Source organism: Nesoenas mayeri (assembly GCF_963082525.1).
Source record: "Nesoenas mayeri genome assembly, chromosome: 11".
Lineage (NCBI taxonomy): Eukaryota > Metazoa > Chordata > Aves > Columbiformes > Columbidae > Nesoenas > Nesoenas mayeri.
This window is the reverse complement of record NC_137563.1, coordinates 3244447-3381021: the sequence shown is the minus strand read 5'-3', so window position 1 is coordinate 3381021 and position 136575 is coordinate 3244447. Positions and strand designations below refer to the sequence as shown.

The window sequence follows — 136575 nt, the reverse complement described above, 5'->3', positions numbered from 1 at the left end:
TGTTTCAAGAGGTTCCTAGCGATCATATCCCAGGCAATGCCTCACTTGACATAGATTCCTCACAACACACTGTATTTTGTCTTATGAGGCCTGTTGGTCGTTGCAACAGACCAAGATCATGAAGTGCGCAGCACAAACCAACTGTTCCTGCTTCAGACTTCAAGATAATAAATACACGTGATCATGTTAAGTAATGGAAATATATCAAGTGTTGCACATCTGGTTTCAGGGATGCATATAACCCAGACAAAACCAATAGTCAAATAGGGAAAGTCGAATAATTTCCAGGTCAGTAATAATAACTGTTCACACAACACTCAAGGGAAATCAAGCATGTGTATTTGCATTCAGAGATGTACTGCAAACTCAAGAAGCCTGCATACCCTTTATAAAAGCATGCCAACGTTTCTTTGAAAAGTTGTGGTTTTCATCACATGAATTACATATTGGATTTGGGTAGAAGACCACCGTCCTGATATTACATCAACAACTTTTGCACTAATATAAATACCACCAAGATCCTGCAAGCTCAAGTGAGCCCACACTACCCCAGAAATCTCTACAGAATGTGATTTAGCAGAGCAGACCAGAAATATCACCCTACTTGGCACCCCGCTTCTGAAATTTGGAATACCTCGTGCAGCAGTGATGCTCCTCTAGAAAGGGAGAAGATACCTTTCTGATTTCCAGTTTCTCCTTTTTTTACTTACAGTTTCTATTTTTATACTAATCACAGTTCTTTCTTATGTGTATTTCACCTGTTGTTTAATACGGTTGTAAGTGGAAAACTAATATAGTGTCTTTGAAAATACCAAAATTGCACAAGTTCTGCGAAGAGCAAAGAGTGCACTTCTTTCCTAACCTAACATCAAAGGAGACTCTCAGAGCATTTTAAATGAAGATAAAGATGTTTAATTTGGTGTACAGAAAATACTTTCAAGTGAAACATTCATTGGAAAGAGAAAGCTCTCTCCCCAGTGCTTTGGCCTTGCAGCCTCTCTAAAGTCCCAGAACTGAGCCTGAATCACCAGTAGAATTGGAATGCTTGATTTGTTGTTCTTTGTGTCTAATTACATGCTGCTGTGTTAGTGGAATAATATTACTGTATGGAAGAAGTAGCTATAGGTCGTTGGATATTCAAGATAGTTGTATGTTTTATAGAAGCCATGTCTAAGCTGGAGGATAGTCCAAGTTTCTGGACCCAGGTCCATGGGCCCGTGTCCATCCTGGTGCAAGAGTCAACTTAAAGTCTTCTGGTGCCTTAAGGACTAGTGCCCTAAGGGGGGTTATTGTCATTGCAAACTGCATGGCTTAAAACGTGCCAGAATGGTATTGTTGGGTTGGGTGTGCCTTGAGGTTTTTTCTATGCAACACAACGATCAACTTTTTCATGCCACTTTTCCAACAGAAGAGCCACTTTTGGGCACAAAACAGGCCCAATGCCTCTTCTCTCTTTCTTATTGCTCATCTGTTCTTTACTTGTTACTCTTCTTCTGCATCCTGGTCCTCAGATGGATCAAAATCCAGTTAATAGTTAAGGCAGACCTTTAACCTGTGATATTCTGGTGAGCTTTAAATCAAATAGACTCGCTTGGAACTTCTTTGGGTGCAAAACATGATAAATATGCCTTTGAACTTGGAACCTATAGTTCATTTTCCTTGCCATTCATTTGATTTCTTCCTAGTGTAATGGTCTTGGTCTAAATATCTTGGCTCATGGAAACGTTCTGGGACAACAGATGATCTGCAGAGGTCCCTCCTAAGCTCAACCATTCTGTGATTCTGTAATATACAATGTTCATGGAAAAATAAGGAAAAAGCAGTAAGAAAGAGGGATATGGTCAATTGTACTTGCTGTTCCAGACCACAGTAATACTTGTGTGGTAGGTGCAGAGCTTCAGAGTGTTAATGGAACAGTCTTTGTCATTCTTGGGATAAAGGAGAGTTTTGCTGTCCTCAGCTTTAGAGAAAGTGAAGGATAGTCTCCTCAGACATAGTCTCTGATATTCTTATGACTTTTAGGTGATTTTCAGAGGTTCTCAACATGCATAAATCCAAGTTGAATCTTTGTGTTGTTCCCAGACAATCCTGCCACCCATTTTAAGTTTCTTTCAAGGTCTTTCCATTATAAGTCTATCCCACAGGGTAGAAAGAAGAGGGAACTTTATCTACTGTCATCCAGACTTGCAGCAGCTACGTGAGAGGAAAGCATCTAACTGCGAAGTATCAGAACTGGAATTGAATCCCGATGTCCAGAGGTTAAACAGGTGTGCCTCTCCCCGTTATCATCATCACAATACATTTTGTCAGCTAAATGCAAGGTAGCAGGACAGATTGGATTATGGTGAGTTCCCCCAAAAGTCAACATAGCATCCTAAATCAGAGACAATACTAACAAAAAAAGGACCAGCTTTAGCTGGAATGCAGGTGTTTGCTGGGAGAGAGGGACTGAAACATGAATCAAATGCTACCCAGAGTTTGCAAATCAAAGAACTACTGAGTTGCAAGTGAGTTTTTTCAAAGGACTGCACGAATATCTACTAGAGTACCAAGGGACTTCTGTCTCATGATGAATTATAAGCAGAAGACAGGTGCAGGCATTGATTTGGCTAAAACATTCTGTTTGAGACATAGTGGAACTTTTTGCCGTTTGATTAAAATTCCTTGTGCTAAACCACAAGCAGTTCCTCACTTTCCCTTTGTCCCAAAGGGTTCGCTGTGGTGGGGGACACTGAGCAAGTGAGCAGCTTATCAGTCTGTTCGTTCAATACATGCACCTTCTGCTAACTGCATGAACAGAAGGGATCGAGTCAAAGCTGAACAAAGAATTACGGTGCTGTTGGAATTTGGCCTTCAGTCACATCCACATAATGCCACTTTAACCCTGGTATGATTACGATGGTGTAGGTCAGAGTAAATTGTGCTCCCGTGCTAAGGTAAGTTGTATGTCTTGTGCTGTGTGCTGCAAAGAGCATCATTCCTTTTCTCATTTTGCAATTGTTATTTGCTGTGTTTTAAGGCTGAATTTGTTTTCAGTATTGTTCTCGGTGCTATACGTGCAGCTGCCTCAATGCCCCAACTTGTAATATTTTGTGGAAATGGAGTGAGATCATGTATGTATGTAGAGTTACCATCTAATAATGCCAGATTTTGTGTCATGAGTAAGAGCTATTAAGAAATTGGCTTGTGATTCTTCAGGTATTCCCCACAAAACCTACTGCTGTGAGTCACTCCACTGAGACTGGTAGGATCAGACCTTGCGTATGCTCCGGTGGGTTTTGTCCAGTGGTCTTCTTGTTAGAGAAGCTACTGGTGGTGACACAGATGTGCTGGACTGGTCACCGACCTTGTTTCACTTTGAAATATGGAACTATGGAAAGCTGGAGATGAAGGGAATGTGCCCCTTTCACATCACAGTTGAAAGACGGTACCAGGATATGTTTATCAAGAAGCTTTCAGGGTGAGCAGCCGTTAGAAGGATTTTATTGTTGTACCACAGTTATTGTATTCACACACAAGAAGGTGTTGCAATTGTGCTATGAGCTGGGAAATCATGGTGATCCTGCTGCAAGACTCTCCTGTCACACTGTTCTCTGCCATAACAAAATGCACACACCAGCATTGGCACACAGGAGGGTAAAGTTGTTTCCTGAGGTGAGGGAAGGGAACCTGCCCCACCCCGATGATATAAAGGTAGAAATGCTTAATCCTCCTTTTTAGCACCTTGTATTTTATCAGCACATCCCACTCAGTGAAGTAAATTAGTAAATAAAATTAAAAACAGGGAAATGTAGGTATAAAAACAAATCATTTTCTCATAAAGAGATGGTACACTTATATTAGAGCCACATGAGAAGCAAAGAGATTGTAGCCCAAAAGCTAAATGTCACTTGGAGCAGATTCATTGAATGTAGCTAAATCTCGCTTTAGGGATCACAGGACACTCTGAGAAGAAAGAAGTTTCTTTTCTTCCCTTGAAATGAATGTTTTACATCCAGAAGACATATGATATTTACAGTTTAGTGATTCTCTGATGTGTTTAACAACGAGGGGCTCTTAATTCTTACATGCTTTGGAAGGTGTTTGTTTTGGTAGAGAGGCTACACGTGCTGTGCAAACCTCAACAATTATTAATCAAATCTTACATAAGGAAGACTTTCTTGAGAGGCTGTGTATGTAACAGATGGGCACTACCACCCTGTGAAATACATGATGATTTCTCAGGCACCTGGATTTGTGAAGTCTTGGGTTTTTTTTCTTAACCCTGTGAAGGGACAAAGCATAACTTTAATAATAACTGTGCAAGCAGTCCAGCCAAATTTTAATTATTAGTAGGCAGAGACCTCTGCTGGAGGTTGTTTAGTACTTCAGAGAAATATAGATTTACTATTAGTTTGAACAAAGCTTGGAAAACCCTTCTGGTGTGAAAGCCAGAGGCCTGGCAAGGGCTACATGGATGGCAGCTTAGACATCTTTATGTGCCCTTGCTCTCTGTCCTTTCTGAATGGCTTTCTTTAAAGAAAATACTTAGATCTGTTCACAACAATGTCTCTGGGAACAAGTGGTTCGTATGACGCAGCAGTGTCCTGGCAGAGAGCAGGATGGCCATGGTGTTGCCAACATCTGTACAGGAGATGGGTGATGCAGGTGACCCCAGGGAGAAGACAAAGCCCAGCTGGACGAGTCCTTTTGGCAAAGACACCATGGTAGTAGCTCCAGGTTCAGAGAGAGCCATTAACTGCATCAACACATGTTCAGCAAGATGTTGAAGCCACCCTCCCTGTGCTAGTCTGCCCTGCAGAAGCTTTCTCACTGATATTTTCTTGCCATTAACAGTTGCAGTGCTTTTGGACATGATGGTACAGTTAGCAACGCGCGGCCAGTTTCTCATCAAGTTGTATAAAGCTAAAGCTGGACTTGACACAATAGACAATAAGACTCAAGCTCAAAACTAAAAGAACATTTCTCATGGAAACTGCAACTCATAAACGTGCTGTTATTTTCTCCCCAAATCTAAAAAGAAGTTACACTAAAATGTCTATAAGCATCTGGATTCTTTGGAGCTGATCTGTCAGTCCACTGGCTTGGCCAGGTAGGGAGTTACAAACAGTACAATCAATGCAATTTGGAGTAATTTATGCTATAAAATGGCCCTCAGGCAAAGTTCATTAGTTAATATAAAGATTCCTACTGACTTATTTTTTTTTGTATTGCGCTCAAACAGAGCATCTCCACCAACTACATAATATGCATATGATATATGCAACGGATTGTGTTTTAACAGTTTCCCTAGCCATTTACAACTGCTTTACACTAAGCGGAGCGGAGCTGTTGCCCATGTGTACAAGGAATGGCAGTAAAGGTTTCAGTGTGAGTGACAGTCTGACAGGTTTCTTGGAGGGGTCAGGATATTCACTTCTAAACAAAAGCTTCCCAGTGGACTTCTCATTTTCCTTAGAAAAATGTGCCAAAACTTCCTTGGTTTATCCTCAGAACAAAGCCCAGGGTAGAAATCCTGGCTTTTAGTATTTTATAGCTCTATCTGCTGATGGTTTTTTCAGTTAATTTTCATACAAGCACATTCCTGCTCCTGTTGAACCAAATAGCCAATACTGAATACTTGTGGACTAATTCAGTTCGCACACATCTCTGTATTGGAAAGAATATCCAGAGTCACAGATTTTCTGATTAAAGAAGAAATCATATCATCTTGGCTTAAATCTCTTTCATCTGACACCCCACCCCAAAGTCCAACCTCTATCTGTAACTGCTTGTTCAAAATTCCTTCTCAGTAAATTTTCGTGTTCTGCCTCTTCTTATTTGTCCCTCTTTTCCTCTGACAAAGCACTTCTCATGCCAATCCTAGATATATCTTAGAAATTGTTTGGCTTTTGATTTTTAGAAGAAACCATGTGTTTTACTAACTTTGTCTTACACAAAGGCCACATTGACCTACCCATCTCAGTCGTGTTTAAGCAGCAGAGGATCCTCTCATACCTCCTTCCTAACACATTGTTTCACTCTTTTTTGATCTACGCTAATAACATCATTTTTCTGTGGTAAATAGAATATGTAGCCTTGAAATATTTAAAATATACAGAGAATGTTATCTTAAATACAGAGCTGAATTCATATAGATTAAGTTCCCTGACACGCCAGAACTAATCACTCACATTTATTTTACATTATTTACTATTGATCATAAATAAAGTTCACATTGTCATAACCCTTGCTATGATATTGGGCCTGCTTGTTGTTCATTCCTCCAGGTGTACGCGGTTTTCATAACCTGTATGTATCTGTGGTTTGTGACAAACGTTTGTCACACACATAGGCTCCACTGGACTAAGGTGCTACACACATGCAAAGAGAAAATTATGATTATTCTGTACACTTCCACCATAACATCCCCAAACACTGTGCCTGAACTCAGTTTTGCATTGCTTATCCCTATGAGCATGCCAGTCTGCATTGACATTCTAGGTTACTGAAGCAGTCTGGTGGCCATATCAGTGTCAGAGGAGAAAAATTAGTGCAAATGTCCATAAAGAAACACATGGCCAGCTTAGGATAGTCAGTACAAAGCTTCAAATTGACTCCATTAGAGGATCAAACACTGGGCAAAATTTTACTTACATTACTGTGCTCAACCCTGATGAAATAATTGATATTGCAGCTGGAAGGAACGTGTACCCCATGGAATGCTTTAAAATGCATGTTGTTTTTATTAGCATTTTTACCTGCTACGCACATCATTAGCATCACAAGGGAAGCAGGAGTCGTTGTACACGTATTTTGGAAAGCAAGCTAATTTTAGAGAAAGCCAACATTATCTTCCTTTTACACTGAAAAGAACGTGATTAGAAGTACAACAGAAAGCAAGAGTGTTTGCTTTGGAGGCCACTTTAAACGCATTTGTATGTTAGAAATGATGACAGAAATTAATATGAAAATATGCATAGAATAATTTTGGAATTGTCGATGTTTTGGCAAGCAAGTGAGAAGCCCTTTCTCGTAGTGTCATCTGTTTTTACTTTCACACTAAACCAGCCCGCCGGTATCATTTTAAATAGTGCAGGAGGCCCCAGCTGGGCCTCCCTGACTTCTAGGGCAAAATCCACCAAAATGTAGAATGCAAGCCTTCCCTCTGAATAGCAAGAGCCGTGTGTCAAGAGTGCGTGTGTGTACGCTCTAACATAGAGCTGAATTGTGCGATTTCTGTAGATGTTACAAATTAGAAGTGAAACCAGTCTTGTCACCTTCTCCTAGACGAAGAATTCAGACCAACCAAACAAAAGCCCAGCCTTGGGACTAATCAGCCTTAAAGATGGAATAAATTAACATTTTAAAAGCAAATCCATCCCCAGCAGAGTTGTTAGCCAAGAACAGGAGGACTCCACTGAATCCAGGAGAGACTGAGCTGCTGACATTGCACAGGTATATTGCAACGCACGGTGACACAACGTCAAGAGATAACAGCTTCAGTCTTTTCAAGGAAGAATCTTTAGTTTGCCTCTGCAGCATTTTTCATATGGAGGTGTCTCTACTACAACTGTCACGGTTGAGACGGACAAACGACATGGACCAAATTCTTTCAAGATGAAAGTAATAGGTGCCATTTATTGCTACAAGTGCATTTTTATACAATTCTACCAGTTCATGTGTCTTTTCACTATTGGTTACAAGTTACAGCACTAACATCTCGTTGGTTAATTTTGCTATCATCCATGTTATTCTTCTAGCCCCTTTTCTCTCACGGGTACATCTCTCCTCTCTCACGGGTACAACTCCATACCTCCGGATACTCCTTTACTCCCATCCTTCTCAAGGGTAAATCTTAATATCTTCAAGGCTGATCTCTACTCCTATATTTTCTGTCAAGGATTCCACAGACCCGCTGCAGTTTCCCACATACAACCTTCATTCTACTCAATTCTTGGAGCTTTTGTAGGACACCTGGGTGATTCAGTCAGATAGACAGTAACAATAAACCTCTAGGGAGCATCACAACGTAACCCAGATTCCCCTCAGCTGCAGAATAATAACTGCACATGTTCTGACTTGGCTTCCAGCGCTGCTGCCCGGTCAGTGGGAGGCAGGAGCTCAGGGCAGCAGCCTTGGGCATGTCTGGCAAGGAACTATATGCCGTGAATCTGGAGACACGCATCTCGCCACTCAAAGCAATAGTTTGTAAGCGTTTGAAGCACAAGCTTCAAATAAAGGAGCTTGCAGGGGCACTTCGCTAAGAAAAACGAGAGAAATGGAGCATTTGTCCTTAATCCAAACCAGAGTGGTTGCTGACAGAAGAAGGACACTGAGAGGATCAAAGCTGTTGCCAAATAAAAAGATGTGGTGGTTAAAAGAGAGCGTGCAGCAGTACTGATACCTCCCTCTCTGCAAAAGGCTGAACGAGACTGCACATAAACATTTTTACGATGGTGTCACATGATGGTGCTGCATTGACGGTAATCGATTTCCTGGCAAACGTTTGTGTAGAAAGGCAAGCATATGGCAGAGTGATCTACTATGAGACGGCTGTTTGGACCTCCGCCCAGCCCTTCAGGGATTCTCAGGATCACTAAGAACCAGTAGGTTCGTTATAGTATCTGTGTGTATGAGAATGTGTGTGTGAGAGGGAGAACGAGTTCATATTCGATGAAATACAGGAATGTGCATAAAACATTCCTGATGTCTGAAGGTTTACATCAGCTTTGTGTGTGTATACTTCACTGAATACAATTCCATGTGATGTATGTATACCATTTAGTATAAATTTAATCGTCCGGTTTTTCATTAGTAGTAGTCTGTAAGTGTGAAGAACTATGTAGTATTTATAAGACTGAAATTCTGTCTAGAGGACTCAAATACAGAATCTTGCGGGTTGTGCAGGTGGGTGGGCAGAATTAACGGGAGTTTTACTCTCACAGGCTTGTGCGAGTGCGCTCCTTTCATTGCCTTGTGCAGCAGAGAACCGGCTACCCCAGGTACACACTGGCCAAATTATTCCTTATATTGGTGCCAGCAAAGCTGCACCAAGAGCATTTGGCCTATTGACCTTTGTTACAATCACAATTCTTGTAAATTATGTATTTGCTGATAAATTAATTCCTCACTTTCATGTGTACACTTTCTTAACTTTGAGAAATGAACACAAAATGGAACCATCTTTTGCCCGTTCATTTAAAGTCCTGTCGCTGAAACAAACAGACAAACAAATTGCACAAAGTCTACATGATGGCCAGTACTTGATGTTAAACAACTGATGGTTTTCGGTTACAGAACACCATGCTTTTACTGCCTTATCTTACTGCCCAGAACCCCAATTGTTCATATCCCCTGTCAACAGTGTTAATTTTATGTTATGTGGATGTTACTGATATGAATAGTTTGTATTGGTTTGAATCCCTCTCTATCAGATGCTGAAGTCTACATGCCGTGAGTTCCCTGAGGCCCCACTGTAAGGTAAGACCAGTGCTGGGAGGGCAGCGGTGGCCGGGGAGGACACTGCATGGGAAGCAACCTGCAGCTGAGTGCAGTGCTGGGCTGCTGCTGCCTGAGCTTGTCCTTCACACCCACGTGTGGAAAAGTGGACCTTTTCCTCTTGGCAGGGTCCAGAAATTCACTGTTCATCACTGGATGACAAAAAGCAGCTGCGAGTGTTCCAACTGTGTCCCCTTTTTGGGCACCATTGGCCACATGGTAACAAAGCCTGACTTGTGTCTTCATAGGGGCAACATCTGCCCAGGCCAGCAAGCTGTCGGACCCCACAAAGTTGCAGAGGGAGGACACAATACAAGCAATTAATACAGGCAATACATGAATGGATAGAAGATTTGGATATTGCTTTTGGTCCCAAAGTCCCTGCTCATCTCTAGACAGGCAACATGCCCTTTGAAAGTTTCCGTGGGAGGTTTGCCTGAGTGAGCCAGGAGCATCATGTCCAGTGGGAGTAACAGTCTATAAATACCTGCCCATTATAAGACTATCATTGCCAATTCTGTTTGGCTGCTTCATCTCATAATATTCTCTTTGACTTTCTTAATACTAACCAGCCTAAATATTTAATGCTTGTCTTCCAGCAATATACTAAGCCCCTTGCTGCTACCCAGTGAAGATAGATACCATTTTTCTGTTTATTCTGAAACATTGTAGTTCTCTGTACTACAGTGGGGAGATTTGAACTAGTATTTACGTTCGATACGATAGCATCCATTTAAACATAAGTGACAGCTAAAGAAGAAAATAAACAAGTGGTCAGAAAGAAGCCATTTCCTTACCAAGTCGTTATGTTCTAATTCAATAGTGATGTTGTCACTTCTCCAGAAAGATGTACATTTCCTGGCTTGTAATAATTTCTCTGCAAATCTGTTAGGAGGTGTATTATTTTGAAATATTTTTATTGTCGTATGTCATTGAGATTTTACATTTTAGCAACTCACTTTCTCAGTTATATGAATCAAAAGCAACTTCACTGTATCCAAAGTATATACAGTTGCATAAACAGTAGCAGAAACAGACCCTTTGACTTCTAAGAGACCTAGTGCATATTGGCTGTTTGCTAGCAAGTGCAGTAGCCCTGATTTATGATTATTCTATTTATTATTTATAAACATATAACTTCCCAAACTCAGAAGAAGAAAACCATGCCTTCTTTGAAGAGGGCAGGGTTGAGGAAAACAAGGTCTGACTGTGGGGAAAGGGATACATTATACAACAAAGAGATCACTGAAACGCCAGGCAAAGTCATGTTAATTACAAGTTATGATCTTAATTGTTATTAAGCATGCTAACTTCCTTTCCTCCTCCACATCCTCCTCATGACCATTTCTTCTTATCCTACATACCACCTTAATTCCAGGCTCTTTGCATTCCTATGCTAACCCTCACTCATTAGAGATGTGGCAGACATAATCAGCTGTCCTAAGTGTCTGGGAGAGATGGAGTTTTGGGGAAGGAGTTCAAAAGAAATGAGGTTGTGCTTCTTGAGAATCAGGATCTGAAGGGGATGTCACAAGCAGGGAGTACAGGCTGGAGATCTCTGAGAGACAAATAGGTGAGCAGGATATGAGGTTTGGCATGGTTAACGGGGAAACGATCGACATGTGGCTGCCACATGACAAGATGTAAGTAGGAAGGGGCAGTTTTGCAAGCCATGGCAAGAAACATGATCTGGAGGTGGTGGGTATGTGGAATGTGTGAAGAAATGTGCTTTTAAGGAGCTCTCACGGGAGCCAGCTGGAAGCAGTTCTCGTGTTGCGCGGGGCGGTGTGCTGATCTTTCCGAGTACACCAGAAGGCTAAAGTGATAGCATTTCAGAGCAAGGGTGCTGGTGGTGGATTCGGCAGCTCCGGTCCCTCCCTTCCAGCTTCTCTTCACTCCCTGGAGAGGAACGGAGTGGCTGCCCAGAGAGCTGCGTCCTTCTTTGTTGGGTATGAGGGAGAGAGAAAATAACTTGCCCCATTTTCTGCCTGGCCAGCGATGACTTCCCTGCAACCCACCAGGTGCAGTACCATCCACATCCACTTCGCCAAACCCTTCTTCATGTCCATTCTCATCATGGCACCCACCGTGGCCATCACCCCCAGCATCACCATGGCCACATGGCCTCTGAGGACTCTCCTCAAAGCCGTATCTGTGTTTTGCACATTGGCTTCGCTGCACAGAGCATCCTGCTGCTGCTTTGCTCTGGGTTAACCCCAGTAGGCAGCTCAGTCCCACACACCCACTTGCTTCCCACGCACTGGAGAAAGAGGGTATGTGGATGGGAGGGGGCCAGAAAGAACATGCAGTGGTGATATCTGGAGAAAAGTACTTTCACAGAGGAGAAGAGTGTTCATGGGTAAAGAAAGACAGTAAGATTTGGATGTGGCCTCCGTAAAAGAGGTGGGGGGAGATAAGACCCATTTGAGTCACTGAGTGTTTGATGATGTTGACCATGGGAATAGAGGCAGATGATCAGAAGAAAGCTTGAGAGGTGACATAACGGCAAAAATGCTGAGAGTTTCCTACTGATTTCAACTGAGTTGGGATGACGTTCCAGTCCTTCAGTCTGCATTATGTTAAAGAAGAAACTCCTGACTGAATTATCAATTAATTCCTTGTTTTTTTTCCTGGGATAACACCTATGCATCACACTGCATTACAGCAGATGAGGTTCAGAGCTTGGCTTCTGGAGCTGTGAATTCCAGAGAAACAGGTACATCCCAACATCAAACTGCAGCCCCTGAGAGGGGTTTTACAGAACAAAACAGTCACAATCTCAAGAGGTTCCATGATCTCTTTCTGTTCCCCGGCTTCTGGCACTGCCCTTCAGGTGACACAAAAGTGAAGTTAAAAAGCTCCTTAAATAAATATGTTCTGTTGTCCATGTCGGGATGTAATTATTCATGAAGTCACATTCCAAAAGGCACTTTGATGAATGTACCAGAGGGCATGTGAGAGAAATCCTTTTCTCCAGTATTTATGAGGGGAAACTACGATGGTGTAAGTGTCATGAATCTGGCACTAAATTTATTTTTCCTGTCAACTCTCAACATATTTCTCACCCAATAAATTTCTGAGGCTTTAGATGACACATCTAAAATATTTCTCTAGAGGAGAAATATCTGTTGCAGGTTTTCTTCCCTAGGTATTATGGCTTTATAGCTTTAGAGATCACAGTTTCTCACCTGGCGATTTGAAGAGGCATTTTATAGATTAGCATATCAAATGGAGATGAGAAGTCATTAGTTTCATTGTAATGAGCGATGTCTCTACCAAACACTCAAAATTATGGGAACAGCAAAGTAGACTGTGCAACCTCTGTCTGACAAGATAATCTTCATATTACAGGTAATGTTTACTGGATATTAATAGAAGTACTAGATTTTGATGGGTGTTTCTCAACAAACTGCTGCTAAAGCATCTCATGTGCCGCAAGAGAAAGTCCAAAGAACAGTGAAGTTGTAAAGTCAGGTAGTCAAATGTTGGGAAACACTTGGGCTCAGGTTGCTGGTGCAACTTGAATTCTACTGTCTTCTTGGGAGGTTTGTGATAGAATCTTTAATAATCCTTTTCTGGATTGGTTTGGTTATTTTCCCCCCCCAACACAAAATCTCAGGCTGGTTACCACTTAGAGACTCTAGTAGGTCATAGAGTCCAATACCTTTGGATGCAGTGTCAAGATTTCCACGTAAGCTGATGAGTTAATGATGAAACAGTAACAGATCATTAACTAACAGATCATTAGTCTTTGCATGGAGAAGTTGCCAGCAGAGAACGAGATGTACTGAGCCGCAGAATTTTGTGAGATAATGTGTGGGTTTTCTTCACGTATGCTAAGGTATTAAGAAATCCCCGTGTTATTGTGATTGTGGCTGCTTTCACCCCTGCATTCAAATCCCTTTCTGCTTTTCTTGTGTCTTTCCCAGGCTTTAGCTCCTGCTCCCTTCCAGCTTTTCCCAGTTCTCTGTGCCCGCAGGTCTGGTCACTCCGCTCTGATACCTGGCCCAGGTACTCGCAGGGACACAGCCGTGGTTTCCTCTCGTGAGCTTTGCTTCCACAGTATCTCCCATCACGACCTGAATCACATTCACTGTAGCCTAGAGCACGTTTGGTCCAGACAGAACATCTGACACTTGTTCATCAAACCCTATTGAGCATATATGAATGCTTTTCAGTCTTGCAACTTGGCTACATTTTAATGGATATTCTTAGGATAATAAGAGGTACCTGGCAACTTGGTAATTTTGCATTTATTTCTTCTACTGTCATTGTCAGAAGAGTTTTGATTTTTAGTCACACGATCATCATGGAAAATTTAAATTCTAATGGTTCCATTATGAAAAATATACAAGCAACGGAAAACAAAGGTTTGAGTTTGAAATTGTTAAGCAGCATTAACTGTAGGCACCTTTTGTCTGCTGTAGCTTTGGTTGAAATGCCTGTAGAGAAGGAGGAATGGCAGCAATACATTCCCATCCCAAACCTTTCCAGCTGGTAGTGGAAGGCTCCCAGCCAGGGAGGAAGTTATTTTAACTGAAGTGCTACGATCTTTTCTGCCTCTGGGATACGTGTTCACACCTCTGCAACATGTAAAGCAATCACCTTAAAGATCATCTAATTTAACATGATTAGGAGACCACCCCAGTGTATAACATAAGAAGATTCATGAAACTGAGCACAGATAACTCGCTCCAGCTATGATACACACCCTTCTCCCTTCTAAGCCTATTACAGAGAAGGCTTGAGATCCCCTAGTGAGCTTCTTATCTCCAGTAATTAAGAATATCCTAATAGGCATGCTAAGTGCCTTTCTCTGCACGTCAGGATGGACATACAGCATCATGGCCTCTTTCTGCCTGACATGAAGTACCTCTGTGATTGCAGACAGTGCTCTCAGACATGGAATGGCTCAATTGTGACTCAGAACAATATTCTATCAAAATATTTAACAGACAAGCACCAGCTTACTGTGGCCATAAGCAAAATACTAATCATCGTAATCATCACTGATACATTTTTGCATACAGGAAAAGGAAATGCAGAAGGAAAGAAAACTATACTGGCTATAGATAGATGTAAGTAAAAATAAATCATTTTATTTCAGGATCTTCCAGTAAAGTTGATTATACAAGCGGCCACGCTGCAGAGCATTTATAGTCTGATCGCTGAAGGGCTTTGAGTAGGGAAAGCGAAAATTGTAGTGGCCAGGGACAGAATTTCAGAGGCAAATATAATAACCTGTGTGGCTTCTACAGACACAATATAGGCAGCATCTCACAAAATGGCAAGTGCAAGATAGCGGCATGAATAGGGTCCATGTACAAGACAGTTTGCATACAAACGTTCAATATATGCGTGCAAAACTATGATCATGGAGTATTGCATGCAAAACTTACGTATCTTTAAATATTTATTCATGACTTTGGAGGGTGCTTTTGAAATTAGGCCTTTTATGTCCACATGCTCTTTTCTTAAAGATCGATCCACAGTTTTGAATCGATGGAATTATTTCTCTATGAAAATTGTCAACCAGGAATGTAGCTATTTTTCTCCTTGTATGAATAGGGGGGAAATTATCAGGACTGGCTTAAAACTTCTCAGTAGCTTAAGAACACCGTTTCCTGAGAATTATTGGGAAAGCAAAACTCAGTGGTGTGGTAGTGGCCTATATACATGTAGCATATACATTAGCAAGCCTTCGCGCCCCTTCATTCACTCTTGTGATCTGAAGTTGCTCTTGAAGTGTTTGGAAGACACCCTCTTCACTCATTTTTCCTACTTCTGTGTAGATGGGCTCCCCTTTGTGTAACAGAAGAGAAAGGAACAGGACACAGGTGACATAGCAGAAGATCCCAGGCTTTGCACGCGGTGACGAGTGGCTGGCGGGGTTATGCACACTAAGAAACTCCTTTGCTGCTCGTGCTGAGGTGGCTTTCCATGCTGGTGATGTGTGTAACGTTTGGTTTGGTTTTTCAGTTATCAGCAGGGAAATTTGCTTTATCTTCCCCATCCTTTCCCAGCATCTTAACCACGGCTTGATGGAGGAACTGTCTGCAAAGTATGTCCAAGAGTCTGCAGCTGGCCAAACCTGAGTAGAGTTCTTACCTTGGCAACTCATTTATCCTTTGCAGCCTATACACAAAAGAGAGATGCATCCTTGCACGTCCATGGGATGAGTTTTCTTTGGAGCTCCAGTATGTGATTATCTTCACTGCAGACTAGCAACATCATTCATTCACCGCATCCTCTGCAGACACCAGTGCTGGGACAAACAAAAGTGAAAAGGCGGACATTTCAATTAGATGTTGTAGTTCAGTATCTAGTCACTTCAAATGTTGCTATTCCGACATTACCAATACATTATTGCATGGATGCGTATTTAATGTGTACTGCTTCCTTTGGGAAGGAATTGGCATAGATCCTGTTCATTCCTGATTTAAGGTCGTGAAATAAGTTACTAGAAAGAACTATTTATATCTGTAGATGAAAGTATTCCAGACATAAGGCTGGTTTGGGGAGATAGTAAAGGAATGGGAGGTGAGACAAAACACACAGGACTGTTTTGGATAGAGTCCACAGCTCCTGTACTCAGAGATTTTATATCACATTTTTCTGAAGAGAATTTAAGCTGAAATGAGGTATGGGTTTAAACGGATGCAAAATCCTATCTGATGTGAAAGTGAAAGTGAGCTGTTTGGCCACATGTCTATACTGAAGGTGGCTGCGTTGGCAACCCTGTCACTGATCTCGGTACTTCAGAAGCAGATAACAGTGCTGAGCACGGTGCCAGCTAATCATCTAAATGTTCATCCAGCTCCTTGGATTTTTTTTTCCATTGTTAGGTTGCTACTGAATACCCAAGCTGATGGTTTTACAGCAGCGCTTCCCCCAGCAGAGAAGGCCTTATCCTGTTTTACCACCCAGAGTGACAAACTTCATTGACTCAGCTACTACCAACAGCAGCATTTGGGTACCAGAGCCACATCTGGGGACACCATAAACACTAAGAGTCTTCTTGGTCCTGTTGCAGCCCAGGAAGAGGTGCTAGAAGAGGTGTTCCTTTCTCTCTCTGCCATTCCCGGCTTTTACAGACTGGTAGTGCTCTCTGTGGTCCATCTACTCCCTGCCTGAAACGTAACCGTACCGCCTTCACCCACCTTATTTCCTCCCCATCAGCGGGAACCGCCTGCAGCCAGGCGAGAAGCACCCAGCCAGAGCTGCCTCCCTAACCCCAAAGGGGACAGTTGCCATCTTGCATGTTGGAATAGCTGGGGAACCCACTCCTACAACCCCAACTGTTATAAATGAAGACAAGTCTTTGAGCCAATTAATTAATTTTATTGAGCAAGTGAATTTAAAGCAAGCAGTAATTAGGCAAAACAGCGCTGGGTGACCGGGGGAAGCTCAGTTCCACCACGGCACAAAATTCAACTTTTCGTATGTGCTTATATATGTTATACACTTGTTCACGCGCTGGGACACCCTGACGAGTTAGCTCCTGGTTGGCTAGTTGACAGTGAAAGATGTTGCTGGGTGTCGCTTGGTGTTTCTGCCTCTGGAGTTCTGTTATCTGTTACACCATCTGGGAGCTCTGTTATCTGTTGCACCATCCGGCCATTGGCTTGGTTGGGGTCCGGCATCCGGCCATTGGCTTAACTACTATTTTCTACAAAATATAATGAAACTTGCACAAACGCAATTACTTCTTACAATGATATGCATAATATGATTGAACCCTACTCGATTTGTTCAACAACCTTGACCATTATTTATTACACCAACCAAACCTGCAGAAAAACCTTCCCTAAACTTTTTCAGTTGTGGCCCAGCTTGCAGGTGCCTCCTAGTTTTGATCCTCTAGACGACACTTCAGTATAATAGACGGCAATAATAATTGTTTTCTGAACATTACAACTCAACCGGTAACATTTTGGTAAAAGCAGCGATATCTGGGGTTTGGATTTGCGAGTTCCCACTGCTTCCCTCCGACAGAGATGCGTGTTTGTAAAAGCTGGCACCAAGAGCCAGGACCCACGTGCCCTCCGATGGGACGCCCCTGTTGTGAATTTAAGCAGATCCCACATCCAGGTCTTTGTGGCTGTGGGGTTTTTTGAGGTTTAGGCTGGGAATGAAGGTGGAGGGGTCGGCGGTGGGGAAGAGCCTGGGTACAGAAATTGGGAAAACCCTGTGACCTGGAGCCTTTGCCCAAGAGTCCGGGGTTTGGCTGCATGTGGGGTCGGGGTCACGCCAGGGGTCTGCGGGCACCCTCAGCAAGGGGGCTGCTGACAGGGCGTGCACCAGCCGCACGGGGAGCCCAGGGAGCCCATCTGTGCCGGACTCTTGGCCTCTGTGCCAGGGGGGACAGGGCACCCCCAGGCCCAAGGGCTGGGAGCCTGCGGCGGGGGAACTCGGGGGCCCTGCTGCCAAAATCAGCCGCGCTCAGGCGCCCTCTCCTCGCCGCCTCCATGTCGGGCGCGCATAAAGAACCATGTCATGCTTCAGCGGAGAGGGCAGGGCCGGCAGCGACTGCAGCCGCTCTCTGCTCTCCTATTTTCATAGAAACCGATCTGTGTACCTAGAAAATAACAGGAAGGCAAAGTGCGGGGAGAGGCGCGGGCGGGGGGGGCGGATGAGAAGATCCTGTTTTCGGTCGCTGCCCGAGGAGTAATTCGGAGGAGACGGCTCCATCTTCCCGGGGCCGCGGCGGCTGCGGCGGGGATGGAGCGGGCGGCGTAGCCAGCTCGCACGGGGGGGCCGCGGGCAGCGCCGCGCCCGCCCGCCGCCGCGGGGTGAGGGCTCCCCGGCCGCCCCCGCCCGGCCAGGCGCCCCGCCGCCAGCCGGCTCCCTGGGACCGGGGGCTGCTGGGGTTGTGTCCAAGGCCTCCCCCTCCCCCGCGTACACACTCACACACACAGTCACACACACACACTCACACACACACCCCATCTCCTCCCGCCGCCGCCGCCGCCGCCGCCGCCGCCGCCGGAGAGATCGGGGATTGCCCGCGGCCCGGCCCCGCTCCCGGCTGCGCCCCGTGCCCGGGCACATCGCACCCCGCGGGGGCTCGCCCGGCTGCCCCCGGGGCGGCGTGTGCGGGGCGGGGGGGTGTGGGAGGGCGGGGGGACACACGGCAGCTCCCGCGGCGGCTCCCGATGGCTCGTCCGCGGCCCCGAGAATACAAGGCTGGAGACCTGGTGTTCGCCAAAATGAAGGGGTACCCGCACTGGCCGGCCCGGGTGAGTACCGCGGCGGGGCGCCGGGCCCCGCGCCGCCGCCCCCCTCGCCCTCCCGCCGGGCGGGCAGCGGCCGGGCCGCCGTGAGGCTCCGCTGGAGGCCCCGGCCCCGGCCCCGCCGCACGGGGGCCGCGCTGCGCGCCCACCCCGGCATTATTGTGCATCTTTTCTTTGATCTTCAGGTTTCTCCCCGGCCCCCCGGGAGGAGGAGGAGGAGGAGGAGGAGGCAGGAGGGAGGGGGGCGAGCGCGGGCTGTACCTGGGCTGCTATCGCGGGGAGGAGGCTCGGGGAGCCGGCAGCCCTGCCCGCATCACAACCATGCTGTTTATTATACGCCCTCCCTCGCCCCGGCCCCCCGGCTCCCCTCTGGGGCGGAGGGGCCCGCAGCTCCCCCCGGGCCCGCCGCCCGGGGCAGGGCGGGCAGGGCAGGGCAGGGCGGCCGCCTCCCGCGGGCTCTGCGCGGCCCAGCGCCCGGGTGGGAGACAAGGCCTCGGCGCAGGCCTGGAGCCCCGTGCGGGAAGGGGCACGGCGTGGGGCAGGGCCGGGCTAGAGGCGGCATGTGTGGAGGGGCGAGGCCGCGGGCACGCAGGGGGAAGCGGCCGCGGGTGTCCCCGGGGCGGCGGGAGGCGCGGCCCGGCGTGGGGCGGCTGGCGGAGGGGAAGCCGGGCCTGGCTGTGCCGCGGGGCCCATCCGGGCGCTGTGCAGAGGCTGTTTGGGTGCTGGGCCTCCCGCTCAGCCCCGGCTTTATTCTGCCTTTTACTGTGTTGGCTTGCTTGCAGAGTCCTTTGTCGCTTTTTGGTTTATGCCGCTGTGATATAACTGAGGTGCAAAGGCATCGTGGGCATTTGGCATTCAGAGAAGCGCCCCATTGTGTTTAAAGGTTCATTTTGGGTGCTGCCACAGCAACACAGAGCAGAGCTTTCTCCAGAGGGTCTGGTACCGTGGCAGGCTCACACGGCCTGTCCCTTCCCTCCTTTTTGGTCACTGTTGTGTAAACTCGCCGTGCAACACGTGTTGTTTGAACTCATTCAGCGTTCGCTTGTCTTCTCCAGCCTTACCAGGGCCAGGCTCATGCTGTCATTTTGTAGGCAAAGGGAAGTTACTGGTCTTTGTAAAGAGCGTGAAGATAGTGAAGCGTTGTATGCAACATGTGGGAAAACATGGATGGGCAAGGATAAGGATGGATGGACATGGAGCATTGCGCTTGGCAAGAGAGCCGGCGAGGGGAATGGCTGTCAGTGGTGGAAAGTGGATTGAAAAGTGTCCTGAGGATAACCGAGGAAGCAGAAGTGTCGAACGGCAGCGTACGGGAGGGAAGGCCAGCACCACACGCTTAAGCAAGGGGCAGTGAAGAAAGAATGGTGAGAGGGTGCTAGATGTCTGGAGGCATGTAAATAAGGTGATGCATTCAATTATTTTGGCAGAGCAGGCTAAAATTAGCATGCAAAAGGCTTCACTACGTTGTGGTTTTGTTATTCTATCATTATACAGGTTGGTGGATATACTAACTAAAAAACGGCAATTTATGTCAGCAGAACAGCGTGAGCCACTGAAAATTGACTTCTTTCCTACCTCTGTCGTGCTTTAATTTACTGTGGAAATTCTAATGTGAACAGTTGAGACCATTACCACGTTGAAGCATGTTAATCCCTTTCCTTTCTGAGACTTGCTAAAACTCCCATTTGTTTACCCAGCAGCAGAACAGGGTCTTTTGTTTTAATGGCATTTTCTTGCCTTCAACAACACCTTTATACACTAGGCAGCTGGTCATAGCCTTCGACTGGGTGTCTAAATAGGTATTTGAATGGCAAGAATATCCAACAGGGTACATCTTCACTAGGATGAAAAAATAGGTGTGCTATTAACATAACTTCCTTCCTTTGTGCAAACTAATAGGGTGTAAAGTACAAGTGAAGACAAAGCACTGTCTGGTTTTAACATGACTTAGGAAGTGGAGGTAGAAACTGTGGAGAGCCCAGAGTCTACCATCAGGTAGGAAGAGGGCGGCCAGGCTAGGAGAGCATCGGTACTGGGTTTCAGTTCACCTGGGTGTCAAGAGACACAGAATGTGCTCTTGTAGCACGTAATGCACTTATTTACAATTTCTTGTTAGATCAGGCTGATTGCTACCTAAACCTAATGTATTGCTTGTGAAAAATAAAGAGTTTATACCATCTATACTAGGACTTTCCTTCATCTTGGCTGACAAGTCTTGCCTGATGCACACTTCCTTAAGCAAAGGAAAAGCCTAGTGAGGAGACTAGTCTCATTTTGTTTCCCACAAAACATTATTATATACAAATAAAAAGAAAGGAAGTATTTGAGTTGAGAACGCAACTCAGATACTCTGATTAAATGAGTGCCTTTTATCCAGCAGATTCACTTGTTTCCAGATCCTTGAGTGTTTGCTACCTGCTTCTCTATTCATTGTGCAATTAGTGTGTTTGATCTTTGTATTCTCATGTAAAAACTTCCATATTTCATGCCGATATATTAGCTTAATAATACAAGTAACAATACATTTAAATGGCAGTATTATTGCGCCTACCACATGGTGGTTTGCATCTCAGAGCCCTTTGGCTTGAATTTCCTGTCTAGGGATAAACTCCTTAAACTGTGTTTAATAAACCTGAGACGTGTTAAAGCAGGACAGAGCGAATCTGCCTGCCCTTCCATGAAGGCACAGGCATAACCGACCTGGCTCAGAATCAGCCGTGTGTTTTTGTGTGCATGGGTAGTGTCATACAGCACATCTCATTGGGATCCGCGCCCCGCTCAGTTACTCTTATATCTCATTAGAAGAACAAGACTGACAGGCCTGACTCTCGTCGCTGTGAGTAAAGAGAGAGAAACCACGAAGAAAGTGGCCAGGTACCGATGATAAGCCCAGGGACCATTGAAAAATGTAGTCTTATGATTGATGGTCCTTTATAGCAGTCAAACTACATTTAAAGTTTATTGTGTGTTAGTATAGAGATTATTGGATACGGACCAAACTTGCCACACTTAGCCAAAACTGTAATGGCCAGTAAATCTTATCTTTACATACCCTGTTCAAATAGAATCGGTGAATAAAACTACTGTCTTCAAAAGATGCTTTTAGATACCTGGTGTCTGAAAGATGTCACTTAGTTCTTACTACCTGGAAAGGGCTGCTTTACATTTTAGTGTCGCGTTTTCTTGGGCAAAGCCAAAGTTTTCTTTAGCTTAACTGGAAGACAGTGAATAGGTTTAGGCTCCAAGAATTATATTGAAGCTTAATGAATAACAGTAGATAACATTCTGGCAGCAGGTTGGTTTGCCATGGTTTTTATGTTAGCCCGTGATGTCAGGTGCTCATCAGAAATGCAGAATAAATACAACTGGCCAGGTCATCAGTTGCTGTAATGGAACAAATAAGCAATCGTGTTTCCAGGGAGGGTGATGTTATGGTTAAAATACGGGAAATAAGGATTTGATTTGGTCTAGATTTCATGAGTGGTCTTTGCTTTTGAAGCACTGTCTTAGTTCCCTGTTTGTAAATGACAGTTATCAACACTTTTCCCTTTAAAAAGGTGGCGTGGAGTCAAAATCACTAACATTTATGAGTTGCTTGGCTGCTGCTGTGATAGGAGCTGCATTAGCACACATAGACAGAAAAATGTCTTTCTTCAAATACCCTAGTTTATCTAGGATAGATGTCCTGGCTTATCGAGAAATTGCCCCTTGAGTAGTCACTCGGATGAGATAAAAGGGAAAAACTGGTGGTAGATTCAGAAAGATCAATAATGGTGTTTGTTTTATGAGTGACCCTGTAGAAACAATAAGCACTTAGTTGCTGAAATTAGCTGCTGATTTAAAAATAGGAAGGAAGCTGTTAATGCAGCTGTAGAGAGCGGAGGAAAAAGTCTGGAATGACCTCAATAAAATAAGAGCATGCCCAAGTAAATGGCTGATGCCATTATTGAACAGAAACCTGGGTTCCTGCAGCTGGGGAGACCAGAACTAGATTTGAGTAGACGCAAATAGTTTGTGTGGGGATGGTAAAGTTGATTTGGGGCAATACAAAGGCGATCCAAGCAGGTAAGACAATGTATCTTAGTGTAAAACACATGAATGTTTAGAGCTATTCAGAGCGTTTTGTGCTGGGGGGAGAGCGCAGCCTTTAAAGTGCCAGTGTCACACTATTATTTACGTGTATTTACTGTCTTGTGAAGGTGAATTTCCAGTTTTCTGGGATCCTGTTTGTTTTGTCCAGGTCCTTTATTGCTACTCTGAATTAACACCTACTTGACCTTCAGATTTGCTGGCTAGCTGACAATCCTCATATGTGAATATTGTTATTAAAGAGCATCTGCCAATAGCAACGGCAAAATGGTATTTGGGGCATTTTAATGTATCAGAGTTGCAAATGGGTATGAAGTTTTCGGTGTATTGCTTAGAGTAATACATAGTATATGCTATCATTTTATTGGGAACTAGTGTCTGTGGCAGGCTGAGCATTACAAATGTAAGGATTACATGATAATGTTTAGCTGAGCATGTTTTTTCAGTATTGTTGACCATGTTCCCCATCTAGCAAGTCATGAAAATGAAGGCACCGTAAAGTATGAACCAAAGTAATCCAAGGGAAGGGCTTAGAGGTAAGCTTATGCCTAGAAACTTTGTTACACAAGAGCCTAAAAAGATAAGGCTAGTAACACTACAGTATTATAGTTTAATATAATATTAGAGACTATTAAAAGAAATTACTACTACAGAATTCCAGTAGACTTTCAGCATCAGTAAAAAAAATTAGATATGTGTAGTTTGGACACCCCTACACAGGCACTTTGGTGAATAAACCTCTCTCTTCCCATTCAGTGGGGCATGGATGGAGCTGGTGGGTCATCTCTGTGGACTAAGGCCCGTGTCCTGCCATAGTCTGGTGAAATACAAGATGCTTAACCAGGAACAACTTTGGTCAGTTTTAATTGCAAGTGTGACAGCTTGGAAAAATCAAACCCTCAAACACATCATAGAAGAAAGATTCGACATTTGAAGTGTTTGATATTTAAAACAGACCATTTGTTTTCTTACTAGTGTAAGGATAAGGGAAGGTAGATTTTCCATGGCAGGGTTTATCTTTTTTGGCAAAGAATGACAGGCAAAAGTCAGATTAGATCCAGAAAACTTCAAAGGGTCCATCAGAAATAGACAACAGATCTTTCTCTGTGTTTTTCTGCCAAAAGCCAGTCTGCAGTCTTTTCAGCTTTTCTCCTTGGCCATTTGGGACCTGTCCAGTCCTTCACCATGTGCGTTTCTCCTTTTTCCCCTTTTGGTTGCTGTCTTATGACCTCACTTTTGCCTTGTTACTAAATATGAGTCTCCTGTGACTTCTCCTTTACCAACTCTGAGCTTCTTCCATTTCTCTCCCTCTTTAATTATGTACCTCACTCATACATCACTCCTTGGAGATCTGCAGGCAGTTTCTCTGTTTGTTCCTCTCTGAGATAAGATTTGCTGATCACTGCAGGGCTCTGCCTTGACCAAGGAACTAATGGTGAAGCCCTTGGCTTCCCCGGCCAGCTGTCCCGTAATTTTTATCCATAAAGCTGAAGCATTGCTTACACTAATATCTTTCCAGTTAGTTGCTCGTGTTTGGCAAACGAATCACTTTGGGGCAGGATGTTCGATGCTTGTTGTTAGCACAGGCAGGGATATTTGGGAAAACTTGTTTAAAATTCAATTCTTTAAATCTCTCTCTTTTTTAATTAGTCGAAATAACCAGCCCCAAATGTGCAAGTCTCATCTTTTTGTGTAAATGACAATAGATGAATAACATTTCCTCCTGCAGTGCCGTGATTTTAAGTCCAAGTGAAGCTAACCCAGAAGGAAGACAGTGGTCTCAGAAGTTTTGAGGCAATAAACAATTAAATTTTGTCATTCCCATACTGTACAGGCTTTTTGTTAGATATTTCTCCATGTCATTTTGAAGCCACTGAATAATTTTCATCAACTAATCTCGTGGAAATCATTGGACATATGTTTTATCTGAAAGAAGGGCGTCTCTCTCAGTGAAATCTGTAGCCTGTCAAGTCAATCTGTATGTTCTTACTGCAAAGTTACAAGAAATGTTAGCTCCCATTACATTAATTGATAGATCTCTTTATTATTGTGCAAACAACCTGTTTGGACCCTCGACTGGAAGGGTTTGTTAGTGTAGGCAGCAAAACGAAGGCTGAGTTTTCAGGCTTAACTCTTCATTTCCTGATTTCCCCATCATAATAATGCGTTAACGAGCCTTCCTACATTTAGGGTAATAAACATCTTGTAAGCAAGTGATTGCTGGCAGTAAGTATACACAATTGTCATTGAAGATAGATGAAAGGATTTCCTGATAATGCTGGAAAAGTGATGACAATGTGAGCGCTTGGACATTTTAACTGTTTGAAATGGTGTTGTCTGAGCAGTGAAGACCTTTCCACTGTGTGCTTGAGAGGCATAAGGGAGAACAAGTCTGCCCAAGGCTTCTCTATAATACTGTAATTCGAGTGATAAATATAGCAACAAACACTGGAAAGTAGCCTGTGTGGAGCAGGCAGGCAGAGGTCGGGGAACCGGCTTTTTAAAGGTGTGAGGAATTAGCTGAACATCAGCATTTTGATGTATCTTTAGGTACCTTCGTGCCTTCCAAGCCTGCCCCTGTGTCATCTGTATCTGTGCATACGGTGGATAGGTATGTGTGCATGCACACAGCTATTCCGTGCATAGGCACGCAGACCCCCAGAGAAAACATAAATACTTAAAGCACAGGGAGGAGCACATCACTTGTCTCTGGACTCCAATAGAAGCAGCATCAACAGAGAAGGGCCCAGTAGTTTGGCTGGAGCACAACAGGAGCAACTAGAATAAACACTTATTTGAAAGATTCCAAGAAATATTTGGCAAACGAGTAAGTGTCATGAGGTAAAGCTTCTCAAACTTAAAGAAGGAAACAGATCTTCGCTTCCTTCTCTTGGGAAAGTCTTTGCATTACTGGCTTTGCACATCTGAGACTGTTTCATTGATTTGTGTAACAGCCAGTTCGAAACTTGATACAGAAATTGAATATAAACTGCAGATTCTTTTCCAGTTTTACTTTCTTCTATGCGGACTATTTGACATGACAGTCTTGATTAGACTTAGTTTTACCTGAAGGGCATCTGAGACCTTGCTTTGGGCCTGGGTTTTTGCTTGTTTGTTTGTTTATATTATTTTTTTGGTAGGAAACAAAAGGAAGGTAAGAAATTTGAGTAAGTACTACAGCATCCTAACAAAACAATGAACTTCCCATGTTATGATGCAGTTCCTACAGCCCTGTTTTAAAGTTCCCCATCCTTCAAACGGTCTCAGGTCAACCCAAATATTATCCTTGGCATCACTGCTGCTCCAGAAAGACACGTAATGTTCTTGAATTTCAGTAGGACTTAATCTCTGTCTCCTGCCCTTTTGTAGAGCCCTGCTGAAAATGCCTTTGGAGTCAGCATAAAGGGAGGAGACGATATTGTACTGTGCTCTGGTAGCACAGTTAGAAGGGACAGGTGTCCATAGACTGTGGTATATGCCTTAGAAAAGTACGTTTAAGTCTCTTTCAGTTTTCCTTTAGCAGGCTGAAAGGATAATTAGCATCTGTAGCCCTGAAAATGCAAACTGGAAACAACTGTTTATTTTGCCTTGCAGCGACGTGTAAAAAAAACCTAGAGAGAGGCTGCCAGCTCTAGTTTGGCTGCTTGAATAGAAGACATCATGTAACAAAAGAGGAGAAACAGGGCAAGGAATATCATACACCAAATACCAGCTTTAAGACCATGAGTTAACAAAGCATCCTACATACATCAGAGTAAGTAGGGCCGGGAGGAAGGGAAAAATTCCTGACTGTAGGAACTTTACAGATATCACTGTGGTGTCACTGATGTCAACTAGGAAACAATGTGTCAGCCTTTAAAGTCTTTTGTACTCCTTGGGCTTGGAAAGCACCTACCATTGAAGCTACTTACAACAGAAAGTACAACCACACTGAGGCCACGAGTAGAAGAAACCTTAAGCCTGGGAGAGCTCAAGACTCAGTTGCACAATAATGCAAACCAGTTCTGGGAATCAATCCCATATCAGACTGGATTACTAAATGTACTAAATATAAGTACATATTGAAACTTCACTATTAGCATAGGGAGTGACCTTACAGAGATATGAAGCATCAGGCTGGAGATGCAGTCTAGATAGGACAAGCAGGGAAGTACAGATAGAGGAGCAAATGCCATAGTTGCAAAGAACAATTCTGGAGTTACTGTCCTTCCCTTGATATGTTTATGCATTTTGCATAGAAAGTCATTAGGTACAAGCAGCTCTTTTGTGTTACTTCAGCTCCACTAATCTTACATCTTACAGTGTTCAGCCTTCCAGGAGGGGGATACTGTGAACCCCTTCTCTTAATTCCTGGAGGGTGGGGTATCTTCCTCAGCTGGAATCTCCTCCATCTGAATGAAATCAGAATCCAGGTTTCAGTTCCTGGCTGTTACCCTTGTCCCTAACCTGTTGATGGTAACTAGGTGGCAGTTCCTCCAGCTCTTCCTCCACGTATCTTTTGGGAAAACTTTAAATGTAGGGCACTTAGGGTTCCACTTTTCTGTGGTATCAGTATCTTCCCATTGCAGGAGCTGTGGGTGGGAGGGAGGGAGGGAAGCTCTGTCTGAGTGGCGTTTAGACCCTCAAAGGGTGGTTTGTGTCCTTCCTTCTCTCGAGGAGTTTTCTCTCCCTCTTTCCTGCTGCTTGTGCAGAGATCACCAGTCACAGCAACCACGGGGTGCTGCAGAGCCAGCGGGTGCGGAGGGCCATGATTTGCACCTCATATAGAAGTGAGGCCAGTCATTCATGGCCTTCCTTCCCTGGGATACAATTTATTGTTCATCGCTGCATGTAAATCAGTCCCTCCAGCCCCATTGATTACTTTCTGGTGCGTGCGTTGACATAAATATTGTGTGTATTTTTCTTTAGCTTCCTTCAGCTTGTTACCCGCCCGTACGGTGGTGTCCTGCACAGGGTCAAAATAACTGTGCTGGGTGCGGTTGCCGCGTGCGAGGGTTGTGTGCCAGCTGTCTGCCTGGACGTGTGTTTGCATATGGGGGTTTCTGCATATCTCCTTGACCTTTGCAGCACATTGGTTGTTCAAATGTAACTTGTGGTCCACTATTGGCTTCCTGTAGTATTGCTGCTTCCAGCTTTCCCTGTCTTACGTTGCCGATGCCTTTTCCCAGATGCGTTAGCCTTTTCCTTTTGCAAACCGAATTTCGGTTTACTTGCAGTTCTTATTTCTCACAGACCTGGGTCTCTGTGAGTCAGTTGTCATATTCGTTTTACCATCACGGGGTGACTCCATGTTTATCCATGCATACATATGGGCATAAAAGACTATATTTATCTTAATATTTGCAAAGGTTCCGAGTTTACTGTGCCAGATGCCTCTTCCAGAACACCAAAGAAAGTGTTCAGTGAGGCGGACCCTGGCAAACAGTGCGCCTAAGCAAAGCATCTCATGCCAGGCGCTCTGCCCTACTGTAGTGGCATCTTTTGTCATCTTTTTCTTAAACTAATTAGATGCTACTTGGTTTTCAGCCCAGATGTCACTGTTTCCATCAGAGCCGGTGTAAATTTGTGTTTCGGTAAGGATTTCTTCAGATACCGTTATCTGGAATCCAAGTAGGTAGCGTTCATTCAGGTTGAAATACGTGGAAGTGTTTGCAGAGCTGGGGTTGCTGTGTTCTGAGCCGCGTGCTGTTGGCACTGTGTTGCGGATTTCGGGTGCTCCCGGTGTCGCTCTGCGCGGATCGGCTGCAAGGTGCGGGCTGCTCGCTGTCCTGCTTGGTGCGGAATGGCAGGAAGGAGATGATACCTGTCCCATTAATTTGCTCTTTGAAGACCATGTCCCAAAGGCAGGGAATGAATTTGACTGCATAAAGATTCCTTGATTTCAATAAAACTGCTTACGTGTGCTGCCGTGCCTGTACAAACAAAAAGCAGGACTACAGCCTAAGGGAGAAGGCAAACGTTCATCTGAAAACAAGAAGAAATACAAGATGGCATTCCTTCCTGCGGTGCCTCTCCAAATACCAGGGCTTTGGAAAGATATTAGTGCTGCAGCAAACTCAACAGATAATTCTTTTCATATGGTGTGGGGATCAGGTGGCTCACATATGTTAACATTTTCAGGTACTCCTTTTTGCTGCTTTTTATCAGGAGTTCTTTTTCAAAATCTTCCTCCTGTGCAAACTTTATTTTTCTTTGTCACAGTATTTCTATCACAGCTTTTAGAAGAAGGTAGCATGAAGTTATTAAGCCTTGTGGTTAGAATTTTATTAATAGCATCTGCAATGATGTATCACCAGTAATAAGCTTGTTCTGTCTGTTAATATTTTGTTTTCTCTGCCCTTGTTTGAATGACTTTGTTTGAAACTCTTTATTGGTAAGGGCGTGGGTCAGTTTTATGAGCAGGTTCTTTGTATTGCTAAAATGGCAATTCCTTGTTAAAAGATGAAAACAGATTAGAGAAGACACATTTGTCAGACAGGGCTCTTCAGCATTAAAATGCTGTGAATGCTTTATCCTTATTTTTTGGAAGATGTTTTATGGCATCTCCTGCCTTACAAATGAATGGGTTCACCTGTGTATGGCATTGCCGTGTTATTGTGCTGGATGGGACCTGATCATACAAAGACAAAGGCTTTGTTTATGCAGCCAAACTGTACGCCCAGCTGTGCTTGCAGGATCAAGCCCTCTAGCTGTTAAGTTTCTAGAAGCCCATAATAATTAAGATTTTAGTGGCAATATGCTAAGAAGAAACACCAGCTTCTCCAGCAGATGTGAGAGCAAGCGGAACCATCTTTTAAGGAGAAGCTTATACTTTTTCTGAAACATTTGCTGCTCCATGAAGGTGTTAGTTTACTTGTTTGTCTAATGTCAGCAATGCAGTTGGCCTAGTGTGATACCAGGGGTGTCGGGGTGGTCTCCAAGGCAGGGTTATTGCAAAGGGTTATTGGGGATCTCAACAATTAAAAGCAGTGTGAGCTAAAACTCCTGGGTTGTGGAGCGTGGTTTGGACACATCATGTGTCATAAGGGACCTGGGGGTACTAATGGACAGGAAGCTCAACATGAGCCAACAGTGTGCCCAGGTGGCCAAGAAGGCCAATGGTATCCTGTCCTGTATCCAAACCAGCGTGGTCAGCAGGACAAGGGCAGTGATCCTTCCCCTGTGCTCTGCACTGGGGAGGCCACACCTGGAGTGTTGTGTTCAGTTCTGGGCCCTCAGGTCAGGAAAGAGATTGAAGTGCTGGAGCGGGTCCAGAGAAGAGCAACAAGACTGGGGAAGGGACTTGAGCACAAGCCCTATGGGGAGAGGCTGAGGGAGCTGGGCTTGTTTAGTCTGGAGAAGAGGAGACTCAGAGGTGAGCTCAGCACTCTCTAGAACTACCTGAAGGGCAGTTCTAGCCAGGTGGGGATTGGGCTCTTCTCCCAGGCATCAGCAATAGGACAAGGGGCCATGGGCTTCAACTCTGCCAGGGGAAATTTAGGCTGGATATTAGGAAGAAATTCTTTACAGAGAGAGTGGTCAGGCATTGGAATGGCTGCCCAGGGAGGTGCTGGACTCACCGGCCCTGGAGGTTTTTAAGCTCAGATTGGACATGGCACTTAGTGCCATGATCTAGTAAACAGACTAGAGTTGGACCAAGGGTTGGACTCGATGATCTCTGAGGTCTTTTCCAACCCAGTCGATTCTGTGATTCTGTGTGATCTGTCATCACCAGTGCATTAAAAAGCAAAGGCAAGTGGCACTTTGAATTACAATTTTGAATACTGACTGAAAGGCTTTTGGTTGGATTTTGTTGATTTGTATGAGGTGTATATAAACACTTTCTCTGCATCCCAGGATAAATTTGTATGTGTCCTCGTGTCCTGCCTAGTTCCAGATATGTGTCTCCTTGACCAAGTTCCCTTTATGTGTAACTACCTTCTCCCAGTTATTTGCACAATATGAATTAGGATAATATGCTGGTTCTTTAGAGCTGCTTTTTAAAACAAAATGGTAACCTGATTTAAAACATGGGTTTGTATCGAGCTGCCGAGGGAGAGTGCTGAGCTCCCCTGCTTAGTATGGGTGCTGTTCCTGATTCAGAAATAGTGTTTTAAAAATTTAATGTATGCAGGAAAACAATTTATTACAGTTCTACATGTGTTATTTGTCCCTTGACAGTGTGTATCCTTTTAAAATAATTGTTCCTTTAAATTTAATCTTCTGATTACCTCTCCAAGTCTGATCTAGAAATGAGCAGGAGCCCTTGGTCTTGTTCGGTGAAGGCAAGTTAGAGAAAATCAGCGGCTTTTGGAAGAAAACAGGTTCTGGAGTAAACTTTGTGACTTCTGGAGCGTAACTGCAGCCCATGATTAATGTGTGTAAATCAGAAGACAGTACTCACATGCTTGAAAGTCATATTTAGTGTTTGTGATGTAAAATACATATTTTAAAATTATGGGCATGCCAGCCTAGCAAGTCTGGTCGCTACCATATTGATATGTTCATCTTGTCTCTGACATTAATGCCACTTATAGCTCTAAAAGTACATCTTTTTGTCTTACATGTTTTTATTATTTCATTTGAGAAGTTTTTTTCTAACATTGTTTAGTAATTAGGATTTAATTTCCTAGGTCTGCATGTACATAATGGAGCGTTTTGAATATTTTTATGTGAAGAGTTCAATTCTTGACGTATTTATTTTATTTTTTGCGGGAAATGTTCATTTTGGTAAATAACGTTGTTAATCTTTTAGGGACTAAGTAAATTTGAGCAACATTACGTTTTTGGTCAAATCGAAGTGAAAACTCTCATTTGAGGTTTTGGAAGCAGAAAGACAGGCAGGTGGGGAGGAGTATGACTTGGCTTGGAAAAACTCATTCCTGACTCTCTTTGGGCAGACAGATTAAAATTCCAAAGAGTTTAACCTAGACTGAGGGACTTTGCAGAGAAGGCATTTGACACCGTAGTGACAGCTCCTGGAAATCTGAGCAGAGATTGAAAGCAAACCCAGTAAAAATACCCAAGTTGGGTCCAAGCGCTGCGCAGAGACCACTGTGACTCCATGGGTCTCATCGTTCTGTGGGTTTAGTGGCCCAGTCAACACAGGCAAAAGTTCCGTTTTAAAAAATAATCTCCCGATTTAATAGTTTTGTACCATAGATGGTGGCCAAGGCTGCGGGAGTGATGGAGACAACTATTTACAGCCAGCGAGGGGGTTTATAGTGACCCTGGGCTGAGCTCTTCTGCAGTTTGTCAGCAGAGTAAACAGGAAGACCTGCCTTTGACAAATGATTGCATATCACTCCGTTTCATTGGCTTTGCAATTGGGTTTCATTGCTTCTCGTTCTCCCCAGGCTGTGTATGTGTTGTCGTTGTACGTGTTATTTGCATCACAACAAGATAATCGGCCTGTGTGCCAATGATGCTTGGTGATCATACTCATCCATTCCCTTGGAGCACTCATGCTCAGGACACTCATGTAGTCATCTCTGCTGCTTCACCCAAACCTCCGAGGGTTGCGGTACGCTAAAAATGTTCTGTGTTTTCAAAGGACAAAGATTTTGTGTTCTTTTCCCATGTAACAATAAGCATTTTTTTTTAATGCCGGCACTTGTTTAGTGACAAAGAGCGTTTCACTCCCCTGATATTATACTCCTTAGCTGCAGCTGACGGTGACAAAACAGGTCACGGAGGAGACAAGCAGGAGGGTTTTCTGTACCCAAAGGCCCAGATGATCGTTGCAACCTCTGGAGTGTCAAGCTGGAATCCTCCCTGCGCGCTGCAGTGAGCGAAGCAGATTGTTCCCTTCTTTGTCTCCAGCGTGTTTGTGTTCACCCTGACACACACTGGAGGCTCGTGTTCTGGGACCTGCCATCTCCATCCATCACATTGCCTTGCTCAAAACAATTTTAGCCACAAGCTGCAGTGTCAACAGGGTTTTGTGTACTTTGTGGGAAGCCAGACCAAATATTGCGCAGGGACACTCAGTATTCTTCAGCCTGGAAATATTGTGCCAATCCAGTTTTTGTAACTGGCTTTTAGGGGACGTAAATTACATTGGAAAAGAAATAGTAAATTAAGCCAGCCAAGTCTAGGAGGTTGCAATCTTACGGAAATTTGCTTACCTTTTTGCTTTAAGCTTGCCAGTATAAGGACATGCAACACTTCTTTTATTAAAAGCTTTAACAGTGGAACATGGAGCTTTGGATATGGGGAACAGATGAGCCTTTGGTTGTGTGTATTTGACTAAATGTCAACGCTCTGGACAGGCTGCATCTGATTGAAAAGGTTTTGATCAGCTTGACTGGACAAAAAATCCTATCTCATGAATATAACATTCTTCCTTCAAACAAAATCAATTAAATAGTAAAACTCTAGTGTAAATACGGGAAGGCCAAAAATGAGTTCTTACACCATTCATCCACTCTTTCTAGCAGATGTGATAGATAAGGTGGCAAGATTTATCTGAGCACTTGGAGGGGAAGATTATATGACTTTTCATGTCCCTTTGACTTGTGAGAAGAGAGTGGCAGGAGAGAAATATGGTGTTTGTGAATGTGCAGTCCCTAAAATTTCTCATTTGTTGATGTCTTGGCTGGTTAATTAGTTTTAGTTGCTCTATGGCTTCCAAAGGCATTTTTGTATGTACATTTCTTGCACATTTTTATATTTCAAGATGAAAATATTTGTAGTAAGATGATAAAGTAGGATAAGCAGATTTGGTCTTGAGGAGCTGCTCTCATTTGGTGTTGGTGGCTTCACTATGGTTTGCTCAGGTGGGTGTACATTGCAAGCGGTATTTTGAGATCTCAGGAATGATTCTGAGAAAGGAGAATCAAGCTTCACTGTGCTTAAAGAAAACACAAAATACCTCAGAGCTGGCAATGTTTGTTGAGAATGAACAACCTCTCCCCACCCATCCACAAATAAAAAGTGATTTTGTGAACCATAAAACTTAAAGTTTCTCTTTCTCTGGCTTTGTTGTATGTGGATTGCCCATTGTCTGATGTTTTGGAGGAGCCCGCATTGCAAACTGTCTCTCAGCATATGGGCTGTGTGTCCCTCTGCTGATGGACATTCTATTCATCACAAAACATGGGGAAACTAAGATCCCTTTGGCCTTTCCCCTTTTTTTCCTGGTCTGGCAAAACCGTCTGACGTGTCTCTGAGTTCTTGCAGGTAACAGACTGAAAACAGCATGATCACAGCCTTTCCTTAGGGAAACAAGTCGTACTGGTAGCACCATTGCTTTGCTCACAGTGGCAGGGAAACACTTTGGAGAAAACAGCGCATTTTTGCAGCGTTTTTGGGGTGTGCACACCGGGAGGATTACAGTTTGGTAACCTGAAAACCTCCTCTGATAGAGCTGCCAGTGTTTGTTATTAGCGATGCCTAGAATTTTAGCCCTGGACTTCGAGTGCTTTGTAAGGAGAGCAGTTCCGTAGTCCCTGTTTGTAACAGTGAGCGGGCTGGAGCTGCAGCGATGTGGCCAAGGTCAGCCCAGAGGCTGGTGGCAAAGCCAGGACTAACTAGGCTTTGTGTCCTGCTCGGCCTGTCTGTGCCCACCAGCCGCGAAAGCTCGCGGAGGACGTGAATCACATGGGTAGATCTGTTATCTACAAAGTCATGCATATAGATACCAGTCACGCAGAACTAAGCTTTGGCCCCATTTTCATATTGAAGATTAAAGCAGCTCTGCAGAAACTGTATTTCAACTTTCTGTCTTAAAAATATGCTGCTAATTAGGGATGTAAAGGGGCTGATCTCAGCTGCAAGACTGCTGATCTTTCCTAGTGAGACACTGCCTGCCAGCATTGTTTGGACTCCAACTAACCCTTCATTGTCTTCTATCTCATTGAGGTCCTGAGCATGTACAGTAAAAAAGTAGGATTGATGTCTTTATATTGTCATTTCTGGCTGTCTGCAGGATACCCTTCAGCCCTTTTCAGCAGCGCTCAAAAGTATGCTCCGCTGTTTTTAATCTTGTTTTGCGTTTTATTTTTGCTGGTGGCACTTTTCCATGCCCAGAGACTTCTTAATTTTTTTTCCTTTTGTAGCAGTGCGATTCCACCTTATTAAGTTGGATTCTGCTTCTAGCCTCGCCCTTCGCAGGGTTATCTTCTTTAATGGGTGAAAAAGTGCATATGCCAGCATTTCACACTAGGAGTTCTAGTGTGTGATGTACATTGGGGAAGGAGTTGTGCTCTGCTTCAAATATCATGTAGCCCTGATAAATGAGAGGAAAATTCTACAGTCTCCAATCAGCTTTAGTTGGATTGCTGTTCAATTTAAGTACTAGAGTCTGAGTCACCGTTTTTAGCTTGGAGGAGGTTGGATATTTTTTTCTTTTCTTTTTTTTTTTACATTTTAGGATCCTCTGGGGGGAAAAAATTAATATTGTACATTTTACAGAACAGTATTTTAAATAATGGTTTAGAAGAGATACCGCCATACTGCTGACTCCCAGTAGCACTAGCTATTAAAAAGCATATTAAATCCATCTGAATAAAAACATTGCAGAAAAGCAAAATATTCTATTTTAATAATGGATTTTGAAGAGTATCGCTTTTATCCATCTAGAGTTCTGCTAATAAGCCAACTGCAAAAGATCAAGCTGCTTGCATGTGTTGGGCAATAATAAGCAACTTCAACCACTTTCCAGCAAAAATACTATAGGCCTTTGCTCGACTGCTGTGCAGCGACTCCGGGGATTTCAGTGGGAGATACTGATCTCTGCAATGCTTCTGTGTGCTTTTGCCAATCAAAGGCATTTATAGCGTGTCAAAACAATCAGCGATTACCGCTCTGCAGTTTTAATTCCCTCTTTTTGCAAAATAAAAGGACTTGTGGTTTCAGTGCCCATATCAGCATCTCTGTATGCTGAAGTCAAGCTTTCTTGTCTCTACATGTGGACTCGACAGGTATTTTTGCACAATGCCTTTTTTCTTTTTTTGCAGCGTTAAATTCTGTCGGAACATAATAGAACAGGGTCTGGCTCAAAAGCCACCCAGCCCGCCTGGAATTGCTGCTTCTGAGCAGCAGCTTGTCCACAGCACAGAGATTTCGTGATAGCCACACGACGTGACACCTGCTGTCCCTGCGAGGGGACGCGGACACATCTGGGTGCCCTTCCGCCTCCATGGGCAGAGCTGCTCTTCCCTTGCTGCGGCGCGTCAGCCTCCGCAGACAGCTGCACCGTGCGGGCAAGCGCACAGACAAAGCTTGCCGTTCTCTGTGTCTTGGAGAGACATGTTTCCCATTTTGCAGGGAATGTATTGTAGAGCTCCACAGAGCAGAACACCCAGGCGGGGGTGCAGCGTCTTCTGGTTCCACACCAGCCCTCCCAGGGAGCTCCACCGCCTGCCTGGAATATGCTGCGTTATCCCACAAGCAGCGATGGGGATGGTTAGTGCTGCCGGGAGCCGCTCTTGTTCTCGGTGGGCAGCGCTGCTCTGTCCTTCTGGCAGGACTCCAGTCCAACCCACCCAGCCGGAGCCTCTCTCCCTGGGTCCCTGACCTCATGGCAACGGGGAGGAAGCGGTTGCAGTGGGTACTGCCAAACCCAACCTCTGAGAACCGCTTGCAAATGCTACCTGAGAAGTCAGCAATTACTCGTCACCGAGAGCAAAATATTCAGGCTGCATATACATCCCAGCCTGTAAACGACAATGTAAGGAGACAGATTTCTTGCTTGCACATTGGTAGTCCCTAGCAACACCATTTCATAAAGCCCCGCTCTGGTTTGAGGGGTCCAAGCTGAATTTTCTGTTCGGTGTTCCTGACCCTAGAAGCCTGGCATTTGTTTACTGGGAAATAAACCAACAAAAAAACACAGTTACGTCTTTAAAGCTCTGCTGCTCGGTTGGCAAACAAATGCTGGGAAGCGCAGCTCTGCTGAGGTTGTGCAAAAAGAAAGCAGTTGTTATTCATTAAGCATATGACAGCAACGGGAGCAAAGGGGATAAAACTCGAAACCCGAAACCACCTGCTTTAATTTTAGCCATAATTGAAGCGGCTGCCCATGATGTTGCTGATGCACATATCAGATTTGCACGCCATGCAGCGCTCTCACTGATTTCTGTGCAGCAAGCGCCAACCCACTGTCTGCTCCGGTTCAGGAGGGGATGAATCTCCCGTTTGATTGCAGGTTGTAACGGGCACTTTAGAATGTGTTTGTTTCCTTCCAGGAGCAAAATGCAGTCGCAGTCTGACTCTCTGATAGACAGATGCTTTAGTCATTAGTGAGGTTTCTGTGACTACAACGCTGTGTCCTAGTATGGGTGCACTTATCTCTTTTGTTCCCGGTTCGAAGCCGTGATGCTTTTCTCACTCGTGTGCTCACGCGCTTGCTCGCTCTCCCTCCCTCTCTCTCTGTCTTTGATCTTGCTGATACGGGGAAAAATATCAGGTTCAAATCTTCCGCATATTTAACCAAAACATCTTGTCGAATGGGAGTAAATTGTGACTGAGCGCAGCAGCAGAGGGCTGCAGTATGGTTGCTTGTATGGCTTGCTTTCTGTTACCACAAAACAGCAGCAGTCCTCGAGGAGCGCTGGGGTTGTTCTGCAGCTAAATAAGCTCTTAGGGGCTTGGCATTCACAGAGGATTACGGTGGTTTTGCTGGGGATGGATGGACTGCGCAAAGCTCTCGTCTCACTGTCTCTAGTGCAGGGATTCGTGTGAAGCAGGTAAAAAGAGAAGAGATCTTTCCTAATGGCAGAGAGGGTCTTGTCCTTCACTGAATTCCCTGGAGCTGGAGCTTTTGCTGTGGAGTTAAATGGCTGTAAGATAGCACTGTCACTTCATATTCAACCTCATTACAGTACTAGCGACATAAGCCTGAGAGCTGGGGAGCTCACGGTCAAATCAGTGAAGGCAGGAAAAGTCTTGACCTCAGCTGCGCAGTGAAATGTTAGAGTGGGAGCATTAACAGCCTATCCTTGAGCCGTTTAGTGCAGATTTATACTGTATGTGTTTGTATGTGTATGCCAACTTCCAAAAGCTAGGAAAAGCTTTTTTATGGTTTCCTGTGATGATACATAGTCAGAGGGGATACTCAGATGAATCAAGAAATATGCCACAAAATGAGGAGCAGGTGAGCTGCGTGACAGACGTGTGTGCTGTCCTTTGTCGATTTGGTGTCTCTCCTTACCTAACAGTATAAGGTGCTGGGAATACAAGAGGCTTAACTCCACTTGGGATGTTGCTTAGGAGAAGATCCGCGCTGCTTTGCAGCATAGCACGTTGTGTGATGTAAGATCCCCATTCCCTTCGGATCAGCGTTCCCTACTAAGCGTGTCTTCATTCCTCCACTTTACTGATCATTTACAGCTGTTTGCTTTATTTCATGAGAAATTCTTAAAGGGCTGAGACAATAACTGCACTGCACTGTTCTGTAACACAGCACAGAGCTGGCGCTGTGTTTCAAGCAACCAAATGAGATTTGCACTCAGATCCCAGCAGACATTGTTCATCTCGGTCGCGGGAGTTCACATTTTTCTGGGGTCTAGAGATCTCTGGACATCTTCGTTGTCATAATAAGGAGGAAGATGACTATGGCATCCAGGCGGTGAGGTGTATTACCCCTGTACTTGGTAAACTGCCAGCATGGCCTTTTTTGGTCTGACTCATAGATACTTCCATCTTTAAGAAGGCATACAATGTGTTACAGAATGGGACATACTATCTGCCTCACTCACCATCAGTTTGTAAAGTGAGTTGCGGTGTTCGGCCCCTGCAGTCCTTTTATCACTGTTACAGTCTAATGCCTGTATGTAAATCATGAATTAGCGAGCAAATAACCACATTATGGGCACCTACTTATATAGTTAATGTCAGAAAATAATGAGTTCTAGAATAATATCTTTGGCAGTCTTTATGTACTCCTGATGATGAAGAGGACACCAAACAGCCCGTCAAGTCATTTCATTTCCTTCTTACACACAGCCGAGCTAAAAGTGAATGCACGCTTCCATCTCCCACCAGTGTGTCTTCCTTCTGTGTGCATTTAAATAATAGATTCTCCTTTTATTTATCATTTTTTTAGCTTTCTTAAGCAAAAGAAGTTGTGTAATTGCTGTGCCCACAAATGCTGTGCCACCTCTGACCATCACAGCTTGTCCCCTGCAGACCGCGCTGGGCAGTGAGTGCACGGTGACACTCTGCCCAACGTGCCAGAGCCCCACATCCCCAGCCCTGTGCCAGGGGATGGTTGGGAGGTGCTCTGACGTCCCCTGATTGTGGTGTAGCTTCAGAGAATGCTCCACGTGAGCCCAAAAGATGGGCATCCATGTCTTTTGCAGAGAGGAGTCCTGTGATGTTGCAGCTCCACATGTGGCTCTGGTTTCTCTGTCCCCAACAGGTGGCCTTGCAGAAAGACCAAAAGGACTTCAATTCTTCTAAAAGTTCCTACTCCTTTGAGAGCTATGCAGCCCGCAGATGCTTTCCAGTGAAAGAGAACATCCTTTGAAAACAATCTGGTGTTTATTAATCAACAAGAATTGAGCGTTTGGGGTCCTTTGGCAGGAAAAGAGAAGGAAAGCACATGTGGACCTGGCCTCCTGAGTGAAAACATGCAGGTTCTGTCCTCGGGCTCTGCTGAGGAGCAGATTTGGTTGAGCATTGATGTGTCAGCGCTTTGGTCTCAGTTCCAGTGACATTTGACAGGATTCAATATGTTGATGTTGAGACTGAGTTGCCCAAGTCCCAGGCAGCAAGCCATTCACCTGCTCTCTGTGTTGCCCTATGGACATCTAGATTCATTAGGCTCCCTCTCCTTAGCCAGAGGGTTCTCTGGACACTTAATTATAGATGCCCATGTATGCCCAGAAGTGCCATTGCTGGGAAGGCAGGCACTTAGATCTTATTTAAAGCTGTGCTGTGTTTCTGTTTTATGTGGGTAGGCACCTGGACTCTGTTATTTGTGTTGCAGAGGACTGAAAAATTAGATGTTGGACTAGACTTAAGTCCTGGGCCTAACCTCCTGCCTGGGGACCACCGCTCTCAGGCGTCAGGAGATGGGGTCTCAGCACTGCTCAGCCTGACGGGTTTGTCCCAGTCCTGTGTGTCAGGGGGAGACCCTGACCATCCCTCCCTTAGCTGCTCTGCTGTTGTATCTTGAGAAATACGGGGCCAGGAATAAAATGTGGAAGAAGAGACGCAGTACGGAGAGGGATAGCGACCAAACCCAGTTATTAGGATGCTGCAGGGGAAGGAGAGTCCCAGGCCCTCCTCCCCGGTGTGCGTTTCCCCTGGGTACCACCGTCACCACCAGCGCTGATGGGAGATCGTCCAGTGTTCCGTCTGCAAGGTCTCGGAGGTGCCATCTGTTCCCCATTTGGTGCAGAGGTTGTTGAGGTGGCTGTGTGAGATGGACAGGAGCCCTCTGGGCTTTGCCGACTTTGATGAGGCAGCATCTGAAGTTAGTGCTTAATTTAAGCAGGCTCGATTTTATTGCCTTTGTGTATTATGTTGCCCATGAAATGAGTGAAACTTTTCGTCCGCTCCTTGGTCTTCTGCCGTCTCCCTGTAGTGTGACTGACTTTGTATGACCTGCCTGCCTGAAAAATCGGCAGCCGTCTTCCCTTCCCCACCCCAGCACACAGCGGGACCTCCGAAATACCTGCGCTATACCTACGGGATACCTGCACTAGCACTTCCAGGGCTTGATGGGGATGCTTGGGTGAAGGACACCACATTTGGGAATAATCCTTTCTCCATTTCTGTCTCACAGATTGATGAACTCCCTGAAGGAGCCGTGAAGCCTCCAGCAAATAAATACCCCATCTTCTTTTTCGGGACTCACGAAACGTAAGTGAACGAATGTAATCTTTTCTTTTGAAAGCGCCATCCTCCACAGCAGCTCATGTCATCTCCCCTGAGTTTATTGGAACAAATCCTGGCTGAAGCCACTGGGAGCCTAGAGATAGGTCTTATGAGCCCAACTCATTTGTACGAACACATGGAAGCGAAACCTGAAAGGAGGTGTCTGGATGGTAAACTATGGTCTAAGCATAAATAATAACCAGTGCCTGCGTTTCCTGTAAAGAAAAGTGTCGGTATAAATTTATTAAAGGGTCATCAGAACTCAGATGCAGGGGCAAAAATTTGTACTTGGATGTACATGATAGCAGAGATCAGGGAGCAGAAACTCAGAGACGTTTGGGTTCATGTCCTGTGTGAGAACTCCGATGGTAGTTTGAGGAATGAAGGGAAGCAGACCCCGGAGGCTCACGCAGTCCTCCCATAACTCACAAACGTCCGCGTTCCTGGGAGATTTGCGCTGGGGACGTGGTAGATGGAGCTGAGCTGGCTGAGCTCATAGGGAAAGAAGGGAATCAGAACAGAAAGGTTAAGTTATGTCTTGTAGTAATTGCTACGAAGTACAGACTTTCAAAATTATAATGCATATGACTATTTTAAGCTATATCTGAGGTAGTTTAAAAAAAAAAGAGTTTCCATTTTACGTTAAATGTTTCCAACCTTTCCCGCCCCACTTGAGGGGAACCTGTTTTCTAGAATTCCCTAAAACATGGAAAAATGAAAAAATGAAATTCTGATGACTTTTAAAATTACATTTTAGATTTTTGAAGCTTTATTTAAAATGCATTGTTTCTTTTTGAATTCTAGCATCATTCCAGAACACGGCAACCCCCGTACCTCATACAGCACATTTTAATCTCAAAATCTTCAAAGGCAGTTTCTGCTTTATAAAGATCAAAATAGCCTCTTTCGAGTTAAAATAGTTCTTCTTATTGCTGTAATGAAACAACCTGATATTTTGACATGTTGTGATCCACTGCTACTGTCACTAAATAATCAAAAAAGAAGAAAATTATGATCCTTTAAAATTGGAAACCAAACTGTAAATTTTTTTAATGGAAACATTTTTTTTTAGAAAATAACTGGCCACTTTTATTCCGAAATGAATGAATCCCAAACTGCTAATCTCTTTTTTTTTATTATTATTGTGGTAGCCCATGGTCTGACTGTAACATTCGAAACAGGAAAACAGTTTGTAGTTCCTACCTTAATAATTTAAGAAGCATCACTGTTTAGAATGAACTGTAGATTGGAGCTCCTTAGTTTTATAGCAGAGCAGTGCAGACTGTTACACTCTCCCCGTGCCAATGAACCTATTTCAGATAGAGATGCAGCCAGTTTTTCAGTGTTTACTATACATAAAAGGCTGTAGAAACACTTCCTTACATTAGTGTCAAGCTAAGTTAAGGTAGCTCATGGTAAGTTCCATACAGTTTTCCTTTGTTATTTGTGTTAGAACTGTGTTACGTATTTTTGGCAACAAGTAGACGCCTCCTAGTATTAGCAAAAGCTTAGATAAAATAATGTATTCTGATCCCCTGCTCTATCGTAGCCTTTAATATTAACAAGACATCTGTTAGCTTGGAAGCCTCTGGCTTTCAGGTAGAAAAGCATTCTTGGCTTTATAATGATATAATTGAGATATTTCTCCATGAGACAAGTGAGTGTGGACACCCCTCTGGCTCCTGGGTGGTTGAAAGGAAGCTCTTTCCCTGGACACTTGTCACCCAATGCCTCCGGCCACCACTTGGCTCTGTACCGGTAAACTTCTTGGCCACTGGGATGATTTAAGTGAATCAAACTTTGCACATTCATAAATGCTTGGAAGAATCGTGGCATAAATCAGGCGTTAAACCGAAATAGTGTTTACAGCAAGGAGAGAGATGATCCTGTGATTAAGGTGTTAGTCTGAGCCTAAAGAGAGTTGGGTTTTCCTCTGGGTGGTTTGACCTCTGCGCCTCAGAAGCCTGTCTGCAAAAACAGGCAACTTCCCACCCTCGTGGTGACATTACAACAATAAGCCTGTTGGAAACGGGGTGGCTCCAAGATCCCGTGGTGATGGAGACCATAGAGTTAATGTTAATTGCAAAGATCATTAGGAAAGTAGGACAGTGATTATAGTAAGGACACTGTGACTCGCTCAGCTCCGGTCCTTGGTGACACAGAATCTTCCAAGTGGGAATGAAGTATTTTTTTGCCTCACTGTTTTCAATTTAACTTACAATTAGCCATCCCAGGACCGCGATACAGAGCACAGCAAACACACTGGATATAGATGAACAATGAAATGGAAACAATGCTTTCTTCAGTTTTATGTAAGTTAGAATTTTACTGTGAAGTATGTAGGATGAGCAGGATAAATCACCAGTCTTCTTAAAAAAAAATAAAAGTATTATTATTATTATTATATTTCCCTGCATTGTGCTGCCTGTGCCTGAAATGAGTTGGCCCAGTGCGTAGCTGACTTATGCAGCAGAGCACAAAATCCCTCCTTTGCTGTGCTGTCTGAAAAACAACTTGGCCACAAGCACCCTGTGTGTCTCATTGTTTCCTTGTATTACTCATCTGCCTATATTCACCCATTGTTTCTTGTCTTATATGAAATTATAAGATTTTTGGGAAAGGAACATAGTTATTGTGTTTGCATAGAATCGAGCATGTGAGGGGCTTATTCCAAGAGAAAAGCTCCCAAGCTTACTGGCAGTATAGATAATAAGAAACTGCTTTTGCTGTCCAGTAGTTCAAGGGATAAGTTTTGGCTCATGGGTTCTAGGCACCCCTTACATTTTAACTTTCCATATGGTATTTTTAGGCCATTCTGCCTTTGTAACACATAGGGTTGGAAGTTTAGTCCCTTGCTATCGCAGGCAAATACGTCATATAATCCCATTCGTAAACTGTTTAAGTCCCAGTTCCCAGCAGTAGTGAATATAATAAATGAAACTCGTTTTAGTTGTTTCTAGAGAGACCCAGCATGATTTTGCAACATCAAACATCAGAGTGGGGAGACAAATCCTTTAAATCAGACTCAGCAGTAGTAACTCAAAGCAAGTCTGTTCAATAAATAAATAAACAACAAAAAAACCCTGAAAATAACAAATGGTGGAAAGAGCAGAAGAATAGGGAAAACATTTGCACTGTTAATGTTTTGGGGTTTTTTTAAGAGGAGGATTTGAAGTCCTTTTTTGAATGTTACCTGTGTTAAAATGCAGTGCATTCCTGGGGCCCAAAGACCTTTTCCCATATAAAGAATATAAAGATAAGTTTGGGAAGTCGAACAAGCGAAAAGGATTTAATGAAGGCCTGTGGGAAATAGAGAACAACCCTGGAGTAAAGTTTACTGGATATCAGGTAAATGACTTTCACTTCTATTCCTCCTTATCTTTCTTGCTTTCTTCTTTGAAGACTTCTCGTCAGTGTGATATTGTGTGAGTGATGTGGCAGGTCCTGGTTTTGGTGGAGCTAGAAGGTTTCACAGCTTTTGTAATTGTGTAATGTGAAGACAACTGTGGTCTTGCACTCCGCGACAAATTGAATTTTAATCATACTATGGAACCCATTGCTTTCTGTGATATTCCAGGGTGGTGAAGTGGAAAATTCTGCAGCAGATTTAGCTGAATTAAAAATGGAAGGTTTTATTTACTCCAGCGTAAACATGAATAATTTCTGACTTCTTCTTGCTGTTGTTTATTTTTATATCAGGTTCGGTGTATTTTACACGGACCCTGAGGTCGCTGCACTTTTGATTTTTGCATTGGTCATGTATAACACGTAGGACGAGAAGGTGGAGGTTTCAGCTGCAGTCCCAGGCGGTAGCTGCTGTACAACAGCTCTCCCTGTTGGATGTCCGAGCAAACACCAGTGAAGCTGGAGGGGGAGAAGAGTAGCTGGGGGCTGTATAAAACCAAGGAACTTTTCTCATTAAGAAAATATGGTCCTTTGAAGGCAGAAATCACCTCCAAGAGAAGGCAAACACCTATTACATTATTAGCACAAAACCTTACAAACCAGCCGTGCGGACCACCTGCACACAAGCTGCTGCCCGTCTCAGTTCCTGGTTTATATTTTCAGCCCTACAGATGTTTTGCATATACTTGAGGATTTAAAAAAAGCCAGTGAATAGTCTGTGGGAGATGGACGGTCAGAGAGCTCCCAGCCCTGCGCAGCCTTCGCTTTCCCCAACACGGAGGTCTTGCCCCTCGGGTGGTTTGTAACAGCCATTTTCTCTCTTGAGTACGACTCTCCTACTGCAGCCAAACTCCCCATAGTCTTGCACAAAGTAGAACATGTCAGGTCTTTTCACTGAGCAACCCTTAGTTCTCCGGCAAACACATTTTTTGCTATCGGATCTTACATTTCTGTGTAAACCCTTCAGAACATGCTGTCCCAGAATCCGCATCTGATAACTGTTGTCAAGCGGTGACTGAGAAAATTGCCTTTGCAGCCCTTTTTCTTGATAATTGCAAGAATAACCTGAGCTATTCCTTACTATAATAATTAAAGTGTAAGCTGTCTGTTACCAGTATTTCTATCTTCAAAATAGAACAAAAATTAAGTAGTAGATTTTAGTGAGATTTTTGTTGTTCATGTTGTTATTCTTATTGTTATTTTAAAGGCAATTCAGCAACAGAGCTCATCAGAAACTGAAGGGGAAGGAGGAAATACAGCAGATGCCAGCAGTGAGGAGGAAGGTGATCGGGTAGAAGAGGATGGAAAAGGAAAAAGAAAGAATGAAAAAGCAGGCTCAAAACGGAAAAAATCCTACACTTCAAAGGTTACCTTCTGAGTTTTTCCATTGTTACCCACGTTCATTTGTAGTTAGAATACTGTCCACAGTCTGTTCTTTCTTCTTTAACATTAATATCTTAATTGCAGCACCATAGCGATGGTGTTGAAGCCGGCAAAGGGATGTGCTCTGGTTTTTGTGGACAGTCTTGTGAGACAGCGGTTCCACCACTTCGAGGAGTGAGAGAATGGGAGAGAGTAGAAGGGCTGGATGGGGAAACCATGCAAAGATGGATTGATTTCCCCATGAAGAGAAGAAAAAGCCTTAGGAGTGTGCTCCCTGGGAGCCATGAGCTCAGGTTTGGTTCCTGTCGGGGAGAATTGAAGCTTCGCCCTCCCGTCTCCAGCGTGGGTGCCCCGGGAGCCCAGATGGAAGGTGCGGTAGGGCCAGATGTGCTCCTCTTGTAGCTGAGTGTAAAATACTTCAGTACAGGAGGTAGAATGGGAAGGAGGGTGGAAGAATTAAATTCATTAAGCAAGGAGGAGGGCACTTAATTTGTAGATAAAAGACCTACGTTGTAGTACCTACCTGACCTGTTACATCTAAGTGACAATGTAGGTGAGGAAGCTAAGAGTGATGTATCTCAGACGGAATGGCTGGTGAACGTAATCACCTGCGTAGTGACAGCTTTGGGTTCAGATACGCTTCTCACTTGTCACCTGGGTGAAAGGGAGCGATGTTACAGCCACTTCCTCCGGCTCTGTGTGCGCCTCCAGCTCTGTCCTTTGTTTAAAAACTCGTGGAAGGTGTGGAAGAGTCGTGTTCATTCACATTCGTGTTATTCTTCTCTGAAAGTGACAACTAAATGAAATGGAAAGAAGCAAGCAAACAATCTGATCCAGGCTCCGTTTGGGGAGAGCAGGAGGGTTTGTGGTTCATCCACTGAACAAAATGTATGAAGTAATTTCACCCCCTTTGTGTGTTTTACATTAGAAATTCAGGTCTGGTCTACCATCTTCTTTCCAGAAGACTCTGAGCAAACAGAGGATTAGGAAAATGGTGGCTTAATGCCACAATTTATCCTTTTGTACTGTAGAATTGCATAATATAAAGGGAGCAGAAAAGATGTATTGGTTCCACATGGCTTTAATGTTAGTATATTAAAGCTGACAGCACTAAAAAAAAGTATGGAAAGCAGCTCTGCTAATGTTATTCTCATTTTACATCTCTGTGTATAATCAAAACTTTTGTCAAGCTGGCACCATCTGTTTCATTAACGAGCAAAACCTACAGGTGACCCAACACTAATACCCATCTCCTATTACTGTGTCTGTCTTACAGTCACCTGTGCTGAACACAGTTTCTCCTCGGGCTTCGCCGATGGCACTAACTCCAACCACTTCACCTGAAAAACACTTTTTACCCCACATATCCTCCCCAATATTCACCTCTAACACGGAACCACACGATCAGAGAGCATTCCACATACATTTCCAAGGTGTTTTTCTATGACTGAAGCTCGGTTTTTACTTTATAACTTTGTTGTTGATCATTTTAGAAATCCTCCAAGCAGTCACGGAAATCTCCTGGAGATGAAGATGATAAGGACTGCAAAGAGGAAGAAAATAAGAGCAGCTCTGATGCTGGGGACGCAGGCAATGACACAAGAAACACTTCTTCAGATTTGCAGAAAACCAGTGAAGGGGTAATCTGTTCCTATCATTCACTTCCCAGGCAGTTTGCTACCGGGGGGCTTTGGAGCAGGGCGGGGAGGGCGGTGCATTGCGGGGACCTGTGCGCACCACGTGCCGTCGTTTTATGTTGCATTGCAGCGCTCAGAAAATGTCTAGGACAGAAACATGGGACTGGTCCCTGCACTGGTACCAATCTGCTCTAGCGAAACGACCGAATGAGAAAAGATACTATATAAGCGTTATTTTTGTTCCAGCACTTGCACAGATGTCAGCTGAGAGGAACTACTGAAAACCATGGGCTGGAATGATACAAAATTGATGTGAGAGCAGAATCAGATTGCATGGTGCATTTTGCCTCGCCTGCTTATCTGTTCACAGTTGTTTAAAATTTGTTCACTGCCACTGACTTCTTTGGGGTTTGTGAGGGTTCACGTGCACTTTACAGACTCGGCGTACTGCAGGGCTTAGGGCAGATCCTGCTTGGGATGTGACCTTCCAGGGAGGGGTACACAGTCTGCTCCTTGTACGCTTGTGTGGGTTGTGTTAATATTACTTTGTGGTGAGCGCAACTACAGAAAGGCAGGCAGCGTGGCGGGGGAACTGTCACGGGAACTGGTTAATCATCTGCCACCTTTAACAGCCGTGACTATTTCTGTGCCTGCGGAGCAGCATGAACCTCCCAGCTCCAGCATTACACCCCGGCTCAGCACCGGTTCTTGCGCGGTTCCCAAGCCAAGGCTCTGCCCGTGGCCGGCAGCCAGGCCGGGCTGTCACAGGAGCTGCCGAGTGACACGAATGCCCAGGTGTGAGGGGAAGCCGGCCAGCTCAGGCTCTCAGCTGACATCGCCGGGTGCCTCAGCACCCAGCTGCGTGCTCGGCCTCAGCCCTTTCACAAAACACAACCTCTGGGGAGCTGCTGTCGCCTCCCGCTCAGGGACTGTCCCCAGAGCTTCCTGCCGCCGTGTCTCTCTGTGGTTCAGTGCGTTTTGTGGCTCTTCGCCTTATAAAGACTTTGGTATGTGGCTCGTGGGGTCAGGAGGATAAAAGCCCTGACCCTGTGACGTTCACAGAATCACAGAATCGCGGAATGTCAGGGATTGGAAGGAACCTTGAAAGCTCATCCAGTGCAATCCCCCCATGGAGCAGGAACACCCAGATGAGGTTACACAGGAAGGTGTCCAGGCGGGTTGGAATGTCTGCACAGAAGGAGACTCCACAACCCCCTGGGCAGCCTGGGCCAGGCTCTGCCACCCTCACCAGGAACAAGTTTCTTCTCAAATTTAAGTGGAACCTCTTGTGTTCCAGTTTGAACCCATCACCCTTTGTCCTACCATTGGTTGTCACCAAGAAGAGCCTGGCTCCATCCTCCTGACACTCACCCTTTAGATATCTGTAAACATGAATGAGGTCACCCCTCAGTCTCCTCTTGTCCAGCTCCAGAGCCCCAGCTCCCTCAGCCTTTCCTCACACGGGAGATGCTCCACTCCCTTCAGCATCTTGGTGGCTGCGCTGGACTCTCTCCAGCAGTTCCCTGTCCTGCTGGAACTGAAGGGCCACAACTGGACACTCCAGACGAGCCAGAGGCTGGCGCAGGGGACACTGCCCGCTGTGCCTTCCCCGCATCTCAGGCACAGACCTGGGAGGCTGGCGCTGAGCAGCACGGTGAGAGCACAGTGCACGTGTTGCCCTCCTCCTGGCCAGGGAACCCAATGACACTTTCCTATCTTCAAATAGGTGTTTGAGTGAGAAAACTGGCCATAAGGGCCATCCGAGGTGGCGAGAGGTTCAGGAGAGCAGTGGTGGGATGTGACTCTGAACTTCAGGCATGTTCTCCATGTAGGGACCAAACGCTGAGTTGGGCTTCTGCAACCCCAGCACTCGGGCTTGACCTCACACATGAACAACCAGTCTTTAACTAGACCTTGGATTCTTCTAACTTATGGGAAAGGTGGAGTACTAACAGTGAGGCTGTTTTGAGGGCAGCTTGAGATAAAAGCACTGGTAGGTTTGGAAAACTTCACATCCAGATATTTCACTCGGGGCATTTCTGCTGCAGAATCAGCATTTCACGTGTAAATCCTCTTCATTGTTTCTTTTTAGATCTTGTCAGTAGTGCAGTTCTCTTTCAGGACCAGGAGGGGACACTCCATCTCCTGGCATCCCTAGAGCCAGAGCAGGTGTCCCCGCAGGTCTGTCTGAGCAGACACCGGCACTCGGGGAAAGAGTGATGAGGGGTTTCGGTTGGTGTTAAACAGGGGTGCAGGGCTGGCTGTCCCGCTGCACATCCAGAACGGGAGTGGTGAGAGGGCGCTGAGCTCCTCCAGCCCACGTCCTCAGACACAAGCAGCTTTTCTCTTGATAATAGTAATAATAATGAGGTTGTTTTGTAATGCCTGGGCTGCATTATCTGGGATGTCTCTCCGCTTCAGACCAGAGAACCTTGCCTGCTAATCACACCCTCACCCTCAGCACTGCGGGGATCTTCCTGAAGGGTTAACAGCTGCAGTCAAACGATTGCGGGAGCATCCTCACCTATATTTTTTAATGAAATTTCTCACCTCCAGGTGGTAGAGGAAAGCTTAAAAATGTGAAGCGATGGCTTCCTAAAGACTCAAAACCCAGAGCAAATAAAAGTACTTCCGAAGCTATGCTTCGTTTTTTTTCGGCCAATTTCATATTGTTCAAGGGCTCAACTTTTGGGGTTTTTTATCCCTGGGGTTGACAAAGCTGCTTGATTTTCTTATCTCCATCCCTTAGTTTCTCAGCTATTCTTAAGGCCCACAGGCACTCTCAGCAGAAGAGATGCCACCTGCACGACCTGTTTCCTCTTTGATTCCTTCCTCAGAAAGATGCAAAGCCTGAACATCAACTTTTCATTATCTAATGTTAATTAGCTAACAATATATTAGCTGAGACAGCCCATCCCAGAGTTTGCTCAAGTCAGGAGTTACAGAACCCTCCCGTGAGCGTCCTCTGCTGTTAAATACTAAATTGTTTTGGCTTTCTCAAAGTACCAGAAAAACAGAATATTCCAGCGGAAAGGTGTTCTTGGCTCTGTGTTATTTACTTTCTGTCATAGAAAATTAGCTGGTAAGTCAGTGAATTCATTCCGGTGACTTGTGTGTTTGGTTCTTGGCTGCAACAATTGTGAATCTTTATAACTGAACACCTAAGCTGCTTCTTACTTGTGCTCTCTGAACACCCATCTAATGAGGTTTGAAAGGCGCCGTGGTCCCTGCCTCATTTGGGAGCATTGGGACGTTAAGGTCAGCACTCAGGCCACGAGGAAAGTCGTTTCTTTTGGTATTAATTACTTTAGTTACAGTCTGGACAAGGTGTTGGGAAATGAGGCGTTCTGTGTGTAGGGATGCACGTCATTGCCTTTCAGGAGCTGGAGGATTTTACTGAGTCTTTGAAAAGTAATAATTGGTTGGAAATTAAATACGTGGGTCTTTTGCTCCTGGTACGGCCTGAATATGAAAGTGGAGTAAAGGACTGTGATCTTTTTACTCACACTGACAATCAGTTACTAACGTGGGAGTCAGTGCATCTATTTGTGGAGGCGACCGCTTGCCAGCTTGAATAAGGGGATCAAAATCTGGTCCAAAATTACTGCCATCTGATACTATTGCAATTGGGAGAACATATTTAAAACAGCCTGTGTCCAGGACGTATTTTTTGTTGTGATGTTGTTGTGGGGTAGCAAGAATTCCGGTTGCTGCTGTGAAAGACAAGGTACGGGCAGGGAAACACGGGCTCATCGTGTCCTTCTGGTGTGATTGAGATGTTTGGTTCCTTTGCTCTTCTTCTTAAGAATAACATTGGTTACGCTGCATAGCAGGTTTGGGGTTTTATCAACATGAAAAGCATAACATTTAGGGCTCTGTTTAATGTGCAATCGTTCATGTGAGCGTTTTTCCAGAAAATGAAAACAGAGTATGTTTTTCTGTCTTGATTTTTTTCTGCAATTTGAGGTAAGGTAAAATACCCCTCCAGAAAAAGATAATATTTGTAAAAATGTGTTGTAACTATTGCACAGTAAAAGTTTCTATGTAAAAGTCAAATAGTGGCGCAGTGTGGTGTAAAGAGCTGCGTTGTTTGCTGCCTTCGTATAGCTCAGGACAGCAGCGCTGCCAAGCCAGCCATGGCACATAAGCTCAGGAGAAACAGCAATGTCTGAATGCCAGTTGAGATTAGAGCAGCTGGTATAGATGAAACACCCTCTTTGCATCTCCGTGTACATTGAATCCCATGACCATTTTGACCTCAAGCGAACATGGAGCAACAGTGATCATACAAAGCAAGTAAATAATTATCCTCCTGCCCATCCAGCAGGAGCCTTTAAAGTACAGGATGGCTGAGTGTGTTGCCAGGCACTGACGGGGAAGGAATTTTCAGTGCCAGAAAAATCAAAGCAATTAGTGATTTCATTTTATTCCCTGCTCTCTGCGCTCTCTGTCCTTCAGTTTCATTGATGACTGAAGCGTTGCACTCGCATCGATCACATTCTGCGCTTCTGTCTCCTTTGCGCGCAGCAGCGCCGGTCGGCGCAGCGCGCGTTGGGCCGGATCTCACGGTAAAGCCCAGAGACCTGTTCAAACAAAGATGATGCGAGTCAATCTGTTTCTGAAGAGACGTGAAACCATGGAGACGGCGCGAGCTGCTCGGCTCTGCCGCATCCTCGCTCGGCGCAGAGCGGGGACAGGAGCCCTCCTGGGGCACCTCGGAGGCAAAACGTGTGTCATGCTGGAGGGTGGTGCTGGAAACCGAAAATCCTGGAGGATTTAGAATGAGAGGAAATGGCCTCAGGTTGCACCAGTGCAGGTCAGAATGGATTTCAGGAAAGATTTATTCAGGGAGAGGGTTGTGGAGCATCAGAACAGGCTGCCCAGGGCAGCGGTGGAGTCACCGTCCCTGGAGGGGTTTAGGAGACGTGTAGATGGGGCTCTGAGGGACGTGGCGCTCGGGCTCTTGGACAGAGAGGCGCTGTCTGCTGTGGCCGTGGCATCGCACGCAGAGGTGCCAGAACAGCAAGGCAGCAAGGAGCTTGTGCAGAGCTGTTAAAATGTCTTTTCATATTCTCCTCCAGATCCTCTGCAAAATGAAAATTCCATCATCCCCAGTGGATTTAACCTGTACCGCCCCCCCTTATTCCTTGATCTTGATTGTTCTTCTTGGATGATCACACCGAATGAAGATCAATAAGGCCAAGTGCTGGGTGCTGCACTTTGGCCACAACAACCCCCAGCAGCGCTCCAGGCTGGGCGCAGAATCAGGCAGAAAGGGACCTGGGAGGACTAATGGACAGGAAGCTCAACATGAGCCAACAGTGTGCCCAGGTGGCCAAGAAGGCCAATGGTGTCCTGTCCTGTATCCAAACCAGCGTGGTCAGCAGGACAAGGGCAGTGATCCTTCCCCTGTGCTCTGCACTGGGGAGGCCACACCTGGAGTGTTGTGTTCAGTTCTGGGCCCCTCAGCTCAGGAAAGAGATTGAAGTGCTGGAGCGGGTCCAGAGAAGAGCAACAAGACTGGGGAAGGGACTTGAACACAAGCCCTATGGGGAGAGGCTGAGGGAGCTGGGCTTGTTTAGTCTGGAGAAGAGGAGGCTCAGAGGTGAGCTCAGCACTCTCTAGAACTACCTGAAGGGCAGTTCTAGCCAGGTGGGGATTGGGCTCTTCTCCCAGGCATCAGCAATAGGACAAGGGGCCATGGGCTTCAGCTCTGCCAGGGGAAATTGAGGCTGGAGATTAGAAAGCAATTATTTGCAGAGAGAGTGGTCAGGCGTTGGAATGGCTGCCCAGGGAGGTGCTGGACTCACCGTCCCTGGAGGTTTTTAAACTGAGATTGGACATGGCACTTAGTGCCATGATCTAGTAAACGGACTAGAGTTGGACCAAGGGTTGGACTCGATGATCTCTGAGGTCTTTTCCAGCCCAGTCAATTCTGTGATTCTGTGAAAATGAAAATTGCATCATCCCCAGTGGATTTAACCTGTACCGCCCCCCCTTATTCCTTGATCTTGATTGTTCTTCTTGGATGATCACACCGAATGCAGAACTCATTCCTTCACGCTGTGTGTGCGTTGAGTTTCTTTCCATCCGTGGGTGTGGGTGGACAAGCATTCACACCGCATTGTTCACCGAGGAGCAGGGCAGGCTTGCTCAGGGTCAGGCCCGTGCAGCGGGGTGCGTGTCCCGTCACCAGCCCTGTCCCCCGTGTCCGTCCGTCAGTCCTGCTCTCTGGGCAGCAGCAAGAAACGCAGACTTGGAGGCACTTGCCGTGATCCCACAAGGACAGTGTGATCCTGTCCTCCCTGTAACAGTATCCATGGAAGCAAGAGCTGACCTTGGGTCGGTTGGGAAGTGGGAATTTCTTCCTTTTGTGCCGTCGCCTCACGGGGAGCTCAGACTCCTGCCCTTTCCGAAGCGATGAACACGGTTGATCTCTGCCTTGCTCGGTGTTGGTCTGTTGGAGCCCAGCAGCGCGGCGGATTTAGTGCAGTGCAGAAATGCGGAATTTGGTTACGCGTGAAGTACACGATGAGGTTTGAAATGGAGTGATTGGGGAAAACAAAACCCAGCCCACGTACGTTACTCAAGCTGCTCATTTGAATAAAGCCCTAAATGTTCACTGTTGAACCGTGTGCTGTAATATTTTGCCGTGATATGTTTAGTTGGTGTAACGTAAGCGTTTTTCTCTAGAAAAACATGCCTTTTCAAACTGACCAGGGGGTCACTGGTACCTGTGGCTCTGAGGTATGGGAATACAGCATTAATTGTACCACGGTTGTTGCAGCGTGCTGCTTCTTACATTACATGTGATATATTCTTTTTCTCTCTCTCTCTTTCAGACTTAACCAACATAATGACTGCTGAATATTAAGGGAAAACACAAGAAGGTTACATGTTTGGTTGTCTAATATTCTTGGATTTGATATGAGTCACCACATCTGTTCATTAGTATCATCAACAGCATCCCAGTTTGTATGCACATTATTCACATTCCTATCTGTTGTGTTTGCAGAAATGACATTTTACCCTTTTTTCTAAGGGTTACTTTTTGATTTCCATATGATTTGGTTGCATGAAGTTGCCCTTCACCAGTGGCTGAGGTTTATGAAGATACCGCATACTTGAACAAGTTTGAGATTCCTTTTCTAGACAGAAAAGGTGTCACTCCAAATTATGTCATTCTAAATCAGCATTTTTTAAAAGCAAGTAAATCTTAGAAATGAGTCCCCTCCATACGAGCCTACAACCATATCTTCCACATACCAACGATTTCCAGTTGCCCTATATCCATATTTTGTTGCTTTTCAATCAGTTTACAACATAAAAGAAGAATTCTTAGTTGAGATCACCGCCAAGTTCAATAATGTAACAAAGTACCTTTCCTTATTAGAAGTACCTAGCTAGTTATACTCTTAATACTTCTCAAAATCATGATGTAATGTACACTATCTGACTTAGTTCCTATATGTGGAGTTAGTGAAAGTCTTTTTGTGTTTCTTTAGATTAATACAAGGATTTTTTCCAATGCCAACACAATTTGAAATCATTCATTTGGATGCTTTCCATTTTTAAGCTTACTGTGATATAGAACCCTATGGGAAACCAAAAGAAAACATCAATTTTAAATAATGAAAGGCTTAAAAAAGGATGCTGTCATTCTGGCTTTTTATTTTCCTTTTGGAAATAGAACTAGATTAGTAAGTAAGCATTCCGAACCCATTATTCTGTGTACATTCTTGTTGCTATTGTGATAATAGAGATTTTTATTTATTTTTATGCCAGCTTTTATTGTGAAAACATATTTAGTCTGGTTTTATCAATCCTTGTTCTGCTTGTCCTTGGAACATCTTTTGCGTATTCAAGGTTTGTAGTTGACGAGTTTACTGTAAAAAACTAAAAGAAAAAACAAAACACGACAAAAAAAAAAACAACAAAACAAACTTAAAAAAAAAAAAGAAAACAAAAAAATGTATTGTTTTTACAGAATAAATTTATTGGAATGTGTATTGGGAGTAAGGTTTGAGGTTGTAAGCAACTAAGTTAGCGTCATATTTGGCTTCATACGTGTAATAATGTGAGGTATTAATGTAAGTCAAGTATTAAAGCAAAACATTCTGTTAACATGAGTTGACCATAATAGATACAAGTGCAGGTGAGATCTTTATTTTTTCTGTACTTTGCCTTTTCTGGATAACGGGAGGTTATTAAATTCACCTTGAATGTACTCCAAAGTTTCTTTAAGAACACGGGAGGCTGATGTTCGCGAGCCCGCGGCAGCCCCGGCTCTTTGTGGGGACGCAGCGATCGCGGTTGCTGGGGGAAATCAGCGCTCAGCCCCCTCTCTTGTGGTTATTTCGGACCTTGGGCTGGATCTATAAACCTGGATTGTCTCTGCTGAGTGTTGCCGTGACCTACAACTCAGTGTCCAACGGGACAGCGTTAGAGCGCCGCTTTCTCGCTGTTCAGAAAGTCCCCCGATGCAGGGCGCAACACGCGTGCGCCGGCGCTTTCACCAGTTAGGTTTAAAAAGACAATTAAAATTCTCCGAATCGAAACACCCCAAGTCCACATCCCAAAATAACGTGTTTCCAGTTAAAACGTATGGGCTAATTTCATCCGTGAGAAAGGCACTAAATGGGTCTTAGTATAAATACACAGAGGAGTCATAGAAATAGTTGTAATTGCAAACAGAAACATAAACTACACAAACCGAGGTCGCTGGGTTTGCTGCTACTTGTGTATGACCCAACATCATTAGCAAATGTAGCTGCAGAGAACACGGCCAAAAACCCCCCGTCCTGCGTGCAAACGTGCTCCAGTGCTTCACTTCCCACTGGTGAGCAGAAGCGAATCCTTAATTAACAAAACAATACGATTTGCTTCTCATATACGGAGTCTTACCATGAGAGGTGACTGCTTAAAAGATTTCTTGGAGTTTTTCACAAGGACGACCCGCAAGACATTATTTCTGACAATAAAACACGTGCATGCGGCAGAGTTACGTATGTTAATTTTTCACACTTGAGAATACTGACCGTCACATCGTGCAGCAGCTCTGGGGAGGGATCGCTGGTGTTGTCCAGTGTGTGGAGGCTAAACACCGACATCGTTATTATTATTCAACTTCATGCAGTATTTCTAAACCTGTCAAAGCAGCTCACTTAAAAATAGCCACGTGAACCAGCAGCTCTGCTGCAGCGCAAAGTCAAACTGTTGAGAAGTGGTGCTGAAGGCAGCCGTCTTTATTTTCCCTTTTCGGGCAGGAGAAACAAAACACCGTGCAACTTTACACAATTGTGCAATCTTACACATCTCACACGCTTCATTTGGGTTCCGTTTGAGCAGTTCGGTTACATCCCAACCCAATGATACACATCGCCAAAACGAGGAGCTGAATACAGTGGTGCTATTCCGTTTTTTCTTCTTGTTTTGCTTTCATAAAAAACTCTGGCTTGTGTACACACCTGTAGGCCAACAGCTGGGGGAGAATCCCGTACATTACGTTCAATATCAGGAAAAACTGTTTTGCTTCTTCAGGGACTCTGTAGATGTAAGGAGTTCGAGCATGAAGAGAAGCACCAATATGGGAAAATTGAGCCTGCGGTGTGTATACAACGTATATACGAAAAAAAAAAAGGGTAAGGTTTATGTACATTTCGGAAAGCCACCATAATGTGCATGCAAGTCTGCATCTCCAGTGACATCTGCCAAGCCAACCCTTTTACTCCAGAATTATCCAACATACATTTTGCACAACAGTATAAAAATACAGTCTAAGCTAAAGTCATTAATATCTTGGTGTAAAAGGAACTGTCAGTACCACGGTAGGAGGTTCATTTGGGTGGTTCTGAGGTATAGATGAAGTTTACAGTGAAGGTTACGTGCAAAGACAGGCTTGCTGGGCTATAGTGTATTTTTAGCATAAACAAACATTTAAAGATAGAAGCGTCGGGATAGTCGCTGTCTTTTGTCTCCATCTGTTACCTGCTATTTCAAGCCACAGCTCGTTCACATTAACTATTGTGTATCCATTTATTAATTAGTATTTAGTTACTTAGCACTGGAGGAGATCTGTGAAGATAAACATCAGTTTGATCTTAAGCAGAGCAGGAGAAAGAGACACCAGGATTTTAGTAACGCAGAGGAGTACACGATGGCCAAATCACGTCCTCCGTTCTGGCTTCAGCAGGAGTTATTTTAGGCTCACAAAGAACACAGTTCTGTTCATGGTTAGCAAAGTAGAAAGTGAAATATAGTGCAGATGTTTTAATATACAACCCTATAGTGAGCTCAGGCCCAGACCGTCCGTCAAAACAGAGGAGGAAATTAGTGTTCAGGTGATTCCAACCACCCCCACCTAACAGAGCTGATCTAGCAAACCTGAGTCAGGAAACGGAGTAATCAAAGAAATCACACAAAAACAAGCTTCAGCAGGGTCCTACTTGGCCTGTTACACAGCGAGCAGGTGTTGGGGATTGCTTCAGCCTTATAAACCAGCCTGTTTTACAGCTCTTTTGCTTTTACCCTGATGGGGCAGCAGCTGCCGTGTCCTTGGGTGGGCAGAGCCTTAGTGCTCAGCAGCAAATCGCTCCTGTTGCATGGGGCAGCAGCTTCCCCAGAAGATGAATGTCCACCAGCCAGCTTCAGGTAGGAGGTTTGGGGCTGTCTGGTGTTCACCCAGACACTGACACCCCTGGGGGTGTTTTGCAGCCTGTGTACTTATCTACAGGGGGTTGCAAGGCCTGTGTGTCTCAGGGTGGCCAGCTGTGTGTCACAGTCAGTTGCTAGTGAAGTTCCTATGGGGTTTGCAGTAAAGCTGCTCAGAAGGAGCTGTAAGGGACCGCTGCTGGGAGACCTAGAGCTCCCACAGCCTCCGAGAGGCCTGTGAAGGTCTGGGCCTTAACTATGGTCCTGTCTCTTACAAGAGCTGTGGCATGTCTGTGAGCTTAGAACTAAATGTTTCTGCTTTTTATAGTGCTCAGTTTGTAGCCTATGAAGATTTTTACTAATTTATGATGTACCACATAATGAAGTTACTGTTTATTAGACTTTTTTTTCAGTTTAACACATGGCTTTTTCCTTTCATAATATTAAGCGGTTACAGAAGAGCTGTTAGAGCAGATCTCTGTGCCTGGTGTGGCGAGAGCAACCTGTGCTCTGGTGTGTCACCTCAGCATGCTCAGACCTTCTCAACAAATAAGCCATTCCCTGGTGCTTTCTGTTATTGAAGCCTAAGTGGAGAATTTTGAGTATCAAACCCCTGGATTTTGGCTGAGACATGGGCCAAATGAGATGCTGTGGGTAAACTTCTAAGGTTGCCTTATCTATCCAGCAGCCTCGGAAACCTCTGACCTCGGCCGGTCTGTGGGCGGCAGCACGTGGGAGCCGCCTGGTGCTGGACCTGGCGCTGCTCAACTTGACAACTGCAATTTGCATGTGCCTGCTACTCGTTAAGTGTCTTTTCTGTATGAAGTGATTTGGGTTTGGATTATTTTTACAGTGGTTTTTTGCCTGTAGCCTAATCATAGGCAGTACTTGAAATATTTGTTACCCTGCAGTCAAGAAGGTGCTCCAGCTAGAGACAGAGAGGGCCTGGAAAAAGGTTAGGAGTCCTGTCTCTGTGCCTTCTCTCTAAAACTGGCTAAAATCAGGCAAAGACTGTAACTGATTTTGGAGGGGTTTGGACCAGGTCTTATGAACACAAAGAAAGCCATCAAATTGATCAGAGAGAGTAACCTTGAACCTCAAATTGATCAGAGAGAGAGTAACCTTGGTGATAGGCGCTTTATATATATAAATATAAATATATATATATAGAGAGAGAGAGTGTAACCTCGAATTGGTCAGAGAGAGAGTAACCTCGGTGATAGGCGCTTTATATATATAAATATATATAGAGAGAGAGAGAGTAACCTCGGTGATAGGTGCTTTATATATATAAATATAAATATATATATAGAGAGAGAGAGAGTAACCTCGAATTGGTCAGAGAGAGAGTAACCTCGGTGATAGGCGCTTTATATATATAAATATATATATATGTATATAAACCCATATATATATATGGGTTTATGTACTGCAGAAACTAGTCACCAAAAGCTGCAGGATTAAGGCAAACACTTAAATGGAGAAGGAATAGAGAAAACCTTTCTACAACTCAGAGGAGGGAAGGGCACTGGGCCATGGGGCTGGTGAGATGGAATGGGGGGCTGTGGCTCTTTATCCCTGTGCAGGTGGCTCACTGGGACACACCAGGTCTATCCTGTTCCAACCGTTTTGTATCATCAAAACTCCTGGTACTTTAGTTGTGGAACATTTAAAGAGCTCTTCCTGAAATTTCAGGAAGCCCAAGGGTCGCAACCTGTTTTTGGAGTCTGAATGTTAGAATAATATTTCTCTTTGAGTGAAGGGCTGGGAGCTCTTAGAGATTCTTAGTTTAGATGAATCACGTGGTATTTTGAGACTTGTTTTTTGTAAAAAAATATGTACTTCATAATTATAGAAACAGAAATAATTAAAATCCCCACGTTCCCAATCTATAGGAGCAGTGTCCGTTCCCAAGGGGCAATGCCTGTGGTTTCCAGCATTAAATATTGACCTTTTCTGGACCTTTGCGTAACAGAAAGCAAAATATGCTTCAGTAACCACGTATGCTTTAATTATCAGTTACACATGTTATAACTTGAGAAAACAGTAGACAAACCTGGAAATGTGTTTTGTGCCTCAAAATGACCAAAATCAACCAAGCAAAAATCATCTCCCATCTAGGGGGCTGAGTGTTCTGGTAACTTTGCAGGGTTGTGATAGATAGTCAGTGCTCTCTGACTTCTGCTTTACTTCTCCTTGTGCTAAACAACCTTTAAAGGAGCAATTTCTTTCTTGACTGACTGGGGAATTCATGAAACCTGAGTAATCTGTCAGTAGAGAGGTTCCTGACACTGGCTCTCCTACTTCAGTTAGCTTGTGCTTTTTTTAGATTAGATTTGGGCCAAACACAGTTGTATTATATTTATACCTTTTAAGCATCTAAACCTCCTCATTAATACGCTTGCCAGATTCTGGTTTGATATAACTTGGTATTTCAAGATGTTCTATAAACAGTTTAGGAAAAAAATCATTCTCTGTGATAGCTGCTTGCAAATAGAAAATGTCACTCCCCCCATCCTCACTGGGAAATTAAGCTGGATTGTTGTTTGTATCCCTGATTATCTCAGGCCTGGAAGACACAGTTGGTCTGTATTTGTCTAATAGTGGTTCTTGAATTACACTTATTGCCATATCCCTGTGTTCTTATTGTTACAGGATTATGTGCATATTTATTGTCTGGATGCTCAGAGCACATTTTATCTACTGTACAAGGTTTGAGCTGGAGAGTGCATGGTGGTTAATAAGGTTTAAATGAGTCAAGTAAAAAGATTGTGCAGTAGGGAAGTCTACTAAAGCCAGAGTGAAGCCGTTACAGACATGTAATACGTTTGATTCTCCACTCCCTTCAATAGTTTTTTTACACATATAAAAGGGGACCTGAGTTACAGTGGCATAAAACCGAAGATCAAGTATGTACTTATTAACTTGCAATTCGAGAGTGAACATTTTACAAAGGAATACCTGAGCTAGTCCTCCAGCATGTATAAGGGTTAAATCGGGCATCCAGGAGCAGCCAGGCACCAGCAGGCCATACAGAGCCACCACGTAGTACGGCACAGAGTAGAACATGTATGCCAGCATCTGCGTTTCAAACAGAAATATTAGTTGCTTTGCAGTGTGAGGGAGATGCATTTAAACATCAGCCAGCTGCTGACTGAGCAGGTGAAGCTGTTTGGAGCTACACTCCTGGCAGCAATGATTCCCAGGCCCTTCTGTAGCTGTAACTTCTTTGGGAGAAGAATTACACACCTGGGTGCTGTTGACTGGATCCAGCTACCCTAAGGCCTCTGCTAATATTGGCAGCTGGTGTCTCTTGCCCTGTCCAAACTGAAGTCATCCCAGGACATATTTTTCTACCCCTTGGCATCTTGATACCATCCCAATAAGCCTGGCTTGACCTAACTCAGCGTCCAACGCAACATGGGTGTCCATTTCTCAAGCTCCCTCGCACTGTCAGTGGGGAGGTGTGAGATACACCCAAGCCACCCCCTTCCCAGACAGCACAGGTCCAGCACAGATATTTGGGTTCTGCTTGTGGCACCTGTGAATCCTCTGACCCCTTCAGGCCCTGTGCAGCAGCTGGGGTTACAAAAGAACTTGTAAATAGTTCAAAACTAAAGCACAACATTCCCTCCTCTGCAATGATTGTGTAAATAGGGTTTTGGGGGGAGAAAAAGTGGCATGTTTCAAGGAGTGTATCACTGGTGACAGAGTGGAATGTGAGCTTAAGGAATCTCATCCTACTACACTCCTTTTTGCCCCGTTATTCCAGACTGAAAGTCTGCTTTGCCCTTCTTAGGAAGGGGAATAATCATAAAAAGCATGTCCATCTGTTTCATGGACTCTATTAAAAGAGGCCTGAGTAACTGGTAAGTGTAAACTCCAGGTAACTGATTTGAATCCAAGTTTAAGTTAATAACAACAAAGATTTGGTACCCTGTAATGGCTGTAGTAGAAAATACGAAATACTGTTTAACTTGCCATGAACAAATCCTCCCCTTGTTGCTCTCATTTGTGAAACCCGTGGCTTCATCTTTGTGCCAGTTAACAAAAGACTTCTTAACGCTCTATGCTCCATGGTCAGTGCATTACCTGAAGCTTAGGATAGGCAGCAGGATCTTTTATATAAGGCTCGTGAAGTTGAATATATAGCCGGCAGAGTTCAGCAGGGCAATCCAGAGCAATCTAAGGAGAATTTTGAAAACTTCCTGTGAACAAAGATTTGTTCTAAAATGTGCTAACCTGATAGCAGCCCTAAAGACTCGGGGGTCTGCAGCACTGCTGCCCTGAGGCTTACTCCAGATCTACTGCAGGGGTGATCCATTGGATCACCAGTTAAAAAGCTGAAGTGCAGCCTCCTCTCAGCTCCTGCTCAGAGGGTTTGCAAGGGAGAGCCCACAGCCTGCTGTAAAGACTTTGGCTGAAAGGGAATTCAGTTGGCTGTGCTCTAGTAAAAGTATAATTGCTATCCATTTGCTCTAATGAGCAGACTTTGATCCCAGCAAATGAACTTTCCAGTGGAAAGTCGCTCTAAGTGGAAACTTCAAGTTAAGCACCCAATTTTAGGATAGCAAGCTACAGATGTAGTCCAAGAAGAGAGTTGCACGGTGGAGAGCAATGCAGAGAGACAGGTGTTACTTAAAAATATGAGTAGCAAAGGAGCGATTATTGGATTGTGCATTCCTATAGAAAGAACAAAGTTACCAATAAACATGGAAAACTACTACAGAACATAACTCATTGTAGAGTAGTAACCTGTGTCACCATCTGTCACTATGTCACTAGGTGGTTTATTGCAAGGCATTGTTAGTGCCTGAGTTACAGGACTTTGCACAACTGAATTTCATGCGTATTTGGTGTGTAACTTTGAGAGGGAAATGCAAAGATTTGCAAACAGTGGATATTCCTCCCTGTTCTTTTCCAATGTGGGCATCCAAAAGGTGGTCTGAGGGAACTATAATAGGTTATATTATGCTAGCTTTTCACAAAATCATGGTTACTGCAGCTTACACAGATGTTCAGTTGATCTCTGTGTGGGTAAGTAGGGCCAGTAAGCAGTTCCTGTTTGGTAAATAAAATATATAAAGCAATGACCACACTCTCAAAATCAACAAAAAATTCCACTGAGAAATGAAGAAGTGGGATTGCAGAACCAAGTTAGATGTTAGAGCATGAAATTAACACTTCCCTCAGCAAAATGACAGGTAGAACAGCACCAGCAGTGCCCTGAAGTAGCGTGATCTACAAGAAGTAAAGCAGTCTGTGCCAAATTAGAAGGAAAAAAACATATTACTTGGGTACCTATTGTCACCTGAAGGTTTGAGCTCTGATCCCCAAATGACATCCAACTTCCTTCTGATTAAGACAGAAAATGCTTTAGAGCTGACAAAGGATTAGATTTACCTACTACTGGATTTATCTACTTCAAGCACTTTCAGCACTGAGTCATTCATTCTGAAATTTTAATACAATTAACTATGCTTAAAAACAAACACTTTTTAAAAAATCAGTTCTTGCAAAGTAGAAATGGTGTTGTTCAGTAACATTAATAAATCTATGGGGTTTGTTGCTGTTGTTTTGTTTGCAGGTAGAAGTGTTTTCATCTGTCTCATGCAGTGTAAGTTAACTTGGTTTCCTATATAATTTTAGCTATGCATCTCTGTTTAGAAAAACATTAATACAGATTTAATTTAGTTGGTTAGTCTCCATGTTCTTGGACATAAATGTAACATCAGACCAACAGTTTTAGGTCACACTGATCTGTACCTGGGAGGCTATTTACTCTTGTGATGGTGCAAATACTTTCTTTTGGAAAACATGCTTTACACAGGGGAAAATGGAGAAGCAAAGCACCGCTAATTATGATAAGCAATCAAATGGTCCTTGATATATCTAAGGCCTATTCCAACCCTGAAAGTCACAGGATTTCCCTAAACCAAATTGTACATAGTTTTTTCACACAGAGACGATGATTTCAAATTTAAAAGTCTGAAAATTAAAGCCAGAATATTAAAATATCTTCCACTTACCATGCCTCTAAATATGCAAAACCCCGTTGCTAGAATGAGGTATGCAGCTAACATTAAATCAATTGGTCGTCTTAAGAGTCCTTTCTTCTGGACTTCCTGAACCACCTGCGGCACAGAACATGTGTAGTAAGTACATCAGAGTTCCATACTACATGTATTTAACTCCACATCAGTCCCTACAGGAAGGGTGAAGAGGTGAGACACGGTGATAGAAGCAGTTAGTTCTCAGTTACATTATTTATACACTTATTTCAGAGATGGAACCACATCTAAAAGGGTGACTTTGACTTTATAGGATGCAGTGAGGAAAATTAATTTGAATAAACTGTAGAAATGGATGGATCCAACTAAAGTCATTTCAATACAGATTAGTTTATGTTCGAAGCAACCTAAATCAAATGAACACTACCCTAACTCTGAAATCATGTCAGGCTTTAAACCAGCGTAACTAACTTCCACAAAGTTACATATTTTGCTAATAGGAATGAATTAATTTTCCTGAATGTCCCTATGTGAAAAAGCTCTGGAAATGTAGGTTTGTCTCAAACATTTGAAGATTGAATCTAATACACTTTGTAAAAGGACTGTTTGGAGCGACAGCAAAATGAGAGTCCATCTCATTGACAGTGAAGGCTGGTTTTCAGCAGCCTGTGACACTATTGAAATTAATGGAATATCACTGGCAGAAAATAAGAGCTTTTATGTGGCCAGCTGAGCTCTCTGCTGAGTTCAGTGAGCAAATAATACATCTTATTATGTAATGCAGAAATAGAGAATGAAGTGTGTGTGCATATAGAACATGTGGAAAATCTTCCTCTCATTCTTTTATCACCGTACACCCTGCGTTCTTCCAATAGGCACCACAGCACCTCTCGGCGTCTGGATGCGATCTGTTCTGTGCCCCCTTTCCTCAGCCTCAGAACAGGAATCGCCCGCTGCACCACGCGGGCAGATGTGAGGGGTTCACACCCTATGGTAGCAAAGGCCATATGGATATTTAACATGGAAGGTGCATTGGAGGAACCAAAGTCATCTCTTTGCCTACATGGTAACACTTACAAGAGCCATGGAAATAATTTGAGGTAGAGTTTCAGTGCTTTGTAGTCACAGACAAAATAAAAAGCACATCAGAGTATCTTTCTGTAGTTCAGAGGGAAAACTTCCCCATTTATGTGTTACTCATTTCCTCTTCCTTTTTATTAGCTGTGTTTGGCATGCGGACAGCAAAAGAAAAACCTGATTTCCTTCCTGTTATACACTTGTGGAATTGTCTCTAAAGCACGAAACAATAATTAGGATGTAAAGGCACAATTAAAACCACTCAGGATCAAGAAATACACAATAAAGTTACTGAAACAGGAGAACTGATCTTGCAAGCACAATTCCTGAGTAAGAACTGCAAGACCTGAACTGTAGTTTAACAAAAATAAGGCTCTTTTAAAGACATAGCTTTATGGAAGGGATGGCCTCTTTTTTTCTCTTAAAGGTTATTTTTCAGAAAGCAAGTAACTTGTTTGTTTGTTTTTCAGACACAAATAACAGGTCTGTTTTGCCAGTAGGGTGTCATTTCATATTAGGAATGTTTATAATGTTACCTGCAAAGAATATCTATATTCTAATATTCATTCCTATGAAAGACAAAGTCTTCCCATAGCTGCTGAGTTGCAAGTGATTTTCAGATGTAGACTACCTAAGGATAATGGAAAGTTTGAAGGCTGTTATATTTTCTTTCCACTTTTGCCTAAGTATGAAGCTTATATTATGTATGTATCACTCCTTTCAAAAGGCATATTAAATGAATGTGCATGTTTACTGTGATCACAAAGCCACAAGAAAACTTCTCATTTAGAGGTTTTGGAGACAAAACCAGTATTAGTGGGAACAACCTTTGGTGCAGTACAAGTCTGGGAAGTTGCCACGGTACAGAAAACTCACACTTTTTTTCTATATGCACACATTTATGCAACCAAAATGAAAATGTGAAGCTTAAAAAGAATGCAGAAGGCTTTGAAATACAGCACATGCTCTGCTGGCAGACCTCAGCTTCGTAGTTATTTTGCTTTACCCTTCTTTCACACAGCGAAGTCGCATCTATATGTGATAAGACGAATTAAGTGTTAAGTCCACTGGCTGAGTAGGGATGACGTGCCACAGGTTTCCCATTTATCGCAAACAACATTGAACTCCGCACAGCTCTTGCCAACCCTGCTGTTTCTTTTGTGTAACAAGGAAGCGTGCAGGCACGCTCTGCAGCGGCTCTCGCTTCCAGGAAAAAGCTATTTTCCCTAACTTCTGAGAGGCTCCTTACATGATCAGTTTCAAGGAATCGGGATAATGTTGTGTGTTGTCAGTCCCTTCAGAATTCGTGTGTAAATCTGGATCTATGTGTGTCAACCCCATTGATGAATTTTACATTACACTAAACTTTTCTGAGCGGACACACGTGTAGATACATCTGTTAGGCTTTGTAAATACTGCAGCACAGCTTGGTTTGATTCTAAATGAGAATGTAACTCCATTCCTCTCCCATGGACCCACCTCTATTAGAAAACACCCAAAATTGATTACTTCTCGTGTCCCCACAGTTTTTTCTTTAACTATATAGCAATTAATAGTTTGGCCAACAGAATACACCTTGCTTTCATGTAAGTATTTTTATATATACTTGCACTATCATGTTTAAAAGCATTATTACATTTTTTCCTAAATCTTTTAATACTATATTTGAATAAGAACAGTTTTAGACAATTCAATTTCACAGCTAAGCGCAAATGATCTATTGAAAGAGAACTAAGTATTTTCAGGACATAGAATGATTGGCTAACTGATTGGTAACATTACACACTGTTATTTCCTGGAAACAATACTTAATTTAGGACTAAGAGAGTTGTATATAAAAAGAAAAATTCATGAGTAGCCGTGTTAAGATATAAAGGCATTTTAAGGTTATTGAATCCAGGTATTTATGCCTGAAACATAAATTAGCTATGAAGATAAAATGTGACTTCTAAAAAGAAACTAGTTAGGAAGGGTAGGAGGCCTCAGTGAAAGGAATCGAGGCTTTTCCAGTGACCTGCTGAGCAATAGGATTCACTAAGAAGTGCAATGTTAAATTTTCAAATCACCAGCTTTTTCTGCACTCTTTTTTTGAAATAAAATCTTAAAACTAAGTTTCTCTGGAATATATAGCAAAATAAAATATCAAACCTAGGTGCGCTGTTCAGCTCCTGATCAGCATAGGAGACATGTCTGTGTTTCAGCAGATCAGTTCTCAGTCCTAGGAAATCACACTGAAACCTTCATCCATCCTCCCTGCAAAGGATGCTCCACTGCTATAGACAGCAAAAATTGCCACTGCTACTTTTAACTACACTTAACCTCTCTACCGTGACGACTCTAAAGAATGTGTTTCTGGCCAGAATTTCTGATGTTTTTAAGCAAATCAGCTGAAATCACTGTGGGATGGGACATGTGTTTTCCTATGAGCCTGTGCAGGAGGGTCTAAGAGGGTTTGGCACCTGAAGTCTCCTCCAATTTGCCTTTCATAGGGATTTGCCTGTTATTCTGTGCCGCACGCTACACCCCTCACACACCACCTGCCTGCGAGCTGTGGAACACAAACTAATGCCTTCCACTGTGTTTTCAGTGACAGAATTAACCTGACTGAGACTCAGGAGCTCTTGTAATGCAAAAATATTGATTATATCACTTGCAACTGATATGGTGTGCTGTGGCAATAAACTGGCTTGCTTTAGCAACGAAGAGTTAAAGATCTGTTCTGTGCTTTGTACTGCAGGGCTTTGTAGTTGTTGTTTTTTTTTTCCTAAAACAGTGCTTACACTATTATTGCATATTTTGATTGCTCAGTTAATAATCTTATTAAACCCTAACTATAAAATTTGAAGGCAAACATCTGAGGAGTTATAAGTAAACATTATTTTTACAGATGATGTTTTTTAATAAGTAAAAAGTGTGTAAATAATTTTCAAGTCAATTATTGTACTATGTCTTACCTGTGAAATCTAATATTGCAGAATGCACATACAGATTTCATATAATTCAATATTTTTTGTTAGTTATCTGCAGCAGAATACTTTTCTGTGGAGCTTCTATAAGGATTTAGTGGTGGTTGATGAAGTTAGTATATGTCAATATTTTCATCAGCTAAGAAACTGAAACAGGCAGAAACTGAACAGATAGAGGGTAGTAACACAATTGCACTTAGAAATGGGTTCTTTATATATGAGATTCTTGTGCTTTTTTTTTATCACACCATGATGAGTATAGATAAATCCTGCAGTATAGATATTTTTACGGTGTCTACACAGCCTGGCAGCAATTGCCATAAGAGATACCAGTTACAGTACATTCCACGCTCATCGAGGGACCTATAAAACCCAGTAGAAACAGCAAACATATTTAAGTTTTCCTAACAGCAGCAAAAACTTATATACAACTATATTACCTTGACTGGAGTGTCATGAGTCACCGAAGGTTGGTTATAAATTCGGAACCCAGCCCATATGGGAAGGCAAATATATGGTATACTTAAGAAAAAAGCAGGACACACTTTTGTTCCGTATTTGCCTGTTAAAAAAATACATATACAACGTGTAAGAATTTGTAAGCTGTGTTGCAGAGGAGTTAAAAATACCCTATGTAATATCAAACCTGAAGCAGCTATGATAATGTAAACATAAAACATTAGAAATGGCTGTTAAAGCAACACACAAGTCTTGTTGAAAATCATGTGTTCAAAGTGGTAGAGTCACAGGTGACAGAGAAGAAGCCATTTTGGAAATGAGGGATTTTTTTGAAGGGACAGGAAACCACCTGTGTCACTCTGCAGTAGGTAATCCTAGAGGATGGAACAGCTTTGAAATCTCCTAATGGAACCTGCTCCAAATGGAGACATCATTCTTTACAAAAATGGAAAAAAGGAATGTACCCACTTTCTAAGATCTGATATTGCATTTGCTTTCCAAAGTCCTGAGCTCTCCTACAGGCCTGTACTAATAATTAGGACAAACCAAATTTGGAGAGCTATCCTTAGCCCACATGGAATCAGGAAAACCTGTGTCTTTGACACTGGCTGCTCCCTGTGTCCAAAGGGGAGGCAGACAGCATGCTCTTGAGAACAAGTTTCTCAGCTTCCCCAGAGGAAAGAGGAAGAGATGCTGTTGCATTAAATCCGCTGTTTCTCTGTGGTGCATTTACATCTACAAAGGAGGGAACTGGACTGGCCCCAGGCTGCACCATGAGTTTCTGCCTCTGTCATAAGAAGCGGGGCCAGAGGGAGCTTTTCTAAAGCTGCCTATGGCATGTGGACAAATGAACCTTTTTTGCAGTTGAACACTTGTCAACTTTGCATCAATTTAAGCTTCGCTAAAAAAGAAATCTTTAATTGAGGGGGGTAGCAGCCTTAGAGAACCACCTATCCGTAGCAATTACAATTCTAGCTTCTAGGAGCACAGCTATGCACCAATTTATGTTAGAAATCTAGGAATGTTAAATTTATTTTGAAAATATAATAGCTTTCAGATTTCACCTTTAAAGGTGATTTGGAAACCTCTTGTAAGCTGCTCAAAAGTCAGACTATTAAGTAAATTGTAAATTTTATGCAAAATAAGATTTATATTTTCATGATATTAAGAGACTGTTATTGTCTCAGTACTTAAAGTGAACCTAGTTTGGATGAAAGCCTTATGGGTATAGCAAAATGCAATTATTATTTTTTTTCCTTGACAACAATGTAAATTGCAAGTTTGGTTGTTTTTTGGGTATTTTTCCTGATCTCCATCTTTCCCTCCTCATATTTACATTTAGAAATATCTTGCATCTCTTTACTGATATTCCTAAAATTCCCCTTCCATATCGTTACAGAAAGGAACCAGCACTGCAGTAAAATGCAGATAGCCTAATGTGGAATTCAGAAAATGTTTCACAGGGAAAAGTCATAAATTATGTCCTTACCCACAATGTTTCCAGGCATAAAGACAATGATGCTCATGATAATGGAACCTAGCCAGTAGAGGCCAATGGTTCTGTAGCTTTGTCTGTTTAAAAAAGAAAACAAGATATTGCGCCATCCAAAAAAAAAGCTACTACCCCAAATCACCCTCAAATATTACACCCATTGCCATAGTTGTATCTCAGCAGGTGAAGGTTTTAAAATCTCAACCACAACTCAACAGTGGATTCTTGCCTGTGAAAGAGGGATATGTAGAAATCCTGCAGTTGTGTGCGAAGGTTATTGCATGAACAGTGCAGGACTTGTGCATCCTTAGTTATTTGCCATCATGAAGGCTGACTGCATGATTTTGCACATCACAGTTTGTACAAGACTGTAATTAACAGTAATTAATTTCATTCTGGTAGTGCTTCTATTACCAGCCTCTGCAATTTATGTACTTATTTTCTCAAACTCCTCATTCAACAGCAAGAAATATTAGAACTTCTAGAAAAAAAACCATTTTATCTTAAACTGTGTTATACTCTCTGAAATGGATGAGAAAACATCATCGTGAGAGGCAATATGTTATTCCCATCATATTATTTAAAAAAAGGTTTTATTATACATGCATGTTTTTAATGAGCATTCTCTTTAAGTTTTCATTTAACACAAAGCATTCAGAGGAGCTATGCGCTCTGCTGCAGAGTGAAGTGGGGACAATACAACGCAGTGGATTTGCTGGTCTTATTCAGCTGAGAGAAAGGGTAACTTGTGATGTTTCAGTTCCTGAGAGTAATAAAATTTTAATAGTGTTGCTTTGGCCTAAGACATTAAACAGCCCTGAAAGAAAAATCTAAATACTTCCTAGAAAAGAAAGCCCTCTGTAGGTTATATGAGACTGCAAGCAACATCAACAGTACACAAATCAAAATGACTTACTCCCATGCAATAGCTGCTACCATCAGCAGATACATCAGATAATGAACGGAGCCATCCCAATAGCAGATCACATGGCCGTACGCGGTGTTCAGATACGGCTCACCCTAAGCAATATTGGTTTTTAAAAAGTACAGTGATTAGAGGAAGAATAACAATCCATTAATAAAGAAGAGCAGGAAGCAATTTCAAAAAAGTAACTGATGTTTGTTCAATCCAGAGGCACAGTTTTTTGCCTGACAATACATGTTTACAAGCACAAACCTGATTTATGTAGGATCAGGTATAATTAAATCAGTTCTATAGCTACAAAACAGGGTGCAAGATGGAAGGAAAAACTCCTACGTATGACTGTCAGCACTGTTCTGCTACATTATGGAAATATTACTTTTCCATATTTTAGTGATAAAAGCTACAAAATAGACATTTAACGTGGAACAAATAAAGATATCTGTAGCAAGCTAGTGATCTACAACAGTATTGAGTGTATGGATGACACGGTATAACCTTGTAAGGTCCAATGCATTTTATGCTAAAGTTCATGGAATCTTTTCAATGACTTCATTGACTTTCATACCATGCTCTTCCTGAGCTATTTTTGGTGGATGTTGATATTCAGCAGCCAACGCATTCTGCTGACTGCGTATCTGGCATGATCATTTTTTAACTCTGTTTTAATTCCTTTTAGTAAAGTGATTAGGCAAAAATAAAGGAGCAATTTTGTTTCCTTCTTGGTAACAGATTTAAGTCCTGCAGTACTCATCCCCTCCCAAGAGCTGAGTATCTATGGCTTTTTGCAAACGTGTACAGTCTGTTCAGTTCCCGCAGAGGCTCATACAGAACAGCATTTATTTCACTAAATAACACTGGAGTTTGAAAGGTGTGCTATTTTTTCCAAATGAATCAGTGATTTCAAGTCAATGTAGGTTGTGTCCATAACAATAATGAAACAGGTCAATGTCCAAATTCAAGATGATTGTTTTGAATGTGCTAGTAGCCATTTTTTTCTGTGAAAAACACTATAACAACCTATTTGTAGTTAAGATTTTGTTTATATTGTAAGCCAGACAATTGTTTACCTCTCTCAAGTAATGAGTCATGAATCCGTCAATAATTCCATCCTGTTCGAGTCCAATTATTAGATTCACTACACTGGTAAAGGCAAATACAGCATAAACTGTAATAAGATAAAGGGGGAAAAAATAATAAGTTAATAAAAGACTTGGAATCACGCAGTTACTTCCCAGTCCAATAAATTCAGTCAGGCAGAGATCTATTGAACTAGATGCATCTACTTTGAGGTCACAGATATTTAGGATACAATATGACATTCTAACATAGCTTGAGAGTTTCTAATCAGTGGTTGGTCAACAAAGTTCTTGAGTTTTTCTTAATGACATGAAATTCTATAGAGCTGTAGGAACAGCCTACGTGGAAAATCAGTGTCTGCAGAAAGGGCTGTGTAGCTTTTCAAAAATCTCAGTCACGCAAAGTAGACAACTTTGACTCTTGGAAAGGAGAAAGGGCAACAAAAAGGAGATGGAGAGGGAAACGTGACTTGCAGTCCATAGGAGACCTAGCTGGAAAGTTAGCGAGTCACTCCTTTGAGACGGGAAATTTATTTGTGGGAAGTTAGTGTTATTTATTTCCTTTGCTTTCAGCATGAACCGATTGTTCCCAGCCACACGTAGAACACACTGGGGGCAGACACCAACGAGTTGTGATGAGGAGGAAGACAGAGGGCAAATACAGGTGGTTTGTACCCTGCTTTGCCTATGGGCCCATCTTGCAAAACTTTAAAAAACAGCAGTGTTGTTTCTTCTAGATTTTTTGCTATAAGGTAATTTAGATCTGAGGCTTCCTTTTAAAAATTAACCTCTCATTATAGCAAAGTATTGATCTAGAAATATTTGCTTGGGCCAGGAGTTGGGGTGGTTTGAATTTCCTGAAGTATCACAAAGGTGCATTAACAGAGAAGTCTAATAAAATTGAGATAATCCATTAATTCAATCATAGGAAGAACCAAGCCACGGAGAGCATTGGTCCAAAAGATGCAAAAATCCCAAATGAGTCCGTTCAGGACAACATATGCGTGAGAGGTCTACTGTGGTATCTAAGTCCTGCTACAAGAAGGATCTTAGCAGGTATGACAGTATTTTAAACACTTTCACAGCCCAACACAAGTGTTAGTCTTTCCAAATAGGAGGCCTGGCTTGTCCCCAAGCTGGATTTTCTATTTGAGAAGAATTAAAAGGTTCAAAAGCAGCACTATTTCTCCTCCTTTTCCCCCAGTCTGTCTGTCTGTCTTGGCTCCTCAGCACCTCACCAGACTGGGTTCTGAAGCCATGCCTTAAATGTTCAATCTGAAATAACCATAATATATTACCATTTATATAAATCAATACTTTCTGAATTTAGCTTCATTGTTATCAAGACGTACCATAAAACAGTGGATCTTTTGGTGGTTTTCTTTTGACAAGAACACGAGCCAACAGACCAATAAAAACCAGAACCAGCAATCCAACTGCAACGATTGCCCATGAACTGTAACAGTATTAAAAAGAAAAAGAATTTAAAAGAAAGGCAGAGAAAGAGACAGAATTTTGCTTCTTCAGCATTCCTTACCAGCTATCCTCATATGCACATACTCCTAAAGTAATTTTTAATACTTTAAAAGGCTGGTTTTAAAGTCTATTGCATAGTCTGTCACAGTATTCATTTTATAGTTTTGCAGAATTTATGTGCCTGTCTTTTCACATGTGGTCATCTAAAAAAAGAAAATACAAAAATAGCTAGATAAATAACATCCAGGAGTCTAGATATGTCTGACTAAAATCAGTTTTCATGCTGGTATCTGCAAAAATAAACAAAAATGATGGAGAACTTAAAGGCCAACAGGAGGTGAAGGTCAACACCACACATATTTCAAGGCCAAAAAAGATCATTAGAGATATTTAGTCTGACCTCAGCAATAAATTATCTACTCAGGAAATTCCATATTTGCAAATAAAACACATCAGTCCCATGGAACAGGAGTAGCAGTGTGGAATGCCTGTGATGGATGTAGGTTTAATTTCCAGTTTTGGCAGTGCTACCAAAGGTCTCTCTGACCCTATAAGAAAGGACCAATAATTGACAGAGGTGGGCTTGGCAGAAAAGACCTTTTCTCTGAGGATGGAGCTATAATGTTAGTGTGTGCAAAGTGGTGGTGGAGGACATCACAACAATCTTCAGCACAAAGCAAATTTCTCTCCTTCCTCAAGAAAATGCAAGTTAATAAAGATCATTGTGGAACTGATTTACATGTTTAAGTGCTTAAACTCTTTCTCGAGTCTTCACTTTTATGCTTGTGTGTGAGAAGAAAAGGAAGGAAAAGTTAGGTAAAGCCCACAAGCATAAGCAAAAAATATTTGGTACGTGATTTTATATATAGTATCACTCTGTGTTTCAAGAAAAGAAATTGTGTAGCAACAAATAATACTATGACAATTTCAGCCTTAGTGAAACTTGACTTAAAATTATTGAAAAAAGAAAAATTTAAAAAGGCGAGATCAAATATTTCAGAATATATACGCACATACTTTCTGAGTCAAGATGAGCAGTGCTAGCCTGTTGATTTATTTTATGGTTTGAATCCTCTGCTAGTCTGTTTTACAAGTGATGAATTTCTTCATACTATTACAGCTGTTAATATTGCAGTGACTTTTCACTGTGGTCTATCAATTTGAAATAAATATTGGCAATGAATCAAGTAAGCCAGCATGTGCTATTCAGCATTTCTCTAGCAGTGAGAAACAAAAAATGAAGTTATCAAGCAGAAGGAGGGAAATGAGGAAGAAACATGTAGCAAAGGCTTAAAAACATGTAGCAAGTATTTGCGCAGTAAAGTTGCAAAACACCCCAGGCTGTGAGATCACTGAATTCCACGCAGACCTTTAAGCACAGTGGGTTTTCCATGAGAAAAGACTTTTCTAGACGTGCGGCTTGTCCTGGGATCCTGCGTTTTTTTGGCAGAGCCGGGGCGTATTGACATTTTCAGTTAAAACTCGCACGTCTTAGAGGCTCCCTGAACGTTCGGCTCGGGAGCGTTCTGAGGCCGGTGAGTTCTTCCACTCGTTTTTAAACAGAATTGCGTTTTGTTCGCGGGTGCGCTGGCGGGGCAGCCGGAGGGCGGCGGCAGCGCCGCGGGGCTCAGGGCGCGGTGCGGCCGGTCCCTGCGGGCGGGTTTGTCCTTCGGCGCTCCCGGCCCGCCCGGCGGGGACGCCGGGATACGCTGCAGGTGATGCGGAGCGGGCAGTTTGAGGGCCCCGGGGTGAGCGCCGCTCGTGTGCTCCCGGTCGCATCGCGCACGGCTCCCGGCAGAGGACGCGGGCAGCACCCGGAGCGGGGCTCGGCTCCCACCCGGCCGCCTGCTGCCCCGCTCCGCCTCCCGCTCAGCCCCGCGGCCGCAGCTGCCCTGTCCCTGCGCCACCGCTAAAAATACCCGCCGGGCTCCCCTGCCCGCCCGCACCTCCCTCAGCCCCGCCGCCCGCTCCGCTCCCCTCCCCTCCCCACAGGGCGGGAGCCGCCCGGCCTCGCCCGCCTCACCTGCCGCTGGCCGCCAGGCAGTTGAAGAGGTACGTGACGGGGATGGCGGTGAGGGAGAGGACGAAGACGCCGGTGGCCGCCGAGGCGCTCATCCCCGCGGCGGGAGGCGGCAGCCGCCCTCTGCGCCCTGAGGCGAGCGCCGCGCCTTGCCCGAGGCGCCGCCTCGCCTCAGCCCTTCCCGCCCCGCCGAGGGGCGCCCGCCCGCCCGCGGCCCCGCCGGCCCCTGCCCGCCGCCCGCCCCATCGCCGGCGCGCCCCGCGGCGGGCCGCCCCTCCCGCCCGCGCGGGAAACCTGAAATCGCCTCAGGAACCGGAGCCGCCCGGGGAGCTGCCCGCCTGCCCCTGGCCTGGCCCCGGGGGTCGGGGACTGTCCGCAAGGCGGGGCGGGAGCGATGCGGCCCGCGCGGGGAAGAGGTTCCGCCGGTCACCGCCCGGGAACGCCAGCGGCGACATGCCAAGCGGCTGCGGTAGCGGTTGGAGTAAGCGTTGTGGAAGGGGCTGCAGAGGGTAACGGGGAACCAACGGCGCTGCCAGCAGGGGCAGGTGGGCGCCGCGGTGGGCGCGGTGTCGTGCCTGAAGCGATGGGCTTGGTGGAAGGCGGTGGGTGCAAAAGAGGTTCCCTTGGTCTGACCAGTGCAGGGGTCTCCCTAAGAAACCCGTAAAAAAAGAACATGCATATCTTTTTGCATCATAATTCAACCGAGTTATTAAGATATTACAATTTTAAAAATGCTTTCACTCACCTTTTCCATTTCGGTGTCAAAAAATAACTATAATTAGGCGTATGTTTGAATCTATCCATCAGCATTTTTCTCTGGCTTCAAACTCTGTTGGTACATGAGTATCAACACTAAACTGTCAGTGTGCAAACAAAGCTGAAATCAGTCTGTGTGCAAGGCAAACAGAAATGAGAACCACAATTCCTAGAAGTTCCTGAGCATTGAAATCCAGGAGGACATTGGCAAGAGAGAATGATCATCCTGTGCTGCTTGGGGAAAACCAGCAAATGCATTTCCTGCAAGCAAGGACTTTCTGGTGGAGATCAGGAAGGTTTAATGCTGTTGTAAAAACAGCCATCTGCAATAATGTGCACAGTTCCCATTCCCCCGTGTTGAAACAATACAAAGGAAAACTGCTAAGGTGGCTAAGGAAACAGGGCACCTGTCCATCAGGAGGAGGCTGGAGAGCTTGGCATACCAGGGCTCTCCCTAAATACTCGAGGAGTTAACACCAGAGAGAGGAAAGAGCTCTTTAATCTGAAGGACAAAGCTGTGAAGAAACTTTCACTAGGTTTTGAAAGCAGTTTTTTAGCTGCGAGCAGTAAAGTCCTATTGTAAAAGAGCAGTGAATTTAAAGAGACTGGCGTCAAGATGTTATTTGATAATTTGAAGCAATTGATATGACTGCAAGAAAGGAACTTGATGACCCAGAACATATCTACCTCCTATATATTATATACAAACAAATTCTTACGTAGTTATTTCAAGTGAGAAAGGTCTAGAAATTTGCCATAGGTATATGAATGGGTTAAACCACGCTCAATCAAACTATCTGGTAAAAACATGATGCAACTCCTAAAAGTAATTTAGTCCACCCAAGTGTCAAAATTGCCATTGGATGAGTCAGGGCTAAATTTACCACCTCCAAATGCCTACCTTTCAATGCACAGCCGGTTTACTTCTCAAGCTTTCAAATGTATAGGCTGCTTATTCGTAAGCAGCTGCTGCGATGCAGTCTCAAGATTCATGTCTCAGGCTTTGCTTCTTAGTTCCTGTGTCCATGAAGTCAAACGCTAGATGGGAAACTTCTTCCTTACCACTCTGCCAGCATTCCCAGCACGGATTTGCACTGGGCTTGTTAATAAAGTCCTGTATCAGCTTCTGAGCATAAACTGCCAGGGCACGTCGTGTGGTAGGCACATAGCAACTCAACTGTACAGGCTGCATTGTTTGAGTTTATTGTGTTGAGATTTATCTTCTTTTGATTAAAAATATATATTATAATCATCTGGTAGCAGAAAAGACCCTTGAAACAGGATATTTGAAGTGTTTGTTCAAAAGGGCATGTTTTTTTCCTTTTGTTTTCATCCCTCACACTGTGAAAGAAGCACCAGGGAGCCTTCCAGCTCGTTGGTCCTTTCCATTTCCTGACAGAGGAAGCCCCCAAGCCCACCCATGATAGTACTGAACATGTGGATTCTGGTATTCCACGCTTTCCATATCATAAATCTTTATTTCTATTAGCTACACATCCTTCCAATTCCAATGTTTCTTCTCTGCAACAAAATAGTCCAGCTTGTATTTCAGCCTTTATAAAGAAAATAACATGCCCAGCATTCTTGTTGACTTTATTTGTATAGTTGACACCACCTCCAGAGAAAAAAGGGAGAATTTGCCCAGTTAGAGCAGCCCAAAATCAATTATAAACTTCCTCAACAGCAAATAGTTCACAATTTGGCTTTAAATCAGAGATTAAATCAATCAGCAAACTATCTTATTGATCAACCACCACCCTCAGTTTAAAAAGCTGGAGTCCTCAAAAACTAACACATGCATTTCTTGAAAGCTTTAAGTGTTCTTGTGGGGGAGGAAGGGGACAGAACAACTTCAACTGTATGTTATACCACCCTCTATTCATATGTAGCAGAACAGCAATATAAAGATGAAGGTAGGAATAGGGTGTCTTTAACAGCATAATTACTAATCCAAGTGTTATGTGAAAGTGCTGTTGATAAGCTGCTGTCAGCAGAATAAAAGTAATCTTTCACTTTCCTGTCACAGACCCAATTATAGTAATTTCCTGGTGTTGCAAAAGCATTTTTTCTTTATTTTTTCCTGCATTTTATAAATGGCAACATCATCGCGAGGCACGTGGATGCCATCACTTGTAGGAAATCGTTCAACTATTTAACTATTTAGCAATATTAGATGTCAGGATAAAGTTGAAGAAACGTATATCCTACATAAACTGCAGTGAAGCTTAAGAAAGCAAAATGGAGCAGAAAAATTAAGACTCCTTGCCATGCAGAAATTGTCAGAGGATCATATTTATTGACAACGTGATTCCTACAGTTCTAATCTTCTGTTTCATCTGAAAGACAGGCCTTTCAGCAGCACAGTGTCAGAACCGATGATCTTTCACCACGCAGTAACATTCCTGTGTCTGGAATGACATGATTTCTGTCTAAATGGTCATTTTTAAATAGGTAGCCCAACTCACTCCCAAATCAGAAGCATCACAAGCCTTATGCCACAGGACAGTTTCCTCGGTGGGAATCCTGACATCAGCAACAAACCCGACCCACTCATGTGGCTTCTTCGCTGGCAACACTCAGCCCACAAGCAACGTGCTTGGGCTGGTGTTCATCAGCTTCTCCATTAGACCGTTACTGGATCAATAATCAGTATTCATCAGACGCAAGATGTTTCTCTTCAGTCTCTACTAAATGGTGGCAGATCAGTCTGGATGTCAGGATTAAGAAGGCATTTGTAAGCATGCCAGCAAAAGAGTACTGTGGAGGACATAAAAACGCTTATTTATTAATGGTCAGCTTCAAAGTAGGAGACTAACTGGCCATTAGGTCTTTGTGTCCACTTTCGTTCCGGGAAACAGCTCTTATCTTTAATAAGTGCTTGTTAAATCCTAAGAAATTGTAGGGTTTAACATTATACTGAGACATAGCTGATTTTATTTTAAATCAAAGAAATGGCATTAATCTGTACAAATACAGGTAGGTGAACCTTAAGCAAGCACATGAAGATCAATGCAAGGATTAAGAGACGCTATTTATAGCTCATGAAAGCATTGCTCATGTGTTCACATACGGCTCTGCCAAGCCGCGAGCTTTCATTGCATTATGATGCCAGCTACAAAATACCATCCCTGTACAAAACAACTCTTGTCATTCAATTTTGATTGAACTAAGCTGAAACATTCTTGAGAGTGTACTTCCTGTATTTGCAATGGAGTTTTTAAGGCAAGGGAAGTCAGTAAGCAATAGTCCAGATAGAGATGGGTTTAAAAGATGAATTAAAAGCATCATGTTTGGGACTTTTGTTAATTTGTTGATTTAACGAGGGAGCAGCTTAGACCACACATAAGTGCAACCCTCCAACACCTTTAAAGCCAACATGTTCTGTTTCTTAATTTCTTGTCAGTTGAGGGTGTAAGACTCAACACACGATGCTGCATGGTATATCACAAACCGCATGGTGCACCTGAGGCACTATAATGTGGTTAATATGGTATGTACAAGGCGTCGGGAAGTCATGTGCTAATGATCTGCTGAGGATTTGGGGGGATTCTCCAGCAGCAATCACAGCACCAAAGGAGCACGCAAAGAGGAACTGGTGATTAGTGTCTATTCCACTTACAAAACTGAGTATCAGCACCTCAAAAACACAGCTGCTTTTTTGTGCTACAGCCTGTCTATTCATCAACGAATAATCTTAAGAGAGAAAGAGATATGCCGGTAAAATTAATAGGCATTGCAGTGAAAGAGAGAATATCAGTTGGACTATTTGACTGTAAATGGCAAGAGTGAGGGTTCTCAGTAAGAATCGTGTTGAACTGCCAGCTAAACACCCCAGCAGAAAGGGAGGAAACATGCGCTGTCTGCAGCGCTGCTGTGCCTCAACACAGCGAGCAGGGGTTGGAAAGTAAACCACAGAATAGTCACTGCTCAATCATAAAGAAATTCCGATAATAACTAATAAAAGAATTTCCTCTCCTTTGCTTCTACAGCTATGCCATAGCAGAACATTCTTAATTATTTAAAAAAATATATCAAAGTGTAAGATTTTTCATAGAGCCAGCCAGTATTTGAAATTATATGTAAAATAGGTATGTGGTGAGTAGAATCTTCTAAGGCTTAATGAACCAGTTTTGTTCTGTAATTTCTTTCAGATGAAAGATGGGAAGAATGTTGCTGTTGCCATTTGTTGTATATTTTTGAAATACATAAATATGCAGAATAAAAAATGACAGAGCTACTTCCACAACTTGGAGTGGTTAAAACTTTCCGTGTGATGGTTGTATCAGTTGTATCTTTTGATTAGCAGGAATGTTGATGGCAACGTGTACTGTAAGCAATAATGACAATAGATTAGCAGATATTAATGTAGAAATTATTAGTGCTAGCATTAGAAGTCAGAGAAGTGTATCAATATAATTGAGGGTACGAGAGACATAATAACTTCAGTACTCCAGGATAATTAACCAGCACAGCTGAAAATGCACAATAAAGTGCTCACATCTAAGAGTTACTTCTATAAATGATAGGGCAAAGAATTATTAATTTAAAAAATTCTGATAAAGTTGCATGCTTATTATGGTCAGATTCAGATCACAGTTGAAGTTATAACAGATAAAAAAATACCAATTGCTCTTATTATGGCTTTTTAATCAACATTACATAGACACTTTAGAAGACATAAGAAAAAAATGTAGTCCCTGCCCTTCAGTGTTCCTCAGATCTAAGAGTGAATTTGTTTTCTGTGCATGTATGGATCCAGTCCTCCAAAAACTGCAAGACCCCGCATCACAACAGTACAGGTTAATGCAAACTAACAAGCACAACAAGAAGCCCAGGGAAATAACTATTATTATTATTTGAAAGCATTGTTATTACAAATTTGTACACTTGAATAACTTTAATGCTACTAGTAATGCAGTCACGGGAACAGTAATATGCATGTCTGTCACTCACAGCAATGGCATGGGTCAGATGCAAGGGATTTTAAGAATGTAATTGAGCATGGAAAGGAAAAGATTGTCATCAAGTGGCCCCAACTATGAAGTTTAATAAGAAAAAAATCTGTGATTTACTCTGAATTATTCTCTTCCCTCCTGAAGCAGAGAAAGGATGCTAAGTGCTTATGAGAACAATTGCTAATCACTGTAAAAATACGTGCCAACTCAAAAACTCCGATCGTAACAACAAACAGCTCCTTAGAACATACACAAACTTGAGTTCATGTGGGGAAAAGAAGGAAAGGGAGGAGAATTTCAGGAACCAATGATGGAAAACAATATGCTTTGTAACTCAAACCCTTTTGATGGCTCTCACAGAACTGGCACCATTTCATGGACAGGGGAGGCCAGGGCCGCCGGGCAAGCATTCCTGTGTCACTGGACATCCCTGGCAGCACAAGGATCTCAGAAATCTCTGCAGTTCCACGGGACATTCTCTGGTTCTTCAGCATAAGTAAACCCACTTTGTCTTCTCTCTCCCTGCAGACAGGTAAAGGAACCTCAAAACTTGGTGAGTTCTTCCTTTGTGAATCTCCACAGCAAAAAAAGTCAGCACGAGCTTGAGGCCATTATAGAGACCTTGAAAGTGAGTTGCTTAAAAGCAGGACGCTCCCTGACCTTCTGTTTGCTGGCTCGTGATCAGGACAACCTTCGCGGCTATATAATATAATACCGTTGAACTTTTGTCTGCAGCCCTTGATTTGCAGCCATTCTGTCACATGAGATCAGACAAAAAGTTCTTCCTGGGCAAATTTGCACTGCTTATGTTATATAAATATTTTTCTCTATATTAATTTTTGCTATATTTCCTAGACAAAACTTGAGCACACTAAGAATGCAAATGAGAAGGTGTTTTAGTGACATTCATGTGTAGCCCCTTTTGGGAAAAGCATTGTGTCTTATTTCTGATCTGGACTGGTGAATACAATCCCATGACATCACGTTTAAAAATGGCTATGATACACCTACTGACAATGCCAAAGGAAAACTAGCTGATTTATTTTTAAGAAGCAAACTGGCACCAAGATTACGAGGTGAAACAAATGTCTGGGGCTCATTGTCTACATGCAGAAAAGCCATTTCAAAAGGAAATATGTTACTTAATCTTTTCTTAGCTCTCACTTCCAAAACTGTTTAAATTAGCGCATTTCACTTCTAGCTGATCAGATCTGATGGGCATCCAGGTCACATTTTTCCTTCCCTTTGTCTCCTTTCCTGTTCTGTGTGAGCATTTTTGTTTGGTATTTTGTTAGTTTGTTTTGAACAAACCAAACGAAAACTAACTTTTTTAGTTCTTTCATCTTTTTGCTGTTGTTTCTTTCCCCTCATGTTCTCTCTTTCTGTCTCAGCCCACCTCACAGGTCTTTCCCATTTCTTCTGTCTTGCATAGCTTTGTCTTATGATTGCTTTCTCATCCCTAAAGCTCTCCTGCATATTCTTTCTGCCCCAGCCGCTCTCCTTTTAGTTCTTTGGCACACCTTTCTCTCTTTTTTCCTTAACACTCTTGATCCTTGTTAACCTCCTCTAGCGTGTTACTGACAACATGTTCACTTTTTACAAATGCTGTTCTCCATAAGCAGAGCAGTCACGTCTGCTGGCTCTCAGCTGACAGACTAACCCGTGGGTGAACACAGGAAGGTAAAAGCAGAAAGACAGCAATGAAGGAAACTCATTTATACCCAGATCACCCCATGACTGAAAAAAATTCCCCCCCCAAACTATTTATTTGTGTCCATGGTGTCACTTTTTCCCCCCACGATTTTTTCCATCTCTGTCCCTAGGCTGTCAGAGGAAATCTGCCCACCTTGGGACAAGAAAAGAATAAAGGTAACACCTTCATTCTTCTAAGTCAGCAGTATGCTTTTATTTTTAAATACAGCCTCTGTGGAAAGCTACTTGCCGCTTTCTGGTTGGTATACTGTGTCTTCCCATGCCCTTTACCGCTATAGTTTACCCTGCTGAAATTGCTTCCATCTTGCTTAAGGTTCTCCAAAACTTGTTCTGCGAAACGGGCCACATTTCCTTGGTCTCACTTTTGTCCTAATTATAAACCTAAACGCAGAGCGGTGACATATTCTATTCCTCTTTTAGCCACACGCTTCCATAAATGCTGACAAGTCAGTAGCTATGACAAATAGCTTTCAGCTCCGTCATTTAAATTGCTGCTGCATTTACAGCAGAACTCCAGTAGATGGCAAAATGATCCACCTTGTTTTGCAACTGACAGCGTTCGACAGGACTGTGAAAAGGCGAACACACATTTCTTTCGTCCCCCCCTTTCTTTCCTAAAAGCCACCACGATAATACACTAAAAATGATCCTATTTTGCTTATCGGAATTTGCCAAATCAGTTCACCACCGTCCAAGGCCGTTAGGTTTGATGGCTGCTGTTGGGCACAAACCTGCGCTGCCTCTGTTCTATTCGCTATCGCTGCTTTCGCTTTTCTCCTTGAAGTTTAAAACACGAACGCCCCAGACGCATTGTAAATGGATTTAGTTTGTAAAAGAATTGCAAGGTACACGTACCAACAGTCATTAATATTTCAACACTATTTCAGAAATAGTTAAAAGAGGTGATCAGTCCCCTTTTTACCCTGTTATCGTAAAGGACCGGGTATTGTAAAAACGCCTTTCATGTGCCTAAAAACAGCCGCGAGATGCACCGATCCCCAAGTGTAACGATACAACTTTCCGTGCTCTGTGCTTCGCACGCTCGGTTTTCCTCTGTCGGCGGCTCTGTGGGCGCATTCCCGCCGCACACGCCTACAGACCGAAAAGTGTCCCCGAACCCAGCACCGGGCCCGCCCGCAGCACCGCCCCCGGCACCGGGCCCGCCCGCAGCACCGCCCCCGGCACCGGGCCCGCCCGCAGCTCCGCCCCCAGCACCGGGCCCGGCCGCAGCTCCGCCCCCGTCCCCAGCATCGAGCCCGGCCGCAGCTCCGCCCCCGCGGGAACGGGCGGACCGGCCGCACCGCTCCACCGCCCACCCCTCCGCGAGCGGCGGGGGCGCATGCGCGGCGCGGGGGCGGAGCGTGGTGACGTCGGGCGTGCGGCGGGGCCTCGCGTGTTGCCGGCGGAGCGAGCGGCCCGGCCCGGCCCCTCAGGGCGGCGATGGCGGCGGCCGGCGGCGCGAGTGCCCCGGTTGAGACGCCCGGCACCGCCACCACGACCAGCACCACCACCACCACTGGTGCCGCCGCCGCGGAGGCCGGCGCGGTGCTGCAGCGGGAGCCGCTGTACAACTGGCAGGCCACCAAGGGCTCGCTGCGGGAGCGCTTCGCCTTCCTGTTCTCCAACGAGCTCCTCAGCGACGTGCACTTCGTGGTGGGCAAGGGCAGCCCCCGCGGCGGGGGCGGGGGAGCGCCCCCCGGGCCCGGCCAGCAGCGCATCCCCGCCCACCGCTTCGTCCTGGCGGCCGGCAGCGCCGTGTTCGACGCGATGTTCAACGGCGGGATGGCCACCACCTCGGCCGAGATCGAGCTGCCCGACGTGGAGCCCGCCGCCTTCCTGGCGCTGCTCAGGTCAGGCCGCGGCGGGGCGGGGGGGGCGGCCCGGGCACGGGGGCGCTGCGGGGCCGGGCGCTCCGCGGGGCGGGGGAGGTGCGGCTGTGCGGCCGCTGCTTCCCTTCCCTGGCTCCGCGGCTCCTGTCCCCACACGGCCCTCCCTGGGACCGCTGCGGTCGCGTCCGTGGAGGGAGATGCAGAGAAAACGCGTAACCACCTTGTGGGCTGGCACGCAAGGTCACACCGCCCCGCTGACACGTTTGGGTTCCTTCTTGCTCATTTCACTGTCCCTCTTCCCAAGAGAACTGCCCAGATTTTAAGGCAGCTAATTGTCCATCCAGAAAAGTGCTTTGACAGTGGTGGGTGTCGGGTTTGGCTTTTATTCTTTTTTTAAAGTAAGATGATAGGAATTAATGGTTCCTCTGAGTGCTGCCACTGTGCATCCACCTTCTAGTAATGGCTAAGAAGGGATAGAGGCTGTTATAGCAAGCTTTTAACTTCATTTGATATTTACTTTGAAATTTTATTCATCTGACTGTCCACTTTTCTTTTCCAGCAGTGGTAATAAGTTGTTTAGTCTTTTTACCGGTGACATATTCATTGTCATCGCACTTTTTTGATGTGCTTTTGGGTGGAGAGTGAGCATGCAGCAGAAGGGAGTAACTAAGTGATTTTTACACACAAATGATCCAAGTAAGACCATGAGTGCAGTGATGGCAAAAAGTAGGTAAAATGGGTTAGTGATTTCTGATTTGGGTGGAATAGGATCTGCTGCTTCTCATGCTCACAAAACTGATGAGTTCATCTACCACTTCTTTCCACTCAGTGTAGTGGTAAATAAAATTTAGAGTGTTCATAGAAACAATTACTGATAGTTTCTTTGTACATCAGGCTGTGGTGTGGTAATATGACTAAATTGCTTAACCTTAAGGTTTTTCTCAAAGACCCTCCTCTGATAGACAAAACCTCTATGAAATATGACACAGATTTCTTTAATGAACATTTGGGAAACAAGTAGTATTGCATGGGAATAAATATGTAGTACCTTGAAGCTTTCTGTAGTGGGAAAAGCCCTGAAGTCACAGCAACTTTCTCTGTGTTTTGCGGCCTAACAGATAAGAGGAGTGGGAAGAAGAGCCAGACGCTAAGTCCTTTTAGCAATGATGGACACAGGATTTGCAGCAACTGATTAGAAAAAACACCAAAATAAGCCACCATGCATCAGCAATGTCTCTCTGTTGCTGTTAGCAAATGAACTGTATTTATTTTGTGGATTCTTAGCAAAAAGGGAGTGGCAAGGTCAAGAGTTTGTGCAGCAGAGTGTGAGATAGTGGGAAGTGTCTTTTGAGCAAAATAGTTTCGGATTTTAAAAGTAAATGAATGTACACATATATGTGTTTTTCTATATATGTGAGAAAAACACTGGACAGTGAATAGCGGATATAAGGAGAGAAGTTTGTTTGGATAAAAGTATAAACAGGGAAACTGGAAGGTTCTCAGTAAAGAGGATGGCATTTGAGAACTGTAGAAGTGACTGAAGAGATGATGTTAGAAGCAAACAAAAGCCATCTTGTCTTGGTAGAGCTGCTAGTACATAATGACCAGGGGACTTAAGTAAGTAAACTGATTATACTCGTATCTTGTCTAAAAACCAGCAGACTGATGAACTACTGAGACGTTTATTCTTTGCTATGAAATATGAGTCAGCGTTTTAGGATGTTCTTCCATATTGTTGCAATAAATATAAATGGCAACAGCTGTTAAAAACATATCTAAAGAGAACTTCTTTAATACAGACCAGTACTGGACTTCTCCCATGCTCATATACACTCTTTCTAAGCATACCCACTCTAAGGCAACCTGTTATTTTCCTGGTGTTGGCCAGAACAGGCAAGGATTACACCTTGCACTGTTGGCCTCTTTTATCTGTCATTAGTAAATTGGCTGGATAATGATGATTGCCTTTTATAGGACCTTTCTTTAATCTTTACAAAGACCAATTAGACGTGTGTTGGCTAGAAATTAAGTTAGGATCTTCGAATACACATAGCAAATGCACATTAGGATGAAGTGTTGACGCAAAAACTTATAGGGACAATTTATTAATTCATTTATGTTCCACAGCTAGTTTCCATTTTATTTACTCATGTGGTTTTTTACATCCTATCTGTAGTTGATGTGTTTCATAAAGATCTACTGACAAATGCTACTTGTAAATGAAAACCAAAGGGGAAGATTTTTTGATGACATTTTCTACGATTCTATTAAAAAAGTAATTCCATCTGTATGTGTTTGGTGAGATATAGTGTCATTTCTCTGTCCTATGATGTTAACTTTCATTGGCATTAGTGTTTTGTCACAAAATAGATGGTAGTTCTAGGATTATGTTTGGATATATTAATACACAACTTAAAATCAGCTATAGTTGCTACATTTTTCTAACAGGGCCCTCTAAAATCATAAATTTGTAGAGAGTATTTAAAGATAATGAACTGAAGCTTGAATTAATAGTACCACTGTAATTACAGTAACATGTTTTAGGGTACCACTGTAATTACAGTAACGTGTTTTTTCCCTAGAGAAAGTGGGTAGTCCTCCTTGTCTGTGGGCTAAAATCTTAACTGTATGGGAAAATGGGAGCCTTTTAGTATTGGCTGGGGAATGGGAGAGAACTTTCTTAGAAAACAACTGGCTGAGCTCAAAGGCTTAGAAATGCCTGTGGTGTGTGTTTTGGCTTATCAGCCAGTATTCCTCTTGCCTGAAGAGTCTGCAAACGTGAGCCAGAGGAGGTTTTTAAAGGCAGCTGACTGCTTCAGTAGTTTGACAGATAAATCCCTAAGAGCTGAAACAATATCAAAGTCACAAAGTTTGAATCTGCTTCCCAATTAAACAGCTTTTTTTTAATGTTTGTAACTGGAAAAATTGAGTAGCAGTGATCAAGAAAATTAAAGTTGTCTCAGTAGGATTCTGCTTTAGGGTTTCATTTTGTTGTTATTAATAAGATTTTTTTTTAAATACTTAATTGACATTTAAAAATACGTTTTACAGTAATTTAACTTATCCATTGATTCTAGTATAAAGGAAAGTGGCAACATGGCACAGAGTCAGTCTTCCAAATGTCTTTACAGAGGATTTTGGCAAGCAGTAATAGAGGAGTAATCGTGACTAACTTGGAGAAGATTTCTGCATGCTTTTTTAGTGGTGAAAATATTTCAGCCCTTGGGAAGATGCTAAGACCAGGAAAGAAAGAAGTGCTAACGTGAGGGTAAAGAAAACTGGCATAAAGTGTGTGAGAGGCTTATGTAAACTGGGTGATTGAGTGGTCACCTGGAAAGTTGTTCTGGTCACTAAAAGTGTTCTTCCACTATGCACATACATACACACCCTGTCCTGGATGACAGTAAAATTATTTAATATCTAAAGAGCAGATTGTTCCTATAAGTCTCTCGAAAGGGAGGAGAGGAGGGAAGAAGGCAAGGGGGAAGGATGAGGGATCTGGAGCCCCACTGTGTCAAGTGGAGGAGGGACAGCGGTATGAATGTAAAGGTGTGCTCGTTCAGGCATGCCACAAATGGCACAGGTAACGCACAGCCAGAGCTCTTGGCACAGGAGCAGAGGGACTTTTAGAGAGAAGACACACCTAGGGTTCCTCTTTTATGCGTAGATGAATGCATCATGGTCATCTGCATCCTTAAGGGAAATAGGATTATACAACATTCTAGAGCAATGTACCTTTCTACCAATTTTTGTAGCTTTTACAGCTACCTTTTAACTTGGCAAATTCAATATTTTTTTACTATTTGCAAGACTACAGTTGGTTTGAAAATGCAGCAAAGTATTTGCATTGCCAAAAACTTGAAATATTTAACACAAAAAACTGATGATGTGACTTTCTTGGGCACTTCTTGTCATGAGTTTTCTCAAAGTATGTAACTATATCACTTGTTCTGTAACTGTGACTCATTACACCCTGGGTGGACAATGTCTAGAAACAGACAGTGAGGTCGGTAGTGCCCCCCACAACCTCTCCTGTCCTCGGCGAATACCACAGCAGATGGGGCCCAAAGTCGTACACCAAATGAACTCAGTGAACATTTAGTGGGTATTTATGTACATTTTACAGACATTTTAAAGGGGAATGGGTGGTTACTGAGCTGGTGTTGCAATAGCGTGGGACCTGAGCATGATGTAAATGATAAAAAGAAAGAGCTGGAGAATGCACTGGGTTTGGCTGGGGAGCGTCTCAATGTATATCCAGCCATACAGCAGGGCAGGGGTTGGAGCACAGTGCCTCAAGTGTGGCATTTATGGGATGGAAAAGCATCCTGTAGCTCACAGATCTCACGAGATCTCATTGTGGAATTCCTGCATTTGCTCATGTGTCCTGGTTTATTGTGTTTAATCATCTCCGTGTTGGGATCAAATGTATTTTTGTAAATCACAGGCTATTCTTGATTATTGTCTGAAAAACTGATGAAATATCGCTAAGTTTATCTTCAATGTCACCTGTTGGAAAAGTTATTTTTAGGAAGTCATCTTTTCCATACAGAACCTTAAAATAAATCTTATCTTGTGTGGTCTCGAGTAACAGCTGCTCAGGAAACAGGGTTATTTTTCCTGGTTTTGGGGGAGGCTTCTGTCTTTCGGTTCACAGCTTATGCCTAAATCTCAGCCAATCATCCAGGCTCAAACAGTGGAGAGAAGCCAGAGTGTTTTGCTGTGGCAGGAATGGAAGAGTCAAGGTCATCTGCTAGAATATCGCTCCCTTTCTTCTCTTCTGAACGCTACAGAATGGTGGCTTTGACATGAGATGTTATCAGAGGACAAGTCCTTGACACTATCCTCCTCATGATGGGGAAGCCATCAGTAAATTATGTGCAGTACTGTAGCCATAGAGAGTTATGTGTTGATATTTAGAAATACAGCCCTTCCTAGTGAATCAAAAGAGCGTGCGTTCGTATGTTAAGTAATTCTGCAGCTCAGCTGTTGTTTACAGTTCGGTAACTATGTATAACAGCCGGATCAGTCTTGGGGAGTAACACATATTGAAATGTATGCCATTAGGTTAACGTAATATTCTTTCTTCAACCCTTTAACTAGCGTATTAATTTGTAGAAGTGCTACATGGTCAACTGTTTTCTGTTCAAAGTGCAAATGTTTTAACCTGTTGTCTAAATGCAGAGAGACTTTTACATTGTGCTCGACTGTCCCCCTCAAGATATGTTTTTATGATCTCTATTTGTGTATTGGTTTATAGGTTTCTTTATTCAGACGAGGTTCAAATTGGTCCAGAAACAGTCATGACTACATTATACACTGCGAAAAAGTATGCAGTGCCAGCTCTGGAAGCACATTGTGTGGACTTCCTAACGAAGCACCTCCGAGCAGATAATGCCTTTATGCTACTTACTCAAGTAGGTAAATTTAAGCTTAGGTTTGGTTTACTAGGAAAATCAGTATTTGGAGGGAAATTACTAAATATTACTTTACAGTGGGTTTGCTATCACATGGTCTCATTTATGTATGAAAATGTCTTGTTGCTCTCTGTCAGCATTTTTACAGGCTCAGATTCTTATTAATGCGGAAGAAAAGTGCTTTTTAAAGATTTTTTTTTAATATGCAATGGACTGGGACTTTTCAAATGGAGATGGTTTATTCTGCAGTGTATTTGCATGAGTCTCCTAATGGGATTCAGTTCACTTTTTTTAGTTATTTTGCCAAAGCTACAAACATAAGCGTGAAATTTGCATGTAGTGAATTCTCCTTAATTATGTTCTCCTTGGAGAATTTAAGTGCTCTTTAAGGTATAAGCACAAGGAATACTTAGACAAATCAAGCTATTTCAAGTTATAGCTACACTAGAGTAAAAATACTTGCTTGTTAAGATCAGTGCTTTGTCAACTTTATGCTTAAGATGTATTTCTTTACCTTTTTAGGCTCGTTTGTTTGATGAACCTCAGCTCGCTAGTCTTTGTCTTGACACAATAGACAAAAGTACTATGGATGCAATAAGTGCAGAAGGCTTTACCGATATTGATATAGGTAAGTTACTTCGTGTGTCCTAAGCATGAAACTTCTGAAGGGAATTGCAGGGCACAAGAAGATTTTGTCACAGAAGCCCAGGATAGTTTGTCCCCTGATCTGAGGATGTGGAGTCCCAAGCACATCTTATCTCCTTGTCACGGGAACTGGGGTAGTTCGCTTCCCCCCCTCATCTGCGCTCTCCTTTGCATGGGTCCCAACACAACAGCAGCTGCGGATCTTAAAATTTGGGCAGCAGCACCTGCATTTACATCAGCGAGTTTGCTAATGAGCAAAACAGGACATTGCATATGTATGGTATGTTAATCAGCACAAGTTCTGTTATCTACCCCTGCAGAGCTTTCCTTTGAGATTCACTCCTGAGCAGGGTTTTACTTCACTGGGTCCCCATTTGATTAGTGTTGGTGTCCCGGGGCTCCCACCATGGTAACATGACGCATTCATTAAAGCCAGTGCTGTCACTTGTGCCTCATCCCTGAGGGACCCACACCTGCTTTTTGTGTGTAACAGGAATCATACTGTTCTGTTGCCACAAGGTCCTTTATTAAGAGTTGCGCAGATCAGGTACAATTTATGAAATCTGTTTAAAAAAATAAATCTCTCAACTGCTGTTTTCCGTGTTTCCTCTCTTATGAAAAGCTAGCAGTTGTGAATTTCCTTACTTAATTTCATCGTTACTATGGGTGCCTAAGATTTTACTCCAATTCAGCTAGACTGGGTGAAAAAGTCAGACTGAAGGAAGGTATTCCAGCTGCTTAAAGAGATTGTAAAGCCGTTGTTAACTCATCTTCAGTGGGATTTGTAGCCAGACTGTGAGTGTTCATCTCTACACTTGATAAGTCCCAATCTGTTTTGACTTTCCAATCTATTTTCTGTGACCACAAAACATGCCTTGCTTAAATTTGGGGCATATAAAAATTCCCAAAGATGACAGAAGATTCAGAATATGAAGACACATTTTTTTCAGACTTGTGTTCTATGACAAACTGAGAATTTTTGTGTACCTGTTATTCATAAAATTACTAAGAAATACAGGAAAACATGAGAGGGTACCTTGCCTCGTGTCCTGTGTTCCATGTTCAAGCTTTGTAGGTGGCAAATACATCAATGTTTAAAATCACTTCTGTGTATCTCTAAACTGGTTTTGTGTGCACCACTGCTGCCTGTGTCTGTAGCTGATCCAGCCTGGCAGGTGGCTACTCAGATGAAAATATAACTATGTCATCATTGATAACTTTGGGTTTTTGTAGTGTGTATTCACAGCTTGGTTGCTTCCAGTTTAGATCTTGCCCGAGCCCTGGAAATTCTTCAGGAAATTCTTCAGGAAATTGGTTGTCACTACATAAGTTATATATAGTCACACTCTCAGGAGTGAAGAAGAAAGTTCATATGCCGTCTTAGCAGGAAAATGGTTTTTTAGTTTGGTGTCTATATGCCATTGGGAGATTCTTTATACATAAGTTGTCTTGTCTTTGATGTCATGAGTATTCTTAGTGTTACTTGTGTAACATTTTAAGCTTACTTAATGCATAGCACTGTCACTGATTTGGATGAAAACTGATCTAAATCTGTTACCTTTTTCTTCAGACACATTATGTGCAGTTCTAGAAAGAGATACCCTTAGTATTCGAGAAAGCAGACTCTTTGGAGCTGTTGTTCGCTGGGCAGAAGCAGAATGTCAAAGGCAACAACTGCCTGTGACATTTGGAAACAAACAGAAAGTCCTCGGGAGAGCTCTTTCCTTAATCCGTTTTCCATTAATGACTATTGAGGAGTTCGCAGCAGGTGAGTTTTGGGGTTCTTTGTTTTACTGTTAGATCGTATCTCTGCACTGTTCACCTGTGAGTGTTTAGATGATTAACACTCTATTCTGTTTTTAATATAGTACAAATAAAAACTGTGGTGCGCATATGAAAGCAAAACGTTCTGTAGAATATGCTCTGTCCGTTGGAAAATATTATTGTCATCTTCAGTTTGTAAGTGTGTGTGGTTTAAATACAACAGTTGCAGTAACTATTCAGATCATCTTAGAAGTTGTTTCTTTTTGCAGGCCCTGCTCAGTCAGGAATCTTGTCAGATCGGGAAGTGGTAAATCTCTTTCTGCACTTTACTGTCAACCCTAAACCTAAAGTAGATTATATTGACCGACCAAGATGTTGCCTTAGAGGAAAAGAATGCAGCATTAACAGGTTCCAGCAAGTGGAGAGTCGCTGGGGCTACAGTGGAACAAGTGATCGGATTAGGTACGGCTTTTGGAACTGTTTGGAGGAGAGAAAGAAAAGAGTGGGAAGAGGGCGAATATATTACTCAACTTCCACTTTTTGACATAAGTACAGTACCAAACATGCTCGTTCTGTTTGGGCATGTTTGATCTTTTTTTTTTTTTTTTAATGTCTTAAGTTGCAGTGCATATAAAATATAAAGTAGCAAACAATAAAGTTCAGGAGGACTGAGTGTTCTAGAGAGATTGGTTGTTAGCTGCATATTCCTTTTTAAAATACCAAGTCTTCATCTGTTTTTATTTTGGACTTGTTCAAAAGAATCTAATTATTTTTTGTTTAGTGATACCGAATATCTTGGGGGATTAGCAAAGCTTTAACCTATAGACCTGATACCTTCCAAAGGGTTTTTCTTACTATTGAAATCTAAATAGGAAGTGTTATTCTTCCTTGAAATGGAAGAAGGCAACACACCCATCACAGTTGTTTAAATTCCTGTCTTGGCTTGTATCTTACAAGGTTCACAGTTAATAGAAGAATTTCCATAGTGGGATTTGGATTATATGGATCTATTCATGGACCCACAGACTATCAAGTTAATATACAGGTACAGTATATTCTGTTCAAGTAGGCTTATGCAGATACTGCACTTGTACTTGCGAAAGGTTTGGTGTATATTTGGGTGGGAGCAATTAATAGGCTGGGAATCTAACCTGTGTTTTGTCCCCAACAGTGGTCATAAGCAGATGACTAGGGAAAAGTGAGAACAATATGAACTCTTCTCCCTTTCTGCTATATTCTCCTGTCCTTTGATCATTTTCAGTAAAGGCTTTTCCTGAGACCAGTTTCTCTATTTAGTAGCTTCTGGTGAGTCTGTCTTCAGGATGTTTGTCCAGTCTAACCTTTAATTCCTGTAACCTTTCTGCAGAGGAATTTCTTAGCTTTGTAATCTGTTCTATTGTGCACAAAGTCTGTCTTTTAATAAAGCTTTTAGTAATTGAGGAGAGAATTCTTGGGTTTGCCATCAGCAGCTCTCTGAAATCAGTGAGACAACAAACAGGTAGTCACGGCTAAAAAAGCCCACTGTGTCATCAGAAGGATACTGAAAACGAGATAAAAGGTGACATTGTGTTGCTGCATGTAAGCCAGGTGTGCCCGCATCTTGCGTGCACTTCTCAATATCACTCAGCAGAATTAGAAAGTAGAGAAAAGAGTTGCTGTTACTGGGACCTTTTTGGAAAGATTGCCATCTTATTCACTACTGATTCAGTGGTGGGCAGAAGGTTGTATATTACTGTTACCGTAACTTCTTCTGTAAAGTTACTTCAATTTTAGGTTTGCTGAAAGCATTGTCCAAGCATGGGAATCTCCCCAGTTTCTTCTGCTAGTAAATTATTTATTTGTATTGCTGTTCTCCAGGCTTCTGTGTGAAGATCTTATCTGGCTGTTACTTGTTTTATATCTTCATGCTCTTTAGCCCCCTGGAAAGTCTATAGGGCTTTTTGCTGCTGTTGTGTTGAATTATTTAACATTGGTTTCAATGCTTTCAGATGATTGTCCCTAAACCTTCTTTTGACCTGCTTAATTGTACTTGAACCTTTCTATTTCAATTGGATACACCTTCATACTTCTATAGGATGCCCTTTTCTGTTTATTTCCAGTAATAGCCTTTTTCCTCTTTTCTCAAGCCTTTTCTAATAGGTGATATGCATCAGTACTGTACTTGGGCATGTGATGTCCTTCAGTATTCTGCGCACTTCTTAGAAGGATTTGATTTTCTTAATTGCTTTTATTAGCTTCTTTTGAACAAGTTTCCTCATTTTTCTCTTTTAGAAATTTAGCACAGCTGTGGTGGATTTGCTTTTGTTGTTCACGTGGGAGTGTTGGCTCTCAGTATATTATGGACCCTGTTACATAGTGTTTCCATTATGAAGTTTTGAACCTGATCCTGCTTCTCAGTCAATACCAAATCAAGGGTTGCATTTCTCCCTACCGAGCAATTGCTTAGCAAGCCCATGAAATGCTCAGTGATAGCATCTAGAAATGTCACCCCTGCTTCATGTCCTGATACGACACTTGCCCCGTCTGAGCGGGTAATTGAAGACACCACTAAAATTGTATTTCCTGTTCTTGTAGCCTGTTTGGTCCCTCTTAGCACATTGTAGTCACGATCATCTTCTAGTAATATTGATCCAGCACTGTATTTTTTCCTTTTTAAGTATGGAGTTTCAGTCCATTTGAATTCTCTTGTTGAAATTATTTTGATTTCATATTAAGTTTGTACCAAGGTATTAGGATGCTGTGACTGGCACAGTTTTACTCTGTGCCGTGTATTTTCTAGCCTGCTACTATCACATCACATTGATTGGGGTTTTTTAGGTGTGTGGGAAATTTTGTGAAAGAATCTGTGACTTCATTTGGGCAGAAATTTCATTGTCCCCATCTTACTTAATGTGTTGGAGCTGCAGTTTTGGTTCATTTCTGAGCATCCCATTCAAATGACAGTTTATTCGTATTCTGTTCCCTGTTTGGTGATTACTATTCTCTGATAATCTTGTGCTTAAGGGTAGGAATTTTGTGTCTGTCTAAAGAAAAAAAATGTGCCTTTCCTCTTATGATGTTCCAACCAGAATGCATCTGGAATGAGGTTTTGAAGGAATTTGTTGGCTTTTCCCCATTCCTCAATTTAAAAGCTGGCAAGTTCCTCCATTTCAAGTGCCATCACTTTGGTTTTCTAAACTATACAACTATGTAAATGAGTAGCATAGTGCACTAGATTGAGTCTTTAGAACAAAATAGTTGGTACTGAGGACCTAGCAGCTATACTGTACACACACACTATATATATATACTATATATATTGGGGATTTTTGCTTTGGTGCACTCCCTCAGTGTGCTTGCTGGATTTATTTCATCTGAAAATAATTCAGTTCTTGCAAGGTGAGCCAAAACATATTAAGTGGGAATGATCAAGAGTTTCACTTGAACACCACGCTCATGATCCAAACAGAAAGGCCATCCATCTTACACGTTTTCTTTATTCTGGAAGTGCCCCCAGTTCCTGAATCTTTTCAGACAGGTCTTTAAATCTGTGTCTCTACCTTTCTTCTTGGATCTGCATCAGTACTATCAGAGCTTCAGAGTTAAACATTTTATACTTGTCTTAAAATAGTGATAATGTCTGTTGCAAATACATCTTTTAAGTGAAAGGGGCTTAGGACTTTGGCATTATAATTGTTAATATTTCTATTGGTTGTGGCTGGGAAAAATTAGAGCCTATAATGGGGCTTAATCTCATTTGTGCAATATTAAAAACTATATGGCAATTTAATAATAAAATATTAAAACTGGTAAGATTCTTGTTAGTGCAGTAATAATGAGAAGTGTTCATGTTACTCTGGAGCTCTGATATCTGGCCTCTGTGGTCACCAGCATGGATCAGGATTGCTATGCAAAATGAGAAGTCAGGTATCTGCTCTTACTGTATCTTAGCTAGTGATTCCTATTTGCCACTAAAATTGAAGGCAAAATAAATAATACGTAGTCAAAGTGTAATTTTTACACTGAATCTAGAACAGAAATAAATTGCATATAACATAGGAGCACAAATTCTTGTTTTCTTTTAAGAATGTATCATTGAGTGCTTACCTTATCTGTGAAACCCTGTTTTCTAGATTAACCACAGCCAGCAAATGTGCTTCTCTCACGTGGGCTGTGTAGGTGTACAAAGATCAGCAGATATAAGTGCAGGGTTATATGTAGTATATGAAGGTCAGAAGCTGAAGGTCTAAGAGCTCTTCACCTCCCAAGCAAAGACTATAACGTGGTTGGAGCCGAGTTCAGTCCAGCCTGCTGGGTCAGCCCAAGCGGTATCAGGAAATTACACCTACTTTCCAGTTCTGAGATTGCACCATCCTTGCAATTAAACTGGGTGGAGTAGGCAAGTGTTTGCTGGTAATCTTCTGTTGTGCATACAATGAGGATCTTTCTCAACCTTGTAAACCTAAAAATACTATTTTTGTGTTTTTGTACAGATAATTGATTATGAGAAGAATCAAACACTGGGACAAAACGATACTGGATTTAGTTGTGATGGAACAGCCAGTACATTTAGAGTCATGTTCAAAGAACCCATAGATATTTTGCCAACAGTTTGCTACACAGCTTGTGCAACGCTGAAAGTAAGAGTGCCTAACAGTATGGAAGAAAATGATATTTTGATGCAAGAGTTGTTCTTTTATCTGTCTTTTGATGTGAAAGTGTCTTCTAGATCTTTAATTTGTTCTAAATTGAGTGCTGAAAAAGGATGTAGTTAAAATCCACAGTAACTTGTAGAATTGCTACCTCTCTTCTGTGCCACAGCGCAGAATTCATAACCGGATCCTTTGTGCCTTCCCACTTTCTGTCTTGATATAAGTGTTGAAATGAGTCCTAATGAAGTGACTGGTTCTGTGTGGGCAAAAGCATTATCTAGAGTCAATCTGGCAGCTCTATCAAAAATCAGGTTTGATTTCTTTTATCAAAGATATTCTAGCCACTTAGATCAAGAAAACTGAAAGCTTTTTTTTCCTCACTTCTTATATGTTGAAATAGAAGAAAGAATTATTTGTTCTAGGCAAGTCTCCCCTTAATGTTATGGGCAAATTTATATTTTAAAGAATATTAAAAGATTTTTGAGAAATCATTGAATAAATAATTCTCTACACATAAATCAAAGTTGAGTGGGTTGGAAAAAAATGTTGCACATTAAAAGAAGCTGAGGCAGGAAGGGGAGAATATAGACAACCTGTATGACAAGGAGAAATACTAGAAAACATTTATTAATTACCGGTTGGATAAAATCAAGTGATTTAAGTCTGCTGTCAGATAAACAATTTTATACTATTAAAATAACGTAAGTCGGTAGTTTCTGGACATCACCATTTTATGGGTCTTGCTGCCCACTGCGCTTCAGTTGCTGATCTCTTCTGATGTTTTTCAGGGTCCCGATTCCCACTATGGAACAAAAGGTTTGAAGAAAGTAATCCATGAATCTCCTACTGCTAGCAAAACATGCTTCGTCTTTTATAGTTCACCCGGTAACAACAATGGCACATCAATAGAAGATGGACAGATACCAGAAATCATATTTTATACGTAATTTCACATGATCATCTCGGATGTGTCAGTATATTATTGGACTTCAGCTCACTATTGGCGGCAGTTAAATTTTGTGAGATGGGATGAATGTGCGAGTGTCTTGTTGGAGACGTACCAGAAACGCTGTTTTCTCTGCATCGTTATTGGCAGAAATTTTAAAATGTCAAGTGGAATAAGTGCTCTGTATATTGAAAAAGATTGTTTTAAATAATATCTTGTGATTAATTGCTTTGTATTTTCACTCCTTCAGTTCTCATGTAGTGAATTGAGTTGTTTGAACTGGAAAATCCTTACTCATTATGAACTTCTTATATATGTTTTACCCAACCTGTCCTAAAAAGACAGCAAAGCTCCTGCTGTTGCCCCAGCTTACACTTTGTCCCCCAGTGACCCTGGGCTGACCCTATGGACATGAATTGCTACTGTGATTTTTTTTTAAGTATGTCAGCAAAGCTGGATTCCTATTGCTGTCATCTTGACTTTTTGGACGAGCTGCTGAGAATTAATAGACTTAGCACTGCAGCCACTGTCTGCAGCTGCGCTGAAGAGACACTGAGTCAAATTCAGCAATAAACAGGTCTTTCCGGAATTTCTCGTAATTCAGAAGGGCTGTTTTGGAACACAGAGCTGCTTATGCAAATAGCTGCTGTATATACATATGTGCCTCTAAGAAAATGTAAAATGTGAAAATGAGAATACAAGACTTATAATGATTATTATTTTATCATTGGACATTCTAATGCTGAAAAAAAATAATATGAACTAAAGATTATCTGTGTGCATCTACTTTTACAGATTGCATACACTGATTTGATGCCATTGATGTATGTATATAGCATTTGGTGTTGTGCAATGTGTGGTGTGTAGTTCTACAGACACGTAGTAGAATTTTGTGTACAGAATCCTGTAACCTCCCACGAATTTCAGAATAAGAATTTCAGAATATGGGGGAAGGAGAAAACAAAACAACGAAAAGCAAAAGAACCACACCGCCCTTGTTCTTCTCTGGTTTATCTTTACGTGTCTGCTGCGGTGCCTGTGCTGCAGTTCTCGCGTTTCTAGCCGCGGTTCCGCTCGCTCCGGACACGGGCGCCTGGCTGGAGCCGGGACGGGCGGGGACAGCGACCTGCTGGTCAGTGTGTGTGCTGCGGGCTGCCGAGGGTGCCGGGGGTGCCGGTGCCCATGTCCCCAGAGCCGCTCTCGGGACACGCGGACCGGCGCAGCGCGCAGGCGCGGCAGGGGGGGCGGAGCCTCGCGCCTCGGGGGCGGGGCCAGGCGGTGCTGGCGGAAGGGCCGCCCGCGCTATGCTGTCCCTCGCGGGCTGCCGTCGGCTGTGGAGCGGCGCGGGGGCCATGCCCCGAAAGGTGCGCGGGGCGGCTGAGGGAAGGGCCGGGCTGCGGGGCGGGTGGCGGCCGCCCTGACCGCGCCTGTTCCTCTGTTTCAGGGGAAAGGATCCGGGAAGGAGCCCGCGGAACCGGGCGCTGCCGCGGGCCCGATGGTATTGGCGGGGGACGGCTGTGTGAGGGTGGCGGTTCGCGCCAAGCCCGGCGCCCGGTGCAGCGCCGTCACAGGTGGGTCTGCCCGGCCCGGGCCGGGGTGCTGCCGGCCGGGGGAGGGGGGTCTGAGGCCGCCGGGCGGGGGTCCCGGGCAGCGGGGTCCGGGTTCGCCTGAGGAGCAGCGCGGCCCCTCCCGCTCTGGGGCGGCCGGCGGCGCTGCGAGCGGAGCGGGACATCTCTTTGTGACGGGTTCTGCACCTGTCTCTAACCCATAAGCTGGGAAAAAAGAAAAGAAGCTAAAGAAAGTAATAATTTTACACTTTTCTGAGAAGATAGGAGTGGCTCTCCCGGGCAGGTAACGCTAGGTGGTGCCGCTAGCACGGTGTGAATTCCTCTGTACGCTTCATTTTTGACAGAGTAGCAGCACACATACTGCCCAGCGCCTCCGTCTGCCCTGGACTGTGCGGGTGCTGTTTGTGTGCCAAGAGCTCGGGCGTTTTCCCTCAAACTGTAAAAATCTGAGCTAATAAAATGTGTTATTGTCTACAGGTCGCGTTTTGCTCATGTACAAATGTAAACTTTTAAATACAGATACATATATGAGGCAAATGTAGTGGGCTGGACTAGAGTGTCCAGGCTCAACTGGCAATGCAAGGAAATTGTTGATGGTCAGGCTGGGGGCACGCTTATTTCTCATGATTTTTTGGGTGGGGTACCCTGATCTGTATTGTGTTCCGTGATGCTGAGCTGGACTGCGCTTGCAGCAGAATGGGCAACGGAGGCAGCTTGAGACCGTGCCCGGGTGTGTGAAAATGGGTGATTCACGGCTGCACTCTGATACGGCTCTGGAGGCTTCACTGCTCTTGGTATTGAGGGATTATCACCATACTGGCCAACAGCCTTTCTGTAAGGGAATTTGTGAAGTGTAAAAATATTGTAACCCGCTGCTCTACAAGTTTGTTTTGTATGAAATTGAAGTGCCTTTGAAAACATAAATATTCAGTTTATAGGAGACTGTAAGTAGATGTTTTATAGGAGACTGTGAGTAGATGTCTTAAAGGTTTTGAGTGTAAAATCCTTAAATATTTGTTACAGATGTGACAGCTGAAGCAGTAGGTGTAGCTATAGCTGCACCTCCATCGGAAGGGGAGGCAAACGCAGAGCTGTGTCGCTACCTCTCTAAGGTGCTAGAAGTGAAGAAGAGTGAAGTTACTTTAGACAAGGTACCTCCTCTTTATTTTTTCCCCCTTTCATTCTTGCCCTACTGCAATTTAAACTTAAGATTTTGAAACTTACTCATTGAGTACTGGGAGCTGCTCTCCAAGTCGAGTCCAAAAGATACTTTAAAGGTGTTTAGCCAAGTTAATGGAATGATTCACTGCGAACAAACACAGTGTAAGAGCCACAACAGATCTTGAGTTCTTTAAGCGGAATAGTTCTCATCGTGATGTATTTTCCAAATCTGAGTGGTTTGTGTTTTCTGTGTTCTTCAAATATTCTCTCATTTTCATGTCAAATACAGTTCATAAAATCTGTGCTTCTTAATTTTCAGAAGTAATTTCTGTATTTGAATGAAAATTTTCTGACAATGGACTGTCATATAGCCAAGAGCATATATAATCACTTGAACTATAGCAGGGACTCAAGAACTTCTTTGTATTAGAATTTGCATGTCTTGACTTGGAGTGGAAACTCTTTGTTTTATTCATTGCACTGAATAAATAATTTGTTTTATTAATTCATTGTACTTAAAGCTGGTCTTTCCAGCCATGTTCATTTATAGTTTATGAACATAAGAGCACAATGCAAAATTGTGCTTTTTAATTTTTTCTGTTGGTTTAATGTAGTAGTTGTAGAACTCTGTTAAAGAACAGTGGTAAATGGCAACATGGTCAATGAATTGAGCATTTTATGTATTGCCAGAAGGTAGAGGTGCAAGGATTTGATTCTTATTTTCTCTGAATTATGGGCAAGCTACTTCATTTGCTTATCAATGTTTTACAGATAACACTGTTTTCCTACCTTAAAGGTATGTTCGGGTTTAACTAGATTATTCTCATAAGTGCTAAGCAGAGCTGAACATAAAAGGGACCGGTGTTGTCTGACCTTCGTGACTCCGTTGTTCTGACCTACGGTGTCCAAATAATTACGTGCTCGTGTTTGCTTTTCACAAGCCACTGTTTGTTCTTGGTGAAGCATTGTGTTACAGTCTGTATTTTACCTGTGGCTTAGATTTTTCCATCCTGATCTGCCAAGTGTAAACAGCAAGTGAATTTTGGTACTGATTGCTCTCTTATGTGCTGCTTGCTTTATGGTAAGTGCTAACATTAACAAGACCAATCCAAATTGGGAAATTAATGGGAAATGATCTGGTACAAAACTGTGGTTACCAGATCTCTATGCAAGGACCTTGATTTTCATCATCAGCCAGCCAGACTGCTTCCAAAGTCTATTTTTAAATTTCATGCTATAGTTCTGTATAGTAAAGGACTTTTTCCTCCTTCAGGATGGCCATTGTGGGCATTTCAAGCTTTCTGCCAGGCTGCAGATTAACAAGCAACTTGTTTCTCATGGTTTACGGAATACTAGCAAAGTTGTGTTTTCAGGCAATATGAAATGAGGTTGCAGATTTGCCAGTTCCTATGTAAAATAGCCTTATTTCCAGTGATAGAAAAACAGGTCAATAATATTTAAAATAACTGTTGTATGAATCTGAATGTCTTATAGGTTATACGAGATGTGATTTCATTTAGTTGATATTATCAACCTGAGAACTCAGCTTTAGAGTACCTTATATTCTGTGGGATACAACTCAGAAGATTTGAAAATACACAGTTATCAAATATAAATATATATATATATATATATAAAATAAATATACACACCCACTTTTTTTAAAAAACAAAAATGCTTATCAGTTGGAGTCTTGCTTCTAGATGATAAAAGTGAATTACAGCAACTTACCATTCTTTGCTCTTCGTTCCAGCCTATAAAAAGAACATCAATTCAGGGCATGCTCTGGGAGCTGTATTCAATTTTAAAAGGAAAATAGATGTTGTTTTCTACCTTTCAAATTACTAGAAAGGACACGAACTATCTCTTGCCACTGTTAATTCTGCATACCAACGTTTTAAGAATTGTTTTGAAGTACCTGATATGTTGGCGTTACAGTGGGGTATTTTTGGAATGTGTTTTTGGTGCTGATTCTCTGAAAGATGTTTTTTGTGTGTGTGTCTAAACCAGGGTGGTAAATCACGTGACAAAGTGGTGAAGATTTTGGTATCAATGACACCAGCTGAAATTTTAGAAAAACTGAAAAAAGAAGCTTCCAGTTGACCTAAAACCAGAGGAAATGGGACAAGGCGTCTTGGTAAACAGACTGATGATATTTCTTACATAAATCTAGTCCTGTTGAGAAAGTGGGTAATGTCTAAGGATAGATGCTTCTTCTACCCCCTCTTGTTAATATAACTGCTGTATAGTTGAAGTTTTTGTGTTGGTTTGGTTATAAAAACTTGTATTTACTGAGGCTCTGTATCTGCTTCTGTCACTACGGACTTTCCCCTTTGGAGAATTAAGATTTGTCCTTTTTCCTGCTTTCTCAGCAAACAGTTTAGAAATCTTGTTTCTTAGTGAAACAAACTTTAACGAAGTGAAAGGCTTGGGGTGACATGTTTCAATGTGAAAAGTGATGCAAAAGGATGAGTCTGGATGGATGGTAAAGAACCTAGAAGAATGTTCTCTTCAGTATCTAGCGGTAGGTACTGGGTGCAGTTTTGCACTGTGTGCACATATGTCCATCTAAAATAAACATATTTGGGGCCAATATGCTGTTGTTGATGACACAGGCAAGTTAGAAGTGGAATCACCCAAGCAACTGAAGCAAAACTGAAAGTTTACAGTATGAAAAACTGACCCAGAGCCTGCAGTGTCACTTCATAATGCTGTGTAGTTAGTTTCCTGAAAAGCAAAGATAAAATCATGTATCTTTACCAAATGTATGTCAAGTGTAATGACTATTTTTAATAAAAGGCGTGAAAAGTATTACCAAACTTTGTTTTGTGTTTATATTAAAAAAAATAAAAGTTCCCTAGAAGACCCTTATTAGAATGTTATTTTTAAACAGGTCTCTTTTTGCAATATTTCCCTGGTATTCCAACCCACAGAGAACTGAGTGGAGTCACTCATAGAACAGAACAAGAAGTCTAAAACAAAATGGGCAACTGTATTCCAGTCTCAGGGTAACGAGGTGGCTTAACTTCGCAGTCAAGCGTAACGTTTAACTAGTATTTCCCAAACGTGGATGTGATATTATACATGTCTATGGTAGGAGTTTGCTTTTTAATCTGCGTTGCTGCTGATGTATTAAATTGTTCTATCTTTACTATGGTGGGCATACTTCAAAACATGTATTTATAAATGTAATTTCTAAATTTAAAAAGAAAAACTGTTCTGAAGCTTTGCTTAAGGTTTGTCACACCTGCTTCTGGAAAACAACGTTATGAAGGCAAAAGTTGCAGCTAAATTTCTTTACCAGCTTCATGCAGTGCAGACTTCATAGCTCATCATTTAGTTTTTCATGGATAAATGTCTTTTGCTTTAGGAAATTCTTTCTGCTTCCTGTTATTCTGAATATTGCAACAATTGTTTTTAGAGTGAGAGAACTGGTGCTTGTCAAGATGACAGCTCCTTCAAGGTGACTTGTTTTAAAGATGTTATTAAAAATGCTATTTTCTTCTTTGGACAGTGTTTGGAGAGCTAAGTCTAAATTGTGAGTGCCGTTTGTGTGATGGTTCACATCTGGGTTCTGTATTTTCTCAGGCTTTTGGTCAGCCGTATGTTGCCTCAGTTGCCTTTGGTTATTTATCCTGTTCAGTCTGTATAGGCTGGTTTTGTTTTACTGTTCTGTCAGTTTTGATTCATGGCTCCTTGCTGTTTCATCTGTTCTCGGCCAGCAGAGGGTACCATGTCTTGCAGGAAAATTAAGACAAAGTAAGCCAAAACTACATATTTATTAATTTTTCTTGTTTCCTAAACTGCTTTTTATTGTGAGTAGAAAAGAGCAATCCAAAACTGAGGAATCCTGCATTTATAAGATATTTTGAATTAGACGCTGCAACAGTCATTATAAAGATTTAATTTGAATGCGAATACCATGTGTTACATTCTATGTATTATATACTGTATTGAAATAATGTGTTACACTTTCCCATGACTTCAGACCCAGATTGGGGCAGGAGCTGGGCAGGCTCTTCTCTGAAGTACATTTGTCTTCAGTTCTGATTATCCACAACAAGAGCCAGTTTAATCTTTCAGTTCGCCCTGTCTTGTCAACAGGTTCTGCCTGGTGTCTTTGCCAGCTTCTGCTTCAGAGCTCTCGCCTTTCCTAAACCCGTTCCGCTGGCATTCCGCATCTTCCTAAGCAGTTAAAGTAACTCGAAGATGAATAGGGTGACTTCAGTGTATTATGCTGTCGTTCTTATGTAATGTGAGCCAGGCATATTGTCATATTCATCACTTGTCAATGAGGAGAAAAGTACCGTTCAGCTAGGAAGGTTATTAGTCCTTGGGGGAACAACCACAGTGCCCTGCTCCCTTTGCACTTCTGTTTCCTATGGCATTTACAAGTGCGGAGGAGGGAGGAGCCATTTATATAACACCAGCTTTGTGCTCGGCCAAGTCAAGTACTTTGTCTTTTGTCTGGATTGTAATATGGCATTTCAGACTCACTTTAATCTGTCCAGTGCAGTCATCATACAGTATTTTTTCAAAACTTGTTGCAACTGGCTGATTTTTAGCATTACTTCTTAGGAAGCAGAAATATTATCGGTGGCATGGATTGAAGCCTGAACTTCCATTGCTGGAGGCTGCACAGTTGAGACCTCAGTGATTGCGTAAAAAAAGCCACAGTAGCAAAGTAGAGGGATAGAAATTAAGTTCTGGGAGTAGTGCCCTGTCTCACTTAAAACTGAAACAGCAGACCAAACAAGTTAATGTTAAAACTGTGATTTAGGCCTAGCTCTTTCAAATCTTGTATTAAAATCCCAACCTGTCAACTGTCTCTTCATGAACACAGTGAAATATCTTTCATTCTCTTGAGAAAATTGCAGTGGGGAACATCCCTAACTTTTCAGCAGAGTATATTTTCAAAAGAACAGAGCTTTATGCTACTGTAGGAGGCTCCTTCCAAAAATTTCCAGAGACTTCTCACATCCCTCATCTCAGAATACAACTTAACTCTTACTCCTAGACCCGTTTAAAAACATCGTGGTGCCAGTTGCTACCCAGCTTTTGCTTGTTGGTCTCTGCTTTATCCCCGTGCCTAAGCATATTCTTTTTTTAAGCAATGTAATTACTCAGCTACTTGAAATCCTACAATTGACTTCCTTATGCATTGACCAATTTCAGTAAAATCTGCCTAATGGTGATTTAATATCTTGTTGCTTACAGACCTCAGCAGTCAGTGCATTTTTTTTATATAATTAAGTTATTTAAACATTAGCAAAATAGAAGTTATCTGAATAAATTTTATGCCAAGAAATCTTACAGTACAGATTCTTGTTCTTTCATCCACGCGGTTACATTTATTTTCTAAAATCCAACTTTGAAACTAGGTATATAGTTTCATTGCAGTGCTGTAATATTCTAATTAAGGTTACTTAATTGTACACTCTGAAGGTGGCCTCTTTGCTCTTTTACTTTCAATCTACTCCATTTATCATCTGCAGTGCATTCTTATCTCTCCTGCTAGCTCCAGTGTTTCTAAATCCCCATTTCTTCAGGTATCATCAGTCTAAATAACCCTGTATAATTGACAACTTTGTCAATAACTGGCAGTGGCAATTTACCAGAAGGCACAGTTTAATATCTTACTTCTTTCAGCCTCCAGGAAGATAGATACACCTGATCTTTCTGCTCATTACTTCACGTCTCTCTCTGTGTTTCCCCTCTCACACTATTTGTTTGCATATGTAAAACTTGAACTAGCTGAGTCCCGTTTTAAATTTGTTTCAGCCTACTATATTGCTCTCTTAATGTTTTCAGCCTTTATCTCAGGAGGATGATTCATTGCCTTATTAGCCATTATACAAATGTGCTCCTCTGTCTCCTTCTGGGAACAGTGATTTACCCGCATGTAAAGCGCATCTTGGTTATCATTCTCTAGGAAGGCTGCTGCACTTGGGGCAAAGTGCTGTTAGTGTCACCACGGCAGAATAAACATTCAAGAAGCTGCTGAATATAGGAAGTACTTGCCTGAAAGAAGGAGTCTGATACTTCTCTAAGGTGCTGGGAATTAATTTTTTCCTGGTCTTTTATGTATTAGCTTTTCAAGTAATTGTTAGTGAGCCATGAAGAATTTTGCTTTCATCTATAAATACTGCATTTATTGGGTTGTGTGTTTTCTCGAGAGCTGGGGAAGTTAGTGATGGAGTCGTCTATCATGCCATCTTACTGCAGCTCAAGGCTCAGTTGTTTGAATAACATTTTGAGTTTCCGAGTGTGAAGTAAGGCAGGTGGAAAGGGAAATATATTACCAATTTAGCAGCTGGTCACTATAGAAACATGCTGTGAAGAGAACAGTTAATGGTGGACTTAAAGGAGAAAAGAATGTTGGAATGAACAACAGAGGGTCAAAGCCTCATTTTGTGCTGCTCAGATAAAGCAGTTGTCTGCCTTAAGAGAATAACTGGGGTTACAAAGTGTAGTTCTGGGGTGATTGTCATTAAGCTGCCTTTGTTGTATTGCCTAGCACATGTGCACGTGGGAAGGCATGTTATGCCTTTTTCTTTGTGCTTTCATTGCTGTAGCTCTTTGCAAATCAGGATGCATTAAGGAATTGTGTTTATCAAAATTCAGAGCTCCCGGTCCATGTTCGGGCAGACTTGGTGCCTGTCTGCCTGAAAGGGGTGTTAGCAAGTTGGATTTTATAAAACAAGCTGTTTCTATGGAACTGCTTTCAATAGCTCGTCTTTAAATCTACGAAGTTCTCTGCATCTTTACTGGTGTTCAGCAGGTCTGCAGGGTTAAATTTGATAGCGATATCACCACACATGTTCAGCTCAAGTGGGTGCCTTGCTGTCATCTCTGTGCCTTGGGTTCGTGTGACCTCTTGCCTCTCACCTTTAGTTTTGCTGCAGCTGTGCCAGGTAAATGCCCTCCAGCAGGACCAGGCTGAATTGTTTCTGCTCTTTATTTGTCGCATTAGCGTTGCTGCTGATGCTTATGTCCTTAGAGGCCACTGCATTTCTGTTTCTTGGGCCTGGCAGCACTTTGAGATGCATTCATTGTGGAAGGAGGGGAAAAAAGAGCTTGTGGTATGATCTCTGCTATCAGAGGGCAAACCTGTCCCTTCCACTGGGGCCCCACAGCTGCTCTGTGTAGCCCTCTGGCTTTTGCCCTTTAATAAAATGCCTCCTTTTGTCTTCACTAAGTCTGACAGCAATCAGCTAGTGCGTATGTGAGGTCATGCTCCTGCTATGAGGAAAGATTGCTATTTGCTAATAGGGTGCACTTCTGAATGCACAATTTTCTCCAGTATTTCAGCTGTTTCTTAGCTGCTTTTTTACAATGGAAGTGCAATCTGTAACTAATAAACCTGATAGATTTATGAGTTTTGGGGGGATCTTTTTTCTCTTTGTTTCAGCTCATCACTGGCTGAATATAAGTGCTCATACATAGAGGGGACCAGCCAGGCAAATTGCACTTGGCTAATTTTATTTAATGAGAATGTCTGATTTTGCTCAGTCGCTTCCTTGCTGAGTTCAGGTTCAGCTACTAAAGCAGACCCAGGAGCATTTTGTTAAATATTTTTAAAAGATGATCAGCTTATAATGATGTTCTCAACTGTCTGAATTGTTTGCTGTGATTGCTGTCACATATCAGCTAGAGTACATTTTTTCCTTGATTTAATACAGTGCTAGGCAATATTTCTGGCAGAGGATAAATGGGAAATTAGAGCATCTGCAAACACCAATTTGAGAACAGCTGTCATTAAGTTGTGGATGTGTAGCAAGGCTAGTCTTTTAGTAGCCAAATGCCTGTGTGTGTAAAAGTGGAGAAGGTGTAAAATCTAATTAAACACAACTTTGTGTAATTTTAAAAGTATATAAATTCTACATCTGGAAAAATAAAGTGAACCTGTCATTGAAGGTGTTGGTATACATGAGATACGCACTTAAACAAAAACAATGTGTAATACTAGAGCTTGCCATGAGCCTTTCTGCCAGCTTTATGGGGTTTGCCATTGCAAATCTGAATTTGAAAGTGTTTTTTCTCTGATCTTGCTATAAGAGAGACCTCTACAAGAAACAGAATGTTTTCTGCAATGCTGTTCATGTCACAAGACTGTGAAGAAAAGTTCCATTAAAGCAGTGTTTTATGGAAAATGGTGTTTAACAACCTTTTATATGGAAAACATTTGGTTGGAACTACTTGGTCTTTTCACCTGGGGAATAATTTAGTGAAATGCTTCAGGTTTTACACACTTAGGCTTATAAACTTAAATAAGCAGTTTCTTTTAGTTAATTTTCAGATCAGATCTATTTCCAGGCTGGGTTTTAGGCTTTGTCCTGCAGTTATCCGGTGGGAGATACCTTGATTAGACTCTCTGAAGAAACAGAACTTGTTTGATTCCTGGGTTTGGATACTAAGTCAATTTCTGTAATCCAGAAATAAAGACAATTAAACATGGTGGGGAGAGGGGAAAGAAGGGGTATAATTTACATTAATCAAGGGTCAGTTGCTGGGAGCACTTTTGCTTGGCTTGTTGGAGGTACATGCTGCGTGTCCTTCTAAGCTCTGCTGGGGAAAACGTGCAGAATAGAGGGTGTGAAAACCTCCAGGTATTTTCTAGCACCTGCTCTGTTGTTTGGCACTTAAGTCAGAATGGGGAAAAAACCTGTCATGTTTTCAGACTGTAAATCTAATAATTCACAATATAACTTTCACAGTTATTTTTACTTGCAATCTATGAATCTAGGTGGGAAATTATATTACCTATGGCTCTCTTAGTGTGACTCCTGAGCCCTGAAGTTTTTCAGGAGGGAAAGATTATCTTCTGAAATGATGTATTCAGGTAAGGGCCATTGATGTGTAATATAGAAAAAACATCTAGTGATGCTGTTCTTATTTAGAGTTGTGTGGGTTAATATACAAATTCAGATGGAAAAGTTGTGAACTGCTCATAACTAGCTGATCTATTCCGCCTTCCCTTCTCGTTTGAGTGAATTGATACTACAAAGGCAGTTATGGTTTTCCAGTATTTTCTCATGTTGGTGTCTGAACATCCTTCACAGCAAGTCAGGGCCGGCGCTTTGCAATTGCTGCGAGAGGCTGGAATGTGCCCTTGGCACCCACGGCTCCCAGGTCTGGTCTTATTGCAGAGCTTGGTCCAAAGGACCTTGAATCCTCCCGCAGGTTCCCGTTATGCCGAGCTGGCAAGGCTGGGGCTCAGGCTCTTGGCCATGGGAGGACCTGCTGCCAGAAATGCTCATTCAGGTTAGTGCATACAGTGCGAGTTCGCTCTGCTAGAGAAGATAACCGTGGACTGTATTAAAAATTGTTTCTAAACACGAGACACTCTCTTTTGTTTCTGTGTCAGAAAAACAAGTGTTAAGAGTCTAATTAGAAGTTTGAAATCTGTGAGATTCATACCCATCGCTGCCAGCTTTCTTCTCTGAATTTTAGACCTAGCCCCTCTGCTGCATTAATTCCTACTGTTCAAAAAGTACAAATACCAAAAGGGGATGGCACTTCAAGGTTGAAGTGAAATCACTTGGGAGTGGTAAAATCAGGTCTTCCAACTAACTGACTTGTTCAATAGTGTAGTATGGGAGAGGGTAAATCAAACACTTGTTTTCTTTTGCTTTCCTGTCTGCAAGCAGCATGGAACAGAAGAGACACCCATCTTTGTTTCTTCCAAATTGATGTGCTTTCTCCACAAAGGAGCCTTTGGTCTACTGCTACATGCCTGTTCAGTTCTAGAGGATAAATACAGCCCACAGTTGTAGAGGATAAATAAATCTGTGACTTCTTAGTTGCAACAAAAATGTGTGACTGGAGGCAGGTTTGGCAGCACAGAATAAGCTATCAAGACTATTGTAAGTGTTGGATTGGCAGCAGGGGAGATAGCTGTATTTAAGGATTTTAGAGAAGAACTTGTCCTAAACAATAAGGTTTGTGCCAATTCTAGAGAGTAGGACTGCTGATTGTGTCTGGTTTCATGAAGGACAGGATCTTTTCCAAAGAATGTCAGACTTCTAAAGTAAGAAAAAAGAGGCATATAAACTAGGTTTAGCAACCTCTGTATTTTGTCCTTCTCTCCAGGTCTTTTGTCTTTTGTAACAACCTACAAGTTCTCATTCTAGATTAGATGCAGGTTCTTGGAGATGCATGTTCCTCTCTTCCTTTGGTGAAGTGCAGTGTCTCTTGTTGCCACTTTAATACAAATAATAATAAGAGCATAATCAAGGTTGTGTTTGTTTTGTGGCTATTCTGAGCGCTAGAGATTTAAAGTAATTATAATGCCATTAAATAGTAATGGAAAAAAGACTTGAAGTAGATCATGAGCCTCCTAGAATGAGCTGAAAATCTTGCTCAGTTTTCTTCGCCACCCCAGATGTTGTGTTCCTGTCTTCTATGGCAAAAAGGCCAACCAAAGATGTTTTCCAGTATCAGCCCCTCCATGATAGGGGCCAAGAGTGCCATATAAAAGACAGGTTCATGTGGGAAAAACTAAACAGGAATGAACTGAGTTTCAAAAACTAGTTTTCTGTAATTTTGGAAGTGTGTTGCATCTGACTGCGGTTAGTATTCAGAGATGCTGCGTTTAGTACCCAGACACAGGAATATAACTGAAGAAAGCAATTCTTCCATGTACCTCAGTATGCCACTCACCATGGGGTCTGATTGCTTTGTCACTCTATGTAGCCAGGGTTACAACCTTATTTCAAAATTTTCGGAGCATGCTGACGCACAGACATTGTATGATGTGTCTCTATGACCCAGCCCTTTGTTCTGTGAAATAATACTCAGTCCCAACATCATGGGTTTGTACAAGCCAGGGTAAGGTGATATTTATCTCCCATCTTCTTTCAAAATGTGTTCACGGTGTAAAGCTCCTGTTATGTGCTTGAGACTTTGTGTGAATACAAGGGATAAGAACATCATCCATCTAGAAGCCAGGTAATGAAATAGGTTGTGCAAAGCCTTAGGATGGCCAGGACCCAAGGGCCAGAGGGCTCTGTGTAGGTTCTGTGCTCTGCAGGTCAGAGGGACCAGCTCCATCCCCCTTTCTCTGGGATGGCTACTTTTGAGGGAAATAGGATTTCTTTTGGGTAGTTTAGTCTGTCTGCTTTATCTTGTGTGAACTACATTGGGCCCTGATTACACAGTGTCTCTGTGGCTGTTGCTGTGTTTACAGTGTTCGTTTGTCAGGGAGAGATGATGTACATGACTTTGGTTAATGATCCTTTAACGCACAGTGCTGCCACCCCAAATTGGAAGAAGGCATCCAAAGAGGACAGGCTGCGCATGATAAATAACCTCTCCCGCTGCACAGTTAGATTGGGCTCATAACAAATGTGAATAATGCAATTTCATTTTCCTTCAGCTTTTCAATTTCCTGCTAATACCTTTCACAGAGGGAAAAATGTTTGTCGTCAAAATCATTATCATTTAAAGCCATGTAAATATGAGAGCTCTTAGGAGCTTACAAAGGTGAGGTAAAATACCGATTTTAATTGTTCCTTTAGCGTACTATGTTTGATTTCAGTTTATTCCTTTACCTCCTTTTGTGTATAGTGAAGTTTCCTGACAAAAGGCCAACGAAGAGGATTTGTGAACTGATTTTAGTATAATCACATTCTGGCCTGTATCAGTATTCAGGATGTATTGCTTATCTTAGGAACCTGAAGCGATGTGTTAGTTTGACTTGGAAACAGAGTAAGATAACGCAAAGTAAACAGTTTATTGAATTAAACAGAATCATAACTACAGATCAGTGATTCTGCTACAGCGTTTTGCTAATTAGAATAGAAGGCCTTGCCGTTACTGCATGGGAATCTGCAGTTTGTCATCTGGCAGCAGATAATCAGCCCCGTTACCCAACTGTGCACGCTCCAGTGCTGCCCGCAGACCGGCATCGTCATGGGGACCGGGGGCCATCGTCACAGGGACCGGCAGAGCATCATCACGGGAACCCGTGGGGCATCGTCACGGGGACCGGCAGAGCATCGTCAGCCTCGGAACGGCACAGACCCAGCGTGGCACTTCCCACCCCAGTTGTGATGCAGATGTTATACGCACAAGATCCTTCATGCGTTATAACATTTGTTTAGGTTCTCAGCATGCTGCAGGGCACTGACTGCTCCTATGTATTTATATCTGTTATACTCACAGAAAAAGAATGTGGTTTATTTAGAAGCTTAATCCATAGGAATTCAAATAAATTCTACTCTTTGGACCCTCTGCTTGTTTTCAGGTCCATACTGTTCTCCACCCCATCTGTGTTAACCCAGACAAATCCTAGTGAGGTGTCAATGTATTTTTTTTTTAATTACCTATAGTCATTTTCTCTTGTTAAATAACATGCTCTCAGCTGTTGAAACTGAGGCATTAATGTGTAGTTAAATGTGAGATTGCCATATGAAACTCATCTCTCTTGCAAGCAGTAGCAGAGGATTTCAGTCAGTGCTATAAGGATCCTGGGCTCTCCTGAACTCAACGGGGATCCCTGAATAAGCTGCTGTGAACAAAAATACTATGAGGTCATTGCCACACGCTGTTGCACAATGAAGCTGCATCAAAGTAGTGAATCCATAGCTGATGATGAAGAGTGTAGAGGAGGAAGAGGTCCCATACTTAAAACGTTGTTAAGAAAGAAGGAATTGGCAATGAGCTCCAGGAGGTTCAGAGAATAGCTGCCAGTGGGAAGTGTGGAAAATCTGTCCCTCGACGCATCTAAAATTAAACTGGACCAAAAACCCTAAACGCAGCTACAAATGTGCAGTGTTTGGAGGGATGGGATGATGGCGGCATCACAAGAGGTAGAGTGAAAGGGGCTGGTGGTGGACAGGGAATAAAGGCTTTTCCATTTCGAGACTATTGTAAAGCCCTGCTCTGATTTGACCAGATGAAACCAAGATGGAGGTATTTGATACGGTCTTAACTCAGGGTTGACATTTTGGTCATCTTGATGCTCACTTTGGGAGATGTGAATAACCAAAAATGAGCTGACATTCACTTGTTAAGATTTCCTTTTTCTTTCTTTCTTTTTCTTTTCATGTTAACAGTTCTTAGCGTTTTCTAGCAATCCTCGAAGTTTATACAGTAGTAGCAGAAAACATGCAGAGCCTGAGCAGGCTTTCTGAGCTATGCCTTGGGCAGCGCGGTTACGGGCAGGTTTCTGCCTTTTAAAACGTAGTATAGGAGGTGTGATACCATTAAAGCCATTCATCAGCTGGTGCCCTGTAGCTCTGCTGCGTGCCATGTGCATGTGCAGCACAAGTGGAGCTGAGCCAAAGAGCAGCTGAGTTTGTGGACAGCTTTGAATGCAAAGTCATGACGGGACCTGCTGGGCTGTCTGGGATCCTCCCCCAGAGCATTAATGAGATATAGATGCCATCTGGAGGCATTTTCTTGCCAAGGGACTGCGATGCCGTCTTTGTCTTCCAGTTCTCATCAATCACAAACAGCTTTTAAATAGATTTGTATTTTACCTTCAGTAAGATGATTTTTGTCTTCTCAGCTACTAAGGACACTCTGACCTTTCAATAGTCTTGTAGAAGACTTTGTATTTCTAATAAGATGCATTTGTTGCAATGGCTGTTGTGTCAGTGTTTTCCTGCAACAGAACCTTTGCTCTCTGATCACAGCTCACTCACCCACTCCTCCCCTTACTACTGTATTTTCTTTCCTCTTTTTTTGCTGTAGGTCCAAAGAACAGCTTTAATATTTTTGGATGTTTAATTCTAGTAGTTCGCATTAAAATTTTTGCATGTTCTTGGTTTAAAAAAGGGCAAGCACTGTAATACTTACATAAGGCTGGAATTTTACTCACTTGCACTTTGTATAGTGTGTGCATTAATGTTTTAAAAATCAATTAAATATAAACTAATAGTACATTCAGTACAGTAACCGTCACAAGTTTTATTGATGCCGAATCTGATTTGCACAGATTGCCTCCTTGTTTTTAATTCACCTCTCTTTAATTCAATGTTAACTATCGAATTGGACTACCCGTACCTCTTAGCTATGACGAGGTTGTCTTTATGCTCTTTAGATTTTGGAAGGGCTTTTCTACTACACCCATAGGATTAGAATCACTTCTGTTTAGTGCAGGTCTAGCTTTGGGAGCTTGCTAGGCCCAGCTGTAAGCCTCTGAGTACCACGCTATATAACTGTGGAGTGACATAAAGACAGTGTTTAAATCAAGTCACTGCCTTCCTAGTATCTATAATGTGTTTGGGTTTAGTTTAAAAAATACTTTAAGATCGGCGAACAAATGAATTCCCTCACCAGAATGTTTCTGATGTGCTTTAAATGGAGCGTCCAAGCAGAGAACAGAGGAGAGGAACAGGGCAGAATTAGCCACTGTTTTAATGGGTAGAAGATGAGACACAAAAGCATTACAAGTGGTTTGTAGCTGAGCTGGGAATTAACACGTGTGTCTGGTTCTGTCTTTGAAAACACCCTTGCCTTTTAACACTCTTTGTAGTTCAGGTAGAATGGCACTGCGGCAAAGGTGTCTTTTTAGGATTTTAAAGTAGCTTTAAAAGGCTTGTCTTCGAGTCTGTTCAAGAGAATAAGGAACTAGTTAAACATATATCCGAAATAAATAGCCTGCTGCCTATGTAGTGATAGGAAGGAGAGTAAAAACCATGTCGGATTTAAACAATATTTTTAGGCCAGTAGCAAGAACATGTCTAATGCAGGTATGGAGGGGAGTAGGATTAGGCTGATCTTTTATTACTTAGCACTAAATCCGTGTCGTCTCTAAAAATTAAAACCTGCTGGTGAGGTCGAAAGAGGTTCTTTGTTTGGATTTACCCAAACTGCAGGATATGTGATCAACAGCCATTTGTTTATCGTCCCTTGGATCTCTCCACCTTACTGAAGAACTGAAACTCTGCCAGTGTAATGAGCCAGCTGCTTAACCGCTTCCACATTCCCAGGTCCATGTTCCGATGGCTTGTTTTATGCCGGGGAGGTCCCTGGAGTCTGTAGGGTAGGAAGGAATTCCTGTTCTCTTCCCCCAGGCTGTGGAGTGGCAGGAAAGTCACTTGATAACCAATAATCAAACCTCAGAACTTATTTTCCACTGCAGGATCAAGGATGCATGAGGAAATGGCCATGAAACAACAGTTCCTTGGGCTGTACAACGTTCCCTCCCACTCCCATCTCATCTTAGAAGAGCACAAAATGTCATTCTGCTGATGGAAATATCCTCTGAGCTGCAGGCTGTAGGAAACAGCATTTGGCCCCTGGCAATTGAAGGTTAAGCTCCTTTCTATTCTTCCAGCAGTGTAGCAGCAGCTGGGGTTCAGAAGAGCGTGTGTGCACCCCAAGCTTGGTGCTCCATCACTTCAGAGCAGACGTTTCAGGTGTGTGGCTTATTAATGAGTAACGTGGGCTTGATCAGAGGAGAACGTGTGTCCACACAGAGCGCTTGCACTGGGCTGATCTGAACCCCCAGACGTTTCGTTTGCCGTATGGAGATGCTCACACCTTTAAAACCCCTGAAGCAGGTTCTGGAGTGTCCTTTAGTTTTAGGTCTCAGTGGCATTCATAAATTGAGATGACTTGATGGCTACCGAAGGGTAAAACTTAGAAACCGAGCCTTTGCTGTAGAGAATTTTATTTTCTTTTTATTTTGTAAAAAGAATAGGTCATAGTTTGGGGCTGTCTGTACTCAGCAATTATTACTATTAATTATTTTATTGAGCACATTTTCAATAGAAAAATATATCATTTCAAGCATTTCTTCAGCAAGAAACTTCAGACATAACTTTAGACAAAGAACATCTGCTTTCTGGTCATCCTGAACTTGAAGGATGGTGGCCAAAAGCTACTCAAAACTTCTTATGGTATGACTGGCTTTTTAACCTTTATCTCAATAGTACTAATTATAATCGTAAGTTATTTAATTTATGTGGGTGTATAAAAACCAAATTGTCTGTTCTCACACTGAAAAGAGCTTTGAAGAAGTTTAGTGTCTTAATGGTTCTTTTAACATGTAACAGGTTTCAGTTTGAAGAATTATTTTTTCATGAATGAGGTTGGGCCTTGGTTATTTTTGTAGTTTTGTAACAAGTAACAGTTGTTTTCTTAACTTTAAGTCATCTTTTGAATAGATGAGGGTTTTTTTCTTCAAACAATGAGCTTTGATACTCGATATTGATTCATCTTTTATTATTGAAGCAAGGTTTTAATTACATAATATGTGAAAAAGAAGCCAACCCATATTTGTGGGGGGAAAAAAGTCATCCAGCTGCTGAAGTATTACTTGAAAATGACACATCTGGATTTTAGGAAAAATCCAACGTTAATTTGTATTCCTGTTTGTTACAAGTAACAAAAAAGGTAATGATTTATCCTGTTGTGTGTTTATTGCACTTACAGGAAAATGCCATTATTACCAACTTTTACCATCTCTTGTAATAAATTTGCATTTTAATAGGAGAGAGCACTTAGGAAGTCGGGGGGTGAGCTGTATAGAAATAACACTTTGGCATCACCGTTTTGCATAAAGAAATGAGGAGTGACAACCACTAAGAGCAGTTCGTGCTCTACTGAAGACGCATATAAACCATGATCAACACAAAAATAAATCCCAGCCTGTAGGGTCTAATGAAAAAATAACCCTCCCGAGAGGCTCCTCTGTAGTGCGGTTGCCATCTCCTCTCCTGGCAATGCTGGAGCCACTGGACCCTGTTTTCATCTTCAGGATTTACATCCGTATCTCTGGATTCAGGCTGCGTATTTCCAAGGTGCTTTCAAGGAAACCTGATCACAGTATCACAGTATGTTTGGGATTGGAAGGGACCTCAAAAGATCATCCAGTCCAATCTCCCTGCTGGAGCAGGAACGCCCAGGTGAGGTTGCACAGGAAGGTGTCCAGGTGGGTTTTGAATGTCTCCAGCGAAGGAGACTCCACAACCCCCCTGGGCAGCCTGTTCCAGTGTCTGTCACCCTTACTGAGAAGAAGTTTTTTCTCAAATTTAAGTGGAACCTCTTGTGTTCCAGCTTGATCCCATTACCCCTTGTCCTATCATTGTTTGCCAACGAGAAGAGCCTGGCTCCATCCTCATGGCACTCACCCTTTATATATCTATAAACATTAATAAGGTCACCCCTCAGTCTCTTCTTCTCCAAACTAAAGAGCCCCAGCTCCCTCAGCCTTTCCTCACATGGGAGATGCTCCACTCCCTTAATCATCTTTGTTGCCCTGCGCTGGACTCTCTCCAGCAGTTCCCTGTCCTGCTGGAACTGAGGGGCCCAGAACTGGACACAGTATTCCAGATGTGGTCTCACCAGGGCAGAGCAGAGGGGAAGGAGGACCTCTCTAGATCTACTAACCACCTCCTTCTAACCCACCCCAGGTACCATTGGCTTCCTGGCCACAAGGGCACAGTGCTGGCTCATGGTCACCCTGTTGTCCACCAGGACCCCCAGGTCCCTTTCCCCTACACTGCTCTCTAATATGTAATTTCCCAGCCTATACTGGAACCTGGGGTTGTTCCTGCCCAGATGCAGGACTCTACACTTTCCCTTGTTAAATTTCATTAGGTTATTCCCCGCCCAACTCTCCAGTTTGATCCACCCCATAATCTTGCTTCTCGTCATCAAAAGATCAGTGCTGTGCATAATTTAAGCAGGGTTATACAGCTCTCTTCTAACATTCAGAGACAAGGGGACAGATTGCAGTGATTTTTCCTGACTGGCCACTGAAAGGCAAGCGAGGCGCCGTTTGGTTGAAAAGGAGCAGTCCTGGTCTCCCTTCTTGCTTCGTGTGCCTTCCTGTCTTGTTTACCAGAGGAGGTGCGACTGCATGAGCTGGATCAGCCAACAAAATTCACCCAGAGTTGTGCAATTCAGAGATTTATATATATATTTTTTCCCCCGAAGGTGGTGGCAGACAAAACCTCAGCCTAAATCTGATAAAAAAGGAATTTTCCTTGCAACATCTCGGTGTAAGAAGAAGCAAATGTGAACGTGTTTCTTGGTTAAGCAGAATGCTTTTGAGCAAATTAATGAGTTTAAACGTATTCAAATATAGAACTGCTGCAATGTAGTCAGGTTATTTAAACAGTGGGAGATTAAATATGGTTTTTGTTCTAGAAGTTGAATGTTGATTATATGTGTATCAGAGATGACACTTGTCTCTCCTGTCTGAAATCTCTACTAAAGAGCCTCTTGAAAGTAGCTCAGCTTCTAACTAACCTTTCAAAGCACGTCTGTGCGTTTCTATTCCCCGCTGCAGAGCAGGATACAATAGAGGTTGAGTAGCAGTGAACACTCGTGAAATTGCATCTCACAAATCACACTAAGATTTTCTTTTTCACTCCGAGCTTTCTTTTCCCTTCAAGTATCTAATGGCTTAGCGTTTTTTTTTAAACACTAGTTAAGAAATTGTGTAAAAGCTGCAGAGTTTTTCTCAATTGTTTGCCACAGCACCTGTAATTTAGCATGATAATTCTTCAGTATCAATTAACAGTCCATACAGAATTGCTCTCTGTGTTCAGGAATGGATTTAGAACCGCTGCAAGAGCCGTATTCAGAACTTCTGGGGCATCCAAACTCTTGGTAATGTAGCAGTCATTTTTTTAATATGTAACATTTATCTTTCTTTTGCTTTATTCATGATAATAATGATGTCTGAGCAAATGTCAGGTGGAAGAGATCTCTTGAAGTCAGATCCCAGACACTGAATTTTAATGTTTACCCTGCAATCTCCAGCATTGTTAAAGCAAACAATTGCAGTAGTGTTTGAAGTTGCAAATGTTAAAGTTAACAAGCTTCAGTTTTGTCATCAGTAGGATGTTGTAATGCACAAACCATAATTGCAGGCAATACTTAGTGGTTTTATTTAGCTTGAGAGAAACAATCAACTCGACTTTATCATAAATACTAATTCATCTAAGGGGAGACTGCTGGAGGTGATACATACTGAATTATGTTAACCTTTCTGTCCAGTGCAAGGCATGCATTTATTTAGAAACTCATTCCTGTGCTATCCCCCATAAAAAAAAAGATTCTTAATTGTTTCGAGGAAAAGTTTTGTAAACTATACAGGTCCTTAAAGTTGAATTGGGAGCTGTAGTGGTGGTGCAGATGGAGTCAAGAATGTAAAGACTGGGAAGCTGCACTGGCCTGTGTCTCTCCTGGTCTGTTGAGAAACTCTGAATGAGAGAGCTGCAATCATGAAGTGTGTGACTGCAACTTCCATATAGACCATCCTAATCTATCTGCTTCTCCAGCTTGGTCACAGCGTTGTGGGTTCTTTATTCACTAGCTGAGACACTAAAAATATGATAGTTATTGGGCTTGAGGAAAGGCAACAGATGAGGCAGGATCCTTTCCTTTTGCCAGGTTTTATCTCGGCCTGAGATGCGGCTCCAGATGGTGAGGAAGAACATCCCGGCGCGGTCTGACTTCCGTGGCAGCGCCGGCAGTGCGGAGGGTGCAGAGATGTGCTCCCTCCTTGGAGGGGTGGAAATCAGGGCTAGCTGGCAGTTCGCACGTGATTCTGCATTGAAAGGGAAATCTGCTGCACCAACTTGCAGCCTCTCCATAGCGCAGTGAGGGCACAATCAGAGAATCGTTTTGGTTGGAAGAGTCCAACCATAACCTGACTCTAGCACTAAACCATGTCCCTAAGAGCCTCATCTGTGTGCCTTTTAAACACCTCCAGGGATGGTGACTCCAGCACTTCCCTGGGCAGCCTCTTCCAGGGCTTCACAACCCTTTCCGTGAAGAAATGTTTCCTAATATCCAACTTTGTATGATCCCGTATTCCCCAGTGTAACGGCTCTGCCACAGCAATGAGGCTTCAGAAGGGTTCTACTGCATTTCATCCGGTAGGGCTCCTTAAGGCAAAACAAATATCTCGCTAAACGATTCCTAAGGTTAAACAACTGAATTCAAGGCAAATACTTCAGGAAACAGGTTGTTTAAAAAGTGAATGAGTTAGCAGTATTATATGAAAAGTAGAAAGCAGAAATATTTAGCAGGTAGGTGGAGATTTTTGTATCATGGCTTTTGTATCACAGACTATGTAAAAGCTACATATAGCGTGTGTTTCCAACATGAACAGTAAACATACTCTTCAGCTCTTAAAAGCATCTCATGAGCTGGAAGACTCTGCTTTTGCCTTCTATGTTTATTGTTTTTTAAATCAAGATGCACTAATCTTCACCCCTTATCACATAACATCATGACTCTTACAACACTCAGCATGGATGGCTCTGTTTCTGTACAACAGTGGAGAAAATGTCAAGTACAAAGAAATGCACTGCTCTCCTCAAACCAATCAGCTTATTACGAAAATGGTGAAACAGAGAACTTTGTCCCTGTTATAGTAGAATGGAAGATAATGGATTAACACTCCAGACGTCTAATTAATGACCAAGTGTCTCATCCTCCTGATTGTAGATGAGCAGGCCATTCTTCTAACTTAAGCCAACAGCTGTCCAGTATTAACACTTAATCTGTTGGTGCTGTTCTGGTGCTGCTGTCAGCCTAGATGACAGTGTTGCAGTTCTGAATGTTTCACAAGTAGGTTTCAGAAATATTCAGAAACATCCTTACCTGTGAACTATACTTTTATTGGGCGAATACTTAAACACAGAACTTAAATTCTAAGAACTGAATAACACTCTGCAATGCTTGTGCTATTTTCTCATGCAAAAAAGTACAGAACAGTAATGATTAGGGTTCCTTTCTTCTAGAACATGCACAAAGTATTTCATACAAACTGATTACAATTACCATCAAAACTTTACAGCTTTACTGAAATGGGAATTCCAAAATTTGTTATGCATACACCAAATTTATTTTGAGTTGCTACAAAATAATCTAAGTCTGATACCACTTCTCAGGTAAATCTTGTATGTTACTGAACTACTATGATAAGATACGCTACTTAATTTTTATTCCAACTTTGAGACTGTGTTTTGAGAGGAATACTGCAAGTAAATTGAAGCCATTAATTCAACCAGACACTAGGCTGAGCCCATAAAATATTTTTGTAACAGCATCTCTCTTCTCAGTCTTAAGGCATCTGAAATTCAAACCAAAGTGAGCTTTTCCTCACTATCAAAAGCTAAACTAAGAAATTCACTGCAAAGAAAGACAGACTATGTCATTTTCAAATAGAACTATCTTCAGGAATGTGCCACTGCTGCAGGCTGTACACAAACCACAGCTATTTTTCCCGTGACCTGTTGTGCTTTCTAAAATGTAACAGAGAACTATCAGTGAAAGAAGAAAAGTGTACTAGTATGTATACAGACAAAAGAATATGACATAGAAATTTAATCTAAGATCTACAGACTCTAAACAAACTGTATAATACACTTTTATTCATAAAAGGTATTCTCTTTTTCAATTCACAACTACAGATAATCAGCAACAGACTGTAATACTGATTCCTCAGTTATCTATAAAACTGTGAAAAAAGGAGAAAACAGAAGTCTAATTGAATATGTTACACAGCATTACAGGACTTTCAAACTACAAGTGTCATCAGTAGGGATGGTAACGAGGCCCTGGGTTGTAGGAGTTGTAGCCGTATTGTCCGTAGTGGGAGGAGTATGATTGTCCTTGCCTGTGCTGCTGGTAGTTATTGCCCCAACTTCTTTCTGGCCTCTGATTAGATCTATAGTCACCTTGCCAGTTGTACCTGTCCCCTCTGAAATATCTACCATCTTGAAACCTGCAATGAAAAGAAACGTCAGAGATTTACAATGCATGAAAAATGTTCCTGGCTGAGCAATAACAAAGCCCAGGGCAGTGGGCTCTGTGGTTCCAGCTCATTCCTTACTAGAAAGCAAATCACTTAATACTTTTACACACAATGCAAAAACTTTGACTATCAATTCAGACAAAATGTAAAACCTCATTGATTTTCAGAGATGACTATTTCTCTTAAACATAGTTACCTATGAAGTAACAAGAAGATACTTCTATTAACAGAACAAATTCCTAACTTTCTTCTGAAATAAGTGATCATTTAACTATATAACTGTGAAACTACCATGATTAAAGAAAAAAATCTGTACCGATCTCTGTTTCTCTGGTTGCCACCAGATCTGTTTCTCCATTCTTCAACTATAGGAGGGGGATCTGCAGGGCGTTTCAGGTATTCTTGGTATTCTTCATCATCTGATGTGAATCGATGAGCAAACATCTTTTCATAGTTCAGGGGCATGTCAGCCAAGGAAGTCATTCTGAAAACTTGAAACATGGAACACAATAAAAGTGGCTTTAGCAATGTATGAAGACGCTTACGGTAATAGCTACCAAAATCCACTTACGGCAAATGAAGGACGATGAAAAGTTACACTCAGATTAACACAGCAATTAAGTTTTGGGCAGACAGCATAGATGACTGACTCTTAAGTCTTGATGATCTAAGGCTATAAATAACTTTGCTGAATAGCTTATCTCTTATGGAAAGCAATTCCAGTTCCATGGGCAGTCTTTGGACATCTATACTGGACATGCAGACACACTGGGAGTGGTTTTAAGGGTCTCCATCCACACAGAAGAAATTCAACTAAAGTTAATACCCAATACAGTCAGCCACTACACAGCAGCATTTATTTTGAATTTATTTTGATAGACCCAGATTAAATGAGGTAGAAAGATATGTAGACAGGTAGAAAGATATGGGACATTCTGAGAGTTAGTAACAGAAAAAAACATTTCAGAATGCACTCCCAATCTACTCCTAATCCATTTTTAACAGGAAAAACCTTACTACCACCAGCTTGAAAAGTTTGCTAAGGTATAATATCATGCAAAGACACATCACAGACACACATAGCCAGCAAAGCAAAATAATCAGATTTATTCACAATAATTTATGTGTTAATAACTTGATTCAGGGAAAGGACAGCACCTAAGAGGATGTTAAATTTCCTCATAATGTGCCTCTCTGATGGTATCTGTGTTTAAGGTCTTAGTTTCCTTGTTTACCTGCCTATATATGAATTTGCCCTTCAGACATTGGTGCCATCTAGTACTGTCCATCAGTAAAAGTCTGGCCCTAATAGCAGATGCTGAGAAGGGCTCTATGCCTAATGTTTTAACAAGCTCTGGGTACTTAGAGAGCATTAAGGGTCTTTGCCTCTAGTCTTCCAGATTAAGCTTGTCTGCTGTCTCTCGAAGATTTGCAGGCAGGACCAATATTCACCTTGTAAACTGGAGGAAAGGAAGGAGATGGGTTTCTTCTGAACCCTAAAATATATACCCTCAATAACCAAGCCCAACTCTTCTCCCCGCTGTACCAATGAGCAGCCTGAGATCGGGGTCAGTGGCATGTTTATGGGGAATACAGCGCATTACTCTTTCTGTAGGCTGAACTCCCCTTTTGTCACCAGAGTTCAGCGTCTGGTGGCACATCTGCAGCCTCCACCTAATGACACAGTGTACACCTTTCTGAAGCAAGTATAGGAGTTATTTCTGCAGGGTGTCCAGTGACTTCATCCTTCTTTATTACAAGGAGCTAAGCCCGTTAGTTTTTACCAAGCTATGTCCAAGGAACTTGGCTCCTCAGGGGCTCCCTCAGTGGGGCCGGGAGGCACCGCTGCCCTGGGGACCCGCGGCCTTCTCCAGAGAGCAAAGGAGCTGCTCTCCTCGCGATTAATAATTGTAACATCAGCGGCCACCCTGCGGGAGCTGGTCATAGAGAGACCCGTCACCCTCCTCCGCCCAAGGCCAAACACCTGAGCAGCGGCCGGGGCTCCCTCCCCGCGCAGGGCTCGGGCCGGGGCCTCGTCTCCTCACAGCGGCTGGGGCCCCGCTCGGAGCCCGCTGAGGGAAGCAGCGGCCCTCGGCTCCCTCCACCCCTCACAGGCCTCCCCGCCGCCATCGCCGCCCCCTCACCGGCTCCGCCGCCGCGCCGCCGCACAAAGCCCCGCCTCTTCCGGTCCGCACTCCCCCACTTCCGCCGGGCCGGGTCCCTCGGGGCAATGGCGGCCGTGGGGCTTTAGGGTGGGAGATCTTACCCCCCCCAGTTAGGATTTGATGCAAAGCCCATTCACATAAATAGAGATTTGTGAGGCTTTCCTTGGTTCCTGCGCGGGTTTTAAGGAGGCGATGCCTGAAATATTTGGATTTTAACGGGAAGGTGCAGCTGCCAAGGGTAAAACGCAGTGTCTGCAGAGCCGCCCTGGCTGAGGTGTGAGTGCATTTCAGGCCTGCGAGAGCTCAGAGATGCGTTGAGTTCTGTGAGGAAGCGAGATGACACGGAGCCTTTTTGGCAGCTAAATAATTCTGCGTGAACCAAAATTACTCTGGATGGCGTCTGTTTCAGCGATGTATTTATGTTTCCACCTGCTGCAGATGGTGGTTGGTCCTGTCGCCTTTCGTGAAGTTCCACCTGAACGTCCAGGCTTTTCCTAAAGGCGGTTTGTTGCCTGTAAATACCTGGAGGTGGGAGCTGCACCAGCTCTCCCGCGCTGTGTCACCAGTTTCTGAAGTGCCACAGCGGTTATTAACAGCTCTCTGCCCAAAGGATTTATGGTGCGGATGTGTGGTGTTGCCTCTCTGCTCTAAATGAAATGGTGTTGGTGTCCCTGTTCCCCTATTTGCCTTCTTTCCGCAGTGCTGACGTCTTTGTGTTGCTGACTATTTTCCACAACTGCTCAGCCAACGATTTTTTAAATGGTTTGTCGTGCTGTGTGCGAGAATTGGGTTTTTTGTAGTACCCTTTCAGAAAACAATATTTTTTAATAAGCTTTACTAGAGACTGTCGTTCACAGACACTGGCAAAGCATAGAGGCTGATAATTGAGAATGTCGTTGAAACAAAATAGCCCAGCAGCAGCGATAGCAGCATTCAATTCTCCGAAAATATTACACCAGCCCTTGTTTGATATAAACAGAAATAATGACAGTCTGCTCTCCTGTGTGACCTATAGCAGGAGTGTATTGTCACTTGCAGAACAGAAACGATAACCTCAATCCAAACACCCCAATGCAAATATCTTAGCCTGGGTAGCTAGTTCTGAGCCAAACGAATTGTCGTAGAGCCTGAAAAATAATATATTTTAGCTTAAGTTTTCCCCATATAATCCTTGCCCTTTTAAAGTGGGCAGAAGTAAGTAGGATTTTATTTCTTCCCCAGACATGTTTAATTTTGACTGCTGGACAGTGCAGTTTCAGGTGTGTCTACGGAGGGTTTTGTGCATAAAATTCATAGGATGATCCTAATAAAAAGGAGATAATTCTTGTCTTTTTTGGGGGGGGTTCTAGTCTGCTGTTGCGTGGGTGACATTTTTCATTAAAAGACAAAACTGAATTTAAATTAAACTTGTAATTATAGACTCAAGTCATCCATACATTTAAGCCTGTATGTAATCTAACCATATCTATAAGTTCTGTTGAAGGCGTGGGCCCCTTGTAAATGCTGCGAGCAGCGCACTTCACAAATTACAGTTTTGCTAAGATGCTTTTATCAGCATATCCTGCACAGAGAAACACTTGCGGGCAATGGCTGAATCGGAGTGGCACATAATTATATGTATGATATATATTTATATATGATGTTTGTGCTTTGAATCTTTTTTCATGACATGTTTTTGTGCCTGCTGTGTTATAACATCAAGAAGGAGATCATGATCCTGGTGGCAATTTCCTAAAACGTCTCATAGACGTTGTGCTGAAGTTCAAACTGCGTGTAAAAAAATCAAAGTGACAGGTGATTTTTAAAGAAATAAACACTCAAAAATGGATATTGCCACCAAGTAGGACTTTCAACACCCACTAAATGCCTCCTGAAGCACATGCCTACATAGTAGGTGCCCAAATACTTACAAGGTCCAGCTCCAAGTGTTGTCAAGACTGAGGATTTGATAATCCACTCTTGCAATCTTCCTGCTCACTTCAAGGCTCTCTGGGTAATTAGTGTGTTGTTTTTGTACAAACATGATCTTGTAATCAGCATCTCTGAAGTCTGCAAGTCTACTGTAGTGTGATAAAGCCTCAAAGGATTTGCCTTTTTTTTTTTCCCCTGCGGATTTCATTATGTTAAATAACACACTGTTAGATGAAGTCTTATCTTCTAAATTTTAAACTAAGAGTTGGTCCTTTTAATGTATCGGAAATTAATGGAGCTTTTGTAGGATGGATCTTCCTGGCTGAACAAAGGCACATAAACTAAAACTAGCAAAGTCTTGTTTGCCTTGAAAAAATTGAAAATGACAGTTCTTTTTGTAATTATTTGGTCTTGGTAACTCGTAGGATTCTGTCACAAAACTTTGCTGTTTACACAGATCCCCAGCTTCTGGACTCGTGCTGTCATTATATTCAGCTTTCATTTGAAAACATATTTCTAGCCCTTGTGATTATGGATACTTTTGGGAAAAGAATTAAGTCTGCTGTACAGAATAACCAGCCTGTACCAAGAAGCGAAAGGAAAACATTATTCAAGTTTTATTTGTTTAAAACCTTATATTTTTTGCAGTTTTCCATTTTGTTATGACTAGGTTCTTTGCTTTATCTCAGTAGGGGTTGACAGCTGTGGCATTTCTAATGAAAAGCCAGCATGTGTCTCAGTAGCAGAAGAAAAGGAGAACTATGGTTTTTCGTGCATTTCTATACCTTTAAACAGAAGGAATCCTTTTACTTCAATGTTAATGTCTACCTTGAGAAATCAACTAAGGAACTAACATCCCTTGTAATTGGGGCCTGTCTGATCCAGGGAACACTCACCTATAAACAAATAAGCGGAGAAACCTCCATCAATTGTTATGGATCCTGCTGGGGTTTTTTTAATAACCAAATAACATATCAGATAATATTTTCGTGAAAAATTATTTATCTTCAAAGCTCTGAATCTGCTCAGCGATTTCCTGACAGCCAATTTTCTTCTAACCCCCCCAACCCCGTCCTTTTTTTCAGTGTCTCGGTTACAGTGTAACCAAAACCCTGGTTTGTTTGTACAACGAAACCCGATTGCCCCAGATAATTTATTCTAGGAAATGGTGATGTCTGGCACTGTTAGAGCAAGACTTTGTGTTCTGGCTGCCGGCGGGTACAAAGGGCGAGCGCGCAGCCCTGTTATTGATTGCAGACTGAAGGGAAGCTCTGCTTCTGTGGGCACAAGGGGCTGTGGGACCACTGGGGGACACCAGTGACCCCAAAGTGTTTGCTAGGCCATTCGTTGCAATGAGAGATAGGTCCGCAGAGATAGTCTTTAGCCAATCTGCAGAAATATCTGGAGTTGTGCTCTTTTTCGAAGACCTCCTGTGCTCAGGAGATCAGTTCTCATCACGGGGTATTATTCCTTTGGCTGGAAAGCGTTATTGCCTAGATGAATCCCACTTGAATAACAAGAAAGACGGAGATATAACAGCTGTTACTGACAAATGCCTCTGAAGCCCGAGCAGTTATTCTGTCAGATCTCTGCCTTGCCTTTGCTGTTGTGTTGTACAATGTCACCGAGCTTCAGAGTGGCTTTCACACGCCTCCATATGGTGTTGTAAAGCGAAGTCCATAAAGGAACAGACTGCGCCGTTTCTACCGACTTCACTAAACTTAATACAAGAAATGTTTCCTTCCCGTAACAATGACCTTTAAATGTTAACTGCCTAAAAAAATAACATTGTCCTTTTTTAAGAAGGGGAAAATGCAGTTCCTGGTGCTTGATTGTGCTACAGAATAACCATTTGGTGCTGTGGGGCCCAATTCCTTTGCATTAAGCTTACAACAGGGTAACACTTGGTTACAAGGAATTTATTCCTGATTTATGCCAGTATGAAAGAAGGCCTTTAATTTTCCTAAGAGCTGTTCTGTTATCAGTCTTTTAAAACTCACAGTCACATCAAATTATATTTCTAGTGTATTATTCTTAAAATTAATGCCAAGGTAGTGTTATCTGACTGTCATTTATACATATCTATGTACATATATACAAATTAAAAATCACTGTATTCTAGCTGCCTTCTTTTATTGTCACCTTTTAAACTGACTAAGCCAGCTGTGCCCTTTGGGGTCTATAAGAATGAATCATTTTTATTATTTTTGCTCTCTTAGACAGTAATTACAGAGCAGTACGCTGTCTCTTGTTTTTTTTAATATTATGGTGCCATTTTAATCCATGGTGCAACACCATTAACTTCTGCAGAGTTACACTAGAAATGAATTTGTCCCCAGGAGGCTTTTCCAAATGTTCAGTTCTTTCCTCATGATTACCCAGAGGAGGGGAGAAGAAGGAGGCAAGACAGAGGGCCCTTTGATAGGAGGAATGTAGTTCAAAGCGAAGCCTTGTTTCTGCCATTCATGGTGCTCCATATGTTCCTCATTTGGGGTGGCGGTGGCTTAGACCCCGTGAGGCACACATGCTGCGGCTGAAGGGCAGGCAGAAGTTTTAACACAGCACATCTGGTGCACAGGTTATGCTCTTTCTCAGATGTAGGTACTGTACAAATGGAAGGGAAAAAAAGTGGGAGGAATATTCAGACACTTAGAGCGTACTTCTGTGGAACTGCTTGAAAGTCACAAAATGGAGTAGCCAAACGCCAAGCTATCAGACTCGTCATAATCGTCAGGCTGTCTAAACTCCAACTCAGATGCTTTTTAGATGTCAAGTAATCCTGCAAGTGGGGATGTATGAATCAGTGCTACCACGGATTGCCTATTGTAAAGATAGATGAAAATATAATGGAGATACTTGCAGAAGTTTCTAGGACTAGATTTTATTCACACTCAATTTTCTTTTATAGTAGGATATTTAATTTTAGTTTGGGCTCATTTCTCTTGTTCATATCCAGCCTGAAACATTCAAATCTGCTGCACTGCAGTACTAACAACTTGTAGGTTAGATATAAATTAGTAGCATCCAGCTGAGTTTAGGAGGGGAATTCAGAGAATTTCCTCTTTGCTGTCGGAGAGCAGGGAGGGACAGGAGCCAAGGGCATGGCCGGCAGGGTGGGGGTCCATCCCGCAGCCCCCAAGCAGGGCTGGCTGGGGGCGGCAGCCGAGAGTTCAGAGGGCTGGACAAGCTCATGAGGACGAGACAAGTCCAAGGCAAGTTGGAAATTCAGTCTGTGGGTCACTGCCTACTTCAACAGGTCCGTGGCCAGGCACAGCATGGCCACAGCACAGCTGGATCCGAGGCACAGCATGGCCACAGCACAGCTGGATCTGAAGCCCAGCACAGCTGCAGCAGCACTGGGCAGGGCCCAAGGGCCCAGGGCTGAGCTTACATGAGCCCCATGCCCAGGGCAGAAAGGGAAGGGCGGAGGGGGGGACAGAGGGGCTGGTCATGGTAATTAAGGCCTGTCAGTGCATTCAGGGCCCTGACATGCACATCTGGTAACAATTTCTATTATGTTTAAATCAGAAGCTCAGATCCGTGCAAAACCTAGGAGCCGGCAGAAGGAAGCGGTTATGCCTTTTTAGCAAACGTCTAGCGTTTCTCCTGGGTTGGATGGTTTATGCAGTTTGCACGTTGCATGCCAATCAGTTGCCTCAGATAGAAACTCATATTCAGCCTCTAAAGAGGGTACCTAGGTCTCCCATTTTATTCCCGGAGTCTCCCTTCTCCGGATGGGGACATTCCCCAGGCACTGGAGCATTGCCTTGAGGCTCTTTGTGTGGGACTCGCGTGTCCCCTCTGGGGCTCAGGTTTGGAATGTGCCCTCACCACCAGCCCTGCAGATAGATGTGATGAGGCCCTGCTCCCACCCATCCTGCTGCTCTGTGTCACAGCCACCGCAGGTGCGCTTCATGCTCAGCTTCTGCTAAAGGCAGTGATAGACAACAGTGTCTTGGTGTTTTGGTCCCTCTCAAGTCTCAGGTCAGTAGAACTGGTCTAAATAATGCTTCATCCATTTGATACTAAACACGTAGTTGGTGTTCCTCCCCTCCTCTTCTCTCTTTCTCTTCTTTCTCTCTCTTCTTTGCATCTAAGGAGAGTTCTTGAGAGTTCTTTGCAGTTCCTTTTAAGGTTAAGGGATGTTAAAGAAAGCAAGGGCTGAATTATAGGCCAACTTTGTTCAACTTTGGAGCATCTTTGTAATCTTAAGTAATTTTTAAAAAAATTGTAAAGTAGAACTTTCATGAGATAACAGTCTATATCGAGACCACACTGTGCTAAAGTGAAATAAGGTATAAGTGAATTAGCTGAGCTGCAGAGAAGCCCGCAGGCTTTTGCAAAGCTGGACTGAGCAGTCTGCTCCTTGTTCTGCTGTCGCCTGTCTACTGCTGTGCACTCCCTCTGCATCCCTGCCTTGCTCCTTGTCCTACACAGAATCTGGAAGCTCTTTAGGCGGAGACTATCTTTTCATTTTATGTTTGTTCTGTGCCGGGGCTGGTCCTTGTCTGGGGGTCGAGGTCACCACTGCTCCTAACAGTAATAACTCTCCCTTCTGTTACTAAACTAGGACTGGAGATCATTCTTTACAGCAGACAAGGGTTCCTAATCTTTCAGGAGATTATACTGTGGCTGCTACCCCTCTGTGTCCCCTCCCGCCCTCCCCGAGACCTCTGCCTCAGGTGTCAAGGCACAGCGTCCTTGCCTCCCCAGTGCTGCTGTGACTTCTGCGTCTTTGTCCCAGCCTCCCGCAGCACTTTCCTTTGCTGGAACCTTCCGCAGTGCGGCTGTTCCCGAGGCTCTGCTCACCCTCCCAATTTCAGCTCTATCCTCCCTACTTTCTGGAGTTGCGGCTGCTTCTTTCCCAGCCCTGTGCCGCCTGCAGAAGCCGTGCTGGGGAGGCAACCAGCTGCTTGGCATGCTAGTGCTCAGCTGAATGCTGCTTTCTAGTGGTGTTGGGAACCAGTTCAGAAGCCCATGCTGACTACTCAACAGTCTAAACCTAAAAAAATATAGAGTTGTTATCTTGGAAAATACAAAGTTCTGATGGAGGCTCATTAAAAACAAGCTCCAAAAAGATCTCACACATAAATGAAAAAAGAATTTTTGGTCATATGTTGAATGTTATTGTTTTATATTATGTTGTGGCTGCTAATAGTAAGAATAATACACAGTTATTTTATTGGTCTTAAATGCTGGTGTGGGGGTATCACAAACTTCCCGAGGATAAACTTTAATTAAAAAGCAAACGTTAATCTCCAAGCGGTGGCATCTGCAGCATATTGCAAGATAAGACTTTGCCAACCTGAAAAACTAAGCAAGATTCTAATTAAATCAGGGAAAGAATGATGAACTAGCTATACATTTTATTTAAGGATGGCAGTTACATAAGTTATCAAAGATCTCACACTTGCTATCTGATGGGAAATGTTGCTGCCAGATCTCACAGGCTATTTCCAGGGAGAGAAATCCTTGTTCCGCTGGTTCCAAGTACTGTTGTGATTTTGCCTTCGGTGGGGTCAGGACTCTGCTGTCCCTCTCCGTTTTACTCGGAAGTCACGTCGGTCCTGTCGAAAGCTGCAGATGATCCAGCAGTGAAGCAATGTGTCAGCGTGCTGTGAGGAAACACCGCGCTGCGAGTGCTGCCATGTTTCCAGTGAGGCACAATGTCCCGACTATTTATGGTTATTAAAGGTCCCCGGTGCACCTTTTGAAATGTAAGGCTCTTAATCCCTGTGTGCTGGCCAAAATCTATTTTCAGTGATGCCACTCGGGCTATCAGCATTTCCTCTGTTGTTCCAGATGGAGATAACGTTGGCGATTGCATCCTGTTCCAAACTGCGTGCTGGGCTCCTCTCTCTTTTGGAACAGCGGATATTTTCCAGAAACAACCATGCTGCAGTGGTGTGTGAAGTGATCTCTATATATCCCTCACTTGTCTCACAGCAAAAGAATGAGGATTAATCAATTACGACCAAATCATGATCCCAGTGAAGTCAAAAGAAGGGCTTTTTTTCCACTGGCATTGTGGGGGCCAAGGTTGGCTGCTGTGTGGATATCACCGGTTTGAGATACCTGCACATAAAACCAAATGACAATACAAAGCATTACCTTGTTGAAGGTGTCTATGTAGTGAGAATTCCTTTAGCTGGAGAGGAAAATGCATTTTAAAGGTGTTGTGGTGTTGGTTGGTTGGCCCTTGTGGCTTTGCATGTCCTGTGCATTCAAAACACACCTGGTTACATGTGCAGGGCTGGCTCCTGCGCTTTTCCCAACGCAGCTCATGGTGTGAAATTGTATCTCAGAAGCCGTGTCCTTGAAAGCATCAACAATTCAGCTTTAAACATTCAAAGAAAGTTGAATATTGAGTAACAACAGCTTCAGGTTATTCTGTTTGACCAAATATTAATTCTTCTGAGCAAACAAGCAGAGGATCTAAACCACAGCAACTCTGGCGAGATTTCTAAGAGATTGCAAAGTATTTCCTGCTTAGATCTTCTGTCAGATGCCACTTTTGATGTCACATTTCAAACTGTAAACCAGTTTACAAGTTGGACAAGTGATATCACTGAAAAACATTTTTGCAGGATTGCCTAATTTCTTCCATGCAAATGTAATAATAGTACATCTCTCATGCAAATATAGGAACGAGTGATCATGGACTATTTTGGGAAAAGCATACTCACCAGATGGACATAGAGAGAATATTCATTCAGCCACTGAGGAGCAGAAGAACAGTAATAAATATTATTAAAGGCAGGTATGGATGAGGATCAGCCTATTCCTGCAGGAGAGCTATCAAATTATATTTAGAAAAAATGTTGGTACATTCACAACATAAATCATGTGCTCTTCTGTAAATGAACAGTAAATGAAAAATAGAGGATATCTGTCATCCATACTTTAGAGCGTTCACTTTATTTTCTCAAGCATGTAGGAAAGGTTTGATGTGTGTATATTAACATTCCTCCATTGGCTAAAGATTAATCTAAACCACAACATAGCCCAAAGCTTTTCTGCAAGTTGCAAGTGTTCTGCTCCATCTTCCACCAGGTCCCATGGAGTTAACCGGAATTCTATAACTGTGCGCTTGGTGTCATCTCCCACGGAAGTTCACGCTGATCCCTCCCCTGGCTCCAAAGCCCCAGATGAACTGTGGCTGAAGATCTTCACATGATATTAATGCACGTTTGGTGCTGCCTGCCATCCTGTCGGGACTTTTTCAAATGCCAGGGCAGCGCTCTGGATCTTGAGAATGCTCCTCCGGGTGCCTGAGCTGCACACATGTCCCTATTTTTAGGGGTTTTTTTAATATTTCCAAGTGAGTAAAACTCTGAAATTGTACCCACCGCTGCAGAAACTCAAGTGAGGGGCAGCAAAATTCGGTTTTGCTTATGCCGCTCGAACTGGCTCTGGTCTCAGGGGCAGGATTAGTTCTGCACGTGACGCAGGACCACAGCAGAGCCCCAGCCTCAGCATCAGGCCCCTTGAAGATCAGACCCCTTCCTGCTGCTATGAGCCTGGGGGGGCTTCTCCACCTCCCCATCCCTCTGCCGGAGCCCCTGCGGCAGCAGGACCCGCACCCGGCCTTATTCATGCACCATGGACCCCGACACAGTCCCTATAAGCAGAATGGCCTAATTAAAAAGGCAACATTGAAAATGCCAGTCTGTGGTTGCTTGGAAATGTAATCCAACTTTGGTATTATTTTCGAGCTTAGATTTTTGAATCCAAAATTCCATGTGATGGAAGAGATGGGTATTTAAACAGATGTCTGCAATTTCTTTAAAAAAATAGAGATTGAGTTACAGATGGTAGAAAGAGCCTGAGAATTAAAAACTCCTGAGCTACAAGAAAATTTACATGTGAGCAAAATGGTTTCCTGAAATGAATGGTCGTGCAATTTTGCCTGTTTGAAAACTAAGCTTCTTTCACCAAAAATGTCAATGTCTTTTCACTTCTGTATTATCTGCTTCTCTACTAGTTGTTATCTGCTTTTCTACTAGTAGCCTTGGCTGTCACCATCATCACAGCCCAATTGCAATATGAGGGTCTTGTTTCTAATGGACAAGGCATATAGCCCTTTCCTTCTCCTATCTCTTGTACAATTTGGTCTGCCGGGACCAAAAATTTGAATTGTTTAAAATTTGAATTAGTTTAAAAAGAAAACCCATCTACTCCATCTGCATAACTGGTGCCTGATTGGTGTAACTTCCATTGTATAAGTCACGAATAAATGGAGTGTTGTGATGTAATCCTGGAAGGAAACCAGAGTCATCCTCTGTACTAGAAGATTAAATGGATTTTTTTTCCTCCTTTTGTGGATTTAAAAAGTAATGACCAAAATAAACTTTGAGTGAAAAAGCCGATAACTTCTAAAGTGACCTAAGAAGTGCAAAGCACTGCATATTGGAAGGGGAAAACTGAACACGTGTGGTACAGTCTCAAGGAGCTGGGAGACCTGTGCATTACTCTGAGTAGGTTTATGAAGATGCGTATGTGCTCTAAACCAGTCACTATTGGTGTGTATGTGAAACAAGTACATAGGCTCAAATACAATTTGTAAGGAGACTGCTACATGCAGGGCAGAGTCCCAGTCTGTCCGCTGCAAAACCAGTTCAAATGAGTTTGATTTCAGAGAAGAGCAGCAAGAACCACTAGAACCAGCAAAAAGCTGCCATGTGAGGAGTGACCCACCTTACTTTACAGTGGAGTGGACGTAATCACAGTGTCTACATAACGAACAGCATTAGAAGGAGAATGTGGAGTATGTTTTCTCTGTCTTGCCTTGTAAGTACAAAGAAATAGGTCTGTTAAAGTACAGGACCAGCTTTCCAAATGTTCCGGCTCAGTGTGCACTCCTGGATGTGTCCCAGGCTGGATTTCTGGTAGACCAAAGTACAGAGGATGCCTAGAGGATCTGTCCCAAATTGTTGATTAATGCTGACAGATGCTCTCTAACTATGCCAGTATTACTAGAAATCCATCAGCCTCTTGCTGTTCTGCAGCCTTCAGCACTGTACTGGATGCCTACATTCAGGGCAGGGAGACTTGTGCTGGCTGGTAGGGCATTATTCTGGTTTTGCTGCCTTTCTTTACATGCCTGTGTTTTTTCCTCTCTAAAATCTTATTTAATATTATTTTTTGGTAGCTGTGTATTTGTCTTCATTGAGAAGGCAGCGTATACCACAGTGTGACAGTGACAGCTCTTTGCATTTACATAAAGATCTGCTTTGAACTGGTATTTGCATATTTCACAGGACAACTTTTTGAAAGTGAGGTAGAACACTTGTGTACCTTCTATTACTCCGCTTAGACAGGAGCTTCCTGGCACTAAGTAATTATACCTGTAAGAATAAACTGCAAGTAATAATAAGAGAATGTTCAACCTCCTCTTTTAAAGATGATTGACTAAATGCTTTTAAAAATGCGCTTCTCCTGTTTTAAAGACACAGAAAGTGGTCCTACGTGCCTGTTCTTGGATTGTTTCTGGAGGAGAGTGGAGAGAACTGCTTTTACCTTAGAAATCACAGGAATGTCAGCTTTGGGGTTAGTTCTGGCTTGCTGCAGGACTTGTTGAAGGTCTCAAGATGTTAATTGTGAGCTCTGACATTTTACTTGAAAGGATAGGAGTGTTGATAACAGCTCCTTTGTCCAAACTGTTTATTAGATACTGGATTAAGTAGGTTTTAACAACAAAAAATATAAATCAGAGCGTTTTTAACACTGACTTAAAATACTTCATTTTCTCAGTTGCTCATCTTTAAATCCAGTGATGTTATAATTACATTAATTCTTCATTTGTCAGGGGATTTTGAAAACTAATTCTCTGTTTCAAATGTAAAAATCAAGAATTCCCCAAAGCTTCTTTGGTTAAACTTCTGGATAGCACTTAAAGCTTGAAAATGGTTGGTTATTTGTCAAAGCAAAAAGAAAAGGTGAGGGGGGGGGGGGATGGCAAGGGTGTGTTGGAGTAAAACAATGCAAATTTCATCAGTCTAGTTTGAAGATAAAATTACAGTATTGACTATTTTATTTAATACTATCTGCCATGGGAACTAAGGAGAAGACTGCCTTGAAGTATCATAGGGGAAAAAGACTAAACAGCAGGTTTTCTGGAAAAAATATATATCTTCAATAAAACAGAGTGGCAAAAGATGACAATAGTGAAAGCCAAACAAAAGGAGAGAACAGAAACCC

The 136575-nt window shown here is 42.8% G+C and overlaps 5 protein-coding genes across 7 annotated transcripts; 3 read left to right on the top strand and 2 right to left on the bottom strand.

The window, feature by feature from the left end:
* Positions 1–18010: 18010 nt before the first annotated feature.
* HDGFL3 (HDGF like 3) lies at positions 18011–55041 on the top strand. Its single transcript, XM_080350834.1, has 6 exons — positions 18011–18719; positions 40516–40592; positions 43817–43955; positions 45220–45378; positions 46889–47035; positions 53875–55041. The coding sequence occupies exons 1-6, from the start codon at positions 18636–18638 to the stop codon at positions 53878–53880; spliced, it is 612 nt and encodes a 203-aa protein (XP_080206960.1). The 5' UTR covers positions 18011–18635; the 3' UTR covers positions 53881–55041.
* Positions 55042–56441: 1400 nt separating this feature from the next.
* On the bottom strand, positions 56442–75279 carry TM6SF1 (transmembrane 6 superfamily member 1; the record flags this gene model as incomplete). 2 transcript variants are annotated; one of them, XM_080351263.1, is made up of 10 exons in its annotated part: positions 56442–56633; positions 60644–60763; positions 61775–61867; positions 63712–63816; positions 68177–68298; positions 69685–69767; positions 70604–70707; positions 71680–71777; positions 73041–73144; positions 75188–75279. In XM_080351263.1, 10 exons carry the CDS (start codon positions 75277–75279, stop codon positions 56442–56444), a joined length of 1113 nt encoding a protein of 370 aa, XP_080207389.1. The 2 variants fall into 2 exon arrangements, with proteins under 2 accessions (XP_080207389.1, XP_080207390.1); XM_080351264.1 differs by lacking the exon at positions 61775–61867.
* An 8687-nt stretch (positions 75280–83966) lies between these two features.
* On the top strand, positions 83967–98822 carry BTBD1 (BTB domain containing 1). Its single transcript, XM_080351114.1, has 8 exons — positions 83967–84458; positions 89698–89854; positions 90377–90482; positions 92070–92267; positions 92533–92725; positions 93221–93308; positions 96736–96882; positions 97683–98822. Exons 1-8 carry the CDS (start codon positions 84049–84051, stop codon positions 97839–97841), a joined length of 1458 nt encoding a protein of 485 aa, XP_080207240.1. The 5' UTR covers positions 83967–84048; the 3' UTR covers positions 97842–98822.
* Positions 98823–99144: 322 nt separating this feature from the next.
* On the top strand, positions 99145–103362 carry LOC308044687 (UPF0235 protein C15orf40 homolog; the record flags this gene model as incomplete). The annotated part of the gene is given in 4 exon segments (XM_080351545.1): positions 99145–99219; positions 99222–99411; positions 100432–100559; positions 102580–103362. Coding segments are annotated over 4 exon segments (486 nt in total). The 3' UTR covers positions 102673–103362.
* A 17728-nt stretch (positions 103363–121090) lies between these two features.
* On the bottom strand, positions 121091–124502 carry RAMAC (RNA guanine-7 methyltransferase activating subunit; the record flags this gene model as incomplete). Of its 2 annotated transcripts, XM_080351375.1 has the most annotated exons (3): positions 121091–122269; positions 122616–122790; positions 124444–124502. In XM_080351375.1, the coding sequence occupies 2 exons, from the start codon at positions 122780–122782 to the stop codon at positions 122080–122082; spliced, it is 357 nt and encodes a 118-aa protein (XP_080207501.1). In that variant the 3' UTR covers positions 121091–122079. The 2 variants fall into 2 exon arrangements, with proteins under 2 accessions (XP_080207501.1, XP_080207500.1); XM_080351374.1 differs by lacking the exon at positions 124444–124502 and having other exon boundaries at positions 122616–122800.
* Positions 124503–136575: the final 12073 nt, after the last annotated feature.

Bases quoted from the DNA above. Each gene is read 5' to 3' on its own strand.
- BTBD1 (XM_080351114.1), top strand. From the start codon at position 84,049: ATGGCGGCGGCCGGCGGCGCGAGTGCCCCGGTTGAGACGCCCGGCACC. The intron at 92,268-92,532 runs GTGAGTTTTGGG...TTCTTTTTGCAG, and splicing joins TATTGAGGAGTTCGCAGCAG to GCCCTGCTCAGTCAGGAATC. The intron at 93,309-96,735 runs GTACAGTATATT...GTTTTTGTACAG, and splicing joins ACTATCAAGTTAATATACAG to ATAATTGATTATGAGAAGAA.
- HDGFL3 (XM_080350834.1), top strand. From the start codon at position 18,636: ATGGCTCGTCCGCGGCCCCGAGAATACAAGGCTGGAGACCTGGTGTTC. The intron at 18,720-40,515 runs GTGAGTACCGCG...TCTGTCTCACAG, and splicing joins ACCCGCACTGGCCGGCCCGG to ATTGATGAACTCCCTGAAGG. The intron at 40,593-43,816 runs GTAAGTGAACGA...GTTAAAATGCAG, and splicing joins TTTTTCGGGACTCACGAAAC to TGCATTCCTGGGGCCCAAAG.